Source organism: Carcharhinus amblyrhynchos, chromosome 7 (genome assembly GCF_965287045.1).
Source record: "Carcharhinus amblyrhynchos chromosome 7, sCarAmb.v2.hapA, whole genome shotgun sequence".
In the NCBI taxonomy this organism is placed as follows: domain Eukaryota; kingdom Metazoa; phylum Chordata; class Chondrichthyes; order Carcharhiniformes; family Carcharhinidae; genus Carcharhinus; species Carcharhinus amblyrhynchos.
In genome coordinates this window covers 4222045-4363066 of record NC_137330.1, presented here as the reverse complement: position 1 = coordinate 4363066, position 141022 = coordinate 4222045, and the positions used below count along the sequence as shown (strand labels likewise).

Genomic DNA, 141022 nt, shown 5'->3' with positions numbered 1-141022 from the left:
TCAAGTCCCTTACAGTAACCTCACCCCCACAGATTTAGCGATAGCTTCTCAATCCTGTTCATATTCGTGGGAAGTTAAAGGAATTCACAGAATCACCCCTAATCGGGTGGAGAATGGCGTCGCCCTTTCACAAAGGAAGTGAGTGGCTCTGAAAAGAGCCTTTGGGGTCGTTAGATTTCAGAGTTATCGCTTTACTTGGTTTTAGATGCCGCAGCGGTTTTCTTGGGCAGCAGTACGGCCTGGATATTAGGCAGCACTCCGCCCTGAGCGATGGTCACTCCTCCCAGCAGCTTGTTGAGCTCCTCGTCGTTGCGCACGGCCAGCTGGAGGTGTCTGGGGATGATACGGGTTTTCTTGTTGTCCCGGGCCGCGTTGCCGGCCAACTCCAGGATTTCGGCCGTCAGATACTCGAGCACAGCAGCCAGGTAGACCGGGGCTCCGGCACCCACACGCTCCGCATAGTTGCCTTTTCTCAGGAGCCTGTGAACACGGCCAACCGGGAACTGCAGTCCAGCCCGGGAGGAGCGAGACTTGGGCTTGGTGCGAGCTTTCCCGCCGGTCTTTCCTCTTCCAGACATCGTCACAATCTCACAAAGACTTTAACAGAGAATGAAAAAAGCCGCCCAGATTCACTTCTCTTATAGCTTGGGGAGGGATGGCGGTGCACACATTGCTGATTGGCTATGGGGAAAACCCTAATGAGACCTTCTCCACAATGTCCAATCAGATATCTGTTTAAAGCACCAATCGGGAAAGGTTCCGGTGCTGAGGGCGGAAAGTAAGGGCGCCAAATTCTCAAATTCCAACCGATTCTTTATTTCAAATTTTAAATAAGCGCCAAAATGCGCACACAATTCCAGCAGGAATTATTAAGAGGTAATTCGGATTTTAGTTCAAGATTCGATGTACTTCATTTCTCTCCGTAATCTAAAATTTTCTTGTTTAAGTCATTTTCTGATTTTGTGTGTGATTTCGCTGTAACTGAGAAGTGGGAATTTTAATCAGAAAATCGGAGGGCGGGAAGTCAGGAGCCACATTTTCAAATCCCAACCGATTGTTTTGCACATTTAAAATCCCGCCAGCGTGTAGAACAAATAATAAAATTATCAACCAGCTTTAATGTGGGATTTTTAACATTCAGCCACACTCTCTTCCTGGAGTTCCAAATGGCAAATTAGCAGAATCCCAAAATTTATTTTTTTAAAAAATTCATCCGCCGATATTCGTCAGAAACAATAGAAGTTTCACCCAAATGTTCCCCAGATGGGCCGAATGGCTACTCCTGCTCTATAGGGATTCTGAAATTCTGTAAATAGTTAACACCTCCTAATAAGAACGTTTAGAAATTTCAGTCCATAATTTTCCTGTTTTATCACAAGTCTGAGATTCTCTTGCAAACCGGGATCAATTCGGGTTTAATTTCGGTCTTTTTTTTCCTGGCGGCGGAAAGACCCATTTCTCATACTTTAGACAATAATGGCGTGGATAGTCAACAAATTAAGGTTGTATTGTAAAGCAATATTCTCATACCGTCTCCGTGTTCTGGATTGTTCCCTATTGGAGCCTCTCAAAAGCAGAGAACACATTTTGGTTTAAATTTCCCGGTAATGAGGTTGAGACTTCATGAAACACCGGGGTTAACAGGGAATGAAATGATCGGTTATAGAGACCAAACCGGAACAGAACTGGAATTTGAAACATTCGTCCTCTATTTGCTCTCTCTCCCTCATGTCAATTCTCCCGAATGTCAACTCCTCCGGCCACTGACTCCTCTCAGGGGGTCAGTCCCCAGACATTAACCATGGGCAATAGTTAACAATCATATTACTCTATGCAGGACACACTGTTTGAAACTCTAATGAAAAAGGGAAGTAGAAATACGTAATTTCTCAAGCGATGAAAGTATAGCTTTCTCACAGAAGTTGTGGGTGGCTCTTAAAAGAGCCGTTTGGTTGTTTTGGGTGTACTTTTTTCAGTGCATTCGTCAGTTTTACTTGGAGCTGGTATACTTGGTCACGGCCTTTGTTCCCTCCGACACGGCGTGCTTGGCCAGTTCCCCGGGCAGCAACAGGCGCACTGCGGTCTGGATCTCCCGGGAGCTGATGGTGCTGCGCTTGTTGTAATGGGCCAGGCGGGAAGCCTCACCCGCGATGCGCTCGAAGATGTCGTTGACGAACGAGTTCATGATGCTCATGGCCTTGGAGGAGATGCCGGTGTCGGGGTGAACCTGCTTCATCACTTTGTAGATGTAGATGCCGTAACTCTCCCTTCTGGACCTCCTCCTCTTCTTGCCGCTTTTTGTGGCCGGTTTCTTCTGGGCTTTTTTAGCGCCCTTCTTGGAAGCTTGGAGTTTCTTTTCTTCAGGCATTGTGCACGCAGATTGCAGACACTAAATTAACTAAAATTCCCGTCTGAACCTTTCTTTTATAGACTAACCCAGGCAACTATGCAAATGAAGGATTGGAAAAAGACGCGTTCACCATTGGCTAATATGCAAAAATGTGAGGTTTTTTTGTTTATTGGGTTAGCTCAAACAACCAATCACAGTTATTGCTCCTCACACCCATAACCTTTGTTGTCACATCCGTCACTCCCCTTGCTGTCTCCCTACTCAAACAATCCCCAGGCTCGCTCACACTCTCTGGCTGCACCAGCGCATTCTCTTTACTGGTAAAACTAGTGTTTGGAAGGTCGTCAACTCGGTGAAGGACGCACTTTGGTCCGCCCGAAAGTTGCTGATCTTCCAGCTGAAAGAACTGTCCTCGACCGAGTGTTGCAGACTGGCACATTCTAAGGTCTAGGACTACGTGCTGAGGGACGGGCTGAAGCTTGGGGCAGCCGCCGCAAAGGCACAGTGGGGAAAGGCCACATTGTAAGGCCTTTTAACGGAGGCAGACCGAGGGCCCAGGGACTGCAGAATACCCTCGACCTGCGTAGCTGTGTACCAATCTGAGCACTAATGGCACACAGTAATTTATTGAGGCATGTATATAGCTTTAAGTATTGAAATGTAATCATTGTAATTTGCACAAATCTGTAAATATTGAGACATGGATATAGTTTTTAAGTATTGAAATGTAGTCACTATAATTTGGACAGATCTGTAAAAATGTTTTGATTCCACATTGTTTGCTGTTCAAAGCCCTGTACATTTGCAATAGATTACTTGAGAATTTTATGAATAAAGTTTATTTTTGGAAAAAAAAACTAGTGTTTGCATTCCATGTCATCCTTGTGCGCCGGTTTTCTCTCACATTCCAAATGTGGGAAGGTTAAATTGATTGTCCATGCTAAATTGCCCCTTAGTGTCCCAACAGGGCAGGTTAGGGTGGTAGCGGCATAAAAAAGGTTACGGAGATAGGGGTCTGGATAAGATCGGTCTTTTAGATAGTAACTGCCACTCAGTGGGCCGAATGGCCTGCTTCAACAATGATCAAGTATCATAGAATCCCTACGGTGCAGAACTGGGGGGTGGGGGGTGCTCTTTTAAGGCACCAAACAAGTAAACAAACTCAAATTAACTTAGGGACAAATTAAAAGGGGCAGACCCCCAAAAAGGAAGAGGGGACAGCCCGAACAAAACCAAAGTCTAAAGGAAACTTAAAACATTAAATCAAAATGTGATTACGGTGTAGAAGGAAACCACTTGGCCCATCGAGTCTGCACCGACAATAATCCCACCTGGCCCAAACCTTAAAACCCCATATGTTTACTTTGCTAGTCCCCCTGACGCTACGGGACAATTTAGCACACCCAAACAACATTTGGACCTTTTGATTGAGGGTGGAAACTGAAGCACCCGGTGGAAACCTACACAGTTACGGGCTGAACATGCAAATTCCACACACACAGTGACCTGAGGCTGGAATAATTTTTTTTTCTCTTTTCATTCACAGGTTTTAAGTTGGTCCGCCTTGTTGTCCAACAAGGGGCATACACGCGATGGGTCATACTTGGGCCGCTCTTGGTTGTATCGAGATTGGCCTAGTGCTTCATGTCGTTAGTGTGTGCTTAAACTGGACCAGATACTGGGCAAGACGACAGCTCAGTGACTATCGCTGATTGCTGTGCAGACACATGGACTTGTGCCAGTGTCTGTGGGAGTTTGCGCATTCTCCCCGTGCTTGTGTGGGTTTTCTCCAGGTTCCTCCCACACCCCAAAGATGTGCTATTAGGCTGATTAGCAGTAATAAATTGTCCCTAAATTAGTTTCCCTCAATGTGGATGGCCACAAAACAATAGATAAGTGTCATGGGTGGAGGGGGGGACTGGTGTTAAGATGGCTGCGCGGGCTCATTGGGCCGAAGGGCCTGTTTCCCGGGCTGTTTTTGTTCTTTGAATTGAACCCGGGTCCCTGATACTGTGAGGCAGCAATGATAACCATTGTGCCATCTTCCCTCCCTAAACAGTATTCCATCCAGGATGCTTGCTTCACTCCATCCCCGCAACCCCACACATTTACCATGGGCAATCCACCAAACCTTCACATCCCTGCTAATGTAACATGGTGATTCCACCTAACCTTCACATTTTTGGTGTGTGGGAGAAAACCAGAGTGCCCAGAGGAAACCCACACAGACACGGGGAGAGTGTGCAGACTCGACACGGACAGGCACCCAAGGCTGGAATTGAACTCAGGTCCCTGGAGTTGTGAAGCACCCTGGAGTTGTCAGTGGCTGAATATATCACATTCTGATATATGTGTTATTGTCTACCAATACTGTTTTTTTTAAAAAAAATTACTCTGTACCTGTCTAATTCTGATCTATTATTTTTGGTGTTATCCTGGTCTATTTCATAACATATCATTGTTTTTACTCTGCACCTATCTACTTCTAATCATGTGCGACTGGTTTTATTCTCTAACTGTTAGTAACTTTATTATAATTGCATTATATTCTGTAAGCAATTCATTCTCATCATTGATTGAGTGTTTTCAAACTCTGTCTCTTCCTCTCTCTCTCTCTCTCTGGAAAGTGGATATGTCCATTCTTTGCTACCTTTACCTGAATTGTGAATGTTTTCTATCCTGTCTTTGCATTTTCTGAACTGGCGTCCCATCTTCTTCAGCTTCTCAAGAGACTAAACTCTAGGGAACATAATTCTAATTTAATCAGTCTCTCATCATAGGACACCCTGCACCCTGGCACTAACTTAATGAACCTCTGTTCAATAGTTTCCAATGTGAGTATTGTTAACTACAATAAATCTGGTTCGCTGAACTTTTTTTATGCAATTCTGGTTTTTGGCTTTATTCTTTTGCAAGTGAGTGTTGCTGTTTTTTCTTTCACTGTCACAATAATGTTGCTTTCTTTCTACAGTCAGTTTGTGGTAATCTGCACTTTTTCATTCATTCTTGTGTAGAAATCCTTTTGTTTGACGATTGTTCATAATGATTGTGAAATATTGTTTGCTCTACAATTTCTCCTTGCTGTGTACACTGAACCATTTGCATTTCTCTGCACTCACCGTTTTTGCATTTATATGTAAGTACATAGATATTGTGCCTCTACGTATCGTTCAGTATTTATAAAGTATGCATATCTGGGAATCAATCTGTGTCTGGTAAACCTGTGAGAGTGCTTTCCAAAACTATCTGTCTGGAGTTAATGTGAAGTTAAAGTTGATTGTGATGCAGTCAAAATATTTCAGTTAGATTTCTTTAGTGCCATTCAATCTGTGGCATGTTATATATACGCAAGGATATTTTGGCCTTGGAGGGAGTGCAGAGGAGGTTTACTAGGCTGATGCCGGAGTTGAGGGGGTTGAGCTATGAGGAGAGGCTGAATAAACTAGGCTTGTACTCGTTAGAGTTTAGAAGAATGAGGGAAGATCTCATTGAGACGTATAAGATGATGAATGGGATGGATAGGATAGAGGTAGAGAGACTCTTCCCTCTCAGAAAGGACAGTAGGACTAGGGGGCACAGCCTCAAGATAAAGGGGGGACGGTTTAGAACGGAGTTGAGGAGGAACTTCTTCACTCAAAGGGTGGTGAATCTCTGGAATTCTCTGCCCGTTGAAGTGGTGGAGGCTGCCTCGCTAAATATTTTTAAGACGCGGGTTGATGGGTTTTTGATAAGCGAGGGGATTAAGGGTTATGGGGAGAGGCCGGGAATGTGGAACTGAGCCACGACAGATCAGCCATGATCTTATTGAATGGCGGGGCAGGCTCGAAGGGCTAGATGGCCTACTCCTGCTCCTATTTCTTATGTTCTTATGTCAATGGATTTAGCTCTCTATCTATTCGATTTTGAAAAAACAAAATCTACATATATGACTGTGATGAAAGTTCTGTGCTTAATTTCCTTATAATCTCAGTGAGTTGGGTTTAGTGCATTGCTCCTCAGGTCCTGGGGCATTTTGTGACTGAAGACATGATTCTACATTGCCCTTGAATCAAACACGAATGTGGATTAACTCATCAGGATGTAGCTGATATTGTTTGTTTGGTTAATTTAAATTCCCTGTGTTTCTGCTGTTGGGTGTGAGTGTGCCATCATTATCTGTGTCATTCAGTACCTGATACATTGCATCAGTTTCTAATTGTATCTGATTGTGGGGTAGTTTCTGTATTTGTGTTTTTTTATTGTTAGCCAAATTATTTTCCCTATTCTATTTCGGAGAGTGTAACTGACTGTGGGATTTATTATATCGCTTCCATTTGAGGCAGTTTTTATAATTAAAGTTTCCATCCTCAGTCTGTCAGCCTCTAGTATTGTGTATACAGGTCGCAATCTATCAGCAATTATTTTATTCACTGGTAAGTGTTGAAATATGTTATCCTTGCATCTGTGTGAGGCAAGAATGTGAATGACAGATTCATTTTGCTTCGATGATTCTCTGCTTATCTATATAAGTGTAGTTTTCAATCTGTACCTATTTTGTCATATGTAAGTGTGGGACATTCTGTATGTCAACTTTTTTTTATCTCAGGCATTGTGTTGGAAACTACTCGTTTAATATACTAACATATTAAGTAATATTTGTTCATCATAGGATCTAATTTATAATATGGATTCGATCTACATTACACTAATAGGGTACTCTCACTGCATTTGAGTTGTGGAATGGTATTCATTTTGAAACTACGTGAATTCTAAAATGTGTCAATCAGATTCATGACCTTGCATTTAACTCTTGCAGTGTGTAATAAAAGATTTGCCCTCTTATCTTTCAGTTTTATACAATGCACTAGGATTTTTTTTATATGTTGGACTGATATACAACATGTGGCCTTGGCTGAATTCTTGGGAGCTTCATCACAATTCATCCAGATTCTGCTTGTAAGTTATGCACTGCTCATTCTAGCTAAGATTAGCTATTTGACTTCTGACAAGTTTCACATAGGATTTTTAAATCTGGAGTTTTAAAATTCTGTAGTTGATGTCCCCCCTTCTCAACTGGGTTAGAGGGAAATTTGAAAAAGTCATCCAATGGCAGACTATTTTACTCTTGGATTGAAAATAGTTTCCTGACCTGGGAAACAGTGTGGGACTGGATAATTATATTCTTCGTTACATTGGGCCTGATGATCTGGCAGTGTTAGTATACTTTGTCAGTGACAGTTTATCCACATTGTGTCAGAATTATCTCGGCATTTCAGGTGTTAAGAACATAAGAACATAAGAACATAAGAAATAGGAGCAGGAGTAGGCCATCTGGCCCTTCGAGCCTGCCCCGCCATTCAATAAGATCATGGCTGATCTGTCGTGGCTCAGTTCCACTTTCCCGCCCTCTCCCCATAACCCTTAATCCCCTCTCTTATCAAAAACCCATCAACCCGCTTCTTAAAAATATTTAGCGAGGCAGCCTCCACCACTTCAACGGGCAGAGAATTCCAGAGATTCACCACCCTTTGAGTGAAGAAGTTCCTCCTCAACTCCGTTCTGAACCGCCCCCCCTTTATCTTGAGGCTGTGCCCCCTAGTCCTACTGTCTTTTTTGAGCGGGAAGAGTCTTTCCACCTCTATCCTATCCATCCCATTCATCATCTTATACGTCTCAATGAGATCTCCCCTCATTCTTCTAAACTCTAACGAGTACAAGCCTAGTTTATTCAGCCTCTCCTCATAGCTCAACCCCCTCAACTCCGGTATCAGCCTAGTAAACCTCCTCTGCACTCCCTCCAAGGCCAAAATATCCTTGCGCAGGTGCGGCGCCCAAAACTGCACACAGTACTCCAGCTGCGGCCTCACCAATGCCCTATACAGCTGCAGCAAGACCTCCCTACTTTTATATTCAATCCCCCTCGCTATGAAGGCCAGCATCCCATTCGCCTTCCTGACCACCTGCTGCACCTGCAGGCTGGGTTTTTGCGACTCATGCACAAGGACCCCGAGGTCCCTCTGCACCGTCGCCTGCTGCAGTTTTTCGCCCCGTAAGTAATAGTCCTTCCTACCATTCTTCCTACCAAAGTGGACCACCTCACACTTGCCAACATTAAATTCCATTTGCCATTTCCTGGCCCATTCGCCCAGCCTATCTAGATCCTTCTGCAGACTCTCCACACCCTCCGCACAATTTGCCTTTCCCCCAATCTTGGTGTCATCAGCAAATTTCGACACCCTACACTCGGTTCCCTCCTCCAGATCATCTATATAAATGGTAAATAGCTGAGGCCCCAGCACCGACCCCTGGGGCACCCCACTAGTGTTCTTGCCTTTATGCCGTTCTGCCTTTTTAAATTAACATTATTATGTAGCTACCTTAATTACTCACTTCAGCAGGCATCAGGAGAATCCATTGACTGAGCTTGCAAACACTTCTTTTAATTATATGTTTCAGTATTAATGATTGTTTTTCTTTTCTTGAATTAATTCATTAATTTACAGGCCTATATTTTTTGTTATAAAAACGTTTTTATTCCAGAATCAAACAGAATTTTACATTGAAAATACATTCATCATGAGATTATTTTGTTGTTTTTGTTTTAACAGTGAACTATGTCAATGCTGGAAATATTTAATTAATTGCATTAAACGTATAGAAAATATGGGAACACTGCAAAAGTGGGGAATCAAACTATGGTCAGTGGTGTGGAAGGCAGCTCTTCCACAGACATCTGGTCATTGTACTTCACACAATGCTACATGCCCTGTATTTATAGGAATGCTTCATAACCCCGAACTTTAGAACTTTAGAATTTGATCCATATAATGATTTGCAAACTGTTGACTCTGATGGTACCAGTTTCCTATTACCTCATTCCAAGTTAAAATATTTCTGAATCAATCTTTACCATGTTGTATGACTCATTTTCGACCAGCAGATTGCAACAGTCCACAATAAACTGGATCTTGCCATCTGCAAAACAAAAGTGGAAAGCAACAGACCCGAGGCTGCACTTAAAGCTGCTGAAGATATCCTTCCTCAAGAGGCAAATGCAGTCACCAGTTTAAAGTTTATATCAGAAGTAGGCTGACATTAACCCGCCAATGAAGTTATTGCACAAACCCCTAAGTGCCTGTTCAGGTGTTATGAATGGGTTAACAGTCATCTTCCATTTAAGTCATACATTGGATGTTAATCATTGAGTAGAAATCACTAGGATACATAAAGCGGTTCTAGGTGACACTGGGTTTTGCGTTTGTGTATGTGGACTTATAAAAAAGAATAAAGTGGTTTGTGAAGAAGTTAGACTTGCATCATCTTTAATAGGGCACAGCGACAGAGAATTTAGCATAGCCATTACACCTAAACAGCACATCTGCCAGACTGTGGGAGGAAACTGGAGAACACAGAAGAAACCTACGCAGACATGGGGAGAACATATAAACTCCACACAGACAGTAACCCAAGGATAGAACTGAACCCAGGTCCCTGGAGCTGTGAGACAGTGATGCTAACCATTGTGCTGACAAAGGACCGTAGGAGGAGAGGTAATAAGCCGTGGATAACGAAGGAGGTGAAGGAAAGTGTTAAATTAAAAGCGGAGGTGTTTAGAGTAGCTAAGAGTAGTGGGCGAGAAGAGGATTGGGAGAAGTTTAAATGTCAACAAAGATTGACAAAGAAGTTGATAAAGAAGGGTAGGAGAAACTATGAAGCTGGGCTAGCGCTTAATATAAAAAAGGATAGCAAGAGTTTTTATAAATATATAAAAAGGAAGAGGCTGGCTAGGGTGAACGTTGGTCCCTTAGAAGATGAGAAGGGGGACTTAGTGGTAGGGGACGGGGAAATGCCTGAGGTCTTGAATAACTTTTTTGTTTCGCTCTTCACGGAGGAGGACGTGAATAATTTGCCTGGTGTTAGAGATGGAAAGGTGGTAGGACTGGAGGGTCTCGATGACATTACTGTTACTAGAGAGGTGGTGCTCGACAGACTGGAGGGGCTGATTGTGGACAAGTCCCCAGGACCGGATGGAATGCATCCGAGGGTCCTGAAAGAAATGGCGGAGGTGATAGTGGATGCCTTGGTGGTTATTTTCCAGACATCGCTGGATTCCGGGGAAGTGCCGGAAGATTAGAAAACGGCTAATGTTACGCCGTTGTTTAAGAAGGGTGCCAGGCAAAAGGCGGGGAATTATAGGCCTGTTAGTTTAACGCCTGTTGTAGGTAAAATGTTAGAATCCGTCATCAAGGAGGAAATAGCGAGGCATCTTGAGGGGAACTGCTTGATAGAGCAGACGCAGCACGGTTTCGTTAAAGGGAAGTCGTGTCTGACAAATTTACTGGAATCCTATGAGGATGTGTCTAGGGCGGTGGATAGAGAGCCGGTGGATGTGGTCTTTCTGGATTTTCAGAAGGCGTTTGACAAGGTACCTCACAAGAGGTTATTGCAGAAGGTAAGGGGGCATGGAGTTGGGGGTAGGGTGTTAGCGTAGATAGAGGACTGGTTGTCAAATAGGAGGCAGAGAGTGGGGGTCAATGGGTGCTATTCGGATTGGCGGATGGTGACTAGTGGAGTGCCCCAGGGGTCGGTGCTGGGGCCTCAGCTATTTACCATTTATATAGATGATCTGGAGGAGGGAACCGAGTGTTGGGTGTCGAAATTTGCTGATGACACCAAAATTGGTGGAAAGGGTGCGGAGGGTGGGGAGAGTCTACAGAAGGATCTAGATAGGCTGGGCGAATGAGCCAGGAAATGGCAAATGGAATTTAATGTTGGCAAGTGCGAGGTGGTCCACTTTGGTAGGAATAATGGTAGGAAGGATTATTACTTACGTGGAGAAAAACTGCAGCAGGCGACGGTGCAGAGGGACCTCGGGGTCCTTGTGCATGAGTCGCAAAAACCCAGCTTGCAGGTGCAGCAGGTGGTCAGGAAGGCGAATGGGATGCTGGCCTTCATAGCGAGGGGGATTGAATATAAAAGTAGGGAGGTCTTGCTGCAGCTGTATAGGGCATTGGTGAGGCCGCAGCTGGAGTACCGTGTGCAGTTTTGGGCGCCGTACTTACGCAAGGATATTTTGGCCTTGGAGGGAGTGCAGAGGAGGTTTACTAGGCTGATGCCCGAGTTGAGGGGGTTGAGCTATGAGGAGAGGCTGAATAAATTAGGCTTGTACTCGTTAGAGTTTAGAAGAATGAGGGGAGATCTCATTGAGACGTATAAGATGATGAATGGGACGGATAGGATAGAGCTGGAGAGACTCTTCCCGCTCAGAAAGGATAGCAGGACTAGGGGGCACAGCCTCAAGATAAAGGGGGGGCGGTTTAGAACAGAGTTGAGGAGGAACTTCTTCACTCAAAGGGTGGTGAATCTCTGGAATTCTCTGCCCGTTGAAGTGGTGGAGGCTGCCTCGCTAAATATTTTTAAGACGCGGGTTGATTGTTTTTTGATAAGCGATAGGATTAAGGGTTATGGGGAGAGGGCGGGAATGTGGAACTGAGCCACGACAGATCAGCCATGATCTTATTGAATGGCGGGGCAGGCTCAAAGGGCTAGTTGGCCTACTCCTGCTCCTATTTCTTATGTTCTTATGTCACCCTGCAAGAGTTGACTGGGATCAAGGGTTCCCCAGAAATTATATGTGTGTGTGTATGTGAGGAAGGTGTGTGTTTGTAAGAGGGAAGGGGTGTGTTTGCATGTGTGTATGTGTGTGACAGAGAGAGAGCAAGAGGGGAGTGGTGTGTTTGTGTGTACAGTGGGGTTCAAGTTTCTACGTCTGTTGGTTTCTGGTTTGGGAGAACAATTTCTCTTCTTCACTTGTTTAAATGAGAGCAAGTGAATGTGGGACCCTTCTGTGTCTGACAGTTTCCTTTATCTTACCATGGATGTTTTTTTTACCTTATGTTTGTGTATGGTAATTTCACTCTTCATATTGTTAATTACTGCTGTGCAACAACTTGAAATATTTGATATACGTCATTGACTGTTTTATTCTGAATTTTCTGTATTATGAATATGGCTGAAATTCTGCAAATAACGTGCCTGATTACGAGCTGTGTGCTTTACTTTCACTGTGTCTCTGACCTGAAAATGTTTCCGATAGGTGTATGTGTGGGTTCCGTTCAGCATTTTTAACTCTTGTGATATGTAATTGCATTTGCATAGTCTCTCTGTAAATGTCGGGGTCACATAAGCATCCATGAATTTATCTTGTATCCCTTAGTTAATGGTGAGTGAATGAAATAGTCTAAGACTATCGGGATTTAACCTTCGCTTATCAGATTCTGGTATGGGGGTATTGCCTTTACTTCATGTCTCTCTCTGGTATGTCATTTTCTGTTTCATGGAAACCGATATTTCAATGCAAGGAACACTTCGTACCTTTCAATTTCCGATAGAGCGTTCACATTTCTCACCAGTTTCTCTGAGTTCACTTAACACATTAGTTGTGTGTACACATTTACTTGCTACTGTAGCTATCAATGTGTGCTTTCTGACTACTTTATCCTTCTTATCTTGAGAAACTTGCTATACCTGTGTTTATATTTATGTTGTGCAAAAGTGGTTTCATTGTGTTTCTGTTGTGGGTTTAGCATTTTGTTACAATGTGGGATTGCTAGCATTGGTCTGGGGTGGGCATAGCAAGTAGTCTTGCAACACCAGGTTAAAGTCCAACAGGTTTATTTGGTAGCACAAGTGTTCGGAGTGCTGCTCCTTCATCAGGTGAGTGCATGTGTTTGCCTGTCTATGTCATGGGAATCTAGGTTCAGTCTGTATCTGTTAGCCTCCTTCGATTCAAGCCTTTGGGTCCACTTAACTTTCTACCTCACTGTTTTGAGGGAAAGAAGAGTGATTTAGCTCCATAGCTCATCATAAATCTTATTACATGTGTCAGTTTTTACAATGTGTGAGTTTTCTAAAATCTGTACATATCAAAGCTCTTATTTGGCAGGAGAGAATGTTTGTTTCTCTATCTGCCACTTTATAATATTGAACATTAGTTCTGAACTGTATCAAATTTCAGTTGTGTGAAAGTAATTCCTTTCTGCATTTCGCTTTCAGCTTCTGATGTGCAATTGTGATTTTGGCACTTTGCCTGTCAGTTTCTTTTAATTTTGTGTGTGAGGGTTTAATTGTCCCTGAGCATTTCTGGTGTTTAAGAGCCTTCTTTGTACATGAGTGTTGTTTCTTTTGCTCTCTCTCCCTCAATCTGTCAGTTAGTTTCTGAATCATTCTGCATCTGGCACTAATTAATATGTGGATTTGATATTACTTAGCATTTGTCAATTTTTGCTGTATGTTTAGAATGTGAATAACAATGAATCAGTGGCTTTCCTTGCTGCAGATGAGCACGTTTTGGCACCTATTAATTTATTTTGAATGTCACCTTAATTCTGTGTCTAATAGTAAATGTAACATTGTGTGTATTTGCACTTGCATGTGAGTATTCTCCATTAATATCTGAACTATTGTTGGTATATAGGCATTTGTCTTCAACTCAGTTTTCAATCTGAATGTTCATGTTATCAGCAATCATCAATTTATTTCATGGTGGTGTGGCTTTAATCTGTACCTATGAAATTTTGAATCAAACATTTGTTTAATATTTCACAGGAGAGACATGGCATAAAAATACAACTGTCAGCTTCTGTGTAACTGGGTTCTCCATTTTAATTTAAACTGGCAAGTTATCAATACTTTTTCTTTACTGCAGCCAACAACATCAGCAATGTGAGTCAGCATGTTTTTACTGTTTTTAATATTGCTGTTCAGGAAGAGGTGATTTTATTCCATATCTCTTTGTCTCTAATATCTGTGTGTGTGTTTTACATGGTGACTGTCTGTCTTTATTGTGGGAAACTAGGTTTATTGTCCAATGGGATCTGATTCCTATGAGTCATTTTGAGAAAGTTTAGGTATAACATATTTTATTTGTTGTGATCAGGTATTGTGACCATTAGTGCAATTAGTAATCTGGCAATATGATGCATTACTGAAATGTTTCGCGACTCGGATGGGGAATGCGGAGAAGTTCCCAGCCAGGACGCCGTGGCTCATTTACACCCTCTCGACCCCGGAAAATCCATGTCACGCCTTCACGGCCCCCTGGCTTTAAACTCGGCGCCCGAGGTTGCTGTTAAGGTGGGTGTGAGGAGGCCTTGGCCAGGCCCAGCTGTGCACATGGGTTAGAGTCGGTCTGTAGGCTATCATCTCACAAACACACTCTCCCTGTCTGACCCAGCTGGTGGACTTGTTAGAAAGGAAAAGCACAGGAGACTGGTGTGTCCGTGCCAGATTGTTTTTAATGTTGTTATAGTACTGGGCAAAGCATAACTAGGTGTCAAAAGTGGTTGGCTACAGTACAGAAAGAGAGGGCAACTGATCGAGATATATAAACTTTTAAAAGGGATTGATGAAGTAAACGTAGACCAAATGTTTCCTCTTATGGGGCCGTCTCCAACAAGAGGTCTCAGCAATAGTTTGAGAGGCGGTAGATTTAAAACTGAGATGAAGAGGAACAACTGCTTGCAGAGGATGGTGAATTTGTGGGACTCACTGTCCCATAGTGTGGTGGAGCCTGAATTGTTTCAAGGAGGAGATAGATATATTTCTAATTTTAAAAAAGGATATGGGGAACAGGTGGGGAGGTAGGCTTGAGATCAGGGAGAGATTAGACATCATAGAAACTAAGAGCAGGAGTTGGCCATTTGGCCCTTTGAGCCTGCTCTGCCATTCATTCGGATCATGGCTGATCATCAAATTCAAAAACCTGATCTCCTCTTCTCCCCATATCCCTTGATCCCTTTAGCCCCGAGAGCTGTATCTCATTTCTTCTTGAAATCAGACATTTCCTCAAATGTTCTCATTTGACATGGCCTCAACTGCATTCTGTGGTCGTGAATTCCACACATTCAACACCCTCTGGGTGAAGAAATACTTCCTCACCTCAGTTCTAAAACGTTTACCCCTTATCATCAAAGTATAAACCATAGTTCTGGACTCCCCCATCATTGGGAACATTCTTTCTGAATCTACCCTGGCTAAACCCTATTAGAATTTTTACATGTTTCTATGAGATTCCCCTCTCATTCTTCTAAACTTCAGTCAATATAATCCTAACCAACTTAGTCTCTCCTCATATAACAGACTTTGGCTGTACTCCCTCTGTAGCAAGGACACTGAAACTGCACACAATACTCCAGATGTGCCCTCACCAATGCCCTATACAATTGCAACAAAACATCCATATTCTTATACTTAAATCCACTCATGATGAAGACCAACATCCCATTTGCCTTTACTGCCTGCTGTACCGGTGTGCTTACTTTCGGTGACTGATGCATGAGACGCCAGGGTCTCGTTGAGCATCTACTTCTCACAATTTACACCCATTCAAGTGATCTAATTGACTAGTGGGGCAGGGTCGAAGGGCTGAATTTGCTTACTTCTGCTCCTAACTCCTATGCTCCTCAGAGACTATTTGACAAACTATTGATAATGTGCTGATGTACCATTGAGGAACAATTGGCCAAGGTGACATCTCTTTAGGGGACATTTGAAGCAGACTGTGGACTGTTGTTGCTCAGTTGTTTCACTCCCATAGAAGCAAGATCAGAGATGAACTGATAAGATGGCTCATAGAAGACAGAGGGTAGCAGTGGAAGGGTGCGTTGCTGAATGGAGGGCTGTGACAAGGGACGTTCTTCAGGGATCAGTGTTGGGACCTTTGCTGTTTGTAATATATATAAATGATTTGGAGGAAAATGTAACTGGTTTGATTAGTAAGTTTGCGGATGACATAAATGTTGGTGGATTTGTAGATAGCGATGAGGACCATCAGAGGATACAGCAGGATATAGATCAGTTGGAGGCTTGGGCAGAGAGATGGCAGATGGAATTTAATCTGAACAAATGAGAAGTAATGCATTTTGGAAGGTCTAATACAGATAGGAAATATACAGTAAATGGCAGAACCTTTAAGAGTATTGATAGGCAGAGAATCTGGGTGTACAAGCACACAGGTCACTGAAAGTGGCAACAGACGTGGAAAAGGTAGTCAAGAAGGCAAACAGCATGCTTGCCTTCATTGAGTTTAAAAATTGGCAAGCCGTGTTGCAGTTTTGTAGAATCTTTAGAATATAGTGTTCAATTCTGGTCACCACAGTACCAGAAGTATGCAAAGACTTTGGAAAGGGTATAGAAAAGATTTACCAGGATGTTGCCTGGTATAGAGGGCATTAGCTGTGCGGAGAAGTTGGAGAAACTTGGTTTGTTCTCACTGGAACGACGGATGTTGAGGGGCGACCTGATGGAATCGACAAGATTATGAGGGGCATGGACAGAGTGGATGGTCAGAAGCTTTTTCTCAGGGTGGAAGAGGCAATTACCAGGGGGCATAAGTTTAAAGGAGATGCACGAGGCAAATGTTTTACACAGAGGATGGTGAGTGCCTGGAACGTGCTGCCAGGGGGGGTAGTGGAAGCAAATATGATAGTGACTTTTAAGGAGCATCTTAACAAATGCATGAATAGGATGGGAACAGAGGTGTGAGGTTCCCTTGAAGTGCAGGAGGTTTTAGTTCAGTCAGGCAGCATGGTTGGTGCAGACTTCAAGGGCCAAAGGGCCTGTTCCGATGCTTTAATTTTCTTTGTTCTTTATATGCAGATAGATCACTTAGACTTATTTGGAAGTTAGTGAAATGACAATTGGTTATGTTATTAGATTTTAATTTACCCTTGGAAATTTGTGCTCTTTCTGACCTCCCCAACACACAGACACATTCATTTTGATCAGCTCAGTGATATTTGCAGCATGGCTTTTGGAAAAATTGAATGGAATCAATGCCTTTTGAGGTTTGGATTAATCTTTGTTTCTCTATCATCTGTGGATTACTTTAATATCAGATTTACACATTTTAAATAAACTTTCACAACTGACTGGGAATAATGAAGTCAAGCTTTGTTGAGTGACTGGTATGAGATTGCAAAGTGAAAGTGAACTAGGATTATTGTCTTCTTAGAAACTGGACAGTAATATTGACACTTCAAATCCGGTAAAATTGTCTGTCATCTGTGCCACCTGATTCAGTAACGGGAAGGATGGATTTTTGAGGAATGATGTGAAGATGATGATAAAAGTAGGGAGGTCTTGCTGCAGCTGTATAGGGCATTGGTGAGGCCGCAGCTGGAGTGCTGTGTGCAGTTTTGGGCGCCGCACCTGCGCAAAGATATTTTGGCCTTGGAGGGAGTGCAGAGGAGGTTTACTAGGCTGATACCAGAGTTGAGGGGGTTGAGCTATGAGGAGAGGCTGAATAAATTAGGCTTGTACTCATTAGAGTTTAGAAGAATGAGGGGAGATCTCATTGAGACGTATAAGATGATGAATGGGATGGATAGGATAGAGGTGGAAAGACTCTTCCCGCTCAAAAAAGACAGTAGGACTAGGGGGCACAGCCTCAAGATAAAAGGGGGGCGGTTTAGAACGGAGTTGAGGAGGAACTTCTTCACTCAAAGGGTGGTGAATCTCTGGAATTCTCTGCCCGTTGAAGTGGTGGAGGCTGCCTCGCTAAATATTTTTAAGACGCGGGTTGATGGGTTTTTGATAGGAGAGGGGATTAAGGGTTATGGGGAGAGGGCGGGAAAGTGGAACTGAGCAGCGACAGATCAACCATGATCTTATTGAATGGCGGGGCAGGCTCGAAGGGCTGGATGGCCTACTCCTGCTCCTATTTCTTATGTTCTTATGTTCTTAAAGACAAATTTTGTAATCCTTGTAGTGGAATTTAAGGTGTTGCTTTGAGATGCCTGGGTAGAATTCTGTACATTTCAATCAGCTTCATTATCTAATATTTAATCTGAAGCTGAAGGTCTATTCTTGAGGTGATTGGACCGCCGTACAATGTGATTTTCAGGGAAGATTCCTTCATGCAAAGGTGGTGGGATTCCGAACTTCACCACCTGGAAGGGTATTAGAGGTGGAGCAAAATCAACCTTTTAAAATATATGTAGATGAATACTTGAATAAGGGTATGGGCCAAATGATTCAGTTCAGCAGTTTGCACAAGAGTAAATCCTGTAAGATTATTGTTGATTTAATTTCCTCGGTCTGATGTGGATAAACCAAAGAGCCTCTGCTCTACTGGCTGACTCTCACAATGCTTGTGATTTTGGACTAACACTGACTGGCCTGCCCAATGATATTGAGCAGGAGTGAATTAGAGAAATGTTTTTTTCCACCTGTACTTTAGTGCATGATTGTTGAGATTGAACATGTTTACCTAGAACTGGAGATCAATGAAATTCTGGATTTGATGTTCTGTCTGTATCTCTGCATTCTAGGATTAATATTGTACCTACTGCCAGTTAGAAGGAGACAGGGGAACTTATTCTTCTCTGATGAATCTGCACCCAGGAAATTATTTCTTCATATGTTTACCTAGAGGAAGGAAACAAATATCTTGTAAGTTAAGCTAAGCTTAGTCAATGTCAATGAAAGAGTCAAAGACATTTTACAATTGGTAATCAGTTAGAAAAACATGGTCCACAGATCAAAACCAATAATAAAAAAGGTTCCTGATTCCAGTTCCCCACACAATGCCTCTATCCATCTGGTATTTTTGGTGTTTTCATAACACTTGGCAATATTTAGAAGCTATCCACACCAGTATCGCTCAAATGATGCAAGGACTCCGGGGTACAGTGAAATTTTCCTCAGATGTGGTTACTATTTCCCATTTCACTCACCATGTCGTGAAACCAACAGCCGCTGCTAACACATTTCTTTCTCCTTTCTCAGCTGGATGAGCTGGTGCCTCCGATCCGTGACAGTTACAGGATTGTTCCCATCCTCACTGTCCCGCCTGTTTCCCCCATTCACTGGACAATGCCAACAAACAAGCTGAACCGGGATTATACATCACAGGTTTGAGCAGAGAAAAGCCCGGTCATTTTCACTAGCAGCTTATTCACCTTGTGACTCCCTCAGCAGTGTCTCACACAGTCCCAGGAACTCCTCTCCATTCCCCCCGGCTCACTCCAATCCCGGAACAGGTTCCTGCTCCGCTCTGCCTCTTACAAACAGCTCCCGAATCTCCCTGAACTTCCCCCGAGTCAGTGAGGATCTCTGAGCCCCTCTGTGTCCACACTCCCCAATGGATGTGCTGCTGGGATGTGAACGCTGTTCCCTCGCTGACCTGGGCGCTGACATTTCCATTTCAGTCAGTTTCAAACAAAGGATTTCCGCTCACTGAGGAAATGGGCGGGGCCAGGGGAGGGCAGCGCGCATGCGTCAGGGCATCAGGGCTGCGAGCAGGGCAGCATGGCGCATGCGCCCCTCTCCACAATCATTCCGAGAGCAAATGCAATTTGCTGAGTTATAATAAAGGGCAAAATACAGCGGATGCTGCAATCTGAAACCACACCAGAAAATGCTGCAAAATCTCAGCAGCTCTGACAGCATCTGTGGAGAGAGAATAGAGCCAACGTTTCCAGTTAGGACGAGGAAGGCTCCATTCGCCCCATTCTCTCTTCCAGTTTGGTTAGTTCCCCTATTTGATTTGCTCACAGTTTGAGCAAATGGAACTGGGATGTAAGGGAAATGATGTGGAGATGCTGGTGTTGGATTGGGGTAAACACAGTAAAAAGTCTGACAACACCAGGTTTAAGTCCAACCGATTTATTTGATAGTAAACTCACTAGCTTTCGAGATTTCTCTCTTCTTCGGGTGAATGGAGAGTTCTGGCCTCAGAGCGTGTAAAGCAGAGACAGTTTACAGATTACTGATTAGAATACGAATCTTTACACCTAACCTGCTGTTCAAGTCCTAAAGTGGCCGACAATGTGAGTGGAAGGAGCACTGATCACAGGTTACAGAGATGTGTATTGTCTCCAGACAGTACAGTAAGTGAAGTTTTGCAAACCCAGGCAAGTCACGGGGATTACAGATAGTGCGACATGAACCCAAGATCCCTGTTGAGACCGTCCTCATGTGTGCGGAACTTGGCTATCAAGGCGGCCTTTACGACACACGACAGCACAGAGTCGCTGAGCGGAGTCTGACAGCCAAGTTCCGCACACATGAGGACGGTCTCAACAGGGATCTTCGGTTCATGTCGCACTATCTGTAACCCCCGTGACTTGCCTGGGTTTGCAAAACCTCACTTACTGTGATGTCTGGAGACAATACACATCTCTTTAACCTGTGATTAATGCTCCTTCCACTCACATTGTCGGCCACTTTAGGACTTGAACAGCAGGTTAGGTGTAAAGATTGGCATTCTAATCAGTAATCTGTAAACTGTCTCTGCTTTACACGCTCTGTCTGAGGCCAGAACTCTCCATTCACCCGAAGAAGAGAGAAATCTCGAAAGCTAGCGAGTTTACTATCAAATAAATCGGTTGGACTTAAACCTGGTGTTATCAGGCTTTTTACTCTGTGAGGGAAAGGCAGAGAGCGGTTCAAGTTGCTGGATAATCGCTGTCTGAAGTTCAAACCGAGATCATTCCCTGCAGTGCCTTTGCTGTTCATCAGCACATCCTCACCAATACATCCTCAGCGCGAATCGGTGTGTTTGCAGGAGTTAATATCTGATCGGAACAGTACTCGATTAATTTAATCAGGTTGAAAAAGACTGGCATGAAGCGCTTTGTGTTAACATTTGAAAGGGATTGCACTGAAGCGAAAATATTACTGACAAGTCTGGATTGAGTAGACCCGGGTTTCTAACTCGCTTGTATATGATATTCCAGTTTGCACGTTTTGTTCATCGCGCTCTTTTCATTTCTGTTTGAATTTGAATCTAAAATATCGGTTCGGGCAGGAGGAGGAGAAGCTGAATGTTGAAAGACATTTCACTGCTCTGTCTGTCTCTCAGTCTCTTCCCCGTCCCGCCTCTCTCTCTCTCTCTCTCTTTCTCAGTCAGGTCGGGGCGAGCTGTATAATAAAGGGAGCTGCAGCTCCTCTCTCATTCAGCAGCGATTTGACTGAAGAAGAATCATGTCTGGTAGAGGGAAAGGAGGCAAAGGGCTGGGGAAAGGCGGAGCAAAGCGGCACCGCAAAGTGCTTCGTGATAACATCCAGGGCATCACCAAGCCAGCCATCCGCCGCCTGGCTCGCCGTGGCGGCGTCAAGCGGATCTCAGGCTTGATCTACGAGGAGACCCGCGGGGTGCTGAAGGTTTTCCTGGAGAATGTGATCAGGGATGCGGTCACCTACACCGAGCACGCCAAGCGCAAGACGGTCACCGCCATGGATGTGGTGTACGCTCTGAAACGCCAGGGCCGCACTCTCTATGGATTCGGCGGCTAAACAAATCCACCCAATTCTCACAAAACCCAAAGGCTCTTTTCAGAGCCACTCACATCCTCACGTTGAGAGCACTGACCTTACCACAAGAACGGGAAATTTAATTACTGCATCCGAAAGGTGTGCATCTGGCAGAAAGAAACTTACTGCCTGTGAGCCGAAAAAAAAGCGTATGTCAAATCTGCCGGTGTTTAATATCATGTTTGAAGATCTTCAATCGGTCTGTAGTAATTCACCTCCTTTCAGACGTCTTAAGGTTTTCTCAATTATTCCTAGCATCCACAGTTATTCCAATGCAAAAGGAATCGAGTTACCTTAAGTTTTTGTGACACTTTGTTTTCCCCATACCAGTAGGAGTTTTATTCCAGCTTGTTATAGCCCGGTCAATATTATTGGCCAACCAAAAAAACTAAATCATTTTTTAAAAAGGAAGAATTAAAAGGGACAGCACCTAAAAAGGAGGGGAACTTCCCGAGGGGAAAAAAAGAGAAAATGGAATGAAAATACCAAATCAACATGTGATAAAAGGGTTTAATAATGCACCCCATTCCCTTCAGTGCCTGGTGGGCACGAAAGGATTGTAGGTCTATCACGAAATGAGACTAAATTTAATCGTGGTGCTAAACACTGCGCAAACGTTGAGTGTTTGCGATTTTTTAAATTGAGACAAATCATTTCAAAGTCTGATTTGTTGATTTTTCGAGTATCGTCTCTCAAATTGGCGGGCTTTTTGAAATTGAAGAAAAGTCAGTTATAGTTCCATCAATCAGGGCCCTGAAATAATTGCCGCACAATCTTTTCAAACTTGTCCACGAAATGCTGGCCGGAAACAACCGCGGGCAGCGCGCCGAAAAACCCAACCCAACACAAGCTCTTCAGAGCAACCAAGTTTGTCAAAAGAGCTGCAACACATAAATATCGATGGAACAATTTATTTTCTTACATCGTATTTATTTCTCCCACCAACCTGTGTGTGGCAGTGGAATACTTCATTCAAATTGCTAGAACTAGATAGCCGAGTTTAATTCAATGCAGGGCACGCGGTGATTCCTTGAATAAGCATCAAACACCTCAAATTAACCCACCCTCTCAAATAAATCCAGCTGCCAATCCAGTTCATTTTAGTGAAAATGTGTAGAGAAATTCTCAGATTCACCACCAATCGGATGGAGAATGGGTCGCCCTTTCACAGAGAAAGTGGGTGGCTCTGAAAAGAGCCTTTGGGGTTGTTAGATTTCAGAGTTGTCGCTTTACTTGGTCTTCGATGCCGCGGCGGTTTTCTTGGGCAGCAGTACGGCCTGGATATTAGGCAACACTCCGCCCTGAGCGATGGTCACTCCTCCCAGCAGCTTGTTGAGCTCCTCGTCGTTGCGCACGGCCAGCTGGAGGTGTCTGGGGATGATGCGGGTTTTCTTGTTGTCCCGGGCCGCATTGCCGGCCAACTCCAGGATTTCAGCCGTCAGATACTCGAGCACAGCAGCCAGGTAGACCGGGGCTCCGGCACCCACACGCTCCGCATAGTTGCCCTTTCTCAGGAGCCTGTGAACACGGCCCACCGGGAACTGCAATCCAGCCCGGGATGAGCGAGACTTAGCCTTAGAACGAACTTTCCCGCCGGTCTTTCCTCTTCCAGACATTTTCACAATCTCTCACACACTTTAACAGAGAATGAGAAATGCCGCCCAGATTCACTTCTCTTATAGCTTGGGGAGGGATGGCGGTGCACACATTGCTGATTGGCTATGAGGAAACCCTAATGAGACCTTCTCCACAATGCCCAATCAGATATCTGTTTAAAGCACCAATCGGGAAAGGCCCCGGTGCTGAGGGCGGAAAGTAAGGGCGCCAAAATCCAACCGCTTTTTTATTTCAAATCAGCGCCTAAAATCAGAAAATGTTTGTTTGCAATTAGAACAAGGTTATACGTAATTAAGATTTCAGCTCAAGATCAGAATACACCCCATTTCTCTCCCTAATCTAAAAATTTCCCTTTCTCAATCAGTTTCTGGTTTTCTGTGTAACTAACAAGAAGTCGAAAATTAATTGAAGAAACATACTGTGGGAAATCTGAATTAAAATCAGAGGGTGGAAAGTCAGGAGCTACATTTTCAAATTCCAACCGATTAATCTTCACATTTAAAATCCCGCCAATGTATAAATAAGAAATCATTCAAATAATAAACTAATTTTATTGCGTTTTTTTTACATTCTGCCTCTCTCTTCCTCTAGTTCCTGATTTTGTGTGTGTGTCTGATTAATTAAAACAGTGCAATAATTGGAAATTGCGCCAAATTCGCAGAACCCCTAAATGTATTATTTTTAAAAATCATGTGTGAGACAGTCGGTACATGTCACAATTATGGAAATGTTCTCACCCAGAAAGTCTCCAGAATATCAACATCGCCTAATGTCAATGTTTAGAAATTAGCGTCCATTACTTTACTATTTCCTATTTTATCAGATTCACTTTTACAAGCCGGGATCCCCTTCGGGTTTAATCTCGATCTTTTTTGAAACCCGCTTTCCTGGCGGTGGGCATTCCCATTTCTTATACTTCGGACAATAATGGCGTGGATGTTCAACAAATTAACATTATACCGTCTCGGTGCAGTGGACTGCTGCCTCCTAGCGTCGCGCAAAAGCAGAGAGGTTTAAATTTGTGGGTATTGAGATTATGCTTAATAAAACACCGAGGCTAACAGGGAATGAAATGATCGGTTATATAAAGAGGAACAAAACTGGATTTGAAACATTTTTATTTCTATTTATTCTCTCTCTCAACAAACAATGAGTGTTCGAATATCAACTCCTCTGAGAAGAGGGCGCTCAGGGAGTCAGTGGGCAAACATTATTCATGGATATTAGTAAACAGATTCAGCCAAAAAGGCAATTAATCTACATTATCCAGAAGTTCCTGACTGAAAGGCTAATGAAAGACAGTTTTAAGTATATAATTTCTAAAACGATGATAGTATAGCTTTCTCACAGAAGTTGTGGGTGGCTCTTAAAAGAGCCGTTTGGTTGTGTTTTTTTTTCAGTGCATTGGTCAGTGTTATTTGGAGCTGGTGTATTTGGTCACGGCCTTTGTTCCCTCCGACACGGCGTGCTTGGCCAATTCCCCGGGCAGCAGCAGGCGCACGGCGGTCTGGATCTCCCGGGAGCTGATGGTGCTACGTTTGTTGTAATGGGCCAGGCGGGAAGCCTCACCCGCGATGCGCTCGAAGATGTCGCTGACGAAGGAGTTCATGATGCTCATGGCCTTGGAGGAGATGCCGGTGTCGGGGTGAACCTGCTTCATCACTTTGTAGATATAGATGCCGTAACTCTCCTTCCTGGACCTCCTCTTCTTCTTGCCGCTTTTCGTTACCGGCTTCTTCTGGGCTTTTTTAGCGCCCTTCTTGGAAACTTGGAGTTTCTTTTCTTCAGGCATGGTGCTCTCAGATTGCAGACGCAGAGTAAGTGAAATACCTGCTTCAACTTCTCATTTATCGGCTAACCCAGACAAGTATGGAAATGAGGGATGGACGATAGACGTGTTCACCATTGGCTAATCTGTGATGATGCGGGATTTTCTCCTTATTTGATTGGTTCGTTCAGATAACCAATCACAGTTACTGCTCCTCACATCCGCATATTCTCTCTGTAGTTACATCCTCCACTCCCCCTGCCGCCTCCTTATTCAAACAATTCCCAAACTTCCGCACTCTGGCGATACCAGCGCATTCTCTCTGCTGGTAAAACCACATCGCTCTATAAAATACTGCTGACACCGTTCATCTCTCTTCCCTTCCTCACCAGCAAGAACTGCTCCTCATTTCATCCCGTCGCCCGGACGTCGCAGACTAGAATATTTGAGATAAACCTCAAGGTTTATTTTAGCACTGCTTCCTCACAGTGCCTGGGACCCGGGTTCAATTCCGACCTTGAGTAATTGTGTGGAGTTTGCACGTCCTCCCCATGTCTGCATGGGTTTTCTTCGAGTGCTCCGGTTTCCTCCCGCATTACAAAGATGCACATGTTAAGTTTATTAGTCATGATAAATTGCCTCTTCGTGTCCCAACATGTGTAGGTTAGGGGATTAGTGAACAGATTTTTTTCCTTTATTGTTCTTCACATTTTAAAGTGGGTTGGTACCTCTTACTGGAACACAACAAATTACATTGGATTAGAGCACATGGCGACGGGGCAAACCCCGAAAGATTGCGAGTTTACTATCAAATAAATCGGTTGGACTTAAACCTGATGTTGTCAGACTTCTTACTGTGTCTAGAACACATGGCCCATCGTTCCTGACCCACCATTCAATGTGATCATGAGTGATATTGGATTTCACACTGATTTTCCAAACTGTTGTCCCCTATCCTTCACCTTCTCAAGAGACTAAACTCTAGGGAATATAATCCTAATTTACTCAGTCTCTCATCACAGAGCATCCTGAACCCAGATAACAATTTAGTATTTTTTTGGGAGTATTGCTAACAGTAGTAAGCTAGTTCTCAAATCTCTTTAAGGGATTGTGGGTTTTAGAATTTATGGTTCCGCAAGTGGCTTTTCCTATTGTTTGTTTCACTGTCAGAATAAAGCTTTCCTTCTATATCAGTCAGTCTGTGGTACTCTGTATGTTGTTTTCCACTCTTGAGAGGTGAAATCCTATTGTTTGACGATTCCTCTTAAGAATTGTATAATAGGGTGTTCCTTCTAAGTCTTTTTTCTCTCCTTCTGAATGTTGAACGATTTGCATTAATCTGCACACACTATTTTCACATATTATATGTGAATCTGTGTGTTTTGCCTCTCTGTGCATCACTCAGTATTTGTAATGTAGCAAAACTGCGATGAAGTCCTTCTCTAAAATTATCTGTAAGAGTGGGTTCCAGTTGAACCTGTCTGGAACAATGTGAAGTTGAAGTTGATCGTGATTCATTAAAAACCTTTGATTTAGTTTTTTTCGTGTCATTCAATGTGTGGCGTGTTATTTGACTGTGGATTCAGCTCCGTGACGATTGGACTTTGAAAAGTATTGACAGCAAATATTGCTGTGGTTATGGCTCTGTGCATATTTTTCCTCATAGTCTCAGTGAGGTGGGATTATTGCATGGCTTTTCAGTTTACTGGAGATTTTGAGAGTGTGGACACAACTCTCTATCTTTCACTCTCTCAAATATGAGTATAGATTAATTCAGTTCTCATCAAGTTCCAGCTGACATTGAGTGTATGATTCATTTAAATATCACCTGGTTCTGCTATTGGATGTTAATGTGCTACTATCTGAATTTTTCAGTACTTTATAAATTGCATCCTTTATGGACCACATTGTATTTCATTGGAGGATAGATTCTGTAATCAGGTGTGATATGAACAACATTATTTGCCTCATCCTTCGGTTTCAGAGAGTGTAAGTGAATGTGGGATTTATCATACAGATTTCAGCCTTAGCAGTTTCAATAACTGAGGGCAGCATCCTCAATCTGTCAGCCTGTTGTTAGTTTGTAGATGTAGGGATCATTCTGTTATTGTTTCTTTCTCTGATATGATTTGGAACTTTTTATTTTTGTGTTTGTCTGAGGCAAGAATTTGAATGGCAGATTCATTTTGTAGCTAGGATTCTGTGATGGTTGAAATAAGTGTTTTCAATCTGTATTTCTTGTATATGAGAGTGGGATATTTTGTATCTGAACTTTATTGTTAACTCAGGCATTTCAGCACAATTTACTTTTAACATCTTAACATATCAATATCTGTTTGACATAATTTATAATATGGATTTGATGTATATTATTGTAATAGATTAATCTCACTAAGTGTATCTGAGTTGTGGAATGGTATTCATTTTAAAACTATATGAATATTAAAATGTGGATACGTTAATCTGATCCGTGGCCTCACGTGTAATTCCTGGTGCAGTAAACATGCCTTTTCTCTTTCAATTTTCGACAATGTGCTGGGATTATTTTAAATGTTGGACTGGTATGCAACATGTGGCCTTGGCTGAATTCTTGGACACTTTATACAGCTTTGGTCTATAAATTATACTTTGTCCATTCCAGCTACATATTACTATTTCATTTCTGACAAATGTCACAGAGGATATTTAAATCAACATTTTCAAATTCTGTGATTGAAGTTTGCTCCTCTCAACCGAGATAGAGGGAAACTTTTTTTAAAAAGTCACCAAACAGTGCAGTTTAACTCTTCAATTGAAAAGTGATCTCTGTCCTTGGGAACAGTGTGGGGCTGAATAATTATAATTTAATGATTATACGTTATGTCTGACACTTTGTCTCAGAATTAGCTCAACATTTCAGATGTTTTATGTTCAGTCTGTTTTGAATTGATACTATTATGTATCTACCTCAAAAATTGACTTTAGCAGGCATCAGGAGAATCCATTGCCCAGATTTGCTAATGTTTTTCATGTATGTTTCAACCAATTACTATCTTAATGATTATGTTTGACTTCAGATTTATGTATCAAGTTACAAGTCTATACTTCAGTTACAACAAAGTTTCTATTCAAGAACCATAATTTTGTATTGAAAACACATTTATAATAAGACTATTTTGATCTTATTTTAACCATTACTTCCTTCAAAGCTGGATATATAAAATTAAATGCATGAATCGTATACAAAATATGGGACCACTGCAAAAGTTAGGAATCAAACTATGGTCAGTGGCTTGGAGGGTCGCCTTTCTCACAGTTATCTGATTATTGTACTTCACACTATACTACACGCTGTGTATTTATAGAAAGCTTCATACCCTTGATCTTTAGAACTTTAAATTTGATGAGTATAATGATTTGCGAACAGTTGAATCTGATGGTACCAATTTCCTGTTCCTTCACTCCAAGTTAAAATGTTTCTGAATATGTAATTTGTTGTATGGCTTATTGTTAACCAGCAGATGGCACAAACAGTCCACAATATGTTGGATCTTGCCGTCTGTGAACACAAACTAGAAAGCAGTGGGTCTAATGCTACACCTCGAGCTGGTGCGTGCATGTGTGTACAGTAGGGTTGAAGTTTCTGCACCCGTTATTTTCTGGTTTGGGAGAATGTCTTCTCTTCTACAGGTTTTAAATGAGGCCAAGTGCATGTGGGATCCCTCTGTGTCTGTCAATTTCCATTCATCTTACTGTGTATTTTGAACATTATGTTTTTGTATTGGAGTTTTATTCTGCACGTTTAATTGCTACTGTGCGAGAATTGGAGAGATTTGGTATATCTGTCAACTACTGTGAGTTTTATTGCAAGCTTAGCATTTTCTGTAACTTGAATGTGGCTGACATTCTGTAAATAATGTGGCTAATTAGGAGCTGTGTGCTTTCATTCACTGTATGTTTCTGAAATGTGAAATGTTTCTGATATGCATATGAGTGGGTTTTATTTATTTTTAACTCTTTAGCATGTAACTGCAACTGTATATTGTCTCTGTAAATGCTATAGTCATATATGTATCCATGAATTTATTCTGTGTCACTTGAAAATGAATGACGATTTCATCATTTCCTGTCAATCTCTGGTATGAAACTTAGGGGTTTAATCTTTGCCTATTGGATTCTAGTGTGTGGGTATTGCTTTTTCTTCATGTCTTAATTTTCTGTTTTATTGTGAAACTCTCATATTTGAGTTCCACATTAAATTTGTACCTTTCAATTTACAATGTGTGCATTCACATTTCTCACCAGAGCCTCCCAGTTGCCCTACTTACTTAGCTCTCTACCTCACAGTCGCTGTGTTACGTTTATATATTTTATTTTGTACCCCTTGTTTCGTGGGAAGGGTGATTTTGCTTCATATTTCTTCTCTATGATCCCATTACGCTGCATATGATGTTTTTTGCAATTTCTGACTTTCCTAAGATATGTACATGTCAAAGCTTGTTTGACGGAAGAGAAAGCCTTGGTTTGTCCACAACATTGGGATTTATATTTGTCATAACACTACATGGCATTTGTCATTATACATTAAAAATTTGAATGCAAGTTCTGAACAGTCATAGCAATTTTCAGTTGTGTGAAATTGACTTCTTTCTGCATTTATTTCATGTCAGTTTCTGATGTGCAAATGTGACATTGGTGCATTTCCTATCAACTTCTGGTAAATTGAGGGCTGGTGTTTCATTGTCTAAGGGCATTTCTGGTGTTGAGTAACTGTTTTGTTTTGAAATAGAGACTTGTTTGTACATGACTGCTGTTTCTTTTTGCATTCCCTCTCTCTGTCAGTTTCTGGCATGTGGATGTGAGAGTTATTCTGCATCTGTCAATAACTGATACGTGGATTTGATTTTAGTCAGTATTTGTCAGTTTTAGCTATGTATATAGCTTATGAATATCAATGGTTCATGAACTTTCTCAGGGTCTGAAATGTGGAAATGGTTTTACATCCTTTAATATAATTTGTTTGAGTGTCAATTTAAGTTCGTACCCACAGTAAAATGCAAGATCTTTTCCAAGGATTTTTGCACATGTGTGTCTTACGCTTATGAATCTGTGTGATCTATTAAAATCTGTGAACTATTGTTGGTGTATGAACATTTGTCTTCAAGTCACTATTCAATTTGTGAATGTTCATGTTTATCAGCAATCATCAGTATATTTCCTGGTGCTATGCCTTTATTCCATACCTATGACATTTTGAATCAAACATTTCTGTTTAACACTTCATACAAGGCCCTTGGCATAAGAATGAAACTGACAGCTTCAGACACGCAAGTGTGAGTGTTCTCCATTTTAATTTGCACTAGAGAGTTTTCAGTTCGACTTACTTTTTACTGCAGTCATAATTTTAGGTGTCCAGATCACCAACAACCTGTCCTGGTCCCCCCATACTGACACTATAGATAAGAAAGTCCACCAATGCCTCTACTTTCTCAGAAGATTACAGAAATTTGGCATGGCAGCCACAAATCTCACCAATTTTAGCAGATAAAGATGAAAATGACAGCACAGGAACAGGCCCTTTGGCCCTCAAGCCTGCATCAACCATGCTATCCGAATTAACTAAAACCCCCTACCCTTCCAGGGGCCATATCCCTCCATTCCCATCCTATTCGTGTACTTGTCAAAAATAAAAGTCACTATCATATTTGCTTCCACTACCTGTCCCAACAATGAGTTCCAGGCACCCACCACCCTCTGTGTAAAAAATCTGCCCTCGAACATCTCCTTTAAACCTTGCCCCTTGCACCTTAAACCTGTGCCCCCTAGTAATTGACTTTTCCATCCTGAGAAAAAGCTTCAAGCAATCCATTCTGTCCATGCCTCTCATAATCTGGTAGACTTCTAACAGGTCACATCTCAACCTCTGTCCAGTGAGGACAAAGCAAGTTTCTCCAACCTCCCCTCATAGCTAATACCCTCCATACCAGGCAACAACCTGGTAAATCTTTTCTGACCCTCTCCAAAGCCTCCACATCCTTCTTGTAGTGTGGTGACCAGAATTGAACACTACATTCCAAGTGCGACCTAAGTAAGGTTCTATAAAGTTGCAACATCACTTACTGATTTTTAAACTCAATGCCCCGGCCGATGAAGGCAAGCATGCTGTATGCCTTCTTGACTACCTTCTCCACCTGCATTGCCACTTTCAGTGACCTGTTTAGTGATCAGTTTACTGGAGTTCTATGAGGATGTGTCTAGGGCGGTGGATAGAGGAGAGCCGGTGGATGTGGTCTTTCTGGATTTTCAGAAGGCGTTTGATAAGGTACCTCACAAGAGGTTACTGCAGAAGGTCAGAGGACATGGAGTTGGGGGTAGGGTGTTAGCGTGGATAGAGGATTGGTTGTCAAATAGGAGGCAGAGAACGGGGATCAATGGGTGCTATTCGGATTGGCGGTTGGTGACTAGTGGGGTGCCCCAGGGGTCGGTGCTGGGGCCTCAGCTATTTACCATTTATATAGATGATCTGGAGGAGGGAACCGAGTGTACGGTGTCGAAATTTGCTGATGACACCAAGATTGGGGGAAAGGCAAATTGTGCGGAGGGTGTGGAGAGTCTGCAGAAGGATCTAGATAGGCTGGGCAAATGGGCCAGGAACTGGCAAATGGAATTTAATGTTGGCAAGTGCGAGGTGGTCCACTTTGGTAGGAGTAATGGTAGGAAGGACTATTACTTGCGTGGTGAAAAACTGCAGCAGGCGACGGTGCAGAGGGACCTTGGGGTCCTTGTGCATGAGTCGCAAAAACCCAGCCTGCAGGTGCAGCAGGTGGTCAGGAAGGCTAATGGGATGCAGGCCTTCATAGCGAGGGGGATTGAATATAAAAGTAGGGAGGTCTTGCTGCAGCTGTATAGGGCATTGGTGAGGCCGCAGCTGGAGTACTGTGTGCAGTTTTGGTCACCGCACTTATGCAAGGATATTTTGGCCTTGGAGGGAGTGCAGAGGAGGTTTACTAGGCTGATACCGGAGTTGAGGGAGTTGAGCTATGAGGAGAGGCTGAATAAACTAGGCTTGTACTCGTTAGAGTTTAGAAGAATGAGGGGAGATCTCATTGAGATGTATAAGATGATGAATGGGATGGATAGGATAGAGGTGGAGAGACTCTTCCCACTCAGAAAGGACAGTAGGACTAGGGGGCACAGCCTCAAGATAAAGCGGGGGCGGCTTAGAACGGAGTTGAGGAGGAACATCTTCACTCAAAGGGTGGTGAATCTCTGGAATTCTCTGCCCGTTGAGGTGGTGGAGGCTGCCTCGCTAAATATTTTTAAGACGCGGGTTGATGGGTTTTTGATAAGCGAGGGGATTAAGGGTTATGGGGAGAGGGCGGGAATGTGGAACTGAGCCACGACAGATCAGCCATGATCTTATTGAATGGCGGGGCAGGCTCGAAGGGCTAGATGGCCTACTCCTGCTCCTATTTCTTATGTTCTTATGTTATGTAAACTCCAACTGCTTCCTCTCTGCCCATGTCTCCAACTATATCCTGCTGTATCCTCTGACGGTCCTCTTCACTACCCACAAATCCACCAACATTTGCGTCATCCGCAACCTTACCAATCAAACCATTTATATTTTCCTCCATATCAGTTATATACATTACAAACAGCAAAGGTCCCAGCACTGACCCCTGAGGAACACCACTTGTCACAGCTCTTCTTTCAGAAATGCATCCTTCCACTGCTACTCTCTGTCTTCTTTGACTGAGCCAGTTTTGTATCCACTTTGTCAGCTCACTTCTGATCCCATGCAACTTCACCTTTTGCACCAGTCTGCTATGAGGGACTTTGTCATAGGCCTTATTGAAGTCCATGTAGACAACATCAACTGCCCTATCCTCATCAATCATCTTTGCCACTTCCTCGAAAAACTCAATCAAGTTAGTGAGACATGATCTCCCCTTCACAAAACCATGTTGCTTCTCACTAATACATCCACTTATTTCTAAGTGAGAATAAATCCTGTCTCAAAGAATTCTCTCCAATAATTCTCCCAATAAGAATTGTCTCCAATAATTTCCCTACCATTAATGTAAGGCTCACTGGCCTGTAATTACCTGGATTATTCTTGCTACCCTTCTTAAACATAGGAACAACATTGGCTATTCTACAATCCTCTGGGACTTCCCCTGTAGCCAGTGAGGATACAAAGGTTTCTCTCAAGGACCCAGCAATTTCCTCCCTTGCAAATCTCAGTATCCTGGGGTATATCCCATCAGGCCCTGGGGACTTGTCTACCTTGATGTTTCTCGAGAACCCCAATACTCCTCCTTTTTGACCTCAACATGGTTCAAACTATCCACATGTCCTTTCCCAGACTCACCATCCACCAAGTCCTTCTCTTTGATGAACACTGACGTAAAGTACTCATTTAATACCTCACCCATTTCCTCTGGCTCCATGCATAGATTCCCTCCCATATCTTTGAATGGGCCAATCCTCTCCCTGGCAATGCTCTTTATCTTTGTATATGTATAAAAAGCCTTGAGATTTTTCTTAATCCTGCTGGCCAATGCTTTCTCGTGACAACTTTTAGGCCTCCTTTATCCTTGCTTAAGTTTCTAGAATGCATTCAGTCTGGCTGCATCACAACTTGGTATGGCTCCTGCTCTGCCGAAGACTGAAAGAAACCACAAAAGGTCATGAAAGTAGCCCAATCCATCACACAAACTAGCCTCCTATCTATTGACTCTGTCTACACTTGCCGCTGCCTTGGCAAAGCAGCCAGAATAATTAAGACTAAATGCATCCAGGATATCCTCTCTTCCACCTTTTTCCATTGGGAAAAAGATGCAAAAGTCTGAGGTCTCAAGAACCGACTCAAGAACAATTTCTTCCCTGCTGCCATCAGACTTTTGAATAGATCTAACCTGCATGAAGTTGATCTTTCTCCACACCCTATCTATTACTGTAACACTACATTCTGTACTCTCTTATTTCCTTCTCTATGAATGGTATGCTTTGTCTGCATAACGTGCAAGAAACAATACATTTCACTGTATGTTATTACATGTGACAATAATAAATGAAATCAATGTCTGCTCTATCTCTCTGTCTCTAATATATGTGTATGGGTTTTACATTGTAATTGTCTGTATTTATAACAGGAACCTGGGTTTACTTTTCATCAGATTATTTTATTCTTTGTACATGTCAAAATCTGCAGAGCAAATCTCATGAGAACATTTGTTATTTGCTGTGTTCTGGCACTATGACCATTCGTGAGAATAGCGATCTGCACATGAAATTGAAACAATGTCAAAATTAAAGATAATGTTTGAGATCCTCATAGTGGAAGTTAATGTGTTGCTTTTTGTGGTGTCTGGGTAGAATGCTCAGATTACTTCTGCACATTTCAATTAGCTGCAGCATCTGATATTTAATTGGCAGTTGAAGATATACACTTGTGAGATGACAGGTCCACCTTTCAATGTGATTAGAAGACAGGATGCTGCTGGGAGCCTGGAATGCAATATCTGGAAGGGTAGTGGAGACAGGAAAAACTCAACCTTTGAAATGTACATAGATAAACATTTGAATGTCATAATAGTCGATGTTATGGAAAAAGATTGGATACAGGGATTACTGTAGGTTTAGTTTTGTTGGTCCAGAGCCAATGGGACAAAGGACCATTTCTGTGTACTCTGATACTGTGATAATTCTTGGGACTTTGGACTTAGGTTGACTCACTTGCCCTCAGTAATTCTGAGCAGGAGTGAATTGGGGGAAATGTTTCCAACTTGTTCTTTGGGGTATGATTGTTGGATTAAACATATTTACCTATAACTTGAGATTAATGAAATTCTGAAGCTTTATGTTCTCTGTAGCAGTGGAGCTGATGTTCTGCCTGTGTCTCTGCATACTAGGATTAATATTGTACCTTTTGGCAGTCAAAATGAGGTAGGGATCTTATTCTTCCGCAACGAATCCGCACCTTGGAAGTGATTTCTTCATCTGTTCACCTAGAGGAAGAAAACATACATGTTGTAACTCAAGCTCAGATGATGCTGATGAAAGAGTCAAATACATTTCTCAGCTGATAGTCGGTAAGAAAAACATGCTCTACAGGTCATAAACAATATTAAAAAATGTTTCTGATTCCACTACCCCATACACAGCCTCAATCTTCCTGGTATTTTTGGTACTTTGATAACACTTGACAACATTTAGAATCTACCCACACCAGTACCTTTCAGAGAATGCCACTACCGGGGATACAGTGAGATTTCCTCAGAACTGGTTACTGTTTCCCATTGCATTCACCAATTACTGAAACCAACAGCTGCTGCTAGCAGGTTTCTGAGCTGAATGAGCTGGTGCCTCCAACACATTTCCAGTTCCAATTCCTCCCAGAGTCCAAATATTTACGGGGTAATCGATTGAACAAAGAAAATTACAGCACAGGAATAGGCCCTTCATTCCTCCAAGAATGCATTGACCATGCTGCCTGGCTGAACCCTCTACTCTTTTGGGGATCATATCCCCCTATTCCCTTCCAATTCTTATATTTGTCAGAATGCCCATTAAAAGTCACTATCCTATCTGTCATTGACCATGCTAAAACACAGTAAGACGTCTCACAACACCAGGTTAAATCCAACAGGTTTATCTGGTAGCATAAACCATGAGCTTTCGGAGCCCTGCCCCTTCATCAGATGAGTGGGAGTTCTGTTCACAAACATGGCATATGAAAACACAAACTCAATTTACAAAGTAATGTTTGGAATGTGAGTCTTTACAGGCAATCAAGTCTTAAAGATACAGACAACGTGAGTGGAGAGAGGGTTAAGCACAGGTTAAAGAGATATGTACTCATTCCAGTCAGGACAGTTAGTGAGAGACAAGTTGTGGCAGTTAGAGATAGTGTGACATGAACCTAAGATCCCAGTTCAGGCCATCCTCATGTGTGTGGAACTTGGCAATCAGTCTCTACTGTCAATCCATACTCCGAATTCTAGTGGCTTGTGCTACCAAATAAACCTGTTGGTGTTGTGAGACTTCTCACTGTGTTTACCCGGTCCAACAGCGGTATCTCCAATCAATATAAAACAACCATTGGTGTTAGGGGGTTTAGCAAGGTAAATGCATGGAATTACGGGGATATGGCTTGTACGGATTGTTGTTGGTGTAGGCTCGACTGTCTGAATCCTTCTATACCGCAGGAATTCTATGATTCAGTTACAGAGTTGTTTCCAACCTCACTGTCCCGCCTGTTTCCCCCATTCACTGTATAATGCCAACAAACAAACCGAACCGGGATTATACATCACAGGTTTGAGCAGAGAAAAGCCCGGTCATTTTCACTAGCAGCTTATTCACCTTGTGACTCCCTCAGCAGTGTCTCACACAGTCCCAGGAACTCCTCTCCATTCCCCCCGGCTCACTCCAATCCCGGAACAGGTTCCTGCTCCGCTCTGCCTCTTACAAACAGCTCCCGAATCTCCCTGAACTTCCCCCGAGTCAGTGAGGATCTCTGAGCCCCTCTGTGTCCACACTCCCCAACGGATGTGCTGCTGGGATGTGAACGCTGTTCCCTCGCTGACCTGGGCGCTGACATTTCCATTTCAGTCAGTTTCAAACAAAGGATTTCCGCTCACTGAGGAAATGGGCGGGGCCAGGGGAGGGCAGCGCGCATGCGTCAGGGCATCAGGGCTGAGGGCCGTGCAGCATGGCGCATGCGCCCCTCTCCACAATCATTCCGAGAACAAATGCAATTTGCTGAGTTATAATAAAGGGCAAAATACAGCGGATGCTGCAATCTGAAACCACACCAGAAAATGCTACGAAATCTCAGCAGCTCTGACAGCATCTGTGGAGAGAGAATAGAGCCAACGTTTCCAGTTGGAAGTCTGGAAAAGAGGAAGGCTCCGAATATTCGCTCCATTCTCTCTCCACAGATGCTGTAAAACCTGTTAAGAATTTCCACCATTTTCTGCCTTTGTCCCCGTTTGCTCAGTTCCCCCCGTTTGATTTACTCGGAGTTTGAACAAAGAAAACTGGGCTGTGAAGGAAAGGTACAGACCGGTTCAAGCTGCTGGAAAATCCCTGTCTGAAGTTCAAACTGAGGTCATTCCCTGCAATGCTTTTGCTTTTTACCAACACAACCTCACCAATACATCCTCACCCCGAATTGGTGTGTTTGCTGTGATAGCACAGGAGTTAATATCTGGTCAGAACAATCCCAGATTAATTTAATCAGATGGAAAGTGTTGGCCATTGAGCATGTATCCAAGAGTTTGATTGAAATAGACCAGATAATTCCAGAGGTTATGAATCATTCATTTCTGACATTATTGACCGGATCCTTGTACACAATCCGGGAGTTTGGATGAACCATGTGTCTGCCTCAGGTACAGGATCGGTGAGAGTTGAGATATAACTTCTCTCGATGCTTGGAGAGTGTCCGGGGTGGAGTGAGCCTGTTTAGATCAGACTTATTGTTCAACAGCAAAATACTCAACTCGCCTGGAAGAGGAGTTATCTGGGAATGGAATGGGAGCTGAGATTGAAATGGGGCAGACAGTTGGACTCGTTATAAAAAGGATAGTACTGAAGCAGGAATCTTAATGATAAGTCTGGATTCAATAAATTGTGGCTTCTAACCAGTTTATGTACGATATTCCAGTTTTTATGTTTTGTTACACGCCCTCATTTCACTTCTGTTTCGAATTTGCTTGTAAAATTTCAGGGCAGAGAGGAGGAGGAGCTGGTTGACTGGATTGGTGAGGTTAAATCTATCTTTAGCTTGATCAGGCAGAGATTATCCAGCAGCTTAATCCGTTCTCTGAAGAAGTCCTGTGAGAATTTTTCCAGTAGAAATTTTTCCAGGGATGTAGTCACGTATACTCCATTTGGTCCATTGTGTCTGCATAGGCCATCCAGTACCTATCTATTCTGATCCCATATTCCAGCATTTGGTCCTTAGCCTTGTGTGCTATGGCATTCCAACTGTTCATTAAATGACGCTGCCTACTACCTTAAATCTATGCCCCCAGATTATTGGCCCTTCCACGACGGGAAAGGGTTTATTCCCATCTATCATCTCTTCTCCAAGGAAAACAATCCCAGTATCATCAAATTCTCTTTAAAGCTGAGACACTCTAGCTCAGGTAACATCCTGGTGAATCTCCTCGGCACTCTCTCTAGCGCAATTAAACACAAGCCTGAAACAGGAGGAGGACATTTAGTCCTTCAAGCCTGCTCCGCCATTCGTTTTGATCATGGACAATCATCGAGTTCAATATCCTGATATACATCACTCCCCCTACCCCCATATCCCTTGATCCCTTTGACCCTAAGAGCTGTATCTAATTTCTTCTTGAGGTCAGGTAACATTTTAACCTCAACTGCATTCTGTGGTAGTGAATTCCACACATTTGTCATCTTTTGTGTGAAGAAAATCTTAAAAGTTTACTCCTTATTCTCAAACTATGATCTCTGGTTCTAGACTTCTCCATCCTTGGGAGTATTCTTTTTGAATCTACCCTGTCTAACTCTGTTAGAATTTTATAATTACTATGAAATCCTATCTCACTCTTCTAAACTCCAGTGAATCTAATATTATCTGACATAGTCTGTATTCATATGGCATCCCCGAATTCAGCCTGGTAAACCTTCACTGCACTCCCTCTATAGCAAGGACATCCTTCCTCAGACAAGGACAGCAAAACTGTACACAATGCTCCAGGTTTGGCCTCACCAATGTGTTATACAATTGCAGCGGACCATTCCTATCCATATACTCAAATCATAATGCTATGAAGGTCAATGTACCGTTTGCCTTCTTTACAGCCTGCGTGCACCAGCGTGCTTACTTTCAATGACTGACACAGAAGGACACCAAAGTCTTGCTCAGTATCCACCTCTCCCAATTTACATCCATTCAACTAATCATCTGTCTTCCTATTACTGCTAACGAAGAGCCTAACCTCATATTTATCCATATTATACTGCATTTGCCATGCAATGCCCAACCACTCAGCCTGTGCAACTCACAGTGAAGCACATCTGCATCATCCTCACAGATCACTGTCCAACTCAATTGTGTATCATCTGCAAATTTGGGGATAATATATTCAATTTCCTTTTTCAAACCTATAATATATAATATGAACAGTTGGAGTCCTAGCACAGATCCCTGCAGATCGGTATTAGTCGCTGACTTCTAATCAGAAAATGATCCATTTATGCCAACTCTTTGCTTTCTATCTGCTAACCAGCTTTCTATGTGGTTCAAGACATAACCTGCAATCCCATGTGTTTTAATTTTACACAGCAGTCTGCTATGTGAAACATTGTCAAAAACTAGGACTTTATTATTTTCACCTTTTCCTAAGTTGAATTCAATCGGTAAATCCCCTATTTGACACACTCCATTGGTATAAAACACCCCGATATACTCATTCCCAAGGTTTAGACACACCACTGTTATAATCATTCCTCTGGTCTATACACTCCCCTGCTTTTCACACTCCCCTACTTTGCATACTCCCCTGGTTACACACTCTAATGATTTATACACTCCCCGTTTTCCATGTTCCCCTACTTTGCACACTCCCCTGGTTTGTGCAGTCCCTTGGTTTACACACACCTCTGATTTGCATACTGCGCTAGCTTGGATACTCCCCTGATTTTCTCATCCCCTGGTTTCTGCATTCCCCTAGTTTGCACACTTGCCTGTTTTACACACTCCCCTGGTTAGCACACTTCCTGGTTTGTGCAATCCCCCCGGTTTAAGCAATCTCCTGGTTTGCACACTCTCCCAGTTCGCACACTGCCTTGGTTTACACAGTGTGAACACTCTCCTAATTTGCACATTCCTCCGGTTAGTGTACTCCCCTGGTTTAAACGCTCTCCTGATTTGTGTATTCCCACGTTTTGCCCACTCCCACGTTTTGCCCACTCCCCTGGTTTGCCCATTCCCCTGGTTTGCCCACTCCCCTGGTTTGCACACTCTCCTGGTTTGCCCACTCCTCTGGTTTGCCCACTCCTGGTTTACACACTCCCCTGAATTGCGCACTCCCCTGGTTAACACACTCCCTGCTTTGCACAGTCTCCTGGTTTGTGAAGTCCCTTGAGTTCTGCAGTCCCCTGGCTTGCACAGTTCCCTGGTTTGTACAATCCCCTGGTTTATACACTCCCCTGGATTGTGCACTTTCCTGGTTTGCCTAGTCTTCTGATTTACACAGTCCCTTGGATTACATACATCCCTGGTTAATATGCTTCCTTTATCGCGCAGTCTCCTGCTTTATGCAGTCCCCAGGTGTACACACTCCCCTGATTCATACACTCCTCTGATTTGCACACTCTCCCAGTTTGTACACTGCCTTGGTTTATGCAGTCCTCTAGTGTGAGAACTCCCCTGGTATGCACGCTTCTCTGGTTTATGCACTCCCCTGGTTTACACACTCCCCTGGTTTACAAACTCACCTGGTTTCTGCACTCCCTCGGTTTGCACATTGCCCTGGTTTGTGCACTCCCATGTTTTGTACACTCTCCTGGTTTGCCCACTCCCCTGGTTTGTACACCCTTCTGGTTTACACGGTCCCCTGGTTTACAACGTCTCCTGGTTTCTGCGCTCCCTTGATTTGCACACGCCCCTAGTTTGCACAATCCTCTGGTTTGTGCACTCTCATGTTTTGCACACTCCCCTGGTTTGCCCGGTCCCCTCGTTTGCATACTCCCCTGGTTTACACACTCCCCTGGATTGCGCATTCCTCTGGTTAACATGCTCCCTGGTTTGCATAGTCTCTTGGTTTGTGCAGTCTGGTGGTTTGTGCAGTTCCCTGGTCTGTGCATTTCCCTGGTTTGTACACGCTCCTGGTTTGCACACTTTCTTGGTTTGCACACTCCCCTGGTTTGTGCACTCTCCTGGTTTGCACACTTTCTTAGTTTGCACACTCTCATGTTTTGCACACTCTCCTAGTTTGCCCATTCCTCTGGTTTGCACACTCTCCTGAATTGTGCCCTCCCCTGGTTAACACACTCCCTGCTTTGCACAATCCCCTGGTTTGTGAAGTCCCCTGGGTTCTGCAGTCCCCTGGCTTGCACAGTTCCCTGGTTTGTGCAATCCCCTGGTTTATACACTCACCTGGATTGTGCAGTCTCCTGGTTTACACAGTCCCCTGGATTGCGTACTCCCCTGGTTAACACGCTCCCTCTTTTACAATCTACTGATCTAGTGCAGTCCCTTGGTTTATGTACTCTCCTCCGGATTGCACACTCCCCTGGTTCACACATTCCCTTGGTTTGCACACTCCTCTGGTTCACACACTCATCCGGTTTACGCACTCCCCTGGTTCGCGCACTCACCTGCTTTGAGCAATCCCTCCCCCCAACCCCCGGTTTATGTCCTGCCTGCTTTTAAATACTCCCCTGGTTTTAAACGCTCCCCTGCTCTGCACAGTCGCCTGGTAAACACAATCCACTGGTTTACAAAGTCCACAACTCTGATCTGTTTCAAAAGCAATTGTGAATATGAGTATGCTTGCACCACAGTTATGTATTGTGTATTCTAATGTTGTATTCATACCGCATCTGACATCCTTTGTGATGCATGTGTTAGTATCAGAGTCATAGATTGCTCCAGCATGGAAACGGGCCCTTGAACCCATTTTGCCCATGTAAACCAATTTGTGTAATGGTGCTCTTCATTCAGATTTTGACAAAGACCTCGATACTGGATTACATTACTGCCTCACACTCCAGGCATCCAGCATCGATTCCTAATTTGGGTCACTGTGTGAATTTTGAGGGTTCTCTCCGTGTCAGCATGGGTTTACTTTGAATATTCCGGTTTCCTCCCACAGTCCAAAGGGCATGCCGTTTAGATGCAATGGCCATGATAAATTGTCCCTCAGTGTACCTAAAGAGGCAATAGAATATGGCGATTAGGGGATTTTCAGAACAACTTAATCGCAGTATTAATGTAAGTCTCCTCGTGACTGTGATAAATAACTTTAAATTCTACTTAATGCTCAATGTTCATTCTCCCATTTTCTCTCAGTCTGTAATTCTGTGTCAGTCGTTCATTTTCTATGGCCCTCTATGTCTCACTGCCCTATTATATCTCAGTCTGCCTGTCTTTCTCTGTGCCTTGCGTCTCAGTGTGGCTGCCTACGTCTCCCTGTGTGTATCGCTATGTGTCTCTACATCTCAATTTCACTCTGTCTCCCTCTGTTTCTGTTTGTCTCTCCATGCTTCCCATTCTCTGCCTCACTCGTGCTGCCCCCGTATCTGACTCTCTCTCACATTCTCTATCGTTAATTTTGTTGTGTGTATTTGTGACTCTCTCTCTCTCCATCTCTCTCACTCTCTCTCTCCACCAACATGTATCTCCTATTCAACCCCTCCATCTCCATCGAACTTTACACCTTGGTCTTTCTCCATGAGTTTTCTCATTTTTTTCTCTAACTCTGTTCCCCTCTCTGTTCTTCTATCTACTGATTCTCTTTTCTCCATGTCCCTCACTCGAAGTCTCAACATCTGTGTCTCTCTGTTGCTGGCTTCGTGTCTCCACAACTCTCTCATTTGAATTATTTTATTGCTTGTGTTGTGGACAAAACGGTAAAATGTGTAATACTGAACACTGCTGTGGTTTTGTGGGTGAAACGGTCTCTACACTGTCTCCTCAGAATGTCCTGGTCCATGATTTTATCTTCAGTTTTTAAATCTCCAGTTCCGATCAGAATGGTCAGAGTCTGATTGTGACTGCCAACAACTCCACTATCAGCGGCAGTGTGATTATTCTTCAACTGGACGTCCCTGATGTTTGAATTCAGGATTTGGTGATACCGAGCAGTGCAAGAGGATAACCTCAAATTGGAAAATCTCGAGGTTTAGAGAAGAGATCATTTGTATTTTCAACTTGAAGAAAGGTGTGCATAAACAATGTAATTCATGAACACTCATTTGATTGGCCGCTGCTGGGGAGTGAGATTAACACAATATCTGGGGCAGAAGCTACAGAGAGATGAACCAAGTGAATTACAATCAACAATTAACCAACATAACGGGCGAAAGTGTGAAAGAGAGGGACGATATGCACTGGGGAGTTAAAATTACAAGAACATTTTAGCCTGGGATTGTGCAGACGGGAATATTGTGCAAGAGAGAGTGTGTGATAGGGGCGGGGGAAACAGGAGAATATCACTGTGTTTCTGTGTCCGTTCAGATTGTGAGATCTCCACATTATTCTTGTGTAAAGCAAAAATATTTTTCAATCATATTGTCCCCCTGTGTCCCTCCTACTTCTCAAAGTTAAATTTCAATGTAATTTCCATATCGATTTCCAAATTTCAGCCGAAAAGTAAGGGAGATGACAGCGATGGGGTGAGAGAGCGTGAACAGTACAGCAGAGAAACGGGGTTTAATCCCAAATGCAGCCTTCAATCCGGGTGAATTTTTTTCCACAACAGGCATTAAGGTGTCAGGCACAATGAGGATTGAACCTGGGCCAGTGTGGAGCCGGGATTTGAGTGGAAATTGAGAGTTTGGGACGAGAGAGAAACACAGAGAAGGCAGCAGCAGCCTGGAGCTGACAGCAGCTTGTCTCCGCCCCGTCCGCTCGCTGCCTTTAAGTTGCTCAGTGCCGCCACCAAACGCTTCATTTCTCATCCAGTTCACATTGACGGAGAGATTTGGTGAAGAGTTCCGAACATGAGCGACAGTGCAGCCGCCGAAACGGCTCCTGCAGCCGCCGCCACAGGCAAGGCATCCAAGAAGAAGAAGGCAGCGGCTCCCCGGAAGAAAGCAACAGGTCCCAGTGTGGGCGATCTGATCCTCCAGATAGTGGCGGAATGCAAGGATCGCAAGGGGATGTCCACTCCCGCCATCAAGAAGGAGCTGCGGGGCAAAGGGGTGGATGTGGGCAAGCGGGGGAGCCAGATCAGGCAAAGTTTAAAGAGGAATGTGGAAAATGGAAAGCTGATTCAGCTGAGTGGTATTGGCGCCTCCGGCTCCTACAAACTCGCTCAGAAAACAGCGGAGCGGAAAACTGTCAAGAAGGTAAAGGCAGGAGCGGCCAAGAAAACCCCAGTGAAGAAAGCGGTGGCCAAGAAAGTAACAAAGAAACCAGCAACAAAGAAATCGGCAACAAAGAAACCAGCAGCCAAGAAAGCCACAGTGAAGAAAACAGTCAAGAAAACGACAGCTCCAAAAAAGAGCGTGAAGAAAGCATCCCCCAAGAAAAAGATTGCTGTGAAGAAGGTCACGAAGGTAAAGACATCGAAGGCCAAACCCAAAGCGGCTGCAGCAAAGTCTAAGAAAGCAGGAAAGAAGTGAAATTCGCCGAGCAAATCCCAAACCTGTGAACCCAAAGGCTCTTCTCAGAGCCACCCACCTCTCTCAGGAAAGAGCTGAACCGCCCCCCCCCCCCCCCCCCCCCCCGCGGTCAATGAATCGCTGTCCCGGCGCTGGGAGCAGATTTCAGAGAGAAATGTTAATCCAGTATCCCCGCTCACTCGCTGACATGTTCTAGACCCGGAGCCCTCCCCCCACCCCCCTTCATTCTCTGCACTCACACACAGGGATGTTGCTGCTTCTCCCTAGCCCGGGAATGGCTCCGGGGGAACACTCAACACTTTGTGTTAGTTTATTTATTCACAGATTCAGGGTGAGCGTGTAAAAGGAACCCTGAGGGAGAAAACCCACCTCACAAATCAAACCCCAAACACATTTTATCCGCTGGGAGAGATCTGAATAAAATTCTCAACCTGTCTGGGGGAGGAGTTGTCAGAAATACATTAAGAGCTGGAATTGACATGGGTCAAAGTTTCGACTCGAAATAGAAAGGATTGCACTGAGGCGGGAATGTTACTGAAAAGTCTGGATTGAGTAAACCCGGATTTATCACTCGCTTTTATCTGATATTCCAGTTTCTACGTTTTGTTCCTCGCGCTCTTTTCACTTCTGTTTGAATTTGAATCTAAAATATCGGTTCGGACAGGAGGAGGAGGAGCTGGATGGTGAAAGACATTTCACTGCTCTGTCTCTCAGTCTCCTCCCGCAGAAAGGTGTGGAGGCCCGATCATTGAGTGTTTTTAGGCTCTTGACTAATAAGGGGATCGGGGTTACCGGGGGGAGGGGGGGGGAGGGAAACAGGAGAATAGGGATGAGAAAATTAGCAGCCATGATTGAATGGTGGATCATAGTCGATGGCAGAGTGGCCTCATTCTTCAAGTAATTCTTATGGAAACATTCGCTCTATTCTCTTTCCACATATATTGTCAGACCTGCTGAGATTTTGCAGCATTTTGGTTTCTGTTCCAATTTGCTCAGTTCCCCTTTTCGATTTGCTCGCAGTTTGAGCAAAGGAAGCTGGACCGTGGGGGAAAGGCGCAGAACGGTTCCAGTTGCTGGATAATCCCTGTCTGAAGTTCAGATTGAGATCATTCCCTCAGTGTGTTTGCTGTTCATCAGTACATTCTCACCAATACATCCTCACCGCGAATCCGTGTGATTGTTGTGATATTGCAAGAGTTAATATTAGCACAGAACATTTCCAGATTAATTAAATCAGATCGAAAAAGTCGGGCACTGAGCACCTATCGAAATATTTGAGCCGAAATGTTCTTGTCGATAGGACAAGGTCAAATAAGAAATTGAGACGGGAATATTAGGGGTATTGAGACGGGAATATTACTGACAAGTCTGGATTGAACAAATCCAGATACTAGCTTGTATCTGATATTCCAGTTTGTACGTTTTGTTCCCGCGCTCTTTTCGCTTCTGTTTGAATTTGAATCTAAAATATCGGTTCGGGCAGGAGGAGGAGGAGCTGGATGGTGAAAGACATTTCACTGCTCTGTCTGTCTCTCAGTCTCCTCCCCGTCCCGCCTCTCTCTCTCTTTCTCAGTCAGGTCGGGGCGAGCTGTATAATAAAGGAAGCTGCAGCAGCTCCTCTCTCATTCAGCAGCGATTTGACTGAAGAAGAATCATGTCTGGCAGAGGGAAAGGAGGCAAAGGATTGGGGAAAGGCGGAGCAAAGCGGCACCGCAAAGTGCTTCGTGATAACATCCAGGGCATCACCAAGCCAGCCATCCGCCGCCTGGCTCGCCGTGGCGGCGTCAAGCGGATCTCAGGCTTGATCTACGAGGAGACCCGCGGGGTGCTGAAGGTTTTCCTGGAAAATGTGATCAGGGATGCGGTCACCTACACCGAGCACGCCAAGCGCAAGACGGTCACCGCCATGGATGTGGTGTACGCTCTGAAACGCCAGGGCCGCACTCTCTATGGATTCGGCGGCTAAACAAATCCACCCAATTCTCACAAAATCCAAAGGCTCTTTTCAGAGCCGCCCATATCCTCACATTGAGAGCATCAACCTCGTTACAGTAATAATTCGACAGATCATTTGAGATTTTTATGAATAAAGTATATTTTTGGGAAAAAAAACTTGCAAATCTACATGGCTTTGGATTGCAAACAGTGCAGAATCAAAACATTTTTACACTTTTATACAAATTACAGTCATTACATTTCAATACTTAAAACTATATACGTGCCTCAATAAATTACTGTGTGCCGTTATTGCTCAGATTGGCACACAGTTACGCAGGTCGAGGGTGTTATGCAGTTCCGGGGCCCTCGGTCTATGTCTGACAGATTTGTCATAATCTGTTCCCCTGTCATATATTAACAGTTAAGGAATCGGACCATTTTGCGTGAAGCTGTCTCTCCCGTTCCCTAACAATCTAAGCCTTAGAGCACACATGACTTCGCCAGCGCTTTATTCTCTCCCAACAGATACTGTCAGACCTTGAATTTTTCAACACTTTTCAATTTTTGTTTCAGTCACTAGCATCCGCAATCCTTTTGTTTTATTCTGAATGTTATTGGCGCCTGTTAAAAATGAAATATGTCTGATTCTCGCATGTGTATCTGATAGCAAAACACATACTGGGCTATGGGGTAGAATAATAATGGAAAGAATATTATTGCTGTAATTCCCTGTTGATCATTTAATATTAAAATTTGTGGTGTTTTAAGCTGATGTATATTTATGTTCCTTTCTTTCAATCGGTCCGTAGCAATTCCCTTCCCTCCTTACAGTTTTCTGCAAATCGGAGCTTTACTCCAGTCTGTTCATAGGTAACGATGTGGAGCGGACTGGGATGGGCACAGTATGAAGCCTCCCAACACCAAGCCGCCATCATGCCCAACAGACTTATTTCATATCAATAGCTTTGGGGGCGTTGCCCCTTCAGGTGAGTGGAGAATTGGGTTCACAAATAGGGCATATATCGATAGACTGAATTACCTGCAGAAACTTGCTGTCTGTGATATGCGCGACATGGTCCTGTTGCTGGTCTATCACGGAATGAATCTGAGGAAAAGGTTGTAGTGAAATTGGCGGTCTTTGTTGGCGGTGAATTTTGAAAATCAGGCGCCATCCGAACTCAGCGTATATATATATATATTTACGCGGGTAATATGTAAAACGTAGTTATATATGTGTCTGCCTAATATATCTATATATATTTAATCAAAATACACTTGAAGAAAATGTTTTAACCGATAAGATAAAGACACTGAAATTGGCGGTCTTTTTTGGCGGTGAATTTTGAAAATCAGGCGCCATCCGAGCTCAGCCAATCAGAGCCGGCAGCCTGTGGTTGCTATGAGAGTGATTGGATAGGGGCTGTGGCGGGAGCCAATCAGTGGCGGTGGGCGGTGCTTCAGCCGGTTGAAAAAGGGAGGCTGGAAGCCGCTCTGACATTCCGAGTTACTGCGTTTGAAGAGATGGCCCGAACCAAGCAGACAGCGCGCAAGTCAACCGGCGGGAAAGCTCCCCGCAAGCAGCTGGCTACTAAAGCTGCCCGCAAGAGCGCTCCAGCCACGGGCGGAGTGAAGAAGCCTCACCGCTACCGGCCCGGCACTGTGGCTCTGCGGGAGATCCGCCGCTACCAGAAGTCCACCGAGCTGCTGATCCGCAAGCTGCCCTTCCAGCGCCTGGTGCGGGAGATCGCTCAGGACTTCAAGACCGACCTGCGCTTCCAGAGCTCGGCCGTCATGGCCCTGCAGGAGGCCAGCGAGGCTTACCTGGTGGGGCTCTTTGAGGACACCAATCTGTGCGCCATCCACGCCAAACGAGTCACCATCATGCCCAAAGACATCCAGCTGGCCCGCCGCATCCGCGGGGAGCGCGCTTAAACTGACCGGACCCACTTCTAAACTGTTTGACGAGTGGAACAGAAACACAAAAGGCTCTTTTAAGAGCCACTAAATTCACCAAAAAGAGTAATAATTTGCCTGAGGTGCATGCTCGGTGCTAGTGGGACTATGCTGTCATAGCTTTCTAATTTTGTAATTAATGGTAAGCTATGGCTAATTCAGTTACAAGATTGAACTGAGTACTCTGGGGTTCTAACGTTTGCTCTCCAAACTACACACCATTACAGTCTGATCTGGCCTTCCGTGATACTGAAATCCCACAGATACGCCACTACTTCGTCTTGAGCTCGACCCTGCAGGAGGCCAGCGAGGCTCAACTCGTAGGTTCTTAGTCACCAACCTGTGTGCCGTCCTTGCCAAGCGACTCACCATCAAGCCCAAAGACATCCCATTCGTATCCACGGGGAGCGCGCTCTAAAAAAAAACACTTCAACCCCCCAATCCAACAAAGGCTCTTTTCAGAGCCACCGAATCCTCAGGAAAAGAGCTGCAGTGTGGATTATACCACAGTTTACTTTGTTTCACCCAGTAATGTCAGTTCCGTGGACGATCTCTCTCCCACCTCCCGTCGGGAAAAAGGAACAAAGGCCCGGTCACTTATCAACCGACTCACGAATAGCTTCTTCCCTGATACATTCAGGCTTTTGAATGGACCGACCTTACAGTAAGTTAATCTTTCTCTGCCTCTGATTATCACCATGCTTTGTACATATAGCGTGCAAGAAACAATACGTGACGATAATTCAAAATATATAAAAAAGCAGTGTGTATTTAATTAATGATCATTGCACTGGAGATGCCCGAGTTTACTGTGGCACAGACATCGAGTCCCTCCTAGTAACCCAAAGTTTTACAGTTACTGTCAGGAAAGAGTTAAATAGTGGCTGCTTCTCAAGCCAGCTCATTTTAGTGCAAAGTTAGAGGAATTCGCCACAAATCGGATGATGGGTCGCCCTTTCAGGAGGAAGTGGGTGGCTCTGAAAAGAGCCTTTGGGTTGTTAAATTTCAGAGTGTTCGCTTCACTTGGCCTTCTGTGCTGCTGGCCTGGATGTTGGACAGCACCTCGCCCTGGTGCGGCTTTTTTCCAAAAATATGCTTTATTCATAAAAATCTCAAACTATTGCAAATGTACAGGGCTTTGAGCTGCAAACAATGCAGAATCAAGAGATTTTTACAGATTTGAACAAATTGCAATGATTACATTTCAATACTTAAAACTAGATACATGCCTCAATAAATTACTGTGTGCCGTTATTGCTCAGATTGGCACACAGTTACGTAGGTCGAGGGTATTCTGCAGTTCCCGGGCCCTCGGGCTGCCTCTGTTAAAAGTCCTTACTGTGGCCTTTCCCCGTTGCGGCGGCTGCCCCAAGCTTCAGCGCGTCCCTCAGCACGTAGTGCTGGACCTGCCAGTCCTGAAATGCGCCAGTCTGCAACACTCGATCGAGAACAGTTTTTTCAGCTGGGTGGAACTTAGCGTGGATAGGGGATTGGCTGTCAAGTAGGAGACAGAGTGGGGGTCAATGGGTGCTATTCAGATTGGCGGTTGGTGACTAGTGGAGTGCCCAAGGGGTCGGTGCTGGGGCCTCAGCTATTCACCATTTATATAGATGATCTGGAGGAGGGAATCAAAATTTGCTGATGACACCAAGATTGGTGAAACGGCAAATTGTGCGGAGGGTGTAGAGAGTCTGCAGAACGATCTAGATAGGCTGGGCGAATGGGCCAGGAAATGGCAAATGGAATTTAATGTTGGCAAGTGAGAAGTTGTCCACTTTGGTAGGAATAATGGTAGGAAGGACTATTACTTACATGGCGAAAAACTGCAGTACGCAACAGTGCAGAAGGACCTCGGGGTCCTTGTGCATGAGTTACAAAAACCCAGCCTGCAGGTGCAGCAGGTGGTCAGGAAGGCGAATGGGATGCTGGCCTTCATAGCGAGGGGGATTGAATATAAAAGTAGGGAGGTCTTGCTGCAGCTGTACAGGGCACTGGTGAGGCCACAGCTGGAGTACTGTGTGCAGTTTTGGTCGCCGCACTTACGCAAGGATATTTTGGCCTTGGAGGGAGTGCAGAGGAGGTTTACTAGGCTGATTCCGGGGTTGAACTGTGAGGAGAGGCTGAATAAACTAGGCTTGTACTCGTTAGAGTTTAGAAGAATGAGGGGAGATCTCATTGAGACATATAAGATGATGAATGGAAGGATAGGATCGAGGTGGAGGCTCTTCCTGCTCAAAGGACAGTAGGACTAGAGGGCACAGGCTCAAGATAAAGGTGGTGGGGGGGTGCGGTTTAGAACAGTTGAGGAGGAACTTCTGCACTCAAAGGGTGGCGAATCTCTGGAATTCTCTGCCCGTTGAAGTGGTGGAGGCGGCCTCGCTAAGTATATTTAAGACGTGGGTTGATAGGTTTCTGATAGGCAAGGGGATTAAGGGTTATGGGGAGAGGGCGGGAATGTGGAACTGAGCCACGACAGATCAGCCATGATCTTATTGAATGGCAGGGCAGGCTCGAAGGTCTAGATGGCCTACTCCTGCTGCTATTTCTTATGTTCATTGGATGCATGGTGTCCCACACTTTTTGTATTAAGTCGACTAAGTGTGCCTAAAGTTCCTGGTACCCAAGGATCTCTGACAATTTCTGGTATATAAGTTTGGTCTTTTTAAATTGATACCCTTATGTTGCTACCTCAATTACTAACTTCAGCAGCAGATATCAGAAGTATCCATTGTTGGGGTTTACTTGCATTTTTTGTATGTTTCAGCATTAACGATTGCTTTTGTACCTGAACTAATTTATTAATTTGTAGGCCTATACTTTGGTCAAAACAAAGTTTCTATTTGAAAATCAGAATTTTACACTGAAAATACAATTACGATAGGATTTGTTTGTTCTGATTTTAACAGTGGTTTATTTCAATGCTGGAAATATTTAATTGAATGCATTAAGAATGTAGAAAATATGGGGCATTTCAAAAGCTGGGAATCACACTGTTCAATAGCATGGAAGGCAACCATTCTCACCGTTATCTGATCTTTGTACTTCAGAGTATGCTCCATGCCCTGTACTAATAGAAATGCTTCATACCCTTGGCCTTTAGAACTTTAAATTTGATCCATATAATGATTTGCAAACTGTTGAATCTGATCGCACCAGTCCCCTGTTCCTTCACTCCCAGTTCAAATGTTTCTGACTGAATCTTTATCTTGTTGTATAGCTCATTTCCAACCCAGTAAGAAATCTCTCAACAGATTTACTTGGTAGTAAACGCTCCTAGCTTTCAGGGTTTGCCCCTTCATCAGGTGAGTGGGAGTTCTGATCACAAACAGAGCATATAAGTCCGATCAGAACTCCCACTCACCTGACAAAGGGGCAAACCCCGAAAGCTAGTGGTGTTTACTTCCAAATAAACCTGTTAGCCTTTAACCTGGTGTTGTGAGACTTTTCACTGTTTACCCCAGCCCAACGCCAGCATCTCCACATAATTTCCAACCCGCAGATGGCAACAGTCCACAATAAACTGGACCTCGCTGTCTGTGAACACAAAACTGGGAAGCAACGGGCCTGAAGCTGCACTTGGAGCTGGTGAAGATATCCTTCGCCAAGAGGCAGTCACGTACTAATTATCATCCCTATAGCACTTCACAATGTTCTTAATTTATGTAGCTCCTGCATGGAAAAGTGAATTTTAGCTCTCAGCCAATGCGATTCAGTAACCTCAGTATTGGGGAAATTCTCGAATCAAAGAACTGTATAGCAGAACATTTCAAAAGCAATGGCAAGATCAGACAGTCAGCATGGATTTATGAAGTGGAAATCACGCTTGGCAAATCTTTTTGCAATTCTTTGAAAATGTAACCAGTAGAATTCGCCAGGGGCAGCCAGTGAATGATATGTTTGGACTTCCAGAAAGTGTTGACAAAGTCCCGCATGCAATATTAAAGCACAAGAGATTGGTGGAAGCATATTGCAATTGATGGAAAACTGGTTGGAAGAGAGGAAAGAAAGAATAGGCATTAAAAGGTGTTTTTTAATTGGCAGGCAGTAACTAGTGGGATGCCATGGGATCAGTGCTGGAAACCAAGTTATTCATACTACATATTTTTTTGGATGAGGAAACAAAATGTAACATCCCAAAGTTGGCAGATGATTCCAAGTATGTTTTATTCTGAATGCAAATCTCTGGGCAAGTGGTGGATTTAGCTTTGTTCCTATCAGTATCTGATGAACTGAACAGAGGTTTTGTGGAGGATTAATTGATATGTTATGTGAATGTGGAATTAACTTCGTGGAGTTCAGATTTTGCCATTAAGGCTGTACCTAATACAAAAAAAACCTCGACAGGTGGCAATCTCAAGAGAAAGAGATTCTGCTGGAAATGCTAAGCAAGCAGACCAAATCTTTTGCAATTAAAAACTGAGTTAATCTTTGCCTGAAAATTCAGACCAGATCAAAGGTCATGGAAAAGTAATGATCATTTTTATTCTGATATCTACAGATGCTATCAGGCTAGGCAAGTGAATAAGGCCACTGTCTGATATTTACATTTGGGTTTTATTCTGACAGTATCTGCAAAAAGTCCTCTTATGTCAGGTGGACATGTGTGTGTGCTTGCTAATGTGTGTGTGGGAAATTCTAAGTTTATTTAATAGTATCACAAGTAGGTTTAAATGAACAATGCAATTAAGTTACTATGAGAAAATCCCTAGTCACCAAACTCTGGTACCTAGTCTGGGTACACTGAGGGAGAATTTGGCATGGCCAATTCACCTAACCAGCACATCTGTTGGACTATGGGAGGAAAGTGGAGCACTCAGAGGAAACTCCGGCAGACACTTGTAACAATAAATACGCTTTAAACCATGAGCATTTGGAGGATGTTACTACTTGGGGGGACAGTGAGATTTTCTCAGATCTGGTAACAATTTCCCACTGCACTCACCATTCAATGAAACAAAGTAACATGTTTCTTTCTCGTTTCTTAGCTGAATGAGCTGCTGCCTCCAATATATTTTCAGTCGTGTTTCCTCCTAGAGTCGAAATATTTGCGGGTTAAGTTGATTTGACCATGCTTAAAGCGGTATCGGGGGGTTTAGAAGGATAAATACATGTGATTACGGGAATAGGGCCTCGTTGGAATTGTTGTTGGTGCAGGCTTGATTGGCTGCATGACCTTCTTCTGTACTGCAGGAATTTAACGATTCAGTTACAGGATTGTTCCCATCCTCACTGTCCCGCCTGTTTCCCGCATTCACTGGACAATGCCAACAAACAAGCTGAAATGGGAGCTGAACCGGGATTTACATCACAGGTTTGAGCAGAGAAAAGTCCGGTCATTTTCACTAGCAGCTTATTCACCTTGTGACTCCCTCAGCAGTGTCTCACACAGTCCCAGGAACTCCTCTCCATTCCCCCCGACTCACTCCAATCCCGGAACAGGTTCCTGCTCCGCTCTGCCTCTTACAAACAGCTCCCGAATCTCCCTGAACTTCCCCCGAGTCAGTGAGGATCTCTGAGCCCCTCTGTGTCCACACTCCCCAATGGATGTGCTGCTGGGATGTGAACGCTGTTCCCTCGCTGACCTGGGCGCTGACATTTCCATTTCAGTCAGTTTCAAACAAAGGATTTCCGCTCACTGAGGAAATGGGCGGGGCCAACGTGGGCAGCGCGCATGCGCTATTGTAGTCCCAGTCAATCAGCGTTGACAGCAAGGCTGCATCGCGCATGCGTTACTCTCCTCAGTCATTCAGAAAATAAATCCAATTTCGTCCGTTTCGGTCAGGTTTATTGTTCAATTATAACATTCTTAACTCGTTGGGAGAAGAGATGTGCGTGAAAGGAGTAGGAGCTGGGATCGAAATGGGATCAGACAGTTCGGCTCGTTATAGAAAGGATTGTACTGACGCCGGAATGTTACTGACAAGTCTGGATTGAACAGACCCTGGTTTATTCTAGCTTGTATATGATATTTCAGTTTGTTCATAGCGTTCTTTTCACTGATGCTTGAATTTGAAACTAAAATATCTGTTCCAGCAGGCAGGAGGAGGACTGGATGATCGCCTTGGTGCAGTCAGGCGGATTTCGGGCTTGATTTACAAGGACACCCCCTGAATCTTTTTTCTGGTGCACTCACCTACATTTCTGAACGAAGAACTAACTTCTCATCTTAAGAAAAACGTAAATAGATGATTAAACAAAATAATAATTTAAGTAGAACTGTTCTTTACCAATATAATGATTGGATATGTTTGATTTCTCAGCTAACCTATGAATAAAGTATATTTTTGAAAAAAAAATACCCTTCAGTATCCCGAGATGTGTAGGGAAACAGCGGAGTAAATACGTGACGTTATACGCCTGCCTCAGACGCTCCACCAGAGTGTATCAGACTGCCTACAGTGCAGTCCATTCGGTTCATCGAATCTGTACCGGCAGCAATCCCATGCAACCCCCATCCCAGTTACCCATCCAATCCCCCTGACAAAAGTGCAATTTATCATGGTCAATCAACTTAATTCGCAGAGTTTTGGTTATTGCGGATTCAATGCAGAATAGTCGCCCCCTGCTCTTCATGATTCCATATGCAACTTCCAAACAAGGTAGCAAGGCTAATTGCTTGAAAATGGGCTCAAAATATTAGGTGCTGGGTGGAACGGGCAGAGAAGATGGTTCGAAGGGGCTCGTATTGTTACCTGGCACTCCGTAACTCTAGAGTGGAAGAAGGGAGGCAATGCTGAAGTACAATAGAGACCCCTCCACGAACAACAGCCCCGTAGCCTCGTACGAGGTAACTGAACAAGTCCCACATGATCAGAATTCTATTATAACGTAATTATTTAACGAATGCTGTACCATACAATCAGTACAGAATCAGATGGAGTCAACTGGAAACGAATGTACAACTCACTCATATTATTGCTCTTTCTGATAGATTTAGTGGCTCTGAAAAGAGCCTTTTGTGTTTCTTTTTGATTTTCAAGAGGCAATAGGGGGCCCGGTCAGTTTAAGCTCGCTCCCCGCGGATGCGGCGGGCCAGCTGGATGTCTTTGGGCATGATGGTGACTCGTTTGGCGTGGATGGCGCACAGGTTGGTGTCCTCAAAGAGCCCCACCAGGTAAGCCTCGCTGGCCTCCTGCAGGGCCATGACGGCCGAGCTCTGGAAGCGCAGGTCGGTCTTGAAGTCCTGAGCGATCTCCCGCACCAGGCGCTGGAAGGGCAGCTTGCGGATCAGCAGCTCGGTGGATTTCTGGTAGCGGCGGATCTCCCGCAGAGCCACAGTGCCGGGCCGGTAGCGGTGAGGCTTCTTCACTCCGCCCGTGGCTGGAGCGCTCTTGCGGGCAGCTTTGGTAGCCAGCTGCTTGCGGGGAGCTTTCCCGCCGGTTGACTTGCGCGCTGTCTGCTTAGTTCGGGCCATCTCTTCAAACGCAATAACTCGGAATGTCAGAGCGGCTTCCAGCCTCCCTTTTTCAACTGGCTGAAGCACCGCCCACCGCCACTGATTGGCTCTCGCCACAGCCCCTATCCAATCATCCTCATAGCAACCACAGGCTGCCAGCTCTGATTGGCTGAGCTCGGATGGTGCCTGATTTTCAAACTTCGCCGCCAAAAAAGACCGCCAATTTCAGACTTTAGCTTTTCGGTTAAAACATTTTCTTCAAGTGTATTTTGTATAAATATATATAGCTATATTAGGCAGACACATATATAACTACGTTTTATATATTATTCGCATAAATACATATATATTACACACATGATTAGGTACATATTGTATTTTATATAAAGCAGATGTTACGATGTATATTATGTGTATAAATGTCTATTATAAAAGTTTATATTGTACATGTGATCATATATTTTTATGCATATATGCCAAGCAACACTGCGAATGTTGGAAGTCTAATTAAAAACACAATTTCTGGATATGTAAAAGTTTATTTATTATTTACAAGTAAGTTTTACATTAACACTGCAATGGAGTTACTGTCTAGTCACCCCAGTCCGCGTCTGTTCGGGTCAATGCATCGAACCAGCACGTCCTTAAGGGTGTGCTGAGTTTTCTCACTATTATCTGTTATTATTATACATACAGATTTCTAATCTTGGTAAAGGCACATTGCATAACTGTTCAAATTTGTCAGAAACTGCGCGGAGTTCAGTTTGCTTCACTGCAATATCTGGCGCTCTGAGCTGTCTCACTGCACAAGAAATACATGGTACATCTAACATGGAGATTAACACTTCATTCTCTGGTGTATACTGTTCCAGTAGTGTTCCACGCCATCCCATCCCTCTTCAGCACGAGGGGCGGCACGTTAATGTTATCTTTTTTGGAAATATATACTTTATTGATTACATATCTAAAGGAACGTTACAAAATATTGAAAGTGTATTTTATACGTTTTAATTCCCCAGTAAATCCATTCTGCCCAACAGAATCTCTTCATGGAAGCAACAGGCTCTCAATATTACATTTCCCTGTACGAAATGAGGATTTTTTTTTCCAGACAGTATCCGCGGCTTTAATCTAGAATCGCTTTACAAAATACAAAAAAGCTACACTTGGGCACAGCGCACATAGCGCCAATCTCACAAGCCATTTCGTATAAACATCGGCATCCCTTCCTCACCCGAATTCTAGAGCAAATGTGCTCTAAAGATTATTAAAAGTGTACAACGTTAGCAAATTAAGTGTGCTCAGCGTTTAAACGCAGTAATAATGCGCAACATCAACATTTTTTCTCGTAAGAAAACACAATCCGCCCCACGCCCCTTCTACATAGAAACTAAGAGGACATTCGGCCCTTCGGGCATGCGCTAGACCATTGCGGCTCGGATCTTCGGCGGAGTCACTTCGGCCCATTACATCTGTATAGACCATCAAATACCGTTCTGTTCGAATCCCACTTCCCACCTCTTGGACAGTAGCCTTGGATCAATAACGTTACAAATGATAATCTAAACATCTCTTTAGAAAACATAAAAGTGGTTTAAACATTTATTTTAATCCAAGTGCATGAACAATTAACCAGGTAGAGGCGGAGTCTAGGCTCTTTTGGAAGATGTGGTGGCTCTTAAAAGAGCCTTTGTTTTCAGAGTTTTAACTTTTTGCAACAGGTTGCGGGGGTCACTTCACTTTTTGGCCACTTTCTTGGTCTTCGAGGTTTTCGCCTTGGCTTTAACAGATTTCGCTGCCACGGGTTTGCCCTTCTTGGGGACAGCCTTCTTGGGAGCGGAGGCAGCCTTCTTAACGAGGGGTTTTTTGGTCACTTTCTTGACAGATTTTTTGACGGGAGTTTTCTTGACGGATTTCTTGGCTGGAGCTTTCTTGACTGACTTCTTGGCGGGAGATTTCTTGACAGATTTCTTGGCGGAAGATTTCTTGGCGGATACCGGTTTCTTGGCGATGGTTTTTTTAGCCGCCGGTTTTTTCGCCTTCTTGGTCTTTGTTGCCTGCTTGGCAAGTTTCAAGGAGCCAGAAACGCCTTTACCTTTGGTTTGCAGCAAGATACCTTTCTCCACGCTCCTCTTGATGGCCAGCCTGATGCGGCCACGGTTCTTTTCCACGTCCAGCCCGCTTATGGCCAGCGCCTTTCTGATGGCCATCCCGGAGACCCCCCGACGCTCGGTGCTGGCCGCGACCACTTTGACGATCTGCTCGCTGAGTTTGGGACCGGTGGACTTGGAGCGGGCGGACGCCGCCTTCTTCTTCTTCTTGGGGCTCTTGGCTGGAGCGGCGGGAGCGGCTGCCGGAGCTGTCTCGATTGCTGCAGCGTCTGCCATAGCTGGATCTGTGTCCGAAAACTGTCTCGAGTTCAGAGAGAGTTAAATCTGGAATGAAGCGAGAGGCGGCAGCACAGAGCAAGTTAAAGACATGGAGCGGACGTGAACGGTGACTGGCAGCTCTCAGCTTCAGAGCTGCCTCCATGTCTGTGTTTCTCATCCATATAAACCCCCCGATACCCATTTAATTCGGATTCCCCAAGACACCAGTAGTGATCCCCCGTGTGCCTAAGACAGGATTCCTCACCGTGATAAAAAAATCCCACCGGATTTAAGACAGCATTGGCGAGTTAAACCCCTCCAAATGTTGCACAGAGCTATCTGTCTGACCAGTTCCGCCGACATCTCCTCTACCTTTTGCTCCAAATTGACAGCAAGACGCCAGGCTTTACCTCCAATTCCCAGCCGGACTTTCGACAGGGCATCACTGCTCTGCTTCTGCGGGGATTCAGATCATTAGGTAGAAAAGTGGCCGGGAAATGCTCCAATGAAGCCGGATACACAAGCACAGAGAGAGTGGAACCCGCCCGCGTCTACTCTTAAAGAGTTTCCGGGAGCTGGATCTTCCCTCCTTCCAGTCTGAGTTGGGGAGTTGTCGCTCTTGGTACCTTTGCCGTTTATGTTTTAAACAGTCATGGAATTTTACAGCATAGAAAGAGGTCATTCTGCCCTTCATGTCAGTGCCGGCCACCCATTTTGTAATCCCATTTCCAAGCACTTGCTCCATAGTTTTGTATGCGATGGCATTTCAAATGTTTCTCCAAATTCTGAAACGTTGTGAGGGTTTCCGCCTCCAGCAGCCTCCCAGGCAGCGGCTTCAAAGTTCCCACCACCCTCTGGGTGATTAAAAAAAAAGTTTTTTTTTGTCAAATCCTCTCTAAATCCTCTGCCCCTTATCTTCAATGTCTACGCCCTTTTTATTCACCCTCGACTAACGGGAAAAGTTTCTTCCTATCTACCTGAAAATTTTGTTCATTTCAATCATCCCCCATTCTCTGCTTTAAGGAAAACAATCCCAGCCAGTTAGCCCGTCTTCATAGCTGAAACATTCCAGCCCAGGCAATATCCTGGTGAACCTCCTCTGCAACCCCTCCTGTGCAATCGCACCCTTCCTATATTGCAGCGACCAGAACTGCGCACAGCACTCTAACTGATGCCTTACCAGCGTTTCATGCAGCTCCATCATCTCCCAACACGCCCCTGCTCTTATATTCTGTGTCTTGGCTAATGAAGGCAAGTATCTCATTTGCCTTCTTAATCACCATACCTGTCTATCCTGCTGCCTTCAGGGTGCTCATGCACCCCGAGGACCCTCTGGTCCTCACTATTTCCTACTGTCTTATCACTCATTGTGTATTTCTATTGCCTTCTAAGTCCTCCTAAAATGCATTTCACACTCTCCAGGGTTAAATCTCATTTGCCAGTGTTCTGCCCATCTCACCAGCCGCGTTCCATATCCTCCTGTACATTGCGATGATCTCTTCAAGACTGAGTCAAACAATTGAACATCTCGGCGACATGGTGGCACGGTGCTTAGCAGTACCATCTCACAGCGCCAGGAATCCGGGTTTGATGCCAGCCTGAGTCACTGTCGGTGTGGAGCTTGCACATTCTCCCTGTGTCTGCATGGATTTCTTCCGGATATTCTGATTTCCTCCCACAGTTCAAATATCTGCAGGTTCGGTTAATTGGTCATGCTAAATTGCCCTTCAGCGTCAGAGGGCTTGGCTAGATAAATGCATGAAGTTACAGGGATAAGACCTGGGTGAGATTGTGGTCGGTGCAGGCTCGATGGGCTGAATAGCCTCCTTCAGCGCTGTTGGATTCTATTATCTCCTTGTCCGACTGAGAGAACATTTTTTAATTGTCTTTGCCATATCTAGCTTTCAGATTGTTCACAGGAAAAATGGAATGACCTGTACAACACACTGACCTCAACATCACATCCAATCAGCCAAGTGACAATTTTCGCACAGCCCCAAAGTGCAGATGGAGGTCATTCCGCCCATCAGGTCTGCACTAACTGTCCGACAGAGCATATTACACAGGCTCTAAACCCTTATCCCCACATACTTTTTTGTGATTTGATTTGTTATTGCCACATATATTAACATACAGTGCTTTACAGACAAAACATACAATTTATAGAGAAGGAAACGATAGAGTTAAGAATGTAATAATACCGTCATAGTTAGGGTGTAGAGAAAAATCAACCTAATGCAAAAGCCTGACATTAGAGTAAGAAGCTGTCCTTGAGTCAGTTGGTATGTGACCTCAGACTTTTGTACCTTTTTCCTGAAGGAAGAAGGTGGAAGAGAGAATGTTCTTAATTATACTGACTGCTTTGCCGAGGCGCCAGAAAGTGTAGACAGAGTCAAAGGATGGGAGCCTGGTTTGCACGATGGATTGGGCTGCATTCACGACCTTCTGTAGTTCCGTACGATCTTGGGCAGAGCAGCAGCCATAACAAGCTGTGATACAACCAGGAGGGATCCATCCTATGATATATCCGTAAAAGTTGGTGAGAGTCGTAGCTGACATGCCAATTTTTATTGGTCTTCTGAAGAAGTAGAGGCATTGGTGGATTTTCTTAACTACAGTGTCGGCATGGGGGAGGGGGGGGCGGGGCGGGGGGGGCGGGTGGTAGTGGGGGGTGGGTGGCGGAACCAGGACAGCTTGTTGCTAATCTGGACAACTAAAACCTTGAAGCTCTCAACCCTTTCTACTTCTTTACTCGACTAATTCCTACTAACCTACATATCGTAGAGGCAAATTAGAATGGCAATCCATCTAACAAGCAAAAATTTGGAGTGTGGGAGGAAACCAGAACCAGAGGTAACCCGTGGAGACACGGAGACAATGTGCAAATTGCTCTGATTGCTCGCAGGGCTGGAGAACCAAATGACTGGAGACTAATTATGTTTGTATCATTCCATCCCCTAAACAATGGCTTGAGACAGCCTCACACTCACCTGGTGTACACACAGAGAAAGTCTATCACAGACTCAGCCACAGTGTCATATTTAGGGTCAGTGACGGATGAAGGTTGTTGTTGTTCCACTTCACTTTGCTCTTCAATTCCATTATTACAGAGACAAATAAATAAATCACAGAATTATTTAGCAAGAATGGATCGTCTATTATTTTTGTAAATTGAGTTTGTGTTTTTATATGCAGAAATCCCACTCAGTTGATGAAGGGGCAGTGCTCCGAAAGCTTATGCTACCAAATAAACCTGTTGGACTTTAACCTGGTGTCGTGAGACTTCTTACTGTGCTTAGGCCAGTCCAATGCAGGCATCTCCATATCATCTATTATCACCACACTCAAAGACAGTGCTAAGCAGTGAACCAGTGGAACACTTTCTGCCTGCTGTACGGGATTGCAACTACACGGTCCATGACCCTTCCGGCTTCATTTCGAGAGGTTGATTGTTTCACTCGGATTAAATCCAGCAGCCTCTATCAGGGATAATCCCCACACACCAGCGCTTCAGTCCTCATGTCAGCAGGGACAGATCTGGCCTGTTTTATTTTCCGGTCACACACACACAGGTCTGTTGTGAAATGACACTGGGACAATTTTATTTTTATTCACAGGATCCCTTCAGTGCAGAAGGCTATTCGGCCCATCGAGACTCCGACAGAGCATCTCACCTAGCCGTCCCCTCTTCTTGTCCCCTGAACCCCAAACACTTACCATGGCTAATTCGTCTAACCTTCACATCCTGGACACTGAGGGACAAACTTATTAAATCCAATTCATCTAACATGCACATCTTTGGACTGTGGGATGGGGGAAAGTCACGCAATCATGGGGAGAATGTGCAAATTGCGCACAGTCACCCAAGGCCGAAATCGAATATGGGACCCCGGGGCTGTGAGGCAGTTGTGCTAGTCAATGTCCTCATAAGACCTGCTTCTCTGTACAGGATATTCGAAAGCGATTCTAATTCTGCATTGTGGAAAAAAAATCCTTTGCCGAAAACCCGGTGAATCGCTTCGACTTGATAATTGATGTTGCGGGCGCTATGCAAATGCAGTTGCTTGTTGCTGTTGGTTTCCCTTGGGTCCCGCGCCTGCGTGCTAACTCCCTGCCGGTACACGGTCAGAAAGGGCGCATGCGCCTTTACTGCCCTTCCCCCCGTGCCAGTACATTGTGTTTTGCTCTTGTGCTGGGCCGTGTGCGGATAGTTCAAAGTATCAGAGAGACACAGGCCGGGAATTAAAGCAGCTCCAGTGAAGAACAGCAAATCGCCTGTTGCCCAGTTGCAGCATAGCATTTGACTGATGAAACCCGCGGAACACAAGCTGGCCGGGGAGGCACAGAGGAGCCTGAACTGGACCCGGAAGCTGCAGAAAGTGAGGAGGAAAGCGGGCAGTCCACTGCTCGTAGCAGTGCATACCTTACAAGGTAACAGAGATAGTAGATGTTCCTTCAAAGGATGGTTTGCATCTTACTTCCTCATTAAAAGCAGAAAATGTTGCGTGAACTCAGAGAGACAAACATGACCGGAATTCTCATGTCATGCAAGGCCGGAGAATTCCGGCTAAAATTTCCAATCCACCTGGAAGCCCCTTGTCCCGTCCCTATAGGAAACTCTGGGCAGGATTCCACCAACTCGGCCACAACTGGGATTCTCCGTTCACGCTGCATTGAGTGCCAACTCTCCGTTCCCGCTGGCAGCGGGGTGCCCAGAGAATCCTGACTAACGTTTCCAGTCGATCTGACCACCACCATCTCCCCCCGCCTCCACACACACACGCACACACAATACTTCTCAACATCTGTTCAACTGAATGAGAAGAATTGTTGCCCATTTAAGAGGCATTTAGATGAGCGGTTGAAACGCCACAACATACAAGGCGGAGTGCTAGACAATGGGATTACAGTACACAGCTGTTTGATGGGCGGCACAGACACGATGGGCAGAAGAGCCTCTTTCTGTGCTGTAACATTTTACGATTCTGTGCTGTAACACACTATGAGAGCTACAATGTTATATTTAGTGATGCACGGGTTGGACCCCATCATTTCCAAAGCAAAATTATTGTTTGTTTTGTAGCTTTCCGGGGCGGGTAGGGAGTCAATCACATTGGTGGGGGTTTGGAGTTACGTCGAGACACGAAAAGACATGAGTTAACCAGACTTCCTTTAATGACATTTACTATTGGATTTGCAGATTTATGTCTAGACTAAGTTTATATTCTAGAGTCAATAATTGAATTCTATCCGCCCAGAACACCAAAATACACAAGTGGAGCAGAGTTAAAGAGCAAGGAGGCAATGTTGGAGCTATGCAAATCATTGGTTAGACCACAGCTGGAGTACTGTGTGCACACGTTAGGGAGGATGTGATAACACTAGTGGGGTTAGAGATTCACCAGAATGTTGTCTGGAATGGAGCATTTGAGCTAAAAGGAGAGACTAGATAGGCTTGAATTGGTTTCTTTAGAGCAGAAAGCAGAGAGGAACATGATTGAAGTGTATAAGAATATAAGGGTGTGGACAGGGTCAGTTAGAAGCAGCTATTTCCCATGGTTGAGAGGTTAATTACGAGGGAGCATATTTTAGAAGGGCCAGGAGACTGAGGGACTTGAGTCTTTTTTTTCACTGAGTGGGTGTTGGAATGTAGAATGCATTGCCTGGGAAGATAATGGAGACCATAAACCTTGCAACCTTTAAAAGTATTTTGATAAACACTTGGGGCATCATAACATTCAAGGATAGGGGACTGGTGCAGGAAAATGGGAGTCACACAATTTGTGATAGTTATTGTCAGAGCAAACTCGATGTGCCAAATGGCATTTTCTGTGTTTTAGAACCCTGAGCCTACAAAATTTCTTTAACGATTAATGATAATCCAGACATAAATTTGCGAGACTGGATATATGTTCTAGGATAAATTAATTGAAGATAATCCCTTCCAACTACATCATGGAACATGAGTGAACCAGATGCCTTTTTAATGATAATTAATGATATTCTTGACATAAATTTGCAGGTCAAGATTAAATTAATTGATTTCAACCATCTCTCCTCCTCTCTGCACAATCTTAACTCTATGTCACTGGTTTTCTTGTCAAATGAGAGTGTGGTCATACTAACATTTCATCAGGCCTTCAAATACCTCAGTGTAAAAATCGTCCTGCACACTTAGTGCAGAAATCATGCACACTGATGCATTGCAGTACAATGGTTGGATTCTATTGACTATTCATTTTCCATAGATATTTCACCCAATTCGACACATATACACCTTACACTGTCCCACACCTGTCCATATCATTGTCATTCTTTTCTTACAACAAATTAAGTCAACACACTAGAATAAGTGTGATCACTCCTCCAGCTAGTGCACAAAAAGCAATGCAGCCACTTCCTTCAAAGGCACAGTAAATGCATAATCTCTTACAGAACGGAAGGTGAAAGTGTTCCACTATGACCTGTCATTTGAGCTTTGGTAAAGAGTCATCCAGCCTCAAGCTGTTAGGTCTGTTTTCTTTCCACAGAAATGAATACTGGTCTGGAGCTTGGTGTTGCAGGGGACAATTTGAAAGTTGGTGGATGATACAAAACTTTGAAGTATTGTAAACTATGATGGCAAAGTGTTGAGCTTCAAAAGGACATAGACAAGTTGGTTGAGTGGGCAGATAGGTGGCAGTTGAAGTTAATGCAGATACGTGTGCTGATGCATTTGTAGTAGGAAAAGCTTGGAAAGAAATATAAAATAAGAGGTAAATTTCTAAATGGACTGTGGAGCAGAGTCACTGGGTGTACTTGTGTATGCATCATTGAAGGCGGCAGAATAGTTGGAGGGAACAGGAGATAAAGCTTATAGTGTTCTTTAATAATAGGAACATAGAGAACAAGAGCAAGCAGGTTGTGCTCCACTTATACAAGACACTAGTTAGACCTCAGCTGGAACAATGTGTACGGTTCATGAACTGGTATGGTACAGTGGCACAGTGGTTAGCACTGCTGCCTCACAGTGCCAGGGACCTGGGTTCAATTCCAGCTTCGGGTCACTATCTATGTGTCTGCATGGGTTTCCTCTGGGTGCTCCAGTTTCCTCCCACAGTCCAAAGATGTGTGAGTTAGGCTGATTGGCTATTCTGAATTGACCCTCGTGTCAGGGGATTAACAGAGTAAAAACATGGGGTTATAGGGTTAGGGCCTGGGTGGGTTTGTGGCTGATTCAGACTCAATGGGCTGAATCAGCCACAGTCCTTGTGCACTGTTGGTGTTCTATGATTGTATGGTACAATCTCTGAAAAAGGGATGTAATCTGCTACTCTCTGCATCTGGAAATATCGGTGTGGCTAAGTTTTTTTTTGCCCCTGTAACCATCTACTACAGCATGTAAGTAAGTTTCATCTTGTGCCCATCAGAGAAGAAAGAACAAAGAAAATTACAGCACAGGAAAAGGCCAGTCAGCAGCGCCCCCCCCCCCCCCCCCCCCAAACCTGCACCGACCATGTTGCCCGACTGAATTAAAACCCCTACACTTTCAGGGACCATATCCCTCTATTCTCATCCTATTCATGTATTTGTCAAGATGCCCTTTAAACGTCATTACTGCATCGCTTCCATTACTTGCCCCGGCAACGAGTTCCAGGCACGCACCACCCTCTAAAAAATCTGCATTGTACATCTCCTTTAAACCTTGCCCCTCACACCTTAAACCTGTGCCCCCTAATAATTGACTGTTCCACTTTGGGAAAATGCTTCTAACTATCCACTCTGTCCATGCCTCCCATAATCTCGTAGACATCTATCAGGTCGCCCCTCAACCTCCATTGTTCCAGTAAGAACAAACCAAGTTTCTCCAGCCTCTCCTCGCAGTTAATGCCCTCAGTACCAGGCAACATCCTGGTAAATCTTTTCTGTATCCTCTCAGCTAGAATATTGTGTACAGCTGGACTTATCATTCAATGGCATTTCAAATGATTGGTGTTGGTTTATGTGTTGTGTGTGTGTGTGCGTGTTTCCATGTCACTCTCTGATACCCTGTATCAGCAGGTACTGCTGTACCAGCAATAATACAGTGTCTGCCACTGGGCAGCACAATGGTGAACATTGTTGCCTCACAGCAAGTTCTCCCCAGGTTAGGTTTATTGGTCATACTAAAATTGTCCCTTAGTTTCAGGGGAATTAGCAGGGTAAATACATGGGATTACTGGATAGGTCCTGGGTGGGACAATTGTTGGTGCAGACTCTCCGCACGGTAGGGATTCTCTGACAGGAATGTAGACATGTTTCTATATCAGCCTCCTCAAGCTGAACATGAGTGTTTTAATTCAGTTTTCCATCAACATGTTGCAGCTCCTGAACATGGGATTTATCCAACATCTCTCAGTCTCTGATATTATGCGTCATTGACTGTTAGACAAGAGAATGTGGAATAAGTGTGTACATGTCACAATTCAATATTGCAATTTTGAGATACATTCTGTACTTTTCATTCATGACTGTGATGTTTTTAGCCAAACTCATGTACCGTAAAATGTGCTTTATGATATCTATGTTTGTCTCTGTTAGTGTGCATGACATTGAGTGCATTCTGTATGGGTTGGATTCTGTATTATCCGTCTGTGGGTTGAATGTGTATTTTTAATTTGTAATTCATAAATCTGCATCTAAGCGAGTGTGGGATTTAGAGTATCTCTCTGGTGCCCTTTCTGTATTAGCAACACGTTCGTATCTCAGGAATTGAATTTGAAATCAGAAAATACACATTTATGCTAGAAATTGAGAGATAACTAGCTGAAAGAAACAATAAAAAAAATCAGGCACCTCCTATGCAATGAGTTGAAATGAAATTCACATTGCCACACAACTGATAACTGAGACACCCCACACAATGAGAAAGAGGGATTACTGGGTGAAACAAATAAACCAAACGAAAGTAAGTTGTGCTACTGATCAGCAATGGAAGAGTGACAAATGTAGAATCATGACCATAACTACAGGCTGTCCAAGAAACTGGAAAGTCATGCACTAAATCTACCTCACTGAGATTGTGAGAAAATTAAGCGCAGAGCTACAGCCACAGTTCTATATGTCATAGATTTTATTTAAAAGCCAAATATACAAGAGCTGAATCCACAGTCACATGACATGCCACAAACTGAATGGCACATAATAAATCTAACTCTGACCACAATGAACTTCAACTTCATATATGTTCCAGACAGGTTCTGATGGAATCCACTCTCGCAGGTTTTACCAGATAATTTTAGAAATCCCATTTTTGCTACATTACAAAAACTGAGCGATACAAGGAGTGATAAAATACACAACTTCACATACAGTATGTGAAAATGTTTTGTGCAGAGTGACACTCATTGTTCAGCATTCACAAGGAGGAGAAATCACAGAATGAATGCTATCTTACAATCCATGGGAGCAATCATCAAACAGAAGCATTTCTACACACAAGAATGGGAAACAAAATGCAATGTATCACTGACTGACTTGATCATTGTAAAACAGTAAGGGAAAATAAACAGCAACACCCACTTGCTGAAGGATTTTCTGGACGTGCTCGTCCCAAGATTGGAAAATCCCGCTTGAGGCCCTTTATATGGTCCTCCCCTGCCCGCTATAATTCTCATGAAAAATTTGGCCTTAAAGCCCACAATGCTATAAAAATATCTGAGAACAAGTTTTACTATAGTTAACAACACTCAAATTGGAGAATTTGAACAAAGGCTCACTAAATTAGTACTGGACTTCAGGGTGCCCTGTGAGGGGAGACTGAGTAAATTAGGATCATATTCTCTAGAATTTAGTCTCTTGGGGACTTGAAGTATATCGGACAGCAGTTTGGAATATCAGTTTGAAATCCAACATCGTTCCTGATCCCATTGAATGGTGGGGCAGGAGCCATGGTCCACATGCTCTAATCCCATGTGTGTTCAAATCCTATTGTATTCTTGTACTTAGTATATTATACAACCTACCTTAAAGTGTGAGGATCAAGCCGTGTGTGTGTGGGTGTGTGTGCGTGTGGGGGGGGGGGCGGTAGCGGGGGGACCCGTTCACAATTCAGGGAAAGACAGTGAATATCCACATTTCAAGGTCAGAGGGATAGAGTTTGAAAACCCTCAATTCATTCTGAAGTAAAATGCTTACAGAATTATGATGTAATTATAATAAAGCAACTAATAGGTAGAGAATAAAATCCAGGTGAACATGGGAAGCAGACAGATACTGCCCAAAAACAAAAATAATAGAGTATGAAATGGTACATAATAATGCCACTGATAATAGATCAGACATTGATAATTACAGAGTAACTATGCGGACACATGGATTTGGGCCTGTGTCTGTGGGAGTTTGCACGTTCTCCCCGTGGTTGCGTGGGTTTCCTCCGGGTGCTCCGGTTTCCTCCCACATCCCAAAGATGTGCTTTTAGGCTGATTGATTGGGTAACAAATTGTCCCTATATTGGACCTCCCTGATCCTCGCACATTAGGCGTAGACTAAAATCATGAATAGGTCACTGAGACAATGGGACGGCGGCGCGGGCTCGTTGGGCCGAAGGGCCTGTTTCCCGTGCTGTGTTGTTGTTCTTCTTCTTCTTCAGAGTACGTCAAAAAAAAAGTTTGCTGGACAGTAAAACAGAGATCCAAATGTGACAGGTTCAGAGAGACCCCATATAAACTTACCAGAATATGAAATGTACAGAAAAAATAATTTTCATCCACATCAGAAACTGCCATATACAAAGTAAAACAATCATTTGCATTGTTGGAATGGACAGGCACTGAGGCAAATCATGATTCACACATTAGAAACTGACGTGCAAAAATAACAGATGAAATGCCAACAGGCTAACAATGATGTTACATTTACAGCCTGGAAGTAACTGATATAGTAAACTCTTACCTTCCATTACACTCATTGACAATTGCAAAGGGAAAGCAACGGTCACAGATCAGAAATTCACAGCTCCTAAGCAAAACCGCCATCAGTGCAGCAATATAATTATAGAAAAAAGAAGATAGAATATTCTTGAAGGAAATAAATTGGAACACGAGGGGTTGGGGTGGGGGGCGAGAATTGGCATGCCCATCGCTGAATCCAAGTGGTGAAGATTAATATCCAAGTTCACAGGAGAATATGACATACAAAAGAAAGGATCAATTTTTCATCGCTATTTGCTTATAAGCATAGTCAGATCATGTACAAATATGTACAGATACAGACATAATCCATACTCTGGAATAAAAATATGGAGACGACAAGGGGAGTGGAAGATGTGACTGCAGAGAAAATACGTGGATATGTGGAGCAATAACTCTGATTGGTTATCTGAACTAACCAATCAAATAAACAAAAGACTCCGCATCATTCTTACTTCTCCAATAATGAACGCGTCTTTCTCCCATCCTTGATTTGCATAGTGGTTTGGGTTAGTCAATAAGAGAGGAATTCAGGCTGAAGTTTCAGTTATTCTGTGTCTGCAGTTTGCATGCACCATGCCTGAAGAAAAGAAACTCCAAGCTTCCAGAAAGGGCGCCAAAAAAGCCCAGAAAAAACCGCCAACGACAAGTGGTAAGAAGAGGAGGAAGTCCAGGAAGGAGAGTTACGGCATCTACATCTACAAAGTGATGAAGCAGGTTCACCCCGACACCGGCATCTCCTCCAGGGCCATGAGCATCATGAACTCCTTCGTCAACGACATCTTCGAGCGCATCGCGGGCGAGGCTTCCCGCCTGGCCCATTACAACAAGCGCAGCACCATCAGCTCCCGGGAGATCCAGACCGCCGTGCGCCTGCTGCTGCCCGGGGAACTGGCCAAGCACGCCGTGTCGGAGGGAACAAAGGCCGTGACCAAATACACCAGCTCCAAGTAAAACTGTACCATGCACTGAAACAGTACACTCAAAAAAACCAAACGGCTCTTTTAAGAGCCACCCACAACTTCTCTGAGAAAGCTATACAGTCATCAGTTGTTAAGCAGTAATAGTTTAATTCAAACTGTCTTTTTCATTAGTGTTTCGCTCGAAAAGTTCTGGATGATATCGCGTATGTGCCTGTTTCTCTGTCCTATTCCGCGTGAATATTATCGGCCACTGAGCGCCCTATTCTCAACAGTTGATATTCGGACACTTTCATTATCTTTAGGGAGAGAGTGTAAATAGGAAGTAAATGTTTCAAATTCTGTTCCGGTTTGGTCCCTACAACCGATCAGTTCACTCCCTGTAAAACCCGGTGTTTTTAAGAAGCCTCAATCTCAATGCTGGCAGATTGAAACCAAAATGTGTCCTTTGCTCTTGAATGGTGCCAATAGGCAGCAGGCCACACCACGGAGATGGTTTCAGAATATTACTTTATAATAGTGTTAATTTGTTGACTATCCACGCTATTATTGTCCACAGTCTAGAAATGGGACTTCCCGCCGGCAGGAAAGCGGGTTTCAAAAAAGACCGAGATTAAACCCGAATAGATCCCGGTTTGTAAAAGAGAATCTGAGACGCGTGATAAAATAGGAAATAGTAAAACAATGGACGGTAATTTCAAAACATTGTCATTAGGCGGTTTTAACTATTCATCGAGTTACAGAATCCCTACAGGAGGCCGTTCGGCCCATCTGGAGAATTTCTGGGTGAAAGCTTTTCCTTGTTCCTCACTGATATCGGACGTTCAATTTTAAAATTTGGGGATTCTGATAACTTAGCGTTTCATTTCGACTATTGCCCTGTCCTCATTAATCAGACACACAATCAGGAACTAGACGAGGAGAGATTGGCTGAATGTTAAAAATTTCACAGTAAAAGCTGGTTTATTATTTTTATTTATTTCGTGTTTTACATATTGGCGGGATTTTAAATGTTCACAGATTCCTGAGAAAATCGGTCCATCCAAAAGTCTGATTGCAGCAAAGAAGCTGTTTTTCAGTTGGTTGGTAAAGCGACCTTAAACTTTTGTATCTTCCCCCGACGGAAGAAGGTACGTCGACGCAACTGTTAACAAATACTGAGGAGATACATTACTGGGCGAAGTAAATAAAATGAAAGAAAGCAAGTTGTGCTACTGATACATAACCCGTGCTGTAGCTCTTTTCCCTGACAGACTTGGTAGCTCTGAAAAGAGCCTTTGTTTGATCGGGGTTGAGCTGAGTTTTTAAGCGCGTTCCCCGCGGATGCGGCGGGCCAGCTGGATGTCTTTGGGCATGATGGTGACTCGTTTGGCGTGGATGGCGCACAGATTGGTGTCCTCAAAGAGCCCCACCAGGTAAGCCTCGCTGGCCTCCTGCAGAGCCATGACGGCCGAGCTCTGGAAGCGCAGATCGGTCTTGAAGTCCTGAGCGATCTCCCGCACCAGGCGCTGGAAGGGCAGCTTGCGGATCAGCAGCTCGGTGGATTTCTGGTAGCGGCGGATCTCCCGCAGAGCCACAGTGCCGGGCCGGTAGCGGTGAGGCTTCTTCACTCCGCCCGTGGCTGGAGCGCTCTTGCGGGCAGCTTTGGTAGCCAGCTGCTTGCGGGGAGCTTTCCCGCCGGTTGACTTGCGCGCTGTCTGCTTGGTTCTGGCCATGATGTGTAACTGTGTAGGACACAAAGGCTGAGAAAGTGGGTGCCGCTCTGTGAGTGTCTATTGAATACATTCTAGTCACCGCCCTCTGCTCCTGACTGGATGCTGCCCCATCCCGTGGACAAGTTTGTAAAGAGCGATTGGGCAGCAGTGGGTTCCGGGCTCTGATTGCAGGAAGCCTAACTGACAATTCTTCAATTTAAAATGCCCGCCAATCTCTGAGTGACAAGAAACGGAAAGTAAAGAAAACTGACCTTGAAGCGAATTGCCTCAGCTTTAAAAATCGCAAAAAAAAACTGTCTGCTCACTGCCTTAGCACCAGGGATAAATTCAGATTCATTTTTTGACGAGCTATAACAAACTGGGATAAAAATATAGATGTGAAAGAAAAACGAGGCTCTTCACTCCTGTAATATTTAGGACAGGGCGGCAGGGGAGAAGGTGGGCGGGAGGGGGAGAAGAAGGTGGGTGGATGTGGGGTGGGACCTACTTCTGCACTGTTTCTGACCAAATTCATAACGTTGATCTTTTTGATTTTCTATGTTTTGGATTAGCTAAAAAGAGCAGGGACAAAATGTCAGGATCACAAATGGGACATTGTGAGTTTATGTTAAAATAAGCTCTTTTTTGTCCTCCCAGAATGTACACAGCATTCATGCTGCTTGGAAAGATATAATCCTTAGCATTCGGCTTCAAGCCTCAAAGACCATGATCAGAACGCAAATGAGAAGACAGTGAAAATAGTTCGATCAAGCGAGAATATAATGTTTGGAAAAAGCTACATTTGATCAGAGTGCAGAACACAAACAGCCCTGAGCTTTGGGAAGTCCGCATTGTGTTGCGTGCAGGGCAGTTCCACAAGGGTAAGTCTGCCACAAGTATGCTCTTTCGGAGAATCGGTACAGACTCCAAGGGCCGGACGATGCCCTGACTGGTGGAACTGCAACTGACAATTTATCAATTTCAAAAAGCCCGCCGATTTCTGAGGGAGAACAGAAATGAAAGAAAACTGATTTGAGGGAATTGTCCCAATTTTAAGAAACCACAAAAAATCTTTATGTCCGTTCACTGTCTTAGCACAGTAGGAAGTCTCACAACACCAGGTTAAAAAGTCACCTGACGAAGGGGCAGTAAGCGCTCCGAAAGCTTTTGCTACCAAATAAACCTGTTGGATGTTAACCTGGTGTTGTAAAACTTTACTGTGTTTACCCCAGTCCAACGCCAACATCTCGATATCATCACTGCCTTAAGCACCAGGAGGAAATTCAGATTCATTCGGCGATAGACCTATAACAGGATGGGATAAAACTCCGAGTGAAATGCGGAAAACGGAATGTCACAAATAAACTACTTTCTGCACAACAGCCATTCTGTGCATTCCAAGAATGAAGGGAGGTGAATTACTACAGACCGATTGAAGGACCGAAATGCAGATACATCAGCTTAAAACAAACTGTCATGGTAATAAATGATTAACAATAATATGCAGCAACTATACAATCCGTCCACTGGTTTTTTCAGTCACCCTGTCTTTTTACCAGATAGTCACTGAATCAGACATTTCTCTGAAAGAGGCGGCAAAACTGCTCAGACTTTAACAGGACAGAAACGTTCGGGTTAATGCGGAATGGCCTGCTTTACTGACGGTTACAATACACGCTGAAGCACGCGAAGATGAATTTGTTGTGTAATGGAACAGACGTGTGGCAAAAGCGGAAAGCTTCCGTTCTTAAAAGTTAAAAACATGATCATACAATCAATAGTAATGAATCACAAACGTTAAAATTCACCGCTCTTACAGTAAGGTCAGTGCTCTCAATGTGAGGATATGGGCGGCTCTGAAAAGAGCCTTTGGGTTTTGTGAGAATTGGGTGGATTTGTTTAGCCGCCGAATCCATAGAGAGTGCGGCCCTGGCGTTTCAGAGCGTACACCACATCCATGGCGGTGACCGTCTTGCGCTTGGCGTGCTCGGTGTAGGTGACCGCATCCCTGATCACATTCTCCAGGAAAACCTTCAGCACCCCGCGGGTCTCCTCGTAGATCAAGCCCGAGATCCGCTTGACCCCGCCACGGCGAGCCAGGCGGCGGATGGCTGGCTTGGTGATGCCCTGGATGTTATCACGAAGCACTTTGCGGTGCCGCTTTGCTCCGCCTTTCCCCAGTCCTTTGCCACCTTTCCCTCTGCCAGACATGATTCTTCTTCAGTCAAATCGCTGCTGAACGAGAGAGGAGCTGCTGCAGCTTCCTTTATTATACAGCTCACACCGACCTGACTGAGAAAGAGAGAGAGAGGCGGGACGGGGAGGAGACTGAGAAACAGACAGAGCAGTGAAATGTCTTTCACCATCCAGCTCCTCCTCCTCCTGCCCGAACCGATATTTTAGATTCAAATTCAAACAGAAATGAAAAGAGCGCGGGAACAAACGTACAAACTGGAATATCAGATACAAGCTAGTATCTGGATTTATTCAATCCAGATTTCTCAGAAATATTCCCGTCTCAATACAATCCTATCGACAAAAACATTTCGACTCAAATAGTTCGATAGGTGCTCAGTGCCCGACTTTTTCGATCTGATTAAATTAACCTGGAAATGTTCTGTGCTAATATTAACTCTTGCAATATCACAACAATCACACGGATTCGCGGTGAGGATGTATTGGTGAGAATGTACTGATGAACAGCAAACACACTGAGGGAATGATCTCAATCTGAACTTCAGACAGGGATTATCCAGCAACTGGAACCGTTCTGCGCCTTTCCCCCACGGTCCAGCTTCCTTTGCTCAAACTGCGAGCAAATCGAAAAGGGGAACCGAGCAAATTGGAACAGAAACACAAAATGCTGCAAAATCTCAGCAGGTCTGACAATATACGTGCAGAGAGAATAGAACGAATGTTTCCATAAGACATAGTTGAAGAATGAGGCCACTCTGCCATCGACTATGCTCCACCATTCAATCGTGGCAGATATTTTTCTCATCCCCATTCTCCTGTTTCCCACCCCCATCCCCCATAACCCCTGATCCCCTTATTAGTCAAGAACCTAAAGACACTCAATGATCTGGCCTCCACAGCTTTCTGCGGCAAAGAGATTCACAAATTCACCACTTTCTGGCTTAAGAAATTCTTCCTCATTTCTGTTTTAATGAATTTCTGTTTTAAAGGATCATCCCTTTAGTCTGAGGTTGTGTCTTCTGATTCTAGTTTTACCCATGAGTGGAAACATCTTCCCCGAAGACGACGTTTTGAGCCTTTGGCTTCCAAACTCGAAACGTTGGTTCTATTTCCTCTCAGTGAGAAGTCTCAAAACACTAGATTAAAGTCCAACAGGTTTATTTGGTAGCAAACGCCACTAGCTTTCGTGACTTTGCCCCTTTGGCAGGTGTGAGACTCCCCACTCCCCTGACGAAGGAGCAGTGTCCAGAAAGCTAGTGGCTTTTGCTACCAAATAAACCTGTTGGACTTTGATCTAGTGTTTTGAGACTTCTTACAGTGTTTATTCTAGTCCAACGTCGGCATCTCCACATCATCTATTCCTTCTCCACAGATGCTGTCAGACCTGCTGAGATTTTGCAGCATTTTCTGGTGTGGTTTCAGATTGCAGCATCCGCTGTATTTTGCCCTTTATTATAACTCAGCAAATTGCATTTGCTCTCGGAATGATTGTGGAGAGGGGCGCATGCGCCATGCTGCCCTGCTCGCAGCCCTGATGCCCTGACGCATGCGCGCTGCCCTCCCCTGGCCCCGCCCATTTCCTCAGTGAGCGGAAATCCTTTGTTTGAAACTGACTGAAATGGAAATGTCAGCGCCCAGGTCAGCGAGGGAACAGTGTTCACATCCCAGCAGCACATCCATTGGGGAGTGTGGACACAGAGGGGCTCAGAGATCCTCACTGACTCGGGGGAAGTTCAGGGAGATTCGGGAGCTGTTTGTAAGAGGCAGAGCGGAGCAGGAACCTGTTCCGGGATTGGAGTGAGCCGGGGGGAATGGAGAGGAGTTCCTGGGACTGTGTGAGACACTGCTGAGGGAGTCACAAGGTGAATAAGCTGCTAGTGAAAATGACCGGGCTTTTCTCAAACCTGTGATGTATAATCCCGGTTCAGCTTGTTTGTTGGCATTGTCCAGTGAATGGGGGGAAAACAGGCGGGACAGTGAGGTTGGGAACAATCCTGTAACTGAATCGTTAAATTCCTGCAGTATAGAAGAAGGTCATTCAGCCAATCAAGCCTGCACCAACAACAATTCCAACAAGGCCCTATTCCCGTAATCCCATGTATTTATCCTTCCAAACCCTCTGATACCGATTTAAGCATGGTCAAATCAACTTAACCCGCAAATATTTCGACTCTCGGAGGAAACACGACTGAAAATATATTCAAGGCAGCAACTCATTCAGCTAAGAAACGAGAAAGAAACGTGTTACTTTGTTTCATTCAATGGTGAGTGCAGTGGGAAATTGTTACCAGATCTGAGAAAATCTCACTGTCCCTCCAAGTCTACTGGTTTAAAGTGCATTTATTGTTACAATTAAGCTGACATTAACGCTGCAGTGAAGTTACTGTGAAAACTGCCACACTCCAGTGCCTTTCGGGAGAATTTAGCATAGCCAAGCATGGATTTGCACCGTGGGAGGAAACCGGAACATCCAGACAAAACCCACACCGACTCACGCAGAGAACGTACAGAATCCGCACCGACTGCGACCTAAACTGGAAATCAAACCCAGATCCCTAGGGATAGATTCTAAATATTGTCAATTATTGTTAAACCACCAAGCATGCCAGACAGATAAAGGCTTGGTATAGAAATAGTGGAATCAGATTTTTTTTTGTTGGGTATGATCTGTAGAATGCATATTTCTTACTGATTATCCATTGAAAATGTGCCATTGACTGTTTCATTGATATCATCTGAGCTTGACTTACAAGATATATGTTTCCTTCCTCTAGATGAACATCTGGCAAAGTAATTTCTAGTGTGTGGATCCATCAGAGATGATGAAACTCCCCTGTCTCCTAACTGCCAGTAGGTACAATATTAATCCTAGAGTGCAGAGACACAGACTGAACATGAGATCTATTGGTACAGAGATAAAAAAATTATCAGAATTTCATTGATCTAAAGTCATAGGTAAATATGTTCAATCCACCAATCATACAGTAAAGGACACATGGAATAACTTTCCCCAATCCACTCCTGCTCAATATCACTGGGCAGATGAGTCAGTGTCAGTACAGTGGAGACCCTTGGGCCCATCGAGACCAGACCAAGTAAGCTAAACCTACAATAGATCTACAGGAGTCAGTCTTGTGCAAAATGTTGAACCAAATCCTTTGGCCTATAATCTTGACCATTATGACATTCAAGTGTTAATCCGTGCATATTTTAAAGTTTGAGCTTTTCCCATCCCTCTTATCCTCCACAGTGCATCCCAGATTCCCACCACCCTGCAGGTGAAGGAATCTTTTCTCAAACCACATTGGACCACCTTTCAATCATCTCACAAGAATAGATCTTCAGCTGCAAATGAAATATCAGGTCGCTTAGTGACATGTACAAAATTAATCCAAAGATTCTACCCAGTTATCTCTAAGCAACACATTAAACTCCACTACATGGATCACAAAATTTATCTTTAATATTCATTTTGTTTCAGTACCACATCATGTGTCAAATCACTCTTCTCAATTTTGGTCACAATACTAGATCACAGCAAATAAGATGTGTTACACTGGAACCTGCTCAACAGATTTTGACATCTCCAGAGAATAAAATATTACTAACATCGGAAAGATAACCTGATGGAAAATAAATCCTAGTTCCCATAAAGACAGACAGGTACAATGTAAAACCCATACACATATTATTAGAGACAGAGCAGACTTCAATGGCTGCAGTTTAAAAAATACGTATTGAAAACAATTAGTGCATGTTAAAAATGGAGAACACTCACTCTTGCATAATACACAGTTGCATTTTTATGCCAAGGCTCGTGTGAAATGTTAAATGGAAATATTTTGTTCAAAATTTCATTGGTACAGAATAAAGCCACACCACCATGAAATAAATTGATGATTGCTGATAAACATGAACAGTCACAAATTGAATACTGAGACAAATGTCTGTACACCAACAACAGTTAAACAGATAGTAAATGTAACATTGTGTTCCATTAATATTAGATGCAGAATTAAGGTGACATGTACAAAATTGATGAATTAATAGGTGTCAGAACATGCTCATCTGCCACAAAACCAAATGATGTATTGTTACTTACATGCTAAACATATAGCAAAAACTGACATGCTGACTGATATCAAATCCACGTATCAGTCAGTGATGCAAAATAGTTCAGAAACTGACAGAACAACACTCATGCACAAATAAGACTCTTAAAACACCAGAAATACACAGGGATAATGAAACCCTCACACTCAAATACCAGAAAATGACAGAAAAAGTGCCAAAATCACATGTATACATCAGAAGCTGATCAGTAATAAATGCAGAAAGGAATCACTTTCACACAACTGAAATTTCACACAACAGTTCAGAACTTATATTCAAATGTTAAGTGACAGATAGAGAAACAAACACATTCTCTTATGCCAAAAAAGCTTTGATATGTCCAAATTTTAGAAAACTCATATTGCAAAAACCAACACATGTAACAAGATCAAAGGTGAACTGTGGAGCTAAATCACTTGTCCTTTCCATAAAGCTGTGAGTAGAAAGCTAAGTGGGCCCAATAACATGAGTCAGAGGAGACTGATGGATACAGACTGAATCCAGATTCCCATGACATAAGACAGTTGCAATACGAAACCCACAACACAGACAAAGAGGTGTAGAATGAAACCACTTCTTGCACAACATAAATATACAAACAGGAATAACATGCTTCTCAAATTAAGAAGGGTAATCTTGGTCATAAAGCACATATTGATAGGTATAGTAAATAACAAATAAACGTGTGCGTACAACTCTATGGTATAGCGCAAACTGGGAGAGACTGGTGAGAAATGTGAATGCTCATATAGTAAATTGAAAGGTATAAAGTGTATCTTGCACTCACATAGGAGGTTCACAGTAAAACAGAAAATGGCATACCAGGTGCATGAGAGACATGAAGTAAAAGCAATACCTGCACCAAAATTTGATGAGCAAAAGCTAAATCCTACAATCTCATATCACAGATTGTCATTAACTAAGGGAAACAGGATAAATTCATGGACACAGCAGGCGACGGTGCAGAGGGACCTCGGGGTCCTTGTGCATGAGTCGCAAAAACCCAGCCTGCAGGTGCAGCAGGTGGTCAGGAAGGCGAATGGGATGCTGGCCTTCATAGCGAGGGGGATTGAATATAAAAGTAGGGAGGTCTTGCTGCAGCTGTATAGGGCATTGGTGAGGCCGCAGCTGGAGTACTGTGTGCAGTTTTGGGCGCCGCACCTGCACAAAGATATTTTGGCCTTGGAGGGAGTGCAGAGGAGGTTTACTAGGCTGATACCGGAGTTGAGGGGGTTGAGCTATGAGGAGAGGCTGAATAAACCGGGCTTGTACTCGTTAGAGTTTAGAAGCAGAAATTTATTCCGATGGTTAAAAAGGACAGTAGGAAGAGAGGTAATAAGCCGTGGATAACGAAGGAGGTGAAGGAAAGTGTTAAATTAAAAGCGGAGGAATTTAGAGTAGCTAAGAGTAGTGGGCGAGAAGAGGATTGGGAAAGGTTTAAATGTCAACAAAGATTGACAAAGAAGTTGATAAAGGAGGGTAGGAGAAACTATGAGGCTGGGCTAGCACTTAATATAAAAAAGGATAGCAAGAGTTTTTATAAATATATAAAAAGGAAGAGGCTGGCTAGGGTGAACGTTGGTCCTTTAGAGGATGAGAAAGGGGAGCTAGTGGTAGGGGATGGGGATATGGCTAAGGTATTGAATAACTTTTTTGTTTCTGTCTTCACGGAGGAGGACGTGAATAATTTGCCGGGTGTTAGCGATGGAAAGGTGGTAGGAATGGAGGGTCTTAATGACATTACTGTTACTAGAGAGGTGGTGCTCGACAGACTGGAGGGGCTGATTGTGGACAAGTCCCCAGGACCGGATGGAATGCATCCGAGGGTTCTGAAAGAAATGGCGGAGGTGATAGTGGATGCCTTGGTGGTTATTTTCCAGACGTCGCTGGATTCCGGGGAAGTGCCGGAAGATTGGAAAACGGCTAATGTTACGCCGTTGTTTAAGAAGGGTGCCAGGCAAAAGGCGGGGAATTATAGGCCGGTTAGTTTAACGTCTGTGGTAGGTAAAATGTTAGAATCCGTCATTAAGGAGGAAATTGCGAGGCATCTTGAAGGGAATTGCTTGATAGGGCGGACGCAACACGGTTTCATTAAAGGGAAGTCGTGTCTGACAAATTTACTGGAGTTCTATGAGGATGTGTCTAGGGCAGTGGATAGAGGAGAGCCGGTGGATGTGGTCTTTCTGGATTTTCAGAAGGCGTTTGACAAGGTACCTCACAAGAGGTTATTGCAGAAGGTCAGGGGACATGGAGTTGGGGGTAGGGTGTTAGCGTGGATAGAGGATTGGTTGTCAAATAGGAGGCAGAGAGTGGGGGTCAATGGGTGCTATTCGGATTGGCGGTTGGTGACTAGTGGGGTGCCCCAGGGGTCGGTGCTGGGGCCTCAGCTATTTACCATTTATATAGATGATCTGGAGGAGGGAACCGAGTGCAGGGTGTCGAAATTTGCTGATGACACCAAGATTGGGGGAAAGGCAAATTGTGCGGAGGGTGTGGAGAGTCTGCAGAAGGATCTAGATAGGCTGGGCGAATGGGCCAGGAAATGGCAAATGGAATTTAATGTTGGCAAGTGTGAGGTGGTCCACTTTGGTAGGAAGAATGGTAGGAAGGACTATTACTTACGTGGCGAAAAACTGCAGCAGGCGACGGTGCAGAGGGACCTCGGGGTCCTTGTGCATGAGTCGCAAAAACCCAGCTTGCAGGTGCAGCAGGTGGTCAGGAAGGCAAATGGGATGCTGGCCTTCATAGCGAGGGGGATTGAATATAAAAGTAGGGAGGTCTTGCTGCAGCTGTATAGGGCATTGGTGAGGCCGCAGCTGGAGTACTGTGTGCAGTTTTGGGCGCCGCACCTGCGCAAGGATATTTTGGCCCTGGAGGGAGTGCAGAGGAGGTTTACTAGGCTGATACCGGAGTTGAGGGGATTGAGCTATGAGGAGAGGCTGAATAAACTAGGCTTGTACTCGTTAGAGTTTAGAAGAATGAGGGGAGATCTCATTGAGACGTATAAGATGATGAATGGGATGGATAGGATAGAGGTGGAGAGACTCTTCCCGCTCAAAAAAGACAGTAGGACTAGGGGGCACAGCCTCAAGATAAAGGGGAGGCGGTTTAGAACGGAGTTGAGGAGGAACTTCTTCACTCAAAGGGTGGTGAATCTCTGGAATTCTCTGCCCGTTGAAGTGGTGGAGGCTGCCTCGCTAAATATTTTTAAGAAGCGGGTTGATGGGTTCTTGATAAGAGAGGGGATTAAGGGTTATGGGGAGAGGGCGGGAAAGTGGAACTGAGCTACAACAGATCAGCCATGATCTTATTGAATGGCGGGGCAGGCTCGAAGGGCTAGATGGCCTACTCCTGCTCCTATTTCTTATGTTCTTATGTTCTTATGTTCTAAGAATGAGGGGAGATCTCATTGAGACGTATAAGATGATGAATGGGATGGATAGGATAGAGGTGGAGAGACTCTTCCCGCTCAAAAAAGACAGTAGGACTAGGGGGCACAGCCTCAAGATAAAGGGGGGGCGGTTTAGAACGGAGTTGAGGAGGAACTTCTTCACTCAAAGGGTGGTGAATCTCTGGAATTCTCTGCCCATTGAAGTGGTGGAGGCTGCCTCGCTAAATATTTTTAAGACGCGGGTTGATGGGTTTTTGATAAGAGAGGGGATTAAGGGTTATGGGGAGAGGCCGGGAAAGTGGAACTGAGCAGTGACAGATTAGCCATGATCTTATTGAATGGCGGGGCAGGCTCGAAGGGCTAGATGGCCTACTCCTGCTCCTATTTCTTATGTTCTTATGAATATGCAATTGCTGTTACATATCACTAGAGTTAAAAATACTTAATGGAACCCACACATCTGCCTATCAGGAATATTTTCATGTCAGGGATACAGTGAAAGTAAAGCACACAGCTCCTAATCAAAAACATTATTTGCAGAATTTCAGCCATATTCATATTACAGAGAATGATACATTCAGAATAAAATTCAAAATTAGTGACACATATATCAAATTATTAATTGCTGCTGTGCAACAATGTGCAGAGCACCATTGTCATACAGAAACACAATGTTCAAAACCCATGTTAAAATAAAGGAAACTGACAGGCACAGAGGGGTCTCACATTTACTTGGCCTCATCTAAAAAAGTGCAGTTAAGAAAATGTTTTCCAAAATCAGAAACGAGCAGGTGAAAATACTCCAAGCCCACTGTACACGCACACAGCCCTTCCTTCTCCCACATAAACACACACCTTCCCCTGCACACACACACACACCTTCCTGTCATCTGCACATGTATACATATGCACATAGCCTTAATATCTGGGTATCCCTTAATCCCACATAAAGCCCAAGTGGGGTGATATGATGGCACAGTGGTTAGCACTGCTGCCTCAGAGTTCCAGGGACCCAGGTTCAATTCAGTTCTTGTCTATGTGAAGTTTGCATGTTCTCAGTGTTTACGTGGGTTTCTTCCAGTTTCCTTCCACAGTCCAGCAGATGTACTGTTTAAATGCATCAGCTATGCTAAATTCTCCCTCACTGTACCCTCAAAGGATGATGCCACTCCAGCTTCTTCACAAACTCACTTTATTCTATTTTATAACTCCACATATATACACCCAACACTCAGTGCCACCTGTAACTTCTTTATATATCCTTGTGATTTCGAACCAATGATTAACATCCAATTTAGGACTTAAGTGGAAGGTGACTGTTAACTCATTCCTAACACCTAAACAGGCACAACTTGGGGATTTTCACAGTAACTTCATTGCCATGTAAGCCTAGTTATAACACTAATAAATAAACTTTAAAACTTTAAACTGGTGTCTGCATTTGTCTCTTGACAAAGGATATCTTCGATGTAGAGATGCCGGTGTTGCACTGGGGTAAACAAAGTAAGAAATCAACCCTGGTGTTGTGAGACTTCTTACAAAGGATACCTTTACCAGCTCCAAGTGCAGCTTCAGGCCCGTTGCTTTCCAGTTTTGTGTTCACAGACAGCGAGGTCCAGTTTATTGTGGACTGTTGCCATCTGTTTGTTGATAATGAGCCATGCAACAAGGTAAAGATTCACTCGGAAACTTGGAACGAGGTAACAGGAAACTGATACTATCAGATTCAGCCATTCGCAAATCATTATAGGGATCAATTTTAAAGTTCTAAACATTGAGGGTATGAAACATTTCGATTTTCAGATAGCTGTGAGAAAAGCTGCGTACCATGCCACTGACCATAGTTTGATTCCAGGCTTTTGCTGTGTTCCCATATACTTTTAATGGACTTAATTAAATATTTCCAGCATTGAAGTTGGTCATTGTTAAAATAAGAACAACAACATAATCTTGCCATGAATGTGTTTTCAATGTAAAAACATATTTGATTTTCAAATAGAAATTTTGTTATAACAAAAGTATAGGCCTGTAAATTAATAAATTAATTCAAGTAAAAAAACAAATCATTAACACTGAAACATACAGTAAAAAAATGCTTGCAAGCTCAGACAATGGATTCTCCTGATGCCTGCCGAAGTCAGTAATTGAGGTAGATACACAATAGGAACTTAAAAAGACAGAGCAAAGACGCCTGGAATGCCAAGATAATTCTAACACAATGTATATAAAGTGTCACTCGCAAAGTACACAGATTCTGCCAGATCATCAGGCACAATGTAACAAAGGATATAATTTATTCAGACCCACACCATTTCCAAGATCAGAGATCACTTTTCAATCCAAGAGTAAAATAAAGTACTATTGGGTGACTTTTTTTTTCAAATTTCCCTCTAATCCAGGTGAGAGGTGGAAACATCAGTTGCAGAGTTTAAAAATGCCAGATTTAAATATCCTGTGTGACACTGGCTGGAAATCAAATAGCTAATCTTAGCTAGAATAGACAGAGATTAGCTTATAGACAGGATATGTATAAATTGCAACAAAGTACCCAAGAATTCAGCCAAAGTCACATGTTGCACACCAGTCCAAAGTAAAAAAAATCCCAGCCCATTCTATAAAACTGAAAGAAAAGAGGACAGGTCTTTTATTACGCACTGCAGGAATTAAACGTGAGGCCATGGATCTGACAAAAGCATTTAATTATTCACATAGCATTCGTTTTGAAACTATTTCACAACTCAAAGGCCGCAAGTGAAAGTGCCCTATTACTATAACATAGGTCAAATCCATATTATAAATTAGATCCTATGATGAACAGATATCAATATGTTAATCCGTTAAACAAATATTTCCAACATAATGCCAGAAATAAAAATCAAGTTCAGACACAGAATATCCCACATTTACGTAAGACAAAACAAATACAGATTGGAAACTACACTTACATAGATCAGCACAAAATCATAGCTGCAAAATGAATCTGCCATTAGCATTGTTGCCTCTGACAGACACAAGAACAATACCTTTCAAAGCTTACCAGTGAAAGAAAAACTATTGATTGATTCCTACTTGTATACACCCTACTTGAGACTGCCAGACTGTGGATGCAGCCTTTAGTTATAAAAATTGCTAAGACTGAAATCTATTAAAGAAATCTCAGTCATTTGTATTCTCTGAAATAGAAGAATCGGGAAAATAATCTTGTTCATAAAAAATCCACATGAAAACAGAGACTAGCCTACAATCAGATACAATTAGTCCGAAAATGATGCAATGTATCAGGCACTGAATGACACAGATAATGATGGCACGCTGTTACCCAAGAGCAGAAACGCAGGGAATTTAAATGAATCAAACAAACAATGTCAACTACATCTTGATGAGTTAATCCACATTCATATTTGATTCAAGGGAAACGTAGAATCATGTCTACATTCACAAAATGTCCAAGAAATTGAGAAGCCATGCACTAAACCCAACTCACTGAGAATGAGAAAATTAAGTCCAGAGCTTTCACCACAGTCATATATGTAATAGATTTTTTTTTCAAAATTGAATAGACAGAGAGCTGAATCCACAGACATATTACATATCACAGATTGATTGACACTAAAGAAATCCAACTCAAATAGTTTGAATGGATCAGAATCGACTTCAACCTTACATTTCTTCCAGACAGATTCTGCTGGAACACACTCTCACAGGCTTTACAAGACAGACAGTTTGAATCCCAGTTATGCATTCTTCACAAATACTGAGTGATATGCAGAAACACAAAGTCCATATATTTGCATATAAAATGCAAAAACGGCGAGTACAGAATGATGCAAATCATTCAAGGTACACAGCGAAGTGAACACTATTTCACAATCCATAGAATCCCTACAGTGCAAAAGGAAGTCATTTGGCCCATCAAGTCTGCATCAACAACAATCCCACCCAGGCCTATCCCTGCAATCCCCCATATTTACCTCACTAACCCCTCTAACCTACACATCCCTGAACACTAAGGAGCAATTTAGTATGGGCAATCAACCTAATCCACAAATCTTTGGACTATTGGAGGAAACCCATGCAGACACAGGGAGAATGTGCAAACTCCACACAGACAGTTACCCAAGCCAGGAATCAAACCCAGGTGCCTGGGGCTGTGAGCTAGCAGTGCTAATCACTCTGCTAATGTGCCGCCTTATGAACAATCAAACAGAAGGATTTCTACACGAGAATGGAAAAAAGTGTACAGATTACCACAAACTAACAGATAAAGAAATAGAAAGAAAACAACATTATTCTGACAGTGAGAGACAAAAAAATAGCAATACCCTCTTGCATCAAGTATTCACAATGATGAGAGGTTTTTCAAATGCTCAATGTATGGGAAATGATTCATTTATTCATCATATCTACTGACACACCAGCATGTATCTCTGGTATGTGAGATTGTTATCTTTATTACAGAGTATGGATTATATCTGTATCTGTACATATTTGCTATTTGATGTATCTTTGCCTATAAATTTTCACCCGGCCTCATAGTGATGACAAACTGATCCTTTCGTTTGTATAGAATTCAAAAAAAAAATTCAGATCTCTGAATGTGGGTTTTAATTTGTATCATTTAGATTCAACAATGGGCACGCTGATTTCCCCCCTTGTATTCCAATTTATTTTCTTCAAGAATTTTGTTTATTCTTTTTTCTATCATTATGTTGCTGTATTGATGTTGGTTTTCCTTGGGAGCTGTGAATTTCCAGCATGTGAGTGTGGCTTTCAATTTGCAACTGTCAATTCTGTCATCGAAGGTAAGAGTTTATATCAGTTATTTCCTGCCTGGTATATTTAAACTATATCACTCCTTTAAGAAATGATTCAGTACAATGTCCCACCTTAGATGCTATTGTATTAAGCATATATAAAATGCCCAGAGTCATAATCAATGATTATCTATAAAATGCTATTTTATTTAAATTAGAAGTGGTTAAATTAGTTATTAGCACAGTCAGCATTGAACCAGGCTATTGCTAATAATGCCTACAACTGGTTTAGGTTATTCACATAGAAGTAAAATACTGTGTGTTCTAAAATCCACAATCCCATAAAAAGTTCAGGGAACAGATATGCTATTGTTAACAATACTCACATTGGAGACTGTTGAACAAAGGTGCACTAAATTGGTACCTGGGTTCAGAGACTGAGTAAATTAGGATTATATTCCCTACAGTTTATTGTCATGAGAAGCTGATGGATATGGGAAGATAGTTGGGAAAACGTGAGGAACAAGACTGAGGTAAAAATAATCACCCATTCACAATTCATGTAAAAATAGTGAAGACTAGCCATTTCCACTTTCAGTGACAGAAAAAGAGTTTGAAAACGCTCAATGATGAATATAAAATTCTTACAGAATAATGATGCAATTATAATTAAGTAACTAACAGAGAATAAAATCCAGACTTGTATTATCAGAAGCAGATCGATGCAAAGTAAAAAGAAAAATAACATGTTGTGAAATGTTACAGAATAACATCAAAAATAATAGATCAGATTTGGACTGGTACAGAGTAAATCAGTGAAAGGATTGATAGACAGTAACATATATCAGAATGTGTTAGGTTCAGCCACTGACAGACTAACAGTAATGCTACATTTGCACCCTGGAAGTAACTGATATAAACTCTTACCTTCTATAACAGAAATCGACAATTGCAAATTGAAAGCCAGACGCAGATATCAGAAATTCACATTTCCCAAGCAAAACCAACATCAATACAGCAACATATGATAGAAAAAGAAGAAACAAAATTCTTGAAGAAAATAAATTGGAATACATGGTGGGAAATGGCATGCCCATTGCTGAATCAAAATGGCACAGGTTAAAATCCACATTTAGACATCTGAATATGACATACAAAAGAAAGAATCAGTTTCTCATCACAGTGCGGCGCGGTACAAATCTATAGGCAAAGGCACATCAAATAGCAAAAAATGTACAGAGACAGACATAATCCATACTCTGTTATAAAAATAAAAAAACTCCCCATTAAAGATTAGAAACCTTACAATGTGAGAGATACCAGTAGTTCAAAGGAAAAACACAATAGCACATGCAATTCCACTCTCCCAAACCAGAAAGCCACAGATACTGAGAGGGACAGCAATCAGTCAACCAGAAAGTGACAAGTATTGGAACCATGATAATTTCCTTCATCAGAAACTGTTAGAAACAAAAATGAAATAACATACTCATGTACACATGGTTGACAGAATCAGATTGACACACATTGCCACAATTAACAAAGTCTGGCAGCTACATTGACATGAACAGAGTAAAAACAACACACAATTTGCAGCAACTGATATTAATTCCAAAACACCCAGACATAGAACCATAGAATCCCTATAGTGCAGAAAGGGTCTGCACTGACCTTCCGAGTATCTACCCAGTCTCTTCCCTCAAACCTATCCCGATAACCTCATGCATTTACCATAGTTCCACTTAACATGCACAGCTTTGAACGTTAATTATTTAGCATAGCCAATCTACCTAAGTTAACCACCTTTGGACACTATGGGACAATTTAGCATGACCAATCCACCTAAGCTGCATGTATTTGGAATATGGAAGGAATCCAGATCATCCAAAGGAAACCTATGGAGAAATGAAGTTTACAATGAACTTTGCATGTCAGAAGCTGCAAATTGTGGAATGGAAATGGCAATAATGAAACATTATTGGTTATAACGAAACAGAAAGTGTTGAATTACAAAGACGTGCTTGTTAGGTGCATTGATCATGCTAAACTCTCCCTCAGTGTACCCAAACAGGTGTTGGATAATGGTGACAAGGGGATTTTCCCAGTAAATTTAGTGCAGTGCTAATGTAAGCCTTCTTGTGACAATAGTAAGTAAACTTCATACATGCACAAAGGACAGAATGATGCCAGAGTTCCTTTTTCAGAGGGGTTTCTCAGGGGCGGGCACAATGGTCAGCATTGCTGACTCGCAACTCTAACGACCTGAGTTCAAATTCCAGCCTTAGGTGACTGTCCATCTCGAGTTTGCACACTCTCCCCGTATCTCTGTGGATTTCCTCCAGGTGCTCTGGTTTCCTCCCACACTCCAAAGCTGTCCAGGTTAGGTGGATTCACCATATTAACTTACCCTTCAGTGTCCAGGGATGTGTAGGTTTGATGGCTTGTCCATGATAAATTCTTGGGGTGGGGAGGGTGGTGGGGCCTGGGTGGGATGCTTTTAAGGGTAGCACGGTGGCAAAATGGTTAGCATTGCTGCCTCACAGCATCAGGGACCCAGATTCAATTCCGGCATTGGGTGACTCACTATCTGTGTAGAGTTTGCATGTTCTCCCTGTATAGGTTTCCTCTGGTTTCACATTCCACCACAGTCCAAAGGTGCAGGCTAGGTTGTTTGGCCATACTAAATTAATGTCAGGGCGACTAGCGGGGATTAAACATGTGGGGCTTTAGGGTTAGGGCCTGGCTGGGATTATGCAGGCTCGACAAGTCTCCTTCTGCACTGGAGGGATTGCATGATTCTTCCCTAGTGTAGAAGCAGGCTATTTGGCTCATCGCTTACCAGTTACTATCTGAAAGAACATCTTAAGAACATAAGAACATAAGAAATAGGAGCAGGAGTAGGCCATCTAGCACTTCGAGCCTGCCCCGCCATTCAATAAGATCATGGCTGATCTGTTGTGGCTCAGTTCCACTTTCCCGCCCTCTCCCCATAACCCTTAATCCCCTCTCTCATCAAGAACCCATCAACCCGCTTCTTAAAAATATTTAGCGAGGCAGCCTCCACCACTTCAACGGGCAGAGAATTCCAGAGATTCACCACCCTTTGAGTGAAGAAGTTCCTCCTCAACTCCGTTCTAAACCGCCTCCCCTTTATCTTGAGGCTGTGCCCCCTAGTCCTACTGTCTTTTTTGAGCGGGAAGAGTCTCTCCACCTCTATCCTATCCATCCCATTCATCATCTTATACGTCTCAATGAGATCTCCCCTCATTCTTCTAAACTCTAACGAGTACAAGCCTAGTTTATTCAGCCTCTCCTCATAGCTCAATCCCCTCAACTCCGGTATCAGCCTAGTAAACCTCCTCTGCACTCCCTCCAGGGCCAAAATATCCTTGCGCAGGTGCGGCGCCCAAAACTGCACACAGTACTCCAGCTGCGGCCTCACCAATGCCCTATACAGCTGCAGCAAGACCTCCCTACTTTTATATTCAATCCCCCTCGCTATGAAGGCCAGCATCCCATTTGCCTTCCTGACCACCTGCTGCACCTGCAAGCTGGGTTTTTGCGACTCATGCACAAGGACCCCGAGGTCCCTCTGCACCGTCGCCTGCTGCAGTTTTTCGCCACGTAAGTAATAATCCTTCCTACCATTCTTCCTACCAAAGTGGACCACCTCACACTTGCCAACATTAAATTCCATTTGCCATTTCCTGGCCCATTCGCCCAGCCTATCTAGATCCTTCTGCAGACTCTCCACACCCTCCGCACAATTTGCCGTTCCCCCAATCTTGGTGTCATCAGCAAATTTCGACACCCTGCACTCGGTTCCCTCCTCCAGATCATCTATATAAATGGTAAATAGCTGAGGCCCCAGCACCGACCCCTGGGGCACCCCACTAGTCACCAACCGCCAATCCGAATAGCACCCATTGACCCCCACTCTCTGCCTCCTATTTGACAACCAATCCTCTATCCACGCTAACACCCTACCCCCAACTCCATGTCCCCTGACCTTCTGCAATAACCTCTTGTGAGGTACCTTGTCAAACGCCTTCTGAAAATCCAGAAAGACCACATCCACCGGCTCTCCTCTATCCACTGCCCTAGACACATCCTCATAGAACTCCAGTAAATTTGTCAGACACGACTTCCCTTTAATGAAACCGTGTTGCGTCCGCCCTATCAAGCAATTCCCTTCAAGATGCCTCGCAATTTCCTCCTTAATGACAGATTCTAACATTTTACCTACCACAGACGTTAAACTAACCGGCCTATAATTCCCCGCCTTTTGCCTGGCACCCTTCTTAAACAACGGCGTAAGACCCGTGTCTCCGGAACGTATTTACCCTGCTTTTAAGCCAACCTACACATCTGGGGGCACTGAGAGGCAATTTAGCATGGCTAATTAATCTAATCTTGACATCTTTGGAATGTGGGAGGAAACCGGAGCAGCCGGAAGAAACCAACGCAGATACGGGGAGGAGGTGCAAACACCAGTTTTACCAGCAGAGAGAATGTGTTGGTGTTGTCAGGGAGAGGGAGCGAGTTGGGGGATTGTTGAATGAGGGGGTGTCTTTGGGGTCAAACCAAGTAAACAAACTCAAATTACATTAGGACAAAGAGAAAGGGGACAGCTCCCCAAAAGGAGGGGGAACGGCCCGAACAGAAACAAAAAGTACAGAGGACACGTCAAATTAAAATGTGATTGTTGGGGTCTATAAGGCACCTCAGCCCCTGCGGTGCCCAACGGGCGCGGAAGGCGTCGTTGAATGAGGAGGAGGCAACAGAAGTGACGGCAGAGCGAATTTTGGGGATGTTTGGAGCAATAACTGTGATTGGTTATCTGAACTCACCAATCAACTAAGTAGGAAATCTCGCATCATTGCAGATTAGCCAATAGTGAACATGTCTTTCATCCACCCTTAATTTGCATAGTTGTCTGGGTTAATACATTAAATAGGAATTCAGGCTGAAGTTTCAGTTATTCTGTTTTTGCAGTTTGCATGCACCATGCCTGAAGAAAAGAAACTCCAAGTTTCCAAGAAGGGCGCCAAAAAAGCCCAGAAGAAACCCGTAACAAAAAGCGGCAAGAAGAGGAGGAAGTCCAGGAAGGAGAGTTACGGCATCTACATCTACAAAGTGATGAAGCAGGTTCACCCCGACACCGGCATCTCCTCCAGGGCCATGAGCATCATGAACTCCTTCGTCAACGACATCTTCGAGCGCATCGCGGGTGAGGCTTCCCGCCTGACCCATTACAACAAGCGCAGCACTATCAGCTCCCGGGAGATCCAGACCGCCGTGCGCCTGCTGCTGCCCGGGGAATTGGCCAAGCACGCCGTGTCGGAGGGAACAAAGGCCGTGACCAAATACACCAGCTCCAAGTAAAACTGTACAATGCACTGAAAAAAAAAACGGCTCTTTTAAGAGCCACCCACAATTTCTCAGAAAGCTATACTATTATAACTTTAGAACTTCATTAAATTGTCTTTATCATTAGCCGTTCAATCAAACTTCTGGATTAGATAGAATTGTCGCCTGTTTGGCTAAGAGTCCGTTAACTAATCCCCATGAATAATGTCCGGCTACTGACCCAATGTGCCCTGTTCTTAAAGGAGTTGTTATCCGGAAACTGATTGTCTGTCTTTAGGGAGAGAGAGAGAGAGTACATTGAACAGAAAAATTCCAGTTCTGTTCCGGTTTGTTCTCTATAACCGATCATTCCATTCCCTGAAAGCCCCGCTGTTTCATGAAGCCGCAATCTCAATACTAGCAAATTCAAACCAAAATGTGTTCTCTGGTTTTTCATTGATTCATAGAATCCTACAGTGCAGAAAGAAACCCCGTCTAACTGTGGGAGGAAGCCGGAGCCCCCGGGGGAAACCCACGCAGACATGGGGAGAATATGTACACTCTATACAATGACCCTGGCCAGGAATCAAACCCGGGTCCCTGGCGCATTGAGGTAACAGTGGTGACCACCGTGCCAGTGAGCGGCGCCAATAGGCAACAGTCCAAAACACGAAGTATTAGAATATAGCTTTATCCTACAATGTTAATTAATCAAAATCCACGTTATTATTTTCCGAAGTACTACCAATGGGAATTTCCGCTGCCAGGAGAACATTAGGTGGTGTTAACACAGTGCAAGGAGGAGGCCATTCGGCCCGTCTGGAGAATTTCATGACTGAAAGCCTTCCATTTACATATCGGCGGTTGAACTTCTAAAAATAAGTTTAGAGTTTCTGCTCATTCGGCCCTAATTTCCAATCGCTGCCCTCTCCTCAATAAACAGGTACACGTATTCAGCAACGAGAGGAAGAAAGATAGGATGAATATTACAAATCCCACATCAAAGCTGACTGATTATTTTAATTATTACTTGTTTTACACATTGGCGGGATTTTAAATGTAAGGAACCAATCGGTCGGGATTTGAAAATGTGGCTCCTGGATTTCCACCCTCTGATTTTCTGCTTTCAATTAGGAATTCCCGCCTCTTCTCAGTCACGAGAAATCCCACAAAAATTCAGGAACTGAGCGATGAAGGGAAGTTTTAGATTAGGGAGCGAAATGGAGTGCATTCTCATCCTGAGCTGAAATCTGAGTCATGCATTAATACTTTTTTTAAAAAAAGAATTCCTACTCGAATTTTGGCGCTCATTTAAAATTTGAAATAAAGAATCGGTTGGAATCTGAGAATTTGGCGCCCTTACTTTCCGCCCTCAGCACCGTGGCCTTTCCCGATTGGTGCTTTAAACAGATATCTGATTGGACATTGTGGAGAAGGTCTTATTAGGGTTTTTCCCATAGCCAATCAGCAATGTGTGCACCGCCATCCCTCCCCAAGCTATAAGAGAAGTGAATCTGGGCGGAGTTTTTCATTCTTTGTCAAAATCTTTGTGAGATCGTGACGATGTCTGGAAGAGGAAAGACCAGTGGAAAAGCTCGTACCAAGGCGAAGTCTCGCTCCTCGCGGGCTGGACTGCAGTTCCCGGTGGGCCGTGTTCACAGGCTCCTGAGAAAGGGCAACTATGCGGAGCGTGTGGGTGCCGGAGCCCCGGTCTACTTGGCTGCTGTGCTCGAGTATCTGACGGCTGAAGTACTCGAGTTGGCCGGCAACGCGGCCCGGGATAATAAGAAAACCCGCATCATCCCCAGACACCTCCAGCTGGCCGTGCGCAACGACGAGGAGCTCAACAAGCTGCTGGGAGGAGTGACCATCGCTCAGGGCGGAGTGCTGCCTAATATCCAGGCCGTATTGCTGCCCAAGAAATCTGCTGCGGCATCGAAAACCAAGTAAAGCGACTACTCTAACAATCTAACAACCCCAAAGGCTCTTTTCAGAGCCACTCACTTTTTCTGAAAGGGCGACCTGTTCTGTGTAATCGGTGATCAGTGAGAAAATTTATCCTTAGCTTCCAGCTAATTGGAGCTCCATAGACCAACTACCACTTTATTTCCAAAAGTACAGGCTATAAGGCGGTTGATGTTTATTCAAGAATTCGTTATGTAAGAAACAGTTCCTGTATCGGACTTTGTGTTGAACTTAAATTCTCCAACATTTTGCACCCACTGATCTAATATGATTTCTGACAACGCTGTTAATTGATCTAACACGTCAATATCGACACCTACTCTGCACCTTAGGGCATCACAGCAGAGATTCAGCCTCCAGGTAGGGTCGATCGAATTCTGCATTAACCAGTCTCTAGCCTCACATTGCTATTCTTAAACCATACTTTACGCGATAGTGGGATAGAGACAATCTCCGCTTAAGTGCGGTACTGTTTCATATAGTACGTGCTGCAGCTCTTTTCCTGATAAGACTTGGTGGCTCTGAAAAGAGCCTTTGTTTGATTGGGGTTGAGCTGAGTTTTTTAAGCTCGCTCCCCGCGGATGCGGCGGGCCAGCTGGATGTCTTTGGGCATGATGGTGACTCGCTTGGCGTGGATAGCGCACAGATTGGTGTCCTCAAAGAGCCCCACCAAGTAAGCCTCGCTGGCCTCCTGCAGGGCCATGACGGCCGAGCTCTGGAAGCGCAGGTCGGTCTTGAAGTCCTGAGCGATCTCCCGCACCAGGCGCTGGAAGGGCAGCTTGCGGATCAGCAGCTCGGTGGATTTCTGGTAGCGACGGATCTCTCGCAGAGCCACAGTGCCGGGCCGGTAGCGGTGAGGCTTCTTCACTCCGCCCGTGGCTGGAGCGCTCTTGCGGGCAGCTTTGGTAGCCAGCTGCTTGCGCGGAGCTTTCCCGCCGGTTGACTTGCGCGCTGTCTGCTTGGTTCGGGCCATCTCTTCAAACGCAGTAACTCGGAATGTCAGAGCGGCTTCCAGCCTCCCTTTTTCAACTGGCTGAAGCACCGCCCGCCGCCACTGATTGGCTCCCGCCACAGCCCCTATCCAATCACCCTCATAGCAACCACAGGCTGCCGGCTCTGATTGGCTGAGCTCGGATGGCCGCTGATTTTCAAAATTCACCGCCAAAAAAGACCGCCAATTTCACTGCAAAATTTTCCTCACTGCCTCAGCACCAAAAACACATTCAGATTCATTCCGTGATAGACCCAGAACAGGCTGGGAGCAAACTCCCAGAGAGAGGCGCAAAACACAGTGTCAAACACACACTTTACCTAGAAAGATGGCGTCTTTCTGCCCTGGAGGGATTCTGCGGAATAAAAATGCCTAAACAAACTTTAGGCGGTTGACGGGAGGTGAATTGCCACAGACCGATAGAAGGAATGGAATAGGAAGATACGTCAGTTTAAAGCACACATGTAATAGTATTAAACGAGTGTCAAAATGATTAACTAGGGTGAATGCATGGATGCAGAGCCGGGGTGGGGTTGTATTCAGCGCAGAATCCACGGACCTCTTTCCACACTCCAAAATGCTGCGATTTATTCGTTATCCCAGCAAGCATTATAGTCTGACATTTTATGTTTTCGGCCCCACAACCACTATGCCACAGCAATTCTAAAAGTTTTGATAATTGGAAATTCACACTTCACCCAGGTCAGTGCTCTCAATGTGAGGATATGGGCGGCCCTGAAAAGGGCCTTTGGGTTTTTTAGAGAATTGGGTGGATTTGTTTAGCCGCCGAATCCATAGAGAGTGCGGCCCTGGCGTTTCAGAGCGTACACCACATCCATAGCGGTGACCGTCTTGCGCTTGGCGTGCTCGGTGTAGGTGACCGCATCCCTGATCACATTCTCCAGGAAAACCTTCAGCACCCCGCGGGTCTCCTCGTAGATCAAGCCCGAGATCCGCTTGACCCCGCCACGGCGAGCCAGGCGGCGGATGGCTGGCTTGGTGATGCCCTGGATGTTATCACGAAGCACTTTGCGGTGTCGCTTTGCTCCGCCTTTCCCCAGTCCTTTGCCTCCTTTCCCTCTGCCAGACATGATTCTTCTTCAGTCAAATCACTGCTGAATGAGAGAGGAACTGCTGCAGCTTCCTTTATTATACAGCTCGCCCCGACCTGACTGAGAAAGAGAGAGAGAGGCGGGACGGGGAGGAGACTGAGAGACAGACAGAGCAGTGAAATGTCTTTCACCATCCAGCTCCTCCTCCTCCTGCCCGAACTGATATTTTAGATTCAAATTCAAACAGAAGGGAAAAGAGCGCGGAACAAACTGAAATACCAGATACAAGCCAGTGAGAAACCCGGGTCGACTCAATCCAGACTTGTCACTAACATTCCCGCCTCAGTACAATCCTTTCTATAACGAGTCGAACTGAATCCATTTCAATCCCATACCATCCCGCCATCGCCTCTCCTGACGGATTGAGAATTTTAAAATCATAAAATGTGTTTGGGATTTGAGCTGTGAGGTGGGCTTTCTCCCCCAGGATTCCTTTTACACCCTCACCCTGAATCTGTGAATAAATAAACTAACACAAATTGTGTGTTTCCCCGGAGCTATTCCCGGGTTAGGGAGAAGCAGCAACATCCCTGTGTGTGAGTGCAGAGAGTGAGGGGGGAGATGGGGGGGCGGGGCTAGAACATGTGAGCGGGAATATTGGATTAACATTTCTATCTGAAATCTGCTCCCAGCGCCGGGACAGCGATTCATTGACCGCGGGGGGGGGGGGTTCAGCTCTTCCCTGAGAGAGGTGGGTGGCTCTGAGAAGAGCCTTTGGGTTCACAGGTTTGGGATTTGCTCGGCGAATTTCACTTCTTTCCTGCTTTCTTAGACTTTGCTGCAGCCGCTTTGGGTTTGGCCTTCGATGTCTTTACCTTCGTGACCTTCTTCACAGCAATCTTTTTCTTGGGGGATGCTTTCTTCACGCTCTTTTTTGGAGCTGTCGTTTTCTTGACTGCTTTCTTCACTGTGGCTTTCTTGGCTGCTGGTTTCTTTGTTGCCGATTTCTTTGTTGCTGGTTTCTTTGTTACTTTCTTGGCCACCGCTTTCTTCACTGGGGTTTTCTTGGCCGCTCCTGCCTTTACCTTCTTGACAGTTTTCCGCTCCGCTGTTTTCTGAGCGAGTTTGTAGGAGCCGGAGGCGCCAATACCACTCAGCTGAATCAGCTTTCCATTTCCAACATTCCTCTTTAAACTTTGCCTGATCTGGCTGCCCCGTTTGCCCACATCCACCCCTTTGCCCCGCAGCTCCTTCTTGATGGCGGCAGTGGACATCCCCTTGCGATCCTTGCATTCCGCCACTATCTGGAGGATCAGATCGCCCACACTGGGACCTGTTGCTTTCTTCCGGGAAGCCGCTGCCTTCTTCTTCTTGGCTGCCTTGCCTGTGGCGGCGGCTGCAGGAGCCGTTTCGGCGGCTGCACTGTCGCTCATGTCCAGAACTCTTCACCAAATCTCTCCGTCAATGTGAACTGGATGAGAAATGAAGCGTTTGGTGGCGGCACTGAGCAACTTAAAGGCAGCGAGCGGACGGGGCGGAGACAAGCTGCTGTCAGCTCCAGGCTGCTGCTGCCTTCTCTGTGTTTCTCTCTCGACCCAAACTCTCAATTTCCACTCAAATCCCGGCTCCACACTGGCCCAGGTTCAATCCTCATTGTGCCTGACACCTTAATGCCTGTTGTGGAAAAAATTTCACCCGGATTGAAGGCTGCATTTGGGATTAAACCCCGTTTCTCTGCTGTACTGTTCACGCTCTCTCACCCCAACGCTGTCATCTCCCTTACTTTTCGGCTGAAATTAGGAAATCGACGTAAAAATTACATTGAAATTTAACTTTGAGAAGTAGGAGGGACACAGGGGGACCATGTGATTGAAAAATATATTTGATTTACACAAGAATAATGCGGAGATCTCACAATCTGAACGGACACACAAACACAGTGATCTTCTCCTGTTTCCCCCGCCCCTATCACACACTCTCTCCTGCACAATATTCCCGTCTACTCAATCCCAGGCTAAAATGATTTTGAATTTTTAACTTTCGAGGACATATTGCCTCTCTCTTCTCCACTTTTTCCCCGTTATGTTGGTTAATTGTAAATTCTCCCTTCACTTTGTTAATCTTTCTATATTTCCTGTCCCATATATTGTGTGTTAACTTCACTCCCCAGCAGCAGCCAATCAGATATGTTTTCATGAATTTACACTGATCGTGCATTTTTCTTCAAGGTGAAAATACAAATGATCTCTTCACTGAAACTCGAGATTTTCCAGTTTGAGTTTATCCCCTTCCACTGCTGAATAACACTAAACCCTGAACTCAAACAGCAGGGACGTCCAGTTAAAGAGTAATCCCCCAGCCGCTGATAGTGGGGTTGCGGATAGTCACAGGCAAATTCTGACCAGTTTGATCCGAACTGGAGATTTAAAAAACTAAAGATAAAATCATAGACCAGGACATTCTGAGGAAACGGGACAGGACCATCTCAGACACAACACGGCAGCAGTGTTCACAGTGACTGTCAGTGCTATACATGTAATCGTTTTGTCCAAAACACACGCAGTACCTTCTTGCAAATGAGAGATAGAGAGATGGGGAGGTACAAAGCCAGAGACAAAGAGAGATGGTGAGATTTAAAGAGAGGTAGATGGAGAAAAGAGGAACAGAGGGATAGAGCCAGAAAGAGTTCGAGAAAGAATGAGGAATTCACAGAGAAAGACAAAGGTATAAACTTGGAGGGAGATGGAGGGATTAAACGGGAGATAAATAAAAGTAGCAAAGGAGAGAATGGGAGAATGAGTATTGAACATTCAGTAGAAGATAGGTTTATTTATTTGTAGGCTTACATCAACACTGCAGTAAGATAATAAGACATAGGAACAGAATTAGGCCACTCAGCTCATTGAATGATGGAGCAGACTCAATCATGGCTAATATTTTTCTCATCCCCATTCTCATGCCTTTTCCCCATAACCCTGGGTCGCCTTATTAATCAAGAACCTGTCTATCTCTGTCTTAATGACCTGTCTCAATGATCTGGGCTCCACAGCCTTCTGCAGCAAAGAGTTCCACAGATTCACCACTCTCTGGATGAAGAAATTCCTCCTCATTCCTGTTTAAAGAATCATACCTTTAGCCTGAAGCTGTGCCTTCTGTTTCTAGTTTTTCCTAATAGTGGAAAGATCCTCTCCATGTCCACTTTATTTAGGCCTCACAGTATCCAGTAACTTTCAGTCAGATTCCCCTCATCCTTCTAAACTCAATGAGTACAGACCCAGAGTCCTCCAGCATTCTTCATATGACAAGACCTTCATTTCAGGGATCACTCTTGTAAACCTCCTCTGGACTTTTTCCAAGGCCAGCACATCCTTCCTTAGATACGGGGCCTAAAACAGCTCATGATACTCCAAGTAGTGTCTGACCCGAACTTTATACAGCCTCAGAAGTACATCCCTGTTCTTGTATTCTAGCCCTCTTGACATGAATGCTAACATTGCATGTGAAGTTTCTGTGAAAATCTCGCTGTTTCCACACTTCGGTCCCCCTTTAGGTACATTGAGGGATAAATTAGCATTGCCGATGCATATAAACTGCATGCCCTTTGGACTGTGGGAGGAAACTAGAATACCCAAAGTAACTCCGCGCTGACATAGGGAGAACATTCAAACTCCACACAGACAATGACCTAAGCTGGGAATTGATTCTGGATCCCTGGCTCTGTGAGGTAGCAGTGTAGTCCATTACTGAACTCTGTGTCAATAACAGAATGAAGACTACTATCACACAAACTGGGTGGCATGGTCAAGTTGGAGTGTGGGCCTGTTTCCATGTTGTAATACTCTGTGGCTCTGTCACTAACACATGCATCATCTGAAGAAGTCAGGTGTGGCATAACTACAGCATTATAATACATACATATCCCAATGCATAACTGTGGCCCAAGCATATATACATCCTTAAAGGGGGATAAAATTGCTTTGGAAACAGATAAAAGTAGGCGACTTCATAAATTAGGGGATTGTTTGTACCAGTTGACTTTGTATAGCAGGGGAGTGTTTAAAACCAGGAGAGTGTGTGAAAACAAGGAGTGTTTGATGAGGATAGGACAGTGGACGTTGTCTACATGGACTTCATAAAGGTCTTTGAGGAAGTCCTTCATGGCAGACATGTGCTGAAGTGAAGTTGCATGGGATCAGAGGTGAGCTGGCAAGATGGCACAAACCTGGCTCGGTCAATAAAGACAGACAGTGACAGTGGAAGTGGGCATTTCTGAATGGAGGGCTGTGACAAGTGGCGTTCCTCAGGGATCAGTGTTGGGACCTTTGCTGTTTGCAATATAAATAAATGATTTGAGGAAAACGTAACTGGATTGATTAGTAAGCTTACAGACAACACAAAGGTTGGGGGATTTGCAGACAGTGATGAGGACCATCAGAGGATCCAGCAGAATATAGATTGGTTGGAAACTTGGGCGGAGTGATAACAGATGAAGTTTGGCCCAGACAAATATGAGGTAATGCATTTTGGAAGGTCTAATGCAAATAGGAAATATACAGTAAATGGCAGAACCCTTAAAAGTATTGATAGGCAGAGAGATCTCGGTGTACAGATAAACAGGTCACTCAAAGTAGCAATGCAGGTGGAGAAGGTAGTCAAGAAGGCATACGGCATGCTTGCCTTCATCGGCTGGGGCATTGAGTTTAAAAATTGGCAAGTATGTTGCAGATTTATGGAATCTTAGTTAGACTGCACTTGGAATATAGTGTTCAATTCTGGTTGCCATGCTACCAGAAAGATGTGGACTGAGTCGACTGGGCCTATACTCATTGCAATTCAGAAGAATGAGGCGAGGTTTCATTGAAACATATGAGATTATGAAGGGAATAGATAAGATAGAAGCAGGGAAGTTGTTTCCACTGGCAGGCAAAACTAGAACTAGGGGGCATGACCTCAAAATAAAGGGGAGCAAAGTTAGGACTGAGTTGGGGAGGAACTTCTTTACACAAAAGGCTGTGAATCTGTGAAATTCCCTACGCAGTGAAGCAGTTGAGGCTACCTTATTGAATGTTATTAAGGCAAGAATAGATAAAATTTTGAACAGAAAAGGAATTAGGAGTTATGGTTGACCCCGCCAATGTGGTCAACCAGCTCCTCCTTCTGCCTGCTGTGACATTTTAGAATCAAATTCTAAACAGAAGTGAAAAGAACGCACGGAGCAAATGTACAAAATATCATCTACAAGCTGGTTAGAAACCTGAATCTATTCAATCCAGACATGTCAGTAATACAATCCTTTCTACAGTGAGTCAAAAAGTCTGCTTCTATTTCAATCCCAGCTCCCATTCCATTCCCACACAACTTCTCCCCCAGATGAGTTGAGAAATTTACTATTGATCAATAAGTCTGGTCTGAACAGGCTCAGTTCACCCTGGGCTCTTCCAAGCAGTCTGAGAAGTTGTGACTCAACTCCCACCAATCCTGTAACCTGAGGCAGACACAGGATTAATCCCAATATCCTGCAATGTGTCAGAGGATCAGGTCAATAATGTCTGAAATGTATGGTCAATATCCTCTGGAATGATTTGGAATATTTTGGTCTAATTGTTTGATAGATGCTCAGTGACCAACATTAACAATCTGACTAAATTAATTTGAGACTATTCTGATCAGATATCAACTCCTGCGATATCACCGTGTACCTGGTGGATGGAGTTCTCACGAGAGATGATGGTACCCTTGTCGATGATCCGGCACGTCTTGCAGAGGTTGCTGTGGCAGGGTTGGGTGGTGTCGTGGTCACTGTTCTCCTCAAGGCTGGGTAGTTTGCTGCGGACAATGGTCTGTTTGAGGTTGTGCAGTTGTTTGAAGGCAAGAAGTGGGGGTGCGGGGATGGTCTTGGCGAGATGTTCATCTTCATCAATGACATGTTGAAGGTCCAGAGGAGCTACGACATCTTCTCCGGAGCCTTCAACATGTCACTGATGAAGGTGAACATCTCGCTAAGGCCATCCCCATACTCTCACTTCTTGCTTTCAAACAACTGCACAACCTCAAACAGGTCATTGTCCGCAGCAAACTACCCAGCCTTCAGGTTAACAGTGACCATGACACCACACAACCCTGACACAGCAACCTGTGCAAGACATGCGGATCATCAACATGGATGCCATCATCTCACAGGAGAACACCATCCACCAGATACACGGTACATACTCTTGCAACTCGGCCAAAATTGTATACCCAATATGCTGCAGGAAAGGATGTCCCGAGGCATGGTACATTAGGGAGACCATGCAGATGCTACAATGGATGAATGAACACTGCTCAGCAATCACCAGGCAAGACTGTTCTCTTCCTGTTAGGGAACATTTCAGCACTAATGGACATTCGGCCTTTGATCTTCGGTGACATTCGGCCTCTGATCTTCGGTAAACATTCTCCAAGGTGGCCTTCAATGCACACGATGTTGTGGTTCCCCAGGACGACAACTGACTATAGCCAATCGAAACAGAGAGTCTGAGCCTTGATCCTCCAAGCAGTAGACTTTATTCTCCAGTACAAGACAATAAAGCCGGGATGTCCAGAACAATCCGATGAACCGTTTGCTTACAGTCTTTTTATGCTTACTACAGCTCGATACCCCGAGATCCTTATCTCACTCTCAAGGTTGACCTCTTTTAGCCACTATTGTTTCTGAGCCTGCCATTTATCTACCTTGTTTGAGAATGGTCACTAATTGGCACATCATTTACTTCTTGAAACCATGGCGGTTACAACCTTTGTCCTTATCTAAACAGTTCTACTTATACAACAATTGTGGTTTAGCTGACTGAGGCTGAATAGTAAAGAAAACACATTTACTTCATTCTTTCCTTCTAGTCATAATCATATATTAAGTTGGGTAACTAGACAATGCCCATTGTTCCTCAAGGTGGTTACTGTTCACATTCATTGATTATAGGTGATTACTATACTGATTACATTAGGTAACATACGTTGATTATATTGGTTATATTTGATTAACATGCTGGTCTCATCATATTTCAACATATGAGTTTTAATTACAAGTTTCAGTTGATGAGAGTAAATTCTCTCACATGTCCCCACTTTGAGACTATCTTCTAGTCTCATCTTAGTTCCCAAAATGCTAACTCATGTAGTCGCATTGTTTAATCCTCTTCACATACACGTATTCCTGTCATATTTCCAAGCAATGTGGGGGAGCCAAATAGTTTGGTCAGGGATCAATGTCCCTTTTCTAACTTTATCATGGCCTGTCTATCAATGTCCTGATTTTTGGGTTGCTCCCCCAGATTACCCGCAGCTAACAGTTATCAGCCAAAAACCTTCCCACTCTTGTCTAGGGAAGGAAAAAAGACTGATCACTGTGTACAGACTAAGTTTTCCGGCCTCAATGGGCACCGGTAAGGTGTTGTTGCTTCCGTAAGGCGGCCCCCCCCTCCGATGCTGCTATTTTACAGAATAATGAGTTTCAGCTTCGATCAAGGTTACTGTGAGTCCATTCAGCGGGGGCAGCTTGACATTTCCCCATTCCTTTGTTTCTTTTTCGGGAGGTTGGTCGCTAGTTACTTGCGCCACCATCTGTCGCACCGTTAGTCTGGTAAGGAGAGATTTCAGAGCAGGCAGAAAACAGCAAAATATTAATCCCGTGATGATTATCGTCATTACCACTATAACTCCTGCTTTAGCGAACCAGGCTCCCCATCTTCCCAACATACTATCTAGCCAGCTCCAAACCTCGTGACCGAACCCAGCATTCTCTTGCACCTCCTTCCTAAGGTTTTGTAGTTTAGTCATGGCCTGGGTAAATGACCCCTCTGAATCAGTATTATTGGGGATGAACGTGCAGCACTGATCTCCAAACATAACACACACACCTCCTTTTTCTGCTAATAACCAATCTAGCGCTTGTCGGTTTTGCCAGGCCATTCTGCTGGTCGCATCCAGTTGTTCACCTAATGCAGTAAGAGCATCATTCGTATAATTGATAAATCTTTGCTGATTGTAGTAAATGTAATTAATCCATTTGGTGTTCTCGTTGGGAGTAACCCAAACTAGAATGGACTCAAACCCAGCAGCTATCTCATTTCTGGCTTTGAACTCATGGGGAATGCCTCGAGGCTGTCCAATCGCATCTAGTTTTACCTCAGGATTAGGAATATACGACCTTTTTATCTTTCGGGGTTCTATTTTACTCTTCACTGGCAATATGACAGTACTTTGAGCTAGCATGACTCGGGCACACAGCCCTGTCCAGTTTGGAGGCAATCGTGCCATTAGTCCCTTTTTAGGGCCGCATAACCACCAGAGATCGGCCAACTGATTTGTTTGTAGATCCAGTACCCACGGGGGAGGTGGGGTTCCCCCTTTCTGTGGGAAATACAGGCTGCGAATGCCGGTTACATCCCATACCCTTTCACATCTTCCTGTGTAATTTCCTAGTTCAGTTCCCCTGCTATTCTCTCTCCAGTAACAATCTTGGACCTGCAAGTCAGGTTCTATCCTCCATTCTTTTGGGGTCTCGTCCATTGCTGTCCTCGGCCACTTTGGGCATCTTGGGGCTACGTTATACATGTCCCTTCCCACCCCAGCATATAAAATGCAATGGTACTGACACACTGGCATTTTCCCACTACAGCGGTCACTGCAGGAGGTCCCTGAACAGCTTATCATGGGGACGGTAACTGTCTGATTCCCTATGGTGTAGGTGCGTGGATATGTTGCATATGTTCCTTGGCAGTTCTCCTTCTTCCAGTTTTGCTGCCAGGCCCTGCACTCCCCTGATCCCCACGGTATGTCAATTACTTGAGTGCGAGGCTTTTCTGATGCACACACCACACTCTCTTTCCCATCATTATTCTTCTGGCCTGTGTACTTGGCCCATTTCCACCACTTATTTCTTTGTGCCTTTTCCCAGATTGTGTCCGCACTCACTGATCTTTTATGCTTCATCTGCCCTGACAGATGACTGCTATCCTTTTCCTCGTGTATTTTGCTTTTCCCCTCCTCTGGTGCTCTACCTAAGGGTCCTTGTAACTTTAGTCTTAACGTTGTTCTACCTTCTCTAACCCTTGGTTGTGTGTCTTCTATATCCTGCTTTTCCTTATCATGGGTCAAGAAAGTCTTGGAGGGAGATGGTGTCCAAGTCCCAGGTGGGGAAAGAGACCTGTGCTCCTTCCTCACCACCCCTTGTGCCTTGGCGAATGAGCTCGGGCTGGACATCTGTACCATCAACCAACTCAGGCATAGAATTGTTTTCACCATTCTCACCTCCTGCATTTCTAGTTTGATTCTGCTCATGACCAGTAGGGCCCCCCCCTCATGGTTCTCCTTCTTCCTCACTGCTACCGCTATCCCGGTTGTTGGTGCTTTCAGCCTCCCCATACTCCCTTATTCTTGGTGCTGTTCTGGTGCAATGATTTAAGTGATACCACAGTGTGCTGCCTTCTACTTGTAGAGCCGTGGGAGAGACTTTGGTGACTTCAAATGGTCCTTCTCTTCTTGGTCCGTTCCAGCGCCTCCGAAACTTTCTGATGTATACTCGATCTCCGGGTTTGATCTGGTGTTCCGCTGCTGGACTCTCCTCCTCCTTGGCTTTTTCCTGTTCAAATATAGTTCTATGTATAACAGTTAATTGTTGTATATACTCTCTTGTATCCTGATCTAAGCAGTCTAGCGTGGGGCCCCCGATCCCCTAATCTTCGGTACCGGCATTACTCTTCCTGTCAACATCTCATGTGGGCTCAAATGCGTGATTCTATTTTCCTGACTTCTATATTGCATTAGTGCTAGTGGCAGGGCATCGATCCAATTTTTCCCTGTTTCACTGCAGATTTTACTTATTTTAGCTTTGAGGCTCCTGTTCGCCCTTTCCACCATTCCTTGGGACTGAGGATGATATACACAGCCAAACTTCTGCTTTATTCAGAGTGCTGAGAGAGTCTCTCTCAGTGCCCTCCCGACAAAAGCAGATCCATTGTCTGAACTTAACTGAATGGGTATGCCAAATCTTGGGATAATCTCTTTTGACAGGAAGTTAATTACCGTTCCAGACCCTTGGTCTTTGGATGGTGTTGCCTCTATCCACCTACTGAATCTGTCAACGATCACCAACATGTATCTCTTCCCCCTTACCACTTTCCCCATGTCTACATAGTCCATACATAGGTGTTTAAATGGTCCTTCGGGAATTGGTATGTGCCCTATCGGGGCAGTGACACCCTTCCTAATGTTATTCTGGGCACACACCTCACACTGACTTAATACGTAGTCGATTGAGTTTTGCAGGTATGGTGACCAAAACCCTTCCTTTTTAATTTTTCTGGCTACCTCTCCTCTTGCACAATGATCAACTCCGTGTGCTTCGCTGATTAGTACGGTTAGTAATGATGTGGGTGCTATGATCAATCCCTCCCCATTTCTCCACAATCCATCATGCTGTCCCTGTATTGCTCCTCTATCTTTCCACATTGTTTTCTCAGCTGTTGTGGCTTCCTCCTGTAATTATACCACATCTTCGAGGGTGGTTTGGGGATTAACGTTCCCCACCCCTGGTCCTGGGTGTGGTCTCACTATCTCTACTGGGGCTATCGTGGTTATAATACATCCTGATGCTTCTTTAGCTGCCTTATCGGCTTTGGCATTTCCCTGGGTAACATTATCCTTTCCCTTTTTATGCGCCTGACACTTGATTATGGCCAATTCTTTTAGAACATAAGAACATAAGAAATAGGAGCAGGAGTAGGCCATCTAGCCCTTCGAGCCTGCCCCGCCATTCAATAAGATCATGGCTGATCTGTCGTGGCTCAGTTCCACTTTCCCGCCCTCTCCCCATAACCCTTAATCCCCTCTCTTATCAAAAACCCATCAACCCGCGTCTTAAAAATATTTAGCGAGGCAGCCTCCACCACTTCAACGGGCAGAGAATTCCAGAGATTCACCACCCTTTGAGTGAAGAAGTTCCTCCTCAACTCCGTTCTAAACCGCCCCCCCTTTATCTTGAGGCTGTGCCCCCTAGTCCTACTGTCTTTTTTGAGCGGGAAGAGTCTCTCCACCTCTATCCTATCCATCCCATTCATCATCTTATACGTCTCAATGAGATCTCCCCTCATTCTTCTAAACTCTAACGAGTACAAGCCTAGTTTATTCAGCCTCTCCTCACTGCTCAACCCCCTCAACTCTGGTATCAGCCTAGTAAACCTCCTCTGCACTCCCTCCAAGGCCAAAATATCTTTGCGCAGGTGTGGCGCCCAAAACTGCACACAGTACTCCAGCTGCGGCCTCACCAATGCCCTATACAGCTGCAGCAAGACCTCCCTACTTTTATATTCAATCCCCCTCGCTATGATGGCCAGCATCCCATTCGCCATCCTTAGAGTAGCTAAGAGTAGTGGGTGAGAAGAGGATTGGGAGAGGTTTAAATGCCAACAAAGATTGACAAAGAAGTTGATAAAGAAGGGTAGGAGAAACTATGAAGCTGGGCTAGCGCTTAATATAAAAAAGGATAGCAAGAGTTTTTATAAATATATAAAAAGGAAGAGGCTGGCTAGGGTGAACGTTGGTCCTTTAGAGGATGAGAAAGGGGACCTAGTGGTAGGGGATGGGGATATGGCTAAGGTATTGAATAAATTTTTTGTTTCTGTCTTCACGGAGGAGGACGTGAATAATTTGCCGGGTGTTAGCGATGGAAAGGTGGTAGGACTGGAGGGTCTTAATGACATTACTGTTACTAGAGAGGCGGTGCTCGACAGACTGGAGGGGTTGATTGTGGACAAGTCCCCAGGACCGGATGGAATGCATCCGAGGGTTCTGAAAGAAATGGCGGAGGTGATAGTGGATGCCTTGGTGGTTATTTTCCAGACGTCGCTGGATTCCGGGGAGGTGCCGGAAGATTGGAAAACGGCTAATGTTACGCCGTTGTTTAAGAAGGGTGCCAGGCAAAAGGCGGGGAATTATAGGCCGGTTAGTTTAACGTCTGTGGTAGGTAAAATGTTAGAATCCGTCATTAAGGAGGAAATTGCGAGGCATCTTGAAGGGAATTGCTTGATAGAGCAGACGCAGCACGGTTTCATTAAAGGGAAGTCGTGTCTGACAAATTTACTGGAGTTCTATGAGGATGTGTCTAGGGCGGTGGATAGAGGGGAGCCAGTGGATGTGGTCTTTCTGGATTTTCAGAAGGCGTTTGACAAAGTACCTCACAAGAGGTTATTGCAGAAGGTCGGGGGACATGGAGTTGGGGGTAGGGTGTTAGCGTGGATAGAGGATTGGTTGTCAAGTAGGAGGCAGAGAGTGGGGGTCAATGGGTGCTATTCGGATTGGCGGATGGTGACTAGTGGAGTGCCCCAGGGGTCGGTGCTGGGGCCTCAGCTTTTTACCATTTATATAGATGATCTGGAGGAGGGAACCAAGTGTAGGGTGTCGAAATTTGCTGATGACACCAAGATTGGGGGAACGGCAAATTGTGCGGAGGGTGTGGAGAGTCTGCAGAAGGATCTAGATAGGCTGGGCGAATGGGCCAGGAAATGGCAAATGGAATTTAATGTTGGCAAGTGTGAGGTGGTCCACTTTGGTAGGAATAATGGTAGGAAGGACTATTACTTACGTGGCGAAAAACTGCAGCAGGCGACGGTGCAGAGGGACCTCGGAGTCCTTGTGCATGAGTCACAAAAACCCAGCTTGCAGGTGCAGACCCATCATTGCCTGCATTAATGTTTTTATTTGGCTTTCGTGTTGTATCGGTCCTCCTCCTCTTTTTATGAATCCCCTCTATTTCCATATTGCTCCAAATAGATGGCATACCCCATGTGCGTAAGCCGAATCGGTGTATATCTCCACCGCTTCCCCTTCTGCTAGCTTACATGCTCTGGTCAGTGCTTTAAGTTCTGCTAACTGGGCCGAGCAAGGTTCCTCACACCATTCCGCCTCTACTACTTCAAATGTTTCCCCTTTTTGTTCAACTATGGCATAACCCGTGTGATTTCCTACATGGTCCCTGTAGCACGAGCCATCGACATACAGTGTTCTTTTTCTTTCTGTGTCTAATTTCTCTGCCTTCAAGTCTTTTCTTAGTTTCATAAATGTTCTTGTCTCCCTTACTCACACATGCTCCTCTCCCTCATGAGGCAATGGCATGTAATCGGCTGGGTTAACCTTATTACACTTTACTATCGTAATGTCGGGGAAGGCGGTCAACATTCGGAAATGATGAATTCTGGCAGGCGTTAGTACAAATTTCCCCTGTTCAATCAGTTCAGCTACCTTGTGGTATACGTGTATGTTTATCAGATACCCCATTGTAACCATGGCTGCCTTTTCGTATGCCCACCAGGCCGCTGCCAGGCCTTGATAACGGGGGGGTATCCCATAGCTACGTCATCTAGCTTGGTGCTGTAGTAAGCTATGGCCTGCCTTCTCCTGCCTTTACAACTCTCCTGCATTAGTACTGCTGTAGCAAATCCTGCTTCCCTGTTGCTTACAAAGAGATCAAAGGGTTTATCATACACGGGCAGAGCCAACGCTGGCACCTGCGCCATTTCCTTCTTTATGTTTTCAAATGCCTCTGTGGCCTCTCTATCCCATATCAGTTTTGTTTTTAGTTCTTCACATCCTGCCTCCTTCATTATTTTCCTCAATGCCTGCATCTTTTCTGCGTGGCTTTCTATCCATTCTGAGCTAAATCCTGTCATTCCCAAGAATGTCATCATTTGCCCCACTGTCTGTGGTTTTGGGACTTTCAGTACCGCCTCTGTTGTGAGGATATCCTCTTTTGTCCTGCCGTTATTTCCCTTCCGAGGTACTCTACCCTTCTTTGACACAATTGCAGCTTTTTCCTGGATACTTTGTGTACTCCTTCAGCTAGTCTTTCTAATAATTTTAGACTGTCCTCTCTGCATTGTTTTCTTGTTTTTGTACATAACAGTAAATCATCAACATATTGTATCAGTGTTCCTTCCAACTGTATTCCTTCTAAATCTGCTCTTAATACCTGATTGAATACGCGCGGCGAATGCTTAAATCCTTGGGGCATCCTATTATATGTGTATTGTTTTCCTTCATACGTAAATGCAAATAGATACTGGCTTGCTTGGGCTAACGGCACACTGAAGAATGCTGAACATAGGTCTATCACAGTAAACCATCTGCTCTCAGGTGGTATATTAGTCAACAGGGTTTAGGTGTTCGGTACTTCTACCGGCATGTCCTCCACTACCTCATTGACTGCCCTTAAGTCATGCACCAACCTCCACTTTTCCCCATAAGCCTTCTTCACTGGCAGTAATGGCGTGTTACAGCTGCTTTGGGTTTCTTTTAATACTCCTACTTCGATCAGTCCCCTGATTGTCTCTTTAATGCCTTCTACTGCTTCTGACTTAATGGGATACTGAGGCCTGTAAGGTCCCCGGCATCCTGGTTTTAGCCTGACTTCCACTGGGGTAGCTTTTCTGACCCTTCCCACATTGGTGTCCTGTTTAGACCACAGCTCCTGTGGGACAGAGTTCAAATCTCTTTCTAAGTTTTCTCTCCACTCCTGCTCCCGTTCCTCACCCTTTACCTCGATTTTTACCTGTTTTGGTTTCCCGATCATCTTAGTGTCCAAGAGTATTTTCATCATTTGTCCATTAGTAGACATCCAAATATCTACATTGTTTGTTTGAACAAATTCTAATTCCCGTGCTCTAAGCACCATTGGTCCTAGGTCTTTTGATCTGTATCTAGGATTCACTTTCAATGTAACATGTGGTTCCGCCCCAGGTACAGAGAACCATTTGTTAGCCCATTCATTCCTAACGACTGTGAGGGCCGCTCCCTCTGCTCCAATTAAAATACTTCCTGACTTAACTTCCTGTTCCTGTCCTGCCTCCTTTCCCCACTTCTCCTGTACCTCAGGTTTCTGTTCCTCATCAAATATCATTGTGCTGTATAATTCTGTTTTTGGCCATTCAGCTTGTGGAATCTGTGCTTCTACAAACTTTCCCCAAATTCCCCACACTTGTTCTTTAACTTGTTCTTCTATGTCCCCCAACCAATACACATTGGCCCATTCTTCCCCTTGTATTTTAAGTGGATACATTCCTGTTAAGTTAATTCCTTGATTTGTACACTCTAATTTTAGTCCTAAACCTAGGATTGTGTCTCTTCCTAATAGGTTTAATGGTGTTTTATCACACACTAGCACGGACACATAGGTAGTTTTGTTTCCAATGGTGACAAGTACCGGCGTCGTCATCTGAGTCAATGTCGCTTTCCCCGAGAACCCCACAGTTTTCACAAACTGATTTGACAATGGTAGGTGATCTGCATACTTTGCCTGTATGCACGTACACATCATGGGGACTTCGACCCCTCCCACTCTAACACTAACTATGGGTTCTTGGTCTGCTGCATCTGTTATTTGTACGTATTGTCCTACCATTTCGGGGTTCTCTGGGCCTCCCTGTAGGGAACCCTGATGATTCACTGGTCCTTGGAACATTAGGGGGTCATTTGGTGGTATCTGTTGGTTCTCTCCCTGTCTTTGGGGGGTTCTGTAGGCAATTTCTTTTTATGTGCCCTGCCTCTCCACATCCCCAGCATACGCCTGGAGGGTCAGGCGGCGGTCCCTGTCTCGGGCCTTGATTATTTCCCTGACTCTGTCCCCTCTGGTTCTGATAGGGCGGCCTACCACTTCCCTGTCCTTTCCCTCTTCCATTCCAGTCGATCTGGCCCTGTGGGTTGTAATGGTTCTGATAATTTGGACTGTAGCCCCCTGGGTTCATGGACAATGGGAAGGCAGAAATGTTGTAGGTTATGATGGGCTGACCTCCATCTCCGTTCATCCCCAGCATTGGTGCAGGCATTTCTTCTGTTTTTTGGTCAACCTTCATCGGTGCCATTTTCTTGGGTGTGAGGTCTTCTTTCAATTTTGGTTTTTCTTTATTTTTAATTTCTTCCAGTTGTGCTTGAAGGAGCTTACGCTGTATTTCCTTCAGCTGTTTGTCTGCGTTCTTTTCCTCCTTGCGGTATCTCTCTACTGCATGAGCGACATGGTCCACAAACTCTCTGTAGCTTTTTGATTCCTGGCCCACCACTTCTTCCAGCCTCGCCTTAGCCAAAGTTGTTAGGCCTTCTAGGATTGCTGCTCGGAACATGGAGTTGGTTAGCGGGTCTGTCAGAATGTCCCTTTCTGTGTCACTTCTCCACTTTTTCAGTTGGTTTTCTACATACACAGCCACTTTTTCTCCCTCACCCAATGGTTCCCCCTTCAATGTCTTTATGTCCATCCGACTGGGGTACATGTCTCGTAGTGCCTGCCAAATGTTATGGCAGTATGGGTCCATTGGCACCCCATCCACACCTGGGTCATGTGCTGCGGTGGGGATGCCTGCAAGTCTCATCACCTCGGCCATTTGATTCATTCCCAGCACCCTTGTCAGGAGGGCTTTGATGTCACCCAGCGTCATCCTTTTTCCCATCATTCCAGCCTCCAACTTTCCAATCCACCTTTCGGCCCCGTCCAGAACATTCGGTAATTCACTGATCAAATTAGGCAGGTCCTGACCTGACCAGGGGATATATTGTAGTCTGCCGCCCTTCAGAATCACCAGGAGTATCCCTTTCTCTTTTCGTTCCTCGTCTGGATATTTTACAGGTTGCTGTCTTTTTCGCTACTGTCTTCTGCCTCTTCTTCCGTTCCTTCCCCTACCCCCTCTTTCTCTGGAGATTTCCACATCCATTCCTCCCTATGTTTCCGTCTGTCCTCCCACTTTTGCGCTCCCCATGACCTCTCGTCCACATCCCTTCCTTTCCTTCTGCTTTCCTTCTTCATTCTAACTTCCCTCCCTTCTGGCTTTCCGTTCAGTGTCTCACTTTCCCATCTGTCCAGGCCTCTTCTCGTCTTCCCCTCGCATTTCCTTTCAATGCTTCTCCATCTGTTTTCTTGCTCCTCATCTTTTTCCTTTTCCATTAACTTTTTTGCCCATTCTAAGATGCCTACCACGTTCACTTCCGCTTCCAATTGCCACCTCCTTTGGACTAGTTCGTCCAAGTTCTCTTCTGTTACCTTACTTTCTTCCTCAACATTTCGTCTCTTCTCTTCCTCTTGTTTTAACCACTCCTCCTTTGTCATCTGTTTTATATCACACTCTCCCCTCAAAGTTCATTGTACCTGTTATGACCGGATATAACCCCATGGACCGCTGTCCCTCTGGGTATGGGGGTGGGGCTACATTTGGGTCTTCCAATTCTTCCTTGTCCTGAAATTGGACTGGCATTTGCATCCTATCTTCCCCCCACGCCCTTCTCCTTTCTCTCCCCTCTTTTTCAAACAATGCTAATACCTCTAGCTCTTTATCTCACTTTTCCTTTCTTTTTCTCGATTTATCTTTGATTTTATAATTCTTCAACATCTCTTTCTGATCTTCACATCTCTCTATACACCATGGACCCCCTTCTGGCCACTGCGTGTTTGACTTGCTCGTCCTCTTAGCCCACTTTTTGGAAACGTGCGCTATGTCTCCTCTGAGGGCTGGAAACTTATCCCCTAATATCTCCACCGGTGTTCTAGCCTTACTTGCCATTGTCTGTACTCTTGAACTACTGTTGTGAATTCTGTCGTTTAATTCGTCTGAATTCGGTACTATAGTTATTATCACACGGTGCACCGATTTTCCTTGGTCAATCCCCTGTTCACTTTTCCCTTGCGCTTCCCTTGCTAATGTCTGTACTTCTAACTGAGGTCCCGATATCCACTTTCCTGTTGTACCTTTCCCCGGCAATATTTTTCTTTTCCTCGCTAAGGGTAATATGCTTTACTTGTTCGTCTATGTGAATTAGAGCCCTGCGCGGGCTGGATTCTTTTATTAGTTCTCTTAATGTATCTGCTCCTATTTTATTTATCCAACTTCTGTTTACTATTCCTTCCCAATTTACATACGGCCATTCGTTTCTTACTTCATCCAAATTGACCACATGCATAATCCTTCTCAATCCAGTATCTTTTCTGTCCTTATGCCACTCCCTAACTCCTCCTCTAACTTCCTCTGCTAGTTTTTCTTTTAAAGCACTGCTCAGAGACTCTGTTAATGTAGTCTCTCTAAGCTGCTCGTTATTATTCTGAATATGTCCCGAATCCCACATTTACCATCACTCCCCACACCGCTATCTCAGACTATTCTCCTCAGGCTGGTCTTTTACTGTTTCTTATCACACTAATCGCCCCTTCTCTTCTACCGATTTGGACTTCCGTAGTTCTGACTACCGTATTAGGTAGGAGAATAATCTCTCATAGACCTCTCCCCCTCTCGGTTGACGTCCTTTACCCGAGGTCCTGGGTAGGTTCGGACTGGTAGGACTTCCTACACTTACTCTCCTTGGGCAAGTCGTAACCTGGAATCCCACTCCAAACTGCTTGACTAACCTAGTTGCATCAATTAGCGTTCGGCTTTTTTCTGACTCGCTTTTTACCCATTCACAGACAATACAGTATTCACAGCACACTTTTGCATGCAAAACTCTACCCTTCAGATTGGACTCAGTCTCTCAAAGTGTTTTACACAATTTAATTTTACCTAAGCAGGATATCTTTTGGGTTGGGGAGATCCAGGACCGGCAGAGAGCCGGGTGCGCCGGGCCTCGATATCCCTTTTCCGACAAGGATTTACATGCAACATAAGTCTGCTTACCTTGCTGTGGGAATGCCGGCTTTGGGATCTCCAGCCCTGGTCGAACAACAGCCCCCGCCGCTCCTTCCAGATGCTGTTTTCCGGGTGATCTCACACTAACCCTGTTCGCAGCGTCAAATTTTGTCGTGGATCCCCAGGACGACAACTGACTATAGCCAATCGAAACAGAGAGTCTGAGCCTTGATCCTCCGAGCAGTAGACTTTATTCTCCAGTACAAGACAATAAAGCTGGGACGTCCGGAACAATCCGACGAACCGTTCGCTTACAGTCTTTTTATGCTTACTACAGCTCGATACCCCGAGATCCTTAACTCACTCTCAAGGTTGACCTCTTTTAACCACTATTGTTTCTGGGCCTGCCATTTATCTACCTTGTTTGAGATTGGTCACTAATTGGCACATCATTTACTTCTTGAAACCATGGTGGTTACAACCTTTGTCCTTATCTAAACAGTTCTACTTATACAACAATTGTGGTTTAGCTGACTCAGGCTGAATAGTAAAGAAAACACATTTAATTCATTCTTTCCTTCTAGTCATAATCATATATTAAGTTGGGTAACTGGACAATACCTATTGTTCCTCAAGGTGGTTACTGTTTACATTCATTGATTATAGGTGATTACTATACTGATTACATTAGGTAACATATATTGATTATATTGGTTATATTTGGTTAACATGCTGGTCTCATCATATTTCAACATACAAGTTTTAATTACAAGTTTCAGTTGATGAGATTAAATTCTCTCACAACAACAGCACAGAGTTGCTGAGAAAAGACTGACAGCCAAGTTCCACACACAGAGAACAGCCTCAACCAGGATCTTGGGTTCATGTCACACTATCTGTAACCCACATGACTTGCCTGCATTTGCAAAATCTCACTAACTGTCCTGTCTGGAGACAATACACATCTCTTTAACTTGCGCTCAATTGTATCTCCACTCACATTGTCTGCACCTTTAAGACTTGGTTAGCTGTAAAGACTCACATTTCAATCATTATTCTGTAAATTGAGTTTGTGCCTTTATTTGCCCTGTTTGTGAAAAAAAACTCCCACTCACCTGGCGGAGGAACAGCGCCTCAAAAGCTAATAGCTTGCGCTACCACATAAACCTGTCGGACTTTGATCTAGTGTTTTGAGACTTCTTACTCTATTCTTTCTCTCCACAGATGCTGTCAGAGCTGCTGAGATTTTGCAACATTTTCTGTTGTGGTTTCAGATTGCAGTATCCGCTGTATTTTGCCCTTTATTAAAATTTAGAAAATTGCCTTTGTTCTCTGAATGACTGTGGAGAGAGGCGCATGCGCGATGCTGCACGGCCCCTCAGCCCTGACGCATGCGCGCTGCCTTCCCCTGGCCCCGCCCATTTCGATCGCAGTCATGATGTGGATGTGCCGGCGTTGGACTGGGGTAAACACAGTAAAAAGTCTGACAACACCCGGTTTTATTCCAACCGATTTATTTGAGAGTAAACGCACAAGCTTTCGGGTTAGTCCCTTCGTCAGGTGACCTTTTTACTGTGCCCGCCCATTTCCTCAGTGAGCGGAAATCCTTTGTTTGAAACTGACTGAAATGGAAATGTCAGCGCCCAGGTCAGCGAGGGAACAGCGTTCACATCCCAGCAGCACGTCCATTGGGGAGTGTGGACACAGAGGGGCTCAGAGATCCTCACTGACTCGGGGGAAGTTCAGGGAGATTCGGGAGCTGTTTGTAAGAGGCAGAGCGGAGCAGGAACCTGTTCCGGGATTGGAGTGAGCCGGGGGGAATGGAGAGGAGTTCCTGGGACTGTGTGAGACACTGCTGAGGGAGTCACAAGGTGAATAAGCTGCTAGTGAAAATGACCGGACTTTTCTCCGCTCAAACCTGTGATGTAAATCCCAGTTCAGCTCCTGTTTCAGCTTGTTTGTTGGCATTGTCCAGTGAATGGTGGAAACAGGCGGGACAGTGAGGATGGGAACAATCCTGTAACTGTCACGGATCGGAGGCACCAGCTCATCCAGCTGAGAAAGGAGAAAGAAATGTGTTAGCAGCGGCTGTTGGTTTCACGACATGGTGAGTTCAGTGGGAAATTGTAACCGGTTCTGTGGAAATCTCACTGTATCCCCGGGTAGTGACATCCTCTGAGCGGTACTGGTGTGGAGATTCTAAACCTTGTCAAGTGTTATCAAAGCACCAGAAATAGCGGTTAGATTGAGGCATTGTGTGGGGAAGGGGATTCAGATTTTTTTTTACATTGTTGGTTATGATCTGTAGAATATGTTTTTCTAACTGATTACCAATTGTAAAATCTTTGACTTTTTCATCAACATCGTCTGAGCTTAACTTACAAGATATATATATTTTCTTCCTCTAGGTGAACATATGAAGAAATAATTTCCAAGGTGTGGATTCATCACAGAAGAATAAGTTCCCCTGTCTCCTTCTAACTGCCAGTAGGTACAATATTAATCTTAGAGTGCAGAAACACAGACAGAACATCAGTTCCACCTTCCCATAAACATAAAGCCTCAGAATTTTATTCAATAGAACCCTACAGCGCAGAAGGACACCATTTGGCCCATTGAGTCTGCACCACCTACAACCCCACCCAGGCCCAATCCCCATAACCCCATGCATTTACCCTAGCTAGTCCCCTGACATGAAGGGAAAATTTAGCACGGTCAATCCACCTAACTGCACATCATTGGACTGTGGGAGGAAAACAGAGCAATCAGATCACTGGAGCATCGGGTTTGTAAACATGTTCAATCCAACAGTTAAAATTTCCCCAATTCATCTCACTGAGTGCAGGTGGGTCTCTCAATGTCCGGTATCCCAAGCATTATCTAAGAATCAGAGCGTACAGAAGTGGCCTTTTGTCCCATTGACTCTGGACCAACAAAACCAAACCTACAATAATCCCTCTTTACAACTCTTTGCCATAACATTGACTGTTATGACATTCAAATGTCCATCCATGTACATTTTAAAAGATGAGTTTTGCCCATCTCTCTTACCCTCCAAGGCAGTGTATTATTAACTTCCAGCACCATCTGTGTGAAATAACCTTTCCTCAAATCACATTGAAAGGTGGATCTATCATCTCAGAAGTGTAGATCTTCAGCTGCCAGTGAAATATCAGATGTGGCAGCTAATTGAAATGTACAGAATTAATCTGAGCATTCTACCCAGTCACTACATAAAGCAACACATTAAGTTCTTCGACAAGGATCTCAGACTTTATCTTTATTTTGATATTATTTCATCTTCAGTAAATGTGCTAGATCACTATTTTTGTTAATGGTCATAATACCAGATTACAGCAAATAAAAATGTTATACTGGAACTTACTGAACAGATTCTTGATTAATAAGGGCATCAGGGGTAATGGGGGAAAAGGCAGCAGAATGGGGATGAGTAAAATATCAGCCGTGATTGAATGGTGGAGGAGAGTCAACGGACCGAGTGACCTAATTCTGCTTCTATATCTTATGGACATGTACAGAAAATAAAATAACATCACTCATATAGGGGAGATAATCTGATGGAAAATAAACCTGGGTTCCCATAATAAAGCTGACAGTTTATAAAGTCCCATAATAAAGCTGACACACACACAGCAGATATTAATGGGTGCAATAAAAAAAGACGTATTTAAAACTTTCTAGTGCAAATTAAAATGGGGAACATCACACTTCCATACTATAAGTTAACGATTACATTCTTGTTCCCTCTTATTTCACTCTTGTGTGAAAAGTTTGTTTGTAGGTAAAATAATACCTCTGAAACTGTTAGTGAGTCAAAATACAGTGGTTTTTATTTCAAAACTCTGGAGTGTATTCCAGAATTTTGGGAGAAGCAGGGACTATCAAACTTCTCATAGATCACAAATACAAGTGGACATTTATACAACATGAGTCTTAGTGTTAGTCATGATTCCAAGTTTCCCATTCCAGCCAGAACTCCGGGTCTTCCTTCTTTGGTCATGATACAGCCCCAGGTTTAATCGCAACTCAGTCCAGCTGGCAGCTGCAGTCATTGACCCATTCTAGGTACAAAATCCATTAACCCTTTCCCTTCAGGTACAAAATGCATTCACTTTCTCCCTACTTCAAGTTAAACAGAAATATTTGATTCAAAATCTCATAGGTACAGAATAAAGCCACACCATCATGAAATAAATTGATGAATACTGTTAGACATGAACATTCACAGATTGGATACTGACCTGAAGACAAATCTATGTACACCAGTAATAGTTCACAGATATTAATGGAGCACACTCATTCACAAGCACAAGCCACATGCGTGTGTACCAGGACACAGAAAACATCTTGCATTTACTATTAGATGCAGAGTTAACTTGACATGCATTCAAATGATATTAAAGGATGTAAAAACATGCTCCCATTTCCAACGCTGGGAAACCCAGTGATTCATTGATACTCATAAGCTACACGCGCAACTAAAACTGACAAATGCTGACAAAAATTAAATCCACAATCAGTTATTGACAGATACAGAATAAATCTCACATTCACTTGCCAGAAACTGACAGAGAAAGGGAGCAAGAAAGCAAAAAGAAACAACACTCATGTACAAGCAAGGCTCTGTTTGCAAGCAAAGTAGATACTCAAAACCAGAAATGCTCAGGGATAATGAAACACCAACCCTCAATGACCAGAATCTCAGAATACCACAGTGCAGAAAACAGTTTTCAGACCATGGAGTCTGCACTAATGCATGAAATGTTCTGACCTGCCCACCTAGTCCCATTTGTCAGCACTTGACCCACAGCTTTGAATGTTATGGCATGCCAAGTACTCATCCAGGTATTTTTTAAAAGATGTGAGAACGTAAGAACTAGGAGCAGGAGTAGGCCATCTTGCCCCTCGAGCCTGCTCCACCATTCAGTAAGATCATGGCTGATCTTTCTGTGGACTCAGCTCCACTTACCCGCCTGCTCACCATACTGTTTAAACATTTATCTATCCTTTCCTTAAAAACGTTCAATGAGGTAGCCTCAACTGCTTCACTGGGCCGGGAATTCCACAGATTCACAACCCCTTGTGTGAAGAAATTCCTCCTCAGTTCAGTCCTAAATCTGCTTCCCGTTATTTTGAGATTATGCCCCCTAATTCTAGTTTCACTCACCAGTGGAAACAACTTCCCTGCTTCTATCTTATCTATTCCCTTCATAATCTTACATGTTTCTATAAGATCTCCCCCCATTCTTCTCAATTCCAGTGAGTATAGCCCCAGTCTACTCAGTCTCTCCTCATAAATCAACTCTTTCAACTCTGGAATCAACCTAGTGAATCTTCTCTGCACCCCTTCCAGTGCCAGTATATCCTTTCTCAAGTAAGGAGACCAAAACTGTACACAGAACTCCAGGTGTGGCCTCACCAATACCTTATACAGCTGCAACATAATCTCACTGTTTTTAAACTACATCCCTCTAGCAATGAAGGGCAAAATTCCATCTGCCTTCTTAATTTCCTGCTGCATCTGCAAACCAACTCCTTGAGATTCCTGCTCAAGGACACCCAGGTCCCTCTGCAATTTTTTTACCATTTAAATAATAGTCCATTTTGCTTTTATTCCTATCAAAATGGATGACCTCAGATTTACCAACGTTGTACTCCATCTGCCAGCTCCTTGCTCACTCACTTATCTATATCCCTTTGCAGACTTTCAGCGTCCTTTCATCCTGGCTCCAACATCCTCTCAGGCAGTGCATTCCAGACAGTCACCACCCACTAAGTAAAAATGTTTTTCCTCAAATCCCCCCTAACCTCGCACCCCTCACTTTTAACTTGTGTCCCCTCATAACTGGCCCTTCAACTAAGGGGAACAGCTCCTCCCTATCCACCCTGTCCACGCCCCTCAGAATCTTGAACACCTCAATCAGATCACCCCTCAGCCTTCTCTGCTCCAATGAATTCTATCCAATTCTCTTCATAACTTAAATGTTCCATCCCAGGCAGCATCCTGGTGAATCTCTTCTGCACTTCCTCCAGTGTGTTCACATCCTTCTGATATGCGGCAACCAGAACTGTGCACAGTATTCCAGCTGTGGCCTTACCAAAATTCTATACAACTCAATCATGACCTCTCTGCTTTTGTAATCTCTATAAGAACATAAGAACATAAGAAATAGGAGCAGGAGTAGGCCATCTAGCCCTTCGAGCCTGCCCCGCCATTCAATAAGATCATGGCTGATCTGTCGTGGCTCAGTTCCACCTTCCCGCCCTCTCCCCATAACCCTTAATCCCCTCTCTTATCAAGAACCCATCAACCCGCGTCTTAAAAATATTTAGCGAGGCAGCCTCCACCACTTCAACGGGCAGAGAATTCCAGAGATTCACCACCCTTTGAGTGAAGAAGTTCCTCCTCAACTCCATTCTAAACCGCCCCCCCTTTATCTTGAGGCTGTGCCCCCTAGTCCTACTGTCTTTTTTGAGCGGGAAGAGTCTCTCCACCTCTATCCTATCCATCCCATTCATCATCTTATACGTCTCAATGAGATCTCCCCTCATTCTTCTAAACTCTAACGAGTACAAGCCTAGTTTATTCAGCCTCTTCTCATAGCTCAACCCCCTCAACTCCGGTATCAGCCTAGTAAACCTCCTCTACATTCCCTCCAAGGCCAAAATATCTTTGCACAGGTGCGGCGCTCAAAACTGCACACAGTACTCCAGCTGCGGCCTCACCAATGCCCTATACAGCTGCAGCAAGACCTCCCTACTTTTATATTCAATCCCCCTCGCTATGAAGGCCAGCATCCCATTCGCCTTCCTGACCACCTGCTGCACCTGCAAGCTGGGTTTTTGCGACTCATGCACAAGGACCCCGAGGTCCCTCTGCACCGTCGCCTGCTGCAGTTTTTCGCCTCATAAGTAATAGTCCTTCCTACCATTTTTCCTACCAAAGTGGACCACCTCACACTTGCCAACATTAAATTCCATTTGCCATTTCCTGGCCCATTCGCCCAGCCTATCTAGATCCTTCTGCAGACTCTCCACACCCTCTGCACAATTTGCCGTTCCCCCAATCTTGGTGTCATCAGCAAATCTCTATCCCAGTTGGTAAAGGTGAATGTGCCATTTTTCACCACCCTTTTTCACCTGCCTTTCTGCCTTCAGACATCTATGGACAAACATGCCAATGTCCCTTTGTAATTCGGAACTTCCCAGTGTCAGACCTTTCATAGTATACTTTCTTGTCAAATTACTCCTTCCAAAGTTCATCACCTCACACTTTTCAGGGTTAAATTCCATCCGCCCATTTGACCATCTCGTCTCTATCTTCCTGTAACCCAAGCTTTCTGATATCCCTTCTTTGTTCTCCTAATTGATTTCTTAACTTCCATCCTGCACTTTCTGTACTCCACTAATGCCTCTGCAGACTTACTCCCCTTCAACTTGTTAAAAGCTTCTCTTTTCCTTCTCATTGTATCCTGTAAGTCTCTGGTCATCCATGGTTCTCTGGGTTTGTCGCACCTTCCTATTACCCTAGGGGGTACATGTTGATCCTGTACAGTCCCCATTTCATCTTCAAACACCCCTCAGCCCAGCCCAGCCTACCATCCCTTCTGTAGATTTTGTCACAAGTAACTTGATCCAGTCCACCTTAGCCAGATCCTGCCTAATTCTGTTAAAATCTACTCTTCCCCCCATCCAAAACTTTTTTCTGTAACTTTTCAATTTTTTTGTCCATAACAAATTTAAATTGAACCATGTTGTGGCCACTGTCACCAAGATGCTATCCCATCAACATATCAACCATCTGTCAGGCTTCATTCCCCAGAATGAGGTCCAGCACAGCTCCTTCCCTTGTTGGATCCTCTACATATTTACCAAAGAAGTTTCCCTGTATAGATTTTAAGAACTCTACTCCATCTATGATGGCTATCCCAATTAATGTTGGGAAAGTTGAAGTTACCTACTTTGATTACCCTCTTATTATTTTTACACCCTGCAAATTTTACACATATTTGCTCTTCAATTTCTCACTGACTATCTGAGGGTCTATAATAAACACCTAGCAATGTAGCAGTCCTTTTTACATTTCTAAGCTGTACCCACAAATCCTCATTTCATGCCCCCTCCAAGATATCATCTCTCCTTACTGCAGTAACTGCCTCCTTAACTAATAATGTAATGCCTCCTCCTCTTTTACCCCCTCCTCTGTCTCACCTGAGTATTCTATATGCCAGGATGTTGAGCTGCCAATCTTGCCCCTCACTCAACCACGTTTCTGTGATGGCAATTATATCATAATTACACGTGTCAATCCTCACTCTTAACTCATCTGTTTTAACTTTAATACTCCTGGCATTAAAGTAGAGGTCCTTCAGTCCTGTCTTACTCCCTTGAAACTGACTGCTGCTACATTCCTTCTGGCCTGATTGTGTTTCTATGTTATACTACATCCTATTCTGCTAACAGTCTGGGTCACCTCCCCCTGCCAAACTAGATGTGTTACAATCTCCCCAGTAGCACTACCAACCCTGCCAACAAGAATGTTAGTCCCGCTCTAGTTCAGATGTAGATCTTTTTATTGGTTCCACCTTCCCCAAAAACAGTCCCAGTGATCCAGGAAAGTAAAACCCTGACAGGAAATGTATAACCATCTCATTTGCACATCAGAAACTGAGATGTTAGAAATGCAGAAAGGAATCATATTCACACAAGTGAAAATTTCCATTCAAATTTATGAAGTGTACTCCAAATGTAGTATTTTGACCAATGTAAATCATAATGTTATAGACAAACAAAGGCATTCTCTTCTGCCAAACAAGGTTTGACATGTACATGTTTTAGGAAAGTCAAACATTGCAAAAACCATCTCATGCGGTGTTAAAGTGACAAAGACAAGAGCTATGAAGCAAAATTACTCTTCCTTCCCTCAGAACAAGAGTTACAGAATAACATATATGAATGTGACATAGCGACTGAAGTCGAGAGCTGAGTAAGCAGGGCAACTGGGAGGCACTACTGAGAAAGGTGAATGTGGACATGGCAAATTGAAAGGTACAAAATTTACATTGAACTCAAATATCAGGGGGTCATAATGGAACAGAAAATGACAGACATGAAGAAAAAGCAGGATCCACATAGGGATACAGGATAAATTCATGGGCACATAGATGATCTTGGCATTTACAGAGGAAACATTGCAGTTACAACTGCAGTTACATATCACAGAGTTTAAAAAAATTGTAAGTGAAACCCAACTTATGCATATCAGAAAAAATTTACATTTCAGAAACATATGTGAATTAAAGCACACAGCTCCTAATTAGCCACATTATTTGCAGAATATCAGCCATTTTCATGTTACAGAGAATGGTAAGTTCAGAATAAAGCTCACAGTCATTGACACATATACCAGGTACCTCCCACTGTTGCACTTTGTTGCAGCAATTAATGATGCGCAGAGTAAAGTTCCCATACACAAACACAATGATCAAAACCCTCAGTAAGGTAAAGGAAATTGACAGACACTCAGAGGAATCCTATGTTCATAGAAACATAGAAAATAGGAGCAGGAGGAGGCCATTTGGCCCTTTGAGCCTGGTCTGCCATTCATTAAGATCATGGCTGATCATCCAATTCAATAGCCTAACTCTGCTTTCTCCCATAACGTTGATCCCATTCGCCCCAATGCTTTATCTTGCTGCCATTTGAATACATTCATTGTTTTGGCACAACTACTTCCTGTGGTAATGAATGGCACAGGCTCACTACTCTTTGGGTGAAGAAATGTCTCCTCACCTCAGTCCTGAATGGACTACTCTGAATCCTCCCATGGTTCTGGACTCCCCTACCATCAGGATCATCCTCCCTGCATCTACCCTGTCTAGTCCTGTTTGAATTGTTTAAGCCTCTATGAGATCCCCCTCTCATTCGTCTGAACTCCAGTGAAAAAAAATCCTAACCTAGTCAATCTCTCATACATCAGTCCCACCATCCCTTCCATCAGCCTGGTAAATCTTCACTGCACTCCCTTGAGAGCAAGAATATCCTTCGTCAGAAAACGAGACCAAAACTGCACAAAATACTCTAGGTGTGGCCTCACTAAAGCCCTGTATAGTTGCAGCAACACATTCCTGCTCCTGTGTTCAAAAACCTCTCACAATGAAGGCCAACATACCATTTGTCTTCTTTACGGCCTGCTGCACCCACTGGTGCACAAGGTCATCCAGGTCCTGCTGCACACTCCCCTCTTCCAAGTTCCAATCATTCAAGTAGTAATCTGTAAACTGCCGTGTTTAATGCCATTCCCAACATCACAACTGCAGATTGGGATGTCTCTATATACGACAGTAATGTTTTTTGCCCCTTGGCATTTCTCACCTCTACCCATACAGACTCCACGTTGTCAGAGCTAATATCCTTCTCACTGTTGTGTTAATTTTCTCTTTAACCAGCAGTGCCACTCCACCACCTTTTCCTTTATGCCTGTCTTTCCTGAATATTGAATACCCTGGGACATTCAATTCTCATCCTTGGTCACCTGCAGCCATGTCTCCGTAAACCCACTTATATTATACCCGTTTACATCTATCTGCGTGATTAGTTCATCGATTTTATTCACTTGGCCTCATTTAAAAATGTAGAAGAGAGGACATTCTCCAAAACCAGAAAACAAGGAATGCAGAAACTCCAACCCCCACTGTGCACACACGCACACACCAGCTCCGAGCGCAGAATCAGGCCCGTTGCTTTCCAGTTTGCTTTCACAGACGGCAAGATCCAATTTATTGTGGATTGTTGTTGCCATCTGCTGGTTGAAAATGAGCACAAGGTGAAGATTCATTCAGAAACATTTTAACATGGAGTGAAGTAACAGGAAATGGGTACTGTCAGATTCAATTCTTCTCAAATCATTATATAATCAAATTTAAAGTTCTGAAGATCAAGGGTATGAAGCATTTCCATAAATGCAGAGTGTTTAGTATACTGTAAAATAAGAACATCAAAGTAGCCTTATCATATACGTGTTTTAAATGTAAAATTATATTCGTTTCTTGGATAGAAATTTTGTTGCAACAAAAGTATAGGTACGTTAATAAATAGTAAATTAATGAATGATTTCAAAACAAAAATAATCGTTAAGATATGCAAAAAAAGGCAATGGATACTCCTGATGTCTTCTGAATTGGGTTAGGTACATAATAGTATCAATTTAAAAAGACAGAACTTAAACACTTGAAATGCTGAGCTAATTCCGAGACAATGTAGCTAAAGTGTCACTGACAGAGTACATAGATACTGCCAGATCATCAGGCCCAGTGTAACAATGAATGTGATTGTTGAGTCCCACCCTGTTCATAGAATCTCTACAGTACAGAAAGAGGCCATTCAGCCCATCGAGTCTGTACCAACCACAATCCCACCCAAGCCCTATTCCCACTACATCACACATTTACCTGTTCATCCCCCTGACACTAGGGTCCCATACATTGTTGGACTCCCAAGCTAAAGAACAACTTTCAGTCCAAGAGTAAAATAGAGTGCCATTGGGTGACTTTAAAATTTCCCTCTCACCCAGGTGGGAGGAGGAGACTTCCATCACAGAATTTAAAAATCTAGATTTAAATGTCCTGTGTGACATTGGTCAGAAGTGAAATAGTAATCTGTGGCTAGAATGGACAAAGTATAATTTATAGACAGAAGCTGTATAAATTGCCCAAGAATTTGGCCAAGGCCACGTGTTGCATACTGTCCAACAGAAAACAAAAGCACATTAGAGAAAACTGAAAGAGCAGGAATTACATCTGAGGCCATGGATCAGATTGATGTATCCACATTTTTTATTCATGTAGTTTCAAAATGAATACCATCCACAATTCATACAGCTATTGAGATGAATCTATTACTACAACATTCATCAAATCTGTATTATATATTATATCAAATAGATATCAGTATGTTTAAGATGTTAAACAAATAATTTCCAACACAATGCCTGAAATAAACATTAAGTTCAGGTACAGAATATCCCATAAGACCATAAGACCCAGGAGCAGAGTTAGGCCACTCGGCCCATTGTGTCTTTCCACCATTCAATCATAGCTGATATTTTTCTCCTGCCTTTTCCCCATAAACCCTGAACCACTTATTAATCAAGAGCCGATCTATCTCTGTCTCAAAAACACTCAATGACATGGATTCTACAGCCTTCTGTGGCAAAGAGTTCCACAGATTCACCGCCTTCTGGATGAAGAAATTCCTCCTCATCTCTGTTTTAAAGAGTCATCCCTCCAGCCTGAGGTTGTGCCCGCTAGTTCTAGTTTTTCCTACTGGTGAAAGCATCCTTCCACATCTACTCTATCTCGACCTTGCTGAATCCTGTAAGTTTCAATAAGATCCTCCCTCGTCCCCCACTTATATTTGACAAAACAGATACAGGTTCAAAACCAAACTTATATGGATAATCACAGAATCATTGCTGCAAGATTAATCTGCCATTTACATTCATGCCTCAGACACACAAGAACAATAGCTTCCAAAACATACCAGAGGGGAAAAAAAACGACAGAGTGATTCCTACATATACACACCACACTGGAGGCTGACAGATTGAAGATGCAACCCCTAGTTATAAAAACTGCCAAGACTGATATCTACATAAAAAATCCCACACTCACTTACAGTCTCTGAAACGGAAGAATTGAGAAAATAATCTTGTTCAAATAAAATCTGCATGAATCTTGTTCAAAGAAAATCTGCATGAATACAGAATCTACCCTACAATCAAATACAATATGTCCAAAAATGATGCAATGTATCAGGCACTAAAAGACACAGATAGTGGCACATTAACACCCAATGGCAGAAACGCAGGATATTTAAGTGAATCGTATACTCAATGTCAGCTAGAACTTGATGAGAACTGAATTAATCCACACTCATAGTTGATTTGAGAGAATGACAGAAGTAGAGTCATGTCCACACTCTCCAAAACATACCAAAGGAAAAACAGTGACAGAATGATTCCTGTATGTATACACTGTACTAGAGGCTGACAAATTGAGGTTGCTACCTTTAGTTATAAAAGCTGCCAAGACTGAAATTTATATCATAAATCCACACTCACTCACCCTCTCTGAAACTGAAGAACTGGGAAAATAATATTGTTCATATAAAATCTGCATGAATACAGAATCTACCCTACAATCAAATACAATGGGCCCAATTTTACCGTTTTGATTCTAAATGCTGAATCTGGGCACAATTCGGATCCAACTTGGAAAACTGCTCTGAAGCGCCCCTATACACACACAGTCTGAAAAAAAATTGCAAACCTGAATTGGAGCTTATTGTGCCCAAAACACTACAGCTCCGATCTCAGTGAAGAAATTTCTCCTCATCTCAATTCTAAATGGTTTAGCCCTTATCCTCAAACTATGACCTCAATTTCTGGTCTGCCCCATCATTGGGACCATTCTTTCTGAATCTACCCTTTCTAATGCTGTTAAAATTTTATAAATTATTATGAGAGCCCCTCTCACTCTTCTAAATTCCAGTGAACATAATCCTAACCAAATTAATCTCTCCTCATATGACAGATATGTCATCCCAGGAAACAGCCTGACAAGCCTTCAATGTACTTCCTCAAAAACATGATATTGTTCCTCAGATAAGAACACCAAAACTGCACACAATACTCCAGCTATGGCCTCACAAACGCCCTGTACAATTGTAGCAAAACATCCCTATCTGTGCATTCAAATCTTTACACTTTGAAGGCCAACATACCATTTGCCTTCTTTACTGTCTGTTATACCTGATGCTGTACTTTCAGTGACTGATGCACGAGAACCCCAAGGTCTCATTGAATATCCAGCTCTGTCAATTTACCATTCAAGTCACAATCTGTCTTCCTATTAATACTGCCACAATGGATAACGTCGCATTAATCCACATTATACTGCATCTGCCATGCACATATCCACACATTGTCTGTCCAAATCATGTTAAAGCATCTCTGCAACATCCTCATAGCTCACCCTCCCAACCAACTTTGCATCATCTGCAAATTTGGAGATAATACATTCAAATCGTCTTCCAAATCTTTAATATGTAATGTAAACAGTTGGGGTCCTAGCACAGATCCCTGTGGAACCCCATTCGTCACTGACTATCATTCAAAAATAACTAATTTCTGCCAACCAGCTTTCTATCCATCTCAAGACAACACCTGCAATCCCATGTGCTTCAACTTTATACAGTAGTCTATTATGTGAAATCTTATTGAAATCTAGGACATTACTATTTTCACCCTTTCCCAATTTTAATTTGAATTCAACAGGTAAATCCCTGAGAATCACAGACTTCCTGGTATAAACACACCCCTGACAAACAGATTCCCCCAACTTTATACATTCCCTTGGTAAGGGCACGCTCCTGATGTACACATTCCCTGGCTTCAGACACTTCACTGTCATACACATTCCTCTGTTTTATAAACTTAACTGGTATACTCATTCCCCATTTTACACACTCCCCTGTTTAAAACCCACCCAGTAAACACTTTCACCAGTTTCAACACTCCGTGGTTTTACATGGTCCCCTGGTTTACACACAGGATTATTTAGCATATCCAGTCCGCCTAAGTTGCACATATTTCGAATATGGGAGGAATCCAGAGCTCCTGGAGGAAACCTGTGGAGAAACAGAGTTAATTATGAAACTTCCATGTCAGAAATAGTATTGCATGGCCAAACCACCTAACCCACACATCATTGGACTGTGGGAGGAAACCAGAGCACCCGGAAGGAACACAAGCAGGGAGAATGTGCACAGACAGCGATCCGAGCCAGGAATCGAACCCGGGTCCCTGGTGCTGTGAGGCAGCAGTGCTGACCACTGTGCCACCATGCTGCCCATTTACACACGAGGATTGGATAGATGACAGAGGTCTTTTACGATCAGATTTTTTGACATTGACCTGATACCCATGTCCACAGGGGGACTTGTGTCAGCAATGTGAACATGAGCTGCAGCTTCATCATGTCATCTTTACAGTACAGAAGCAGGCCATTCGGCCCATTGAGTCTGCAGCTATTCCCTGGGAAAACATATTATTTAGACCCCTATCTCCATAACATATTTACTCAGCTAATCCCCTAACCAACACATGTTGTAGGAGTGGAATGGTGACACAGTGGTTAGCATTCTGCCTCTCAGTGTCAGGAACCCGTGCTCGATTCTTGGCTTGGGTGCAGTTTGCATGTTCTCTCCACGTCTGCGTGGGTTTACTCTGGGTACTCTCGTTTCCTCCCACAGTCCGAAAGACATGCTGATTGGATGCATTCGCAAAGCTAAATTCTCCCTTACCTAAACAGGTGCCGGAGTGTGGCGACTAGGAGGTTTTCAGTTATTTCATTGCAGTGTTAATATAAGCCTACTTGTGTATAACAAATAAACTTTATGTTGGGACACGAAGAGGCAATTTAGCATGACCAATAAACGTAACCTGCGCACCTTTGGACTGTGGGCGAAACCGAAGCACCGGGAAGAAACCTAGGCGAACACTGGGAAAACATGCAAATTCCACACCGATAGTGATCCGAGAGTGGACTTGATCCCGGGTCCCAGGCGCTGCGAGGCAGTAGTGCTAACCTGCCTTTGGGATTGAACTCAAATATTCTGGACTGCGACCTCGAGGCAATGGAATGAAATGAGGAGCAGTCCTTATTGGTAAGGAAGGGAAGAGGGATGAACGGTGTCAGCAGCATTTTACAGAGTGATGTGGTTTTATAAGCAGACAGGATGCGGTGGTATCGCTTGACTGAGGAAGTTTGGGAAATGTTTGAATAATTTGGAAGCAAGGGGAGTGGAGGATGTGACTGCAGTGAGAATTTGTGGATGTGAGGAGCAGTAACTGTGATTGGTTATCCGAACTAACTAATCAAATAAGCAGAAAACCCCGCATTATTACAGATTAGCCAATGGCGAACAAGTCTTTCAATAATCCTTCATTTGCATACTTGTCTGGGTTAGTCAATAAGAGAGGAATTCAGGCCGAAGTTTCAGTTATTCTGTGATTATAGTCTACACGCACCATGCCTGAAGAGAAGAAACTGCAAGCTTCCAAGAAGGGCGCTAAGAAAGCCCAGAAGAAACCGTCAAGCGCAAGTGGGAAGAAGAGGAGGAAGTCAAGGAAGGAGAGTTACGGTCTGTACATCTACAAAGTGATGAAGCAGGTTCACCCCGACACCGGCATCTCCTCCAAGGCCATGAGCATCATGAACTCCTTCGTCAACGACATCTTCGAGCGCATCGCGGGTGAGGCTTCCCGCCTGGCCCATTACAACAAGCGCAGCACCATCAGCTCCCGGGAGATCCAGACCGCCGTGCGCCTGCTGTTGCCTGGGGAATTGGCCAAGCACGCCGTGTCGGAGGGAACAAAGGCCGTGACCAAATACACCAGCTCCAAGTAAAACTGCACCACGCACTGAAACAATACACTCAAAAAAACCAAACGGCTCTTTTAAGAGCCACCCACAACTTCTGTCAGAAAGCTATACTATCATCGTTTTTGAAATAAAAATTCTCTTTTCCATTAGTGTTCCAGTCAAGATGTTCTGAATAATAGAGTTCTCGACTGTTTGGCTATTAGTCTGTTAACTAACCATAAATAATGTCTGATCCCTGAGTTGATATTAGGACATGTTCATTCCCTCTAGGGAAAGATAGCAAATAGGAAACAAATGTTTCAAATTTCAGTTCTGTTCCGGTTTGGTCTCTATAACCGATCATTTCGTTCCCTGTAAACCCCGATATTTTATGAAACACCAAACTCAAACGTGGGAAATTTAAACCAAGAGGCGTTTTCCGCTTTTGAGCGGCGCTAATAGGAAGCAGTCCACAACACGGAGACGGTATTAGAATGTTGTTTTGTAATACAATGTTCTTCTTTCAAAATCCACGCTATTATTGTCCGGAGTATGAATGGGACTTCTCGCCGCCAGGAAAGCAAGTTTCAAAAAAGACCGAGATTAAACCTGAATGGATCCCGGTTTGTAAAAGCGAATCTGAGACTCGTGATAAAATGGCAACCAATGAAATAATGGACAATAATTTCTAGACATTGTCATTATGCGGTGTTAACTATTCTCGACACTTTCTGGGTGAAAGCATTTCCTTGATTCTGACATACATCGACGGTCTCACACACGTTGATTTTTTAAAAAAAATACATTTTGAGATTCTGCTAATTTGGCGCTTTTTTCGAATTATTGCCCTGTACTCGTTAACCAGACACACAATCAGGGACTAGGGAAAGATAGATTGGCTGAATGTAAAAACACATTAAAAGCTGGTTTATTGATTGAATGATTTCTTGTTGGCGGGATTGTAAACAAGAAAATCAATCGGTTGGAATTTGAAGATGCGGCTCCTTAATTTCCGCCCCCTGATTTTAATTCAAATTTTCCGAAGTATGTTCCTTCAACTAATTCTTGACTTCTTGTCAGTTACGCGCATAAAACCATAAACTGCCTGAGAAAGGGAAATTTTAGATTAGGGAGAGAAATTGAGTGTATTTCAATCTTGAGCTGAAAACTGCATTATGCATTAACATACAATTCCTACTCGAACTTTCCTGTGTATTTTGGCGCTCATTTAAAATTTGAAATAAAGAATCGGTTGGAATCTGAGAATTTGGCGCCCTTACTTTCCACCCTCAGCACCGTGGCCTTTCCCGATTGGTGCTTTAAACAGATATCTGATTGGGCATTGTGGAGAAGGTCTCATTAGGGTTTTCCCCATAGCCAATCAGCAATGTGTGCACCGCCATCCCTCCCCAAGCTATAAGAGAAGTGAATCTGGGCGGCTTTTCTCATTCTCTGTTAAAGTCTTTGTGAGATTGTGACGATGTCTGGAAGAGGAAAGACCGGTGGCAAAGTTCGGACTAAGGCCAAGTCTCGCTCCTCCCGGGCTGGATTGCAGTTCCCGGTTGGCCGTGTTCACAGGCTTCTGAGAAAGGGCAATTATGCGGAGCGTGTGGGTGCCGGAGCCCCTGTGTACTTGGCTGCTGTGCTCGAGTATCTGACGGCTGAAATCCTGGAGTTGGCCGGCAACGCGGCCCGGGACAATAAGAAAACCCGCATCATCCCCAGACATCTCCAGCTGGCCGTGCGCAACGACGAGGAGCTCAATAAGCTGCTGGGAGGAGTGACGATTGCTCAGGGCGGAGTGCTGCCTAATATCCAGGCCGTGTTGCTGCCCAAGAAAACCGCTGCGGCATCGAAGACCAAGTAAAGCGGCAACTCTGAAATCTGACAACCCAAAGGCTCTTTTCAGAGCCACTCACTTTTTCTGTAAAAGCACGACCTATTATCTATCCGATCGGTGGAAGGGCGAGGAAAGTCAACACCTAGGGAAGAAACAATATGAAAATAAGTGTGAACGTGTCTATATCAGCCTCTCAAATTTGACGTAATTGAGTTTTCTACCAATACATTGCAGCCAGTGGGTGCGATTTATCTATCTGTCTTGGCAACATATCCTGTTATAGAAGAGGACCGGGATTAAATTTGTACGTTACAAATCACTGTTGAGAACCATTCTACCTTTCATACATTTATTATGTGTCTGTCTCCACAAGTTACATTTGTCTGGCAGTATAGATGAAGGAAGATTGAATTCTGCACTCTGGACTGAATGTGCATTTTAAAATCGTTATTCATATATCTGACATTTGGAGAGTGTGGGATCCAGGGAATCTTCAGATCTTTGGTATTCACACTCGGTGCATTTATGTATTAGCAATGCAATCACAGGAATCGCGTTTAAAACATTCTCTCTTAATATGTGACATGGATTTGTTACTGCCTCTGGAATGTGGATAGGCCCATCAGTCACTCTTTCCCTGAGTTGTGAATGGGTTTTCTTCTGCCCTGGTGGTTAGATAAGTTCTGCTCCTTCCATGACAGACATTTTTATAACAAAAATACTGGCCTGCCAATTAATAAATGAATTTGGGGGAAAAAAATTGTTTAAATAGTAGTTTATTGAAACAGACAAGAAAAATGTAAGCAAACTTAGACAATGAATTCTTCTGATGTCTTCTGAAGTCAGTAATTGAATTAGGTACATAATAGTATCAATTTAAAAGGCAGAACACGTGAAACACTGAGTTAATCCTGACAACCATGTGGATAAACTGTCACTGACAAAGTTCACAGATACTGCCGGATCATCAGGCCCAAGGTAAGAAGGAGAATAATTATTCAATCCCACACTGTGCCCAAGGTCAGAGATCACTTTTCAAACCAAAGGTAAAACAGAGTGTCATTGGGTGACTTTTTAAAAATTTCCCGGTAATGCACGTCACAGGTGGAGACATCAATCATGGAATTTAAAAAAATTGAAATATTCTGATGATATTGGTTAGAAATCAAATAACTGTTTTAGAACGGACAAAATATAACCTATAGACAGAGCTGTAAAAATTTCAATGGAGTACCCAAGAATTCAGCCAGGGTCATATGTTGCAGACCAGTCTGATGTTAAAAAAAAAACCCAACACATGATAGAGAATTGAAAGGGAAATGATAATTCCTTTCCTGCACACTGCAGGATTACAGGTGGAGCCAAGGTTCTGACTGACACATCCACATTCTATTATGCACATAGTTTCAAAGAACAGTACAGCACAGGAACAGTAAAATGTAATAATAGTGTAGTATCATCACACCAAGGAATGGATATGATTCTATCCTCTCCATTCTGAGTATTGGCTTTGTAACTTTAAGAATGGAGTTAATAAAATCATTTTTGTGAACTTCAGTCCTGCAGTAAAATTGGACAAGTCTAAACTTCCTTGGAGAAGTGACGGCTGAGAGGAGATCTGATAGAGGCTTTCAAAGCCTGAGGGGCATGGGCAGGGTTACTTTGGAGAAATTACACCCCTTGGTGCCCCCACAATGCCAAAATCAGGAGGGTGGGGACACGGAACTGAAATGCCTGCTAGTCAATGTGAAAGAAAAATAATTTGATGTAGGGCATGGTTACAGACTGCAATGCCCTGCCTGAAAGTATGATGGGGACTGGTTCAAATAAAGAGTTCACATTTAGAATAAGCTGTGATATGAAAAGAAAGAGAGTGCAATGTTCCTAAGGGAAGGCAGGAGAATGGGGAGTGGGCGAGTTGCTGATGTGGAGAGAGTATAGACAGGGTGAGTCAAATGGCCCACAACACTGCCAAAACACTCTCATTCTGACATTGTGGTTCTGGCGGGCAGTGGATCTGATTGGCTATCGAAAGTAACCAATCAGTGACAGATTGAGCATGACGATTTGACATCATCGTGAATCAGCCAATGGAAACATTGTCCTCCCCAATCCTTTATTTGCATTGAGCCTTGTCTGAGTCTATAAATAGTGAGGTCCGGGGCCAGCCTCAGTTATTGCTTTTCCGAAATTGAATGCAGGAATGGCTGAGGATAAGAAGCAGCAAATTTCCAAGAAAGGCGGTAAAAAAGCCTTGAAGAAGCCGTCAACCAAGACTGGCAAGAAAAAGAGGCGAAGCAGGAAGGAGAGTTACAGCATCTACATCTACAAGGTGATGAAGCAGGTTCACCCTGACACTGGCATCTCTTCCAAGGCAATGAGCATCATGAACTCGTTCGTCAGCGACATTTTCGAGCGTATTGCCGGTGAAGCTTCTCGCCTGGCGCATTATAACAAACGCAGCACCATCAGCTCCCGGGAGATACAGACCGCAGTGCGCCTGCTGTTGCCCGGGGAACTGGCCAAGCACGCAGTGTCGGAGGGAACAAAGGCCGTGACCAAATACACCAGCTCCAAGTAAAACTGACCAATGCACTGAAAAAACACAACGGCTCTTTTAAGAGCCACTCACAACTTCTGTGAAGTAGCTAAACTCACCTTTAGTAATTATGATGTTTTACTGTAAATAGTAATGTATTTTGAAATTTATTTTCTGATCTGCTTCCAGCAGAGTGGGAGTCCGCTGGTTCTTCGTATTTTGTTGGTAAAAAGTCGTTCCACTTAGTGACCCTGGCTGCGCCCTGATGTCCACCAGTTTCGCTGTCTTTAGAGAGAGAAAGCGAGTAGATCGCAAATACGTTTGTAGATGTTAAATAATGCTGTCACTAGTCGATCAGTTTATTAATCATCAACCTTACTGGCGTCGAAACTTCAATCTTCATACTGGCAACAGTGAAAACTCCGCGTTTGACGCTGAATTTGTACCGATTTCAAAATGGATACGGTATTAGCTCGTTAGTAGGAAGAGATGAGAGACATTCTGCCGCATGACCAGAGTGTTCTAAACAACTGCCAGATTAATCTTGATAACATTGTGAAAATGAATTCGGAATTTGATTAAAATTTAGACCACTAGCAAGAGGGAGGGTGACATGATACGACTTGTTGATTCAATATTTTGAATATTGGGCTAATTCCACTTACAAGTTATTCCTTAATATACAAACATAGCGGCGGCTGACTTTTAAATTCGGCCAGTTTGATGTCTTTATTTTGGGCTTGAATTAAAACTCAGTAATTTTCGGCTTATCAGTTGGAGAGAAATCCCACAGAATCAATCTTCCTCATCAAGGAACACTTTAGATTAGAAATGGAATGTATCTAATCTTGAACTAAAATTTAAATTACTTATCAACATTTTTAAATTCCTGGTCGAGTTCTCCTGTGTATTTTGGCGCTCATTTGAAATAAAGAATCGGTTGGAATCTGAGAATTTGGCGCCCTTACTTTCCGCCCTCAGCACCGGGGCCTTTCCCGATTGGTGCTTTAAACAGATATCTGATTGGGCATTGTGGAGAAGATCTCATTAGGTTTTCCCCAATCAGCAATGTGTGCACCGCCATCCCTCCCCAAGCTATAAGAGAAGTGAATCTGGGCAGATTTTCTGTTACAGTGTTTGTGAGGTTGTGACAATGTCTGGAAGAGGAAAGACAGGTGGGAAAGTTCGGACTAAGGCCAAGTCTCGCTCTTCCCGGGCTGGACTGCAGTTCCCGGTGGGCCGTGTTCACAGGCTCTTGAGAAAGGGCAACTATGCGGAGCGTGTGGGTGCCGGAGCCCCTGTCTACCTGGCTGCTGTGCTCGAGTATCTGACGGCTGAAATCCTGGAGTTGGCCGGTAACGCGGCCCGGGACAACAAGAAAACCCGCATCATCCCCAGACATCTCCAGCTGGCTGTGCGCAACGACGAGGAGCTCAACAAGCTGCTGGGAGGAGTGACCATCGCTCAGGGCGGGGTGTTGCCTAATATCCAGGCTGTGCTGCTGCCGAAGAAAACCGCTGCGGCATCTAAGACCAAGTAAAGCGACTGAAAACTAACAACCCAAAGGCTCTTTTCAGAGCCACTCACTTTTTCTTTGAAAGGGCGACCCCATTCTCCATCCGATTCCTCTCACTAGAATGATCTGCATTTAGAAACTCACTTTGTGAAAGGGCGGCATAAATTACTGCTTTTTAAAGTATAATTGAATTTGGTGTCTTAAAGTTCGGTCTCCATCAACAATTTGCAGCCATCTGAAAATTGTCCAAGAATATGCATCATCATCCTGTTATGGAAGAAACTGGGGCCTTAATCTATGTTTCGCAATATTGATTTGCTATACACAATCTGTACTTTCCATTTATTATTGTTTCTTTCACTGCAAGTAACATTGGGATCAGTCTGCATTTTTCACACAGCATTAAGGAAGGGATGTTGAATTCTGCATTGACCAGTCTCTGACCTGGACGTTTGACGTTACTCATATCTGACCGCAGACGAGTGTTGGACTTAGAAAAGCATCCGACATATAGATTCTATGTTAGCAACACAATTCAGGATTTGCGTGTAAAATACTTAAGTGGTAAAAATAATCCAGGCTCCATAAAAGAGATTTTTCCCGCGTTTTTAAACGACAGCATGCGATCTAGCGAATTTTTATGTCTTTGCCGCTGTGTAAATGGAGGAGACGAAGGAAAAGAGAAAACATTAAGAAACATCACACATTTGGGAAAACAAGTTGCGCTAACGATATGTAATCGGTGAAGCTCCTTGCCTGACAGACTTGGTGGCTCTGAAAAGAGCCTTTGTTTGATTGGGGTTGAACTGAGTTTTTAAGCGCGCTCCCCGCGGATGCGGCGGGCCAGCTGGATGTCTTTGGGCATGATGGTGACTCGCTTGGCGTGGATGGCGCACAGATTGGTGTCCTCAAAGAGCCCCACCAGGTAAGCCTCACTGGCCTCCTGCAGGGCCATGACGGCCGAGCTCTGGAAGCGCAGGTCGGTCTTGAAGTCCTGAGCGATCTCCCGCACCAGGCGCTGGAAGGGCAGCTTGCGGATCAGCAGCTCGGTGGATTTCTGGTAACGGCGGATCTCCCGCAGAGCCACAGTGCCGGGCCGGTAGCGGTGAGGCTTCTTCACTCCGCCCGTGGCTGGAGCGCTCTTGCGGGCAGCTTTGGTAGCCAGCTGCTTGCGGGGAGCTTTCCCGCCGGTTGACTTGCGCGCTGTCTGCTTGGTTCGGGCCATCTCTTCAAACGCAGTAACTCGGAATGTCAGAGCGGCTTCCAGCCTCCCTTTTTCAACCGGCTGAAGCACCGCCCTCCGCCACTGATTGGCTCCCGCTACAGCCCCTATCCAATCACCCTCATAGCAACCACAGTCTGCCGGCTCTGATTGGCTGAACTCGGATGGCGCCTGATTTTCAAAATTCACCGCCAAAAAAGACCGCCAATTTCACTGCAAACTTTTCCTCACTGCCTCAGCACCAAAAACACATTCAGATTCATTCCGTGATAGACCCAGAACAGGCTGGGAGCAAACTCCCAGTGAGAGGCGCAAAATAGTGTCTCTAACACACTTCACCATGAAGAATGGCCTCTGTGTATGGGAGGGATTCTGTGGATTCAAAGAGTGGTTAAACAAGCTTCAGACGGTCGAAGGGAGGAAAATTGCTGCAGACCGATTGAAGGAATGGAATAAAAGATACATCAGCTTAAAGTTATTCCACAAATGTGAATGGTAATGAATGCTTTAGAGGAAATTACAACAAATTTTGCAATCTGACACATTCTGTTCACTATTTTACCATCTCAAAGCCACTGTGTCTTTCCATCCTAGTAAAAAGTCTGACAACACCAGGTTTTAGTCCAACCGATTTATTTGATACTAAACTCACAAGCTTTCGGGTTAGCCCCTTCGTCAGGTGAATGGAGAGTTCTGGCCTCAGACAGAGCATATAAAGCACAGACAGTTTAGAGATTACTGATTAGAATGCGAATCTTTACACCTAACCTGCTGTTCAAGTCCTGAAGTGGCTGACAATGTGTATGGAAGGAGCACTGATCACAGGTTGTGTATTGTCTCCAGACAGTACAGTAAGTGAGGTTTTGCAAACCCAGGCAAAGCACGGGGGTTACAGATAGTGCGACATGAACCCAAGATCCCTGTTGAGACTGTCCTCATGTGTGCGGAACTTGGCTATCAGTCTCTCTTCAGTGACTCTGCGCTGTCGTGTGTCGTGAAGGCCGCCTTGGAGAATGTTTACCCGAAGGTCAGAAGCTGAATGCCCATGACCACTGAAGTGTTCACCAACAGGAAGGAAACAGTCTTGCCTGGGGATTGTCGAGCGATGTTCATTCATCCGTTGTCATAGCGTCTGCATGGTCTCCCCAATGTACCATGCTTCGGGACATCCTTTCTTACAACGTATCAGGTAGACAATGTTGGCCGAGTTGCAAGAGTATTTACCGAGTTTCTGTAGGAAGTCCGTAGTGTCGCGACAAAAGCTGGGGATTCTTTGTACAAGTCCGTAGTGTCGCGACAAAAGCTGGGGGTTCTTTGTACAAATCCGTAGTGTCGCGACAAAAGCTGGGGGTTCTTTGTACAATTGTACAAAGAACCCCCAGCTTTTGTCGCGACACTATGGACTTCCTACAGAAACTCAGCACACATGGAGCAGTTGAACCAGGGACACTCCTCGTCACAATGGATATCTCGGCGCTCTACACCAACATCCCCCACGATGATGGCATTGCTGCGACTGCCTCAGTACTCAATGCTGACAATTGCCAGTTTCCAAATGCAATTTTACAACTCATCCGCTTTATCCTGGACCACAATGTCTTCACCTTCAACAACCAGTTTTTCATCCAGACACACGGAACAGCCATGGGGACCAAATTTGCACCTCAATATGCTAACATCTTCATGCACAGGCTCGAACAAGACTTCTTCACTGCACAGGGCCTTCAATCGATGCTATACACTAGATACATCGATGACATTTTCTTCCTTTGGCCTCATGGTGAAAAATCACTGAAACAACTATATGATGATATCAACAAATTCCACCCCACCATCAGACTCACCATGGACTATTCCCCAGAATCAGTTGCATTCTTGGACACACGCATCTCCATCAAGGACGGTCACCTCAGCACCTCACTGTACCGCAAGCCCACAGACAATCTCACAATGCTCCACTTCTCCAGCTTCCACCCTAAATATGTAAAAGAAGCCATTCCCTATGGACAAGCCCTCCGTATACACAAGATTTGCTCAGATGAGGAGGATCGTGACACACACCTCCAGACGCTGAAAGATGCCCTCATAAGAACAGGATATGGCGCTCGACTCATAGATCGACAGTTCCGATGCGCCACAGCGAAAAACCGCACCGATCTCCTCAGAAGACAAACACGGGACACAGTGGACAGAGTCCCCTTCGTCGTCCAGTACTTCCCCGGAGCGGAGAAGCTACGACATCTTCTCCGGAGTCTTCAACATATCATTGATGAAGATGAACATCTCGCCAGGGCCATCCCCACACCCCCACTTCTCGCCTTCAGACAACCACACAACCTCAAACAGACCATTGTTCGCAGCAAACTACCCAGCCTTCAGGAGAACAGTGGCCACAATACCACACAACCCTGCCACAGCAACCTCTGCAAGACATGCCAGATCATCGACATAGATACCATCATCACACGTGAGAATACCATCCACCAGATACACGGTAAATACTCTTGCAACTCGGCCAACATTGTCTACCTGATACGTTGCAAGAAAGGATGTCCCGAAGCATGGTACATTGGGGAGACCATGCAGACGCTACGACAACGGATGGATGAACATCGCTCGACAATCACCAGGCAAGACTGTTCCCTTCCTGTTGGCGAACACTTCAGTGGTCATGGGCATTCAGCCTCTGACCTTCGGGTAAGCATTCTCCAAGGCGGCCTTCACGACACACGACAGCGCAGAGTCGCTGAAGAGAGACTGATAGCCAAGTTCCGCACGCATGAGGACGGTCTCAACAGGGATCTTGGGTTCATGTCGCACTATCTGTAACCCCTGTGCTTTGCAAAACCTCACTTACTGTACTGTCTGGAGACAATTCACATCTCTTTAACCTGTGATCAGTGCTCCTTCCATACACATTGTTAGCCACTTCAGGTCTTGAACAGCAGGTTAGGTGTAAAGATTCGCATTCTAATCAGTCATCTCTAAACTGTCTGTGCTTTATATGCTCTGTCTGAGGCCAGAACTCTCCATTCACCTGACGAAGGGGCTAACCCGAAAGCTTGTGAGTTTACTATCAAATAAATCGGTTGGACTAAAACCTGGTGTTGTCAGACTTTTTACTGTGTTTACTCCAGTCCAACGCCGGCACATCCACATCCTTTCCATCCTCACACACATTTTGAACCTGGCAGCAATAATCGTGACATTGTTGTTTATTGGGACACACAAACGGTGAATGCGCAATGTACCGATTCATATCTTATCGAAAAAGCGGTGCTGCCAAACATTTAAATACTCGCCCCTGCTCTAAGGTCAGAGTTCTAAATGTGAGCGGTCTGGAAGAGGCGGCAATTATGTTAATTGCTGTGTAACAGGATTATCACACAATGACCCGATTCCGAGTCATGATAAAGCTGCATGAAATTCCATATATAGAAAGAGCCTGCTGCTGTACCGAGGCCAGTGATGTCTGAT

The 141022-nt window shown here is 44.1% G+C and overlaps 22 protein-coding genes across 22 annotated transcripts; 11 read left to right on the top strand and 11 right to left on the bottom strand.

Moving 5' to 3' along the window:
- Positions 1-156: 156 nt before the first annotated feature.
- Positions 157-593, bottom strand: LOC145344725 (histone H2A-like). The gene has a single exon (XM_080191832.1). The coding sequence runs from the start codon at positions 576-578 to the stop codon at positions 192-194; it is 387 nt and encodes a 128-aa protein (XP_080047958.1). The 5' UTR covers positions 579-593; the 3' UTR covers positions 157-191.
- A 1397-nt stretch (positions 594-1990) lies between these two features.
- LOC145344726 (histone H2B-like) lies at positions 1991-2374 on the bottom strand. Its single transcript, XM_080191833.1, has one exon. It carries the CDS (start codon positions 2366-2368, stop codon positions 1991-1993), a length of 378 nt encoding a protein of 125 aa, XP_080047959.1. The 5' UTR covers positions 2369-2374.
- An 18942-nt stretch (positions 2375-21316) lies between these two features.
- LOC145344723 (histone H4) lies at positions 21317-21708 on the top strand. The gene has a single exon (XM_080191829.1). It carries the CDS (start codon positions 21317-21319, stop codon positions 21626-21628), a length of 312 nt encoding a protein of 103 aa, XP_080047955.1. The 3' UTR covers positions 21629-21708.
- Positions 21709-22645: 937 nt separating this feature from the next.
- Positions 22646-23277, bottom strand: LOC145344724 (histone H2A-like). Its single transcript, XM_080191831.1, has one exon. It carries the CDS (start codon positions 23260-23262, stop codon positions 22876-22878), a length of 387 nt encoding a protein of 128 aa, XP_080047957.1. The 5' UTR covers positions 23263-23277; the 3' UTR covers positions 22646-22875.
- Positions 23278-24677: 1400 nt separating this feature from the next.
- Positions 24678-25055, bottom strand: LOC145345393 (histone H2B type 1-B-like). Its single transcript, XM_080193209.1, has one exon. It carries the CDS (start codon positions 25053-25055, stop codon positions 24678-24680), a length of 378 nt encoding a protein of 125 aa, XP_080049335.1.
- Positions 25056-43718: 18663 nt separating this feature from the next.
- Positions 43719-45434, top strand: LOC145345323 (histone H1-like). The gene is made up of 2 exons (XM_080193139.1): positions 43719-44276; positions 45363-45434. The coding sequence occupies exons 1-2, from the start codon at positions 43719-43721 to the stop codon at positions 45432-45434; spliced, it is 630 nt and encodes a 209-aa protein (XP_080049265.1).
- A 396-nt stretch (positions 45435-45830) lies between these two features.
- Positions 45831-46308, top strand: LOC145345392 (histone H4). Its single transcript, XM_080193208.1, has one exon. The coding sequence runs from the start codon at positions 45997-45999 to the stop codon at positions 46306-46308; it is 312 nt and encodes a 103-aa protein (XP_080049334.1). The 5' UTR covers positions 45831-45996.
- Positions 46309-47801: 1493 nt separating this feature from the next.
- LOC145345322 (histone H3) lies at positions 47802-48212 on the top strand. The gene has a single exon (XM_080193137.1). It carries the CDS (start codon positions 47802-47804, stop codon positions 48210-48212), a length of 411 nt encoding a protein of 136 aa, XP_080049263.1.
- Positions 48213-55236: 7024 nt separating this feature from the next.
- On the bottom strand, positions 55237-55647 carry LOC145345321 (histone H3). Its single transcript, XM_080193136.1, has one exon. The coding sequence runs from the start codon at positions 55645-55647 to the stop codon at positions 55237-55239; it is 411 nt and encodes a 136-aa protein (XP_080049262.1).
- A 501-nt stretch (positions 55648-56148) lies between these two features.
- Positions 56149-58052, bottom strand: LOC145345391 (histone H1.5-like). The gene has a single exon (XM_080193207.1). It carries the CDS (start codon positions 58014-58016, stop codon positions 57366-57368), a length of 651 nt encoding a protein of 216 aa, XP_080049333.1. The 5' UTR covers positions 58017-58052; the 3' UTR covers positions 56149-57365.
- An 11450-nt stretch (positions 58053-69502) lies between these two features.
- LOC145345390 (histone H2B 1.2-like) lies at positions 69503-69880 on the top strand. The gene has a single exon (XM_080193206.1). The coding sequence runs from the start codon at positions 69503-69505 to the stop codon at positions 69878-69880; it is 378 nt and encodes a 125-aa protein (XP_080049332.1).
- A 1270-nt stretch (positions 69881-71150) lies between these two features.
- Positions 71151-71724, bottom strand: LOC145345320 (histone H3). Its single transcript, XM_080193135.1, has one exon. The coding sequence runs from the start codon at positions 71559-71561 to the stop codon at positions 71151-71153; it is 411 nt and encodes a 136-aa protein (XP_080049261.1). The 5' UTR covers positions 71562-71724.
- A 1476-nt stretch (positions 71725-73200) lies between these two features.
- On the bottom strand, positions 73201-73751 carry LOC145344738 (histone H4). The gene has a single exon (XM_080191846.1). It carries the CDS (start codon positions 73749-73751, stop codon positions 73440-73442), a length of 312 nt encoding a protein of 103 aa, XP_080047972.1. The 3' UTR covers positions 73201-73439.
- A 17205-nt stretch (positions 73752-90956) lies between these two features.
- Positions 90957-91379, top strand: LOC145345389 (histone H2B.1, embryonic-like). The gene has a single exon (XM_080193204.1). The coding sequence runs from the start codon at positions 91002-91004 to the stop codon at positions 91377-91379; it is 378 nt and encodes a 125-aa protein (XP_080049330.1). The 5' UTR covers positions 90957-91001.
- Positions 91380-92906: 1527 nt separating this feature from the next.
- On the top strand, positions 92907-117240 carry LOC145344734 (histone H2A-like). The gene is made up of 2 exons (XM_080191841.1): positions 92907-93289; positions 116392-117240. Exons 1-2 carry the CDS (start codon positions 92907-92909, stop codon positions 116393-116395), a joined length of 387 nt encoding a protein of 128 aa, XP_080047967.1. The 3' UTR covers positions 116396-117240.
- LOC145344739 (histone H4) lies at positions 95079-95403 on the bottom strand. The gene has a single exon (XM_080191847.1). The coding sequence runs from the start codon at positions 95388-95390 to the stop codon at positions 95079-95081; it is 312 nt and encodes a 103-aa protein (XP_080047973.1). The 5' UTR covers positions 95391-95403.
- Positions 96161-96784, bottom strand: LOC145345276 (histone H1-like). Its single transcript, XM_080193100.1, has one exon. It carries the CDS (start codon positions 96782-96784, stop codon positions 96161-96163), a length of 624 nt encoding a protein of 207 aa, XP_080049226.1.
- A 12855-nt stretch (positions 117241-130095) lies between the features above and the next one.
- On the top strand, positions 130096-130473 carry LOC145344720 (histone H2B 1.1-like). The gene has a single exon (XM_080191826.1). The coding sequence runs from the start codon at positions 130096-130098 to the stop codon at positions 130471-130473; it is 378 nt and encodes a 125-aa protein (XP_080047952.1).
- Positions 130474-131893: 1420 nt separating this feature from the next.
- Positions 131894-132390, top strand: LOC145344721 (histone H2A-like). Its single transcript, XM_080191827.1, has one exon. The coding sequence runs from the start codon at positions 131909-131911 to the stop codon at positions 132293-132295; it is 387 nt and encodes a 128-aa protein (XP_080047953.1). The 5' UTR covers positions 131894-131908; the 3' UTR covers positions 132296-132390.
- A 2081-nt stretch (positions 132391-134471) lies between these two features.
- Positions 134472-134995, top strand: LOC145345388 (histone H2B type 1-M-like). The gene has a single exon (XM_080193203.1). The coding sequence runs from the start codon at positions 134472-134474 to the stop codon at positions 134847-134849; it is 378 nt and encodes a 125-aa protein (XP_080049329.1). The 3' UTR covers positions 134850-134995.
- Positions 134996-135960: 965 nt separating this feature from the next.
- LOC145344719 (histone H2A-like) lies at positions 135961-136347 on the top strand. The gene has a single exon (XM_080191825.1). It carries the CDS (start codon positions 135961-135963, stop codon positions 136345-136347), a length of 387 nt encoding a protein of 128 aa, XP_080047951.1.
- A 790-nt stretch (positions 136348-137137) lies between these two features.
- On the bottom strand, positions 137138-137552 carry LOC145345318 (histone H3). The gene has a single exon (XM_080193134.1). It carries the CDS (start codon positions 137546-137548, stop codon positions 137138-137140), a length of 411 nt encoding a protein of 136 aa, XP_080049260.1. The 5' UTR covers positions 137549-137552.
- Between the last annotated feature and the right edge of the window lie 3470 nt (positions 137553-141022).

Bases quoted from the DNA above. Each gene is read 5' to 3' on its own strand.
- LOC145345388 (XM_080193203.1), top strand. From the start codon at position 134,472: ATGGCTGAGGATAAGAAGCAGCAAATTTCCAAGAAAGGCGGTAAAAAA.
- LOC145344739 (XM_080191847.1), bottom strand. From the start codon at position 95,390: ATGTCTGGCAGAGGGAAAGGAGGCAAAGGACTGGGGAAAGGCGGAGCA.
- LOC145345389 (XM_080193204.1), top strand. From the start codon at position 91,002: ATGCCTGAAGAAAAGAAACTCCAAGTTTCCAAGAAGGGCGCCAAAAAA.
- LOC145345393 (XM_080193209.1), bottom strand. From the start codon at position 25,055: ATGCCTGAAGAAAAGAAACTCCAAGTTTCCAAGAAGGGCGCTAAAAAA.
- LOC145345390 (XM_080193206.1), top strand. From the start codon at position 69,503: ATGCCTGAAGAAAAGAAACTCCAAGCTTCCAGAAAGGGCGCCAAAAAA.
- LOC145344723 (XM_080191829.1), top strand. From the start codon at position 21,317: ATGTCTGGTAGAGGGAAAGGAGGCAAAGGGCTGGGGAAAGGCGGAGCA.
- LOC145344724 (XM_080191831.1), bottom strand. From the start codon at position 23,262: ATGTCTGGAAGAGGAAAGACCGGCGGGAAAGTTCGTTCTAAGGCTAAG.
- LOC145345320 (XM_080193135.1), bottom strand. From the start codon at position 71,561: ATGGCCAGAACCAAGCAGACAGCGCGCAAGTCAACCGGCGGGAAAGCT.
- LOC145344738 (XM_080191846.1), bottom strand. From the start codon at position 73,751: ATGTCTGGCAGAGGGAAAGGTGGCAAAGGACTGGGGAAAGGCGGAGCA.
- LOC145344726 (XM_080191833.1), bottom strand. From the start codon at position 2,368: ATGCCTGAAGAAAAGAAACTCCAAGCTTCCAAGAAGGGCGCTAAAAAA.
- LOC145345318 (XM_080193134.1), bottom strand. From the start codon at position 137,548: ATGGCCCGAACCAAGCAGACAGCGCGCAAGTCAACCGGCGGGAAAGCT.
- LOC145345322 (XM_080193137.1), top strand. From the start codon at position 47,802: ATGGCCCGAACCAAGCAGACAGCGCGCAAGTCAACCGGCGGGAAAGCT.
- LOC145344734 (XM_080191841.1), top strand. From the start codon at position 92,907: ATGTCTGGAAGAGGAAAGACCAGTGGAAAAGCTCGTACCAAGGCGAAG.
- LOC145345321 (XM_080193136.1), bottom strand. From the start codon at position 55,647: ATGGCCCGAACTAAGCAGACAGCGCGCAAGTCAACCGGCGGGAAAGCT.
- LOC145345392 (XM_080193208.1), top strand. From the start codon at position 45,997: ATGTCTGGCAGAGGGAAAGGAGGCAAAGGATTGGGGAAAGGCGGAGCA.
- LOC145344720 (XM_080191826.1), top strand. From the start codon at position 130,096: ATGCCTGAAGAGAAGAAACTGCAAGCTTCCAAGAAGGGCGCTAAGAAA.
- LOC145344721 (XM_080191827.1), top strand. From the start codon at position 131,909: ATGTCTGGAAGAGGAAAGACCGGTGGCAAAGTTCGGACTAAGGCCAAG.
- LOC145344725 (XM_080191832.1), bottom strand. From the start codon at position 578: ATGTCTGGAAGAGGAAAGACCGGCGGGAAAGCTCGCACCAAGCCCAAG.
- LOC145345276 (XM_080193100.1), bottom strand. From the start codon at position 96,784: ATGAGCGACAGTGCAGCCGCCGAAACGGCTCCTGCAGCCGCCGCCACA.
- LOC145345391 (XM_080193207.1), bottom strand. From the start codon at position 58,016: ATGGCAGACGCTGCAGCAATCGAGACAGCTCCGGCAGCCGCTCCCGCC.
- LOC145345323 (XM_080193139.1), top strand. From the start codon at position 43,719: ATGAGCGACAGTGCAGCCGCCGAAACGGCTCCTGCAGCCGCCGCCACA. The intron at 44,277-45,362 runs GTAAAGACATCG...ATTTGCTCGCAG, and splicing joins CTGTGAAGAAGGTCACGAAG to TTTGAGCAAAGGAAGCTGGA.
- LOC145344719 (XM_080191825.1), top strand. From the start codon at position 135,961: ATGTCTGGAAGAGGAAAGACAGGTGGGAAAGTTCGGACTAAGGCCAAG.